The sequence below is a fragment of the Spermophilus citellus genome, assembly GCF_964194105.1.
Source record: "Spermophilus citellus genome assembly, chromosome: 17".
In the NCBI taxonomy this organism is placed as follows: domain Eukaryota; kingdom Metazoa; phylum Chordata; class Mammalia; order Rodentia; family Sciuridae; genus Spermophilus; species Spermophilus citellus.
In genome coordinates this window covers 51,229,364-51,360,280 of record NC_138199.1, presented here as the reverse complement: position 1 = coordinate 51,360,280, position 130,917 = coordinate 51,229,364, and the positions used below count along the sequence as shown (strand labels likewise).

Here is a 130,917-nt window from a genome sequence, read left to right as displayed (position 1 = left end):
CCGCCATCTTTAATTTTACCGGAGCGGAACCACAGTTTCCGTACAAACCCCTAATGATTTTCAAGGCTTTTAAGAGAGATATTTTAGCCAAAATGGGATTGTTATTAGTTACTCCAAATTCTATAAGATCAATTGAGGAAGTTAATCAGAGGTATTTTCCTGGAGATGATAAGGAGACCTTTCAGGAAGAATATCTGTTTACAAGCCAGTCTCCACGACAAAGATTAGTAAATACTCCAAACCAAAATTTTTACTAGGGGCCCTGAGTACTTCCCCGATCCCTAAGACAGCTGAAAAAATCACGTGGCTCACAGAGGAGCCTATATGGATTTCTCAGTGGCCCATCTCAGGGGAAAAGCTTAAAATAATTCATAGATTAGTTGAGGAACAACTTCAGGCTGGTCATATTGAACCAACACTTAGTCCTTGGAATACACCTATTTTTGTTATTAAGAAAAAGTCAGGAAATTGGAGATTGCTACAGGATTTAAGGGCAATAAATCAGGCAATTCAGCCTATGGGATCATTACAGCCAGGACTTCCCTCCCCCACAGCCATTCCTTTAGATTATAGCTTGATGGTAATAGATTTAAAAGACTGTTTTTTCTCTATAAAGTTACATCCTGAAGATTGTGAAAGATTTTCTTTCACTGTCCCAGCAATTAATTTTAAGGAACCTGTTAAAAGATATTGCTGGAAGGTACTTCCTCAGGGAATGCGTAATAGCCCTACACTGTGCCAAAAATATGTTGACCAGGCAATAGATCCCATTAGAAATAGCTTTCCTGATGCCTATATTATTCATTTTATGGATGATATATTATTGGCTCATGCTAATCCAGAAGTACTTTCAGAAATTTTTACTCAGTTAGAGACTTCACTTACAGCAATGGGTTTATGTATAGCTCCTCAAAAAATTCAAAAGGTATCTCCTTTTCAATATCTAGGTCAGATAATTCAAGGGAGTACAATCCGTCCTCAAAATCTTCAGATAAGAGTTAAGGAGTTACATACCCTTAATGATTTTCAAAAACTATTAGGAGATATTAACTGGCTAAGACCATCTTTAAAATTAACTACTTCTGAGTTAAGTCCTTTATTTCAGATATTACAAGGAAATCCTTCTCCAACCTCTCCACGTCAACTAACTTTAGATGCTAAAGCAGCCTTAAGGAAAGTAGAAATTGCAATTAAAAATGCACAGCTTACTAGAATAGATCCTAAAGAAATAATGTATTTATTAATATTTCCAACTGAGCATACCCCAACAGGAGCCATATGGCAAAGATTAAGAGTTATTGAATGGATTTATTTATCCCATTCCCCTCAAAAAACATTAATTCCTTTTCATGATTCTATAGCTCAATTAGTTATTAAAGGTAGAACTAGGATTTTACAATTAATTGGATCTGAGCCTGATATCATAATTATTCCATTTTCTGTTCAACAGACTAATTGGCTTTTTCAAACTTCTACCTCATGGCAGATAGCTTTTGCAGATTTTCCTGGCCAGATAGATAGCCATTATCCTCGTGATAAAATTGTATAATTTACATCATTAACATCACTTATTTTTCCATAGATTGTACGTTCTCATCCAATAGAGGAAGCTTTATCGGTGTTCACGGATGGTTCCAACTCTGGTAAGGCAGGTTTCTTCAGCCGTGTTCACACAGAGGTAATACAAACTTCTTATACTTCTGCCCAAAGGGCAGAAATTCAAGCTCTGATTTGTGCCTTAGATTATTTTTCAAATGAGCCTATTAATATCTATTCTGACAGCTTATATGCAGTCGGAGTTACCAAAAATATTGAAACCTCAGTTATTGGGTTTACTTCATCACAGGAGTTATTTGAATTATTTCATAATTTACAAAAGACAGTGCTAATGCGAAAGTTCCCATGTTTCATTGGACACATCCGTGCCCATACTAACCTTCCCGGACCTCTAGTTACAGGTAATGATAAAATTGATAAATTAGTAGCTTTTTGTCAACAGATGTCTTCATATGACTGTGCACTAGCTTCCCATTCCTTGCATCATCAAAATGCTTCTAGCTTACGTAAAAAATTTAGTATTACCAGAGAACAAGCTCGTCAGATTGTAAGCCAATGTCCTAAGTGTGTTATTCACACTCCATCTCTGCCATCAGGGGTAAATCCCCGTGGATTAAAACCAAATCAGATATGGCAAATGGATGTAACTCATATTCCTCAATTTGGTAAGCAATGTTATGTGCATGTCATAGTGGACACTTATTCTAGATTTATTTTTGCCACAGCACATACTAAGGAAAATACTCAACATGTAATTTCTCATTGCTTAGCAGCTTTTTCCGTTTTAGGGTGCCCTATGCAGATTAAAACAGATAATGCTCCAGCTTATGTAAGCTCTTCTTTTCAACAATTTTGCCAAGAGTTTGAAATTAATCATAAAACAGGAATTCCTTATAACCCCCAAGGTCAAGCCATTGTAGAACGAGCTCATTTATCTATTAAACTTCAATTACAAAAATTGAAAAGGGGGAATAAGATAATGACTCCCCAAAATAGCCTTAATCATGCCTTGTTTGTTTTAAATTTTTTAAACTGTGACACAGAAGGTCACACTGCTGCTGAGAGGCAAATGTCTCCCTCAGTGACAGGCTCCTTAGGCAGAGTTCTGTGGAAAGATTTACAGACTGGTCAGTGGGAAGGGTCCGGACCCAGTAATAACATGGGGCCGAGGGCATGCCTGTATTTTTCTAGAAGGTGCTTTCCGTCCTATTTGGGTGCCTGAACGTGCTATCAGACATGGAGGAGATAGAACCCAGACTCAAGCGACTGAAGATCGACCCGGAGGAGCCACTACCCAGAAGGAGGAGATATCAGAAAAGGATGAAGAAAAACCAGACTGAACCAGCCGAAAAGCTGATTTCATGGAAAGATGTAAAGAAATTGACAACCCAGGCCTCCCAAATACTTCGACGCCTAGGAAAGAACAGGACCCCAGTCTTGATGGTAACAACAGTAATTGCCCTACTGGGCTGTCAGGTAAAAGGGAATCAAGTAGACACTTATTGGACATATTTCCCAGATCCACCCCTGGTACACCCAGCTGTGTGGACTGGAGAATCTATTCCAGTATTTACTAATGACTCATTCATGATGGGAGGATTTACAGATACTCATATTACTCCCAATCATGTGACTAGATTTAATTATTCTGGCTACAGTGCCCAATTACCTTTATGTTGGTCACATGATAAACATGCTGGCTGTCTGAAAGTATCATTTGAAGAAAAGACAGCGATCGGTAAACCTAGACTGACAAATAATTCTATTTATGGGGACTTAAAACCTAATACTAGATCAGTAATTAAGATGGGACTTTCCCATAACAAGCCAGTCATTTCTGCAAAACCTCCACCGGTACCCCACTGTCCAAATAGTTCTACAATTGAAATTGGCACCTTTCCTAAATGGATGGATTGTGTAAATACCTTTCCTGTACAACATAAGGTGTCTAAAGCTAGTGGGTATATTTTAGACTGGTCTCCAAAAATTGATAAGAGACAATTACGAAGAAATTCTGCTATGACACCTGCAGGATTTGTTAGTAATAGTTTGACTTATAGTGAAGGAGGTATTCAAAAAGATATTTGGCGTTTAATTGCTGCCTCAGAGTATTTACATTTTACAGATAAACCTTTACCAAAATTTGTCGGCAAGAACTGTAAAGAGGGATCTTGCTATGGCTTAAGAGCCTGTGTCCAATCTCCTTATGTTTTAATTATTGGAAATGTAAAAGTTAAATGGATAGATGATAGATATTTTGTTACTTGTAATAAGTGCAACCTAACCAATTGTATTTCTAGGTATAATGGAGGAAAAGGAGTGCTGATACTTCATCAGCCCTCTTTTGTTTTATTACCTGCTAATATTGCAGAGCCATGGTATGCTGATGCTGGTTTACAAGTCTTGCAGCAAATTCATGCCCAGCTAACAAGACCTAAACGTGCTATTGGAGTCATAATTGTTGGTGTCTTAGCACTGGTCTCATTTATTGCCTCAACTGTCTCTGCATCTCTGACATTGTCTCAGAATATTCAGCATGCAAAATTTCTTAATAATTTAGCTCAAAATACTTCCAAGGCTCTGCGTAATCAAGTAAATATTGATGAAAGGATTGAGACTAAGTTAAACGCCTTAGAGGCGACTGTTATAAACATTGGTAATGAACTTTCAGCCTTAAAATTTAAGGAAAGGCTTAAATGCCATGCTAATTATAAGTATGTATGTGTTACAGCTGCCAAGCACAATGCTTCTCTCTGGGATTGGGAGAAAATTAAAAACCATTTATTAGGTATTTGGCAAAATAGTAATAATAGCTTGGATATTCTGGAACTTCATCACCATATCCAAGACATTCAAAATAATAGAGCTGATTTTTCAGATCCTTCTTCTTTGGCTAACCAAATATTGAAAAAATTAAATGGATTCAACCCTGGAAATATTCTTAAACACTCCGCTTGGTACATTATTGGATTATTCTCTTTGCTGTTAATTCTCTTTTGTATTGTAACTATAGGATGGCGAGTCTTCCAATCAAAAATCCGGGGACTCCAGAGAGTGAACCGCCGCCTCATTGTTAAGAAAAGAAAGGGGGAATATGTGGAGAGCCATTCTGACATGTGATTGGGTGACTCCCGTTAAGGGCCTGAGGCGCTCTGGCTGTGTCGGAGCTATCCCGACCCTTTCCTGATGAGAGAGCCCATCCGTGTGGGGGTGTGCGTGACCACTGACCCTGGAGACCCAATCACTGACCCTGACCTTGGAGTGCAGCCCCCCCTCAACCTTCATTGGATGGAATTCTCCCCTGAATCTCTTGTCCCCAAATAAAAGGCTACTCCCAGGCGTGTTCACTCTCTCTCTCTCCTGCTAGCCCAGAGTAATCCTCGCTGCCCTGCTGGGCGGCTAGAGGCGGGAACCAGGGAGGCAAGCCGTCTGGGACCTAGCAATGTAAAATAAGATACTAGTTTGTGTGTTTTATTTTGATCTCTTCTAACTAACTCAATGCCTAGAACCTCATTAAAGAAGCCACTGCGCAGGCCGCGTGGTAGAGTTGTGTCCAACTACAACTAAAAAATAAATATTAAAAAAAAGAACAAAGGTTGTATCTTGTGCCTACCATGTCTGTCCCACTCTCATTTTTCACTGAATAAACATTTGTATCTTTCATTCTCAGTCTTTTTGGTACCATTTAAACATTGCATTATGAGGTCTGGTGACATAGTTCGATGACACAGCACTTTCCTTGCATGCATGAGGTCCTGAGTTCAATCCCTAGCACTAAAAAAATTTAAAAATACCTGGGTGCAGAAAAAATGTAATATACAGTGCCACAGTCTGGCTGGGAGGCACTTGTAGGTTCAAACAGGAACTCCTTTGTTGCCCGAACTCCCGCAAACGCCACCCACGTGGCACTTCCAGGAACACCACACACCAACCGGAACTCCCTCCCGGACTTCACCAACCAACGCAAACTCTCCAGGAATCCCCGCGAGAGCTCAACTGGAACTCAATGGGAACTCCTCGAGAACTCAAAAGTAGTGGAAGGGCACCAAGGAAGCAGGGGCCGCCTTATTGCCGGACAGCAGGAGTCCATATACAACTGAATACACAGCCTGTTTCAATCCAGTATCATCCAGTCACAGTAATTATACACAGCTCAACTTAATTATCATCTTCTTAATGGTTCGCTGGGTCACCTCTCAACCATTCCTTCTGACAAAAAGCCAGGGGCCATTCCGACTGGCTGTGGCTCTCAACAATACAGGGAATTTTTAAAAATACCTACAATTCTTAGGGCTGGGGTTGTCGCTTAGTGGTTAAGTACTTGCCTAGAATGCATGAAGCACTGGGTTCAATCCCCAGGACCACAATGAAAAAAAAACTAAATAAACAAAATAAAGGTATTGGGTCCATCTATAACTAAAAATATCTTAAAAAAAAAAACACCCTATAATCCTACCATCCAGAGAAAACCATTATTACATTTGATTTAGATATTCCTAGTCTTTTTCCTGTTCATAGATACACAGATATAACACATGCTTCTTTTGATAGTAAAATCACTGCAATCTGCAAGTTTGTTTGTTTTTCCCTCTCCAGAGCCAGAGATAAAAGCCCAGGGTGTGGTGCCTGCTAGGCAAGCACATTACCACTGATCCACACCCACCTGCCAGGCAAGCTTTTTTTGCAGGGGGGAGGAGGGTTTACTGGGGATTAAACCCACAAGTGCTTAACCACAGCACCACATCCCCAGTCCTTTTATTTTTAAATATTTTTTAGTTTCAGATGGACAAAATACCTTTATTTTATTTACTTATTTTTTTAAAAAATATTTTTATTAGTTGTCCATGGACATTTATTTCTTTTTTTTTTAATATTTATTTTTTAGTTTTCGGCAGACACAACATCTTTGTTGGTATGTGGTGCTGAGGATCGAACCCCGGGCCGCACGCATGCCAGGCGAGCGCGCTACCGCTTGAGCCACATCCCCAGCCCATTTATTTCATTTACTTATCTATATGTGGTGTTGAGAATCGAACCCAGTGCCTCGAACAAGCTGGACAAGTGCTCTACCACTGAGCTACAACTCCAGCCCTACTTATTTTTATCTGGTACTGAGGATCAAACCCAATCCCTCACACATACAAGGTAAGAGCTCTACCATTGAGCTACAACTCCAGCCCCCCACTTTTATTTTAAGACAGGGTCCCATTAAGTTGCTTAGGGCCTCACTAAGTTGCTGAGACTGGCTTTGAACTTGTGATCCTCCTGTCTAGGATCACAGGCATGTGCCACCGTGCCCAGCATTTTTTTTCCTTAAGTTTTTTAAATTTTTTTTTTAACTGAGCTATATTGGATCTACCAGTCAAGTGTATTTTAAAGATTTTTTGTGTGTGTGCTGGGGATTGAACCAAGGGCCTTGTGCATGCAAGGCAAACACTCTGCCAACTAAGCTATATCCCTAGCCCCCAAGCACTCATCTTAAGTATACAGATGATGGATTTTTCATACATATACCCACAATATTATAATTTGCCTTTTTGTACATAGCCATTTATTGTGAACATTTTTATATGATTAGATGATATTCAACAGCATATAAAGTTGATTTTTTTTCCCATTATATTTGGAGGGTTTTGTTTGTTGGTGCTGGAGATTGAACCCAGGCCTTATGCATGCTAGACAAGAGTTTTACCACTAAGCTACATCCTTTTTCAAAGAAATATTTTTGGTATTGGAGATTGAACCCAGGAGCACTTCACCCTGAGCTAAATCACCTATCCTTTTTATTTTGCTTATTTTGAGACAGTCTCAACAAGTTGCTGAGGCTATCTTTGAGCCAGCAATCCTCCTGCCTCAGCCTCCTGAGTTGCTAGGATTATAGGTGTGCACTATTACACCCAGCTTATCCACAGGGCCTTTTTAAAACTTTAAGCTAGGGTCTTGCTAAATTGCCCAGGATGGCCTGGAACTTGTGATCCTCCTGCCCCTGCCTCAGCCTCTTCAGTAGCTGGGATTATAGGCACCACCACTGCTCCCAAATTAATGTTTGGAAAAAATATATGTGGTGCTGAGGATGGAACTCATGGCCTCACACATGCTACTACTTAACTACAACCCCAGCCCTAGAGAAGAGTTTTAAGATAACAAGTCTCTCTGCTCCTGGGAATGAAGATGAAGTAGTTAAGTCTTGCTGCTTTTCAGTGAATGCTCTTGCTTTGCTAAATTTCTTGGAAGAATTGTCAAATGGAAACAGCAACTGAGTTTGCCCCATACTAAGCTGGTGGGCACTCAGTCTTTAGGATGTCACATTCAGCTTCATTCTCCCTCAAGGCCAGTGAGGCCAAGATTGAACAACTCCCTGTCAGCTGGCTTTTCTGTGTATCATCAGGGTAACTGGGAGGGAAAGCTGTAGCAATCTCATCCACTGCTTAGCCACACATGTACACTGGGAAGCTTTTGTTTGGATGCAAGCTTTCCAACGCAGGCAGATTCTCCCATTCCGTTTAACTTTTTTAGGTACTGAAGATTTAACCCAAAGGTGCTTTATCACTGTGCTACATCCTCAGCCCTTTTTGTATTTTGAGACAGGGTCTCCCTAGGTTGCTTGGCGCCTTGCTAAATTGCTGAGGCTGACCTTGAACTTGCAATCTTCCTGTCTCAGCTTCTGTAGCCACTGGGATTAAAAGTGTGTGCCACCACACCTGGCTCTCCCATTTTATAGATCTGAAAGGTTAGGTACTTTGTTTAGGATCAAACAGAAGTATCTAAGACTGAAACCCAATCTTCTCTCTTGATGTCAGAATTCATTCATTTTTTTTTTTTTAAAGAGAGAGTGAGAGAGGAGAGAGAGAGAGAGAGAGAGAGAGAGAGAGAGAGAATTTTTAATATTTATTTTTTAGTTCTCGGCGGACACAACATCTTTGTTGGTATGTGGTGCTGAGGATTGAACCCGGGCCGCACGCATCCCAGGCGAGCGCGCTACCGCTTGAGCCACATCCCCAGCCCAGAATTCATTCATTTTTAAAATGAAACATGTTTTGGTCCCAACTCCAAAAAAAACAAAGGCCAAATGTACTGATATGCAGATGCTAACACACAATAAGGGATGAGGGAGGGAAGAATAACAGTTCTGTGGATTAGATAAGGGGGAATGAAGAGAAGGGAGGGGGGATGGGAACAGGAAAGACAGTAGAATGAATTGGTTATAACTTTCCTATGTTCTTATATGAATACAGGACCAGTGTAACTTCACATCATGTATAATCACAAGAATGGGAAGTTATACTTCCTGCATGTATAATATGTCAAAATACACTATATTGTCATGTGTATCTAAAAAGAACAAATAAAAAACGAAACAAAAAAAGTTTTGGTCATGAATTTAAAAAAAATTTTTTTTTAAAGAGAGAGTGAGAGAGGAGAGAGAGTGAGAGAGAGAGAGAGGGAATTTTTAATGTTTATTTTTTAGTTCTCAGCGGACACAACATCTTTCTTTGTATGTGGTGCTGAGGATCGAACCCGGGCCGCACGCATGCCAGGTGAGCGCACTACCGCTTGAGCCACATCCCCAGCCCTTAAAATATTTTTTTATTTGTGGATGAACATAATACTTTCTGAACTTCAGCCCTAGCATTGGTCATGAATACTTCTGACATACAAAAAGTTACAGAGAAAAACCTGTCAAAATGAAATGCATTTTGCAATCCATACATAGTCCAAGAAATGCAACACGAAGCCCCATGTACCCTACCCTGTCCTATTAATCATGGAGGAAGGTCCAATTCCTCCCACTTGGGATACACTGCAAAGTGGCATCAGTATCCCTTCCACAGTGCAAGCCAGAAATCTATAGATATAGTGACAACTCTTTCTTCCAATCACCAAGTTAATTACTTTTGGTACTCCTTTGTTTCCATCATTCCTGCTACAGTTTTCCTTTTCACAAGTACCAACTCTTATCTGGATTATATTGATGACCTCCTAACCCGGTTCCCTGCATCTGCTTATCTCATTCCATCCAATCCCACACTGCAACCACTATCCTTCTTAAAACACTTCAATAGCTCCTCTTTGCTCTTAGGATACAGAAAAAAACTGCTTGCATGGTATGCAAGGTTTCCCTACTCAATATTCTAGTTCCCTCAGTCCTTTGTTATCTTGTGTTTTGGGGATATTGGTCTTGCTGTTCCTTGTAACCCCCAATTCCTTCCCACCACAGAGCAGCCTCTGTACATGCGATTCCTTCATTCTTTTTTTTTTAAATTTTTTAGTTGCTGATGGACCTTTATTTCATTTATTTATTTATATGTGGTGCTGAGAATTGAACGCAGTGCCTCACACATGCTAGGCAAGTGCTCTACCACTGAGCCACAACCCTAGCCCAATTCTTCCCTTCTTGGGTATGCTTCCCTTGAGTCCCAACTGGTTATTCCTTGGCTGTGTCATTTTCACTTTACATTTGAGAGGTTAAATGATTAAAATCTATCTTCCCTAACAGGATAAAGACCCAAAAGTACTAACTTAGCATAAAATTTGCTAAACAGATAACAGCCAATGCATATATAATATTTTTAGGGCACTGTTCCTATACAACATGTACTAACTCACTTAGGATCTCCCAAAAGCTTTATGAGGAAAGTACAATTATTACCCCCATTTTACATTAAAAGTTACACAGGCTGAGTCTGTAAAGCTAGGAAATGAACACAGGAAGCCAGTTTCTGGAGTCTGAGCACAACACTCATGCTATGGGTGCCTCAGCAACACCTGCTGAATGCAGTAGCATGGGAGTACTTTTGACTAACAGCACCATTAGTAACCTTAGACTAAAACATTTTGTTTTAGTGCTGGAATCCAGGGGCATGCTAGGCAAATGCTCTACCACAGAGCTACAATCCCAAGCCCAGGGTCTAATAGTTGACCAGAACTTTATTGCTAAACTTTTATTTTCCCAGGATTTTATTTCAGTTACTTTAAAAATCCATTTGAGTGGGGCATGGTGGTGCACACCTGCAATCCCAGTGGCTCGAGAGCCTGAGGCAGGAGGACTGTGAGTTCAAAGCCAGCCTCAAGAAAGTGAGGCATTGGGCTGGGGATGTGGCTCAAGCGGTAGCGCGCTCGCCTGGCATGCGTGCGGCCCGGGTTCGATCCTCAGCACCACATACCAACAAAGATGTTGTGCCCGCCGATAACTAAAAATAAATATTAAAATTCATTCTCTCTCTCTCCCCCTCTCTTTAAAAAAAAAAAAGAAAGTGAGGCATTAAGCAACTCAGTGAAACCCTGTCTCCAAATAATACAAAATAGGGCTGGTGATGTGGCTTAATGGGTGAGTGCCCCTGAGTTCAATCTTGATACCCCAATAAATAAATAATCCATTTTGAGGCTGGGGATGTAGCACTTGCCTAGCATGCATAAGGTCTGGGTTCAATCTGCAGCACTGCTAAAATTAATGAATAAACTAGCAAATGAATGAATTTGCCCTCACCTACCAGTGTCATGACTGGTTTTGAGGTAGAGTAAGTGGTCTGGCAAACTGCTGAAGGGCAGGAAAAACTTGACTAAGAAGCAAAGGTGTATGTAGATCATCTGTAGTGTGGGTAATCCATGGAAGGACAATTCAAAATTTTCATGGATGACACCCAAATCTTCATCAATTTATTGCAAAGTTACACACACAGGGCTTTTCCCACCATTAGTAGACAGTGTTCAAGGCTGGGGTGAGGGAACGGTGAAGCCACAGGAAATAACTAGTTACAATATGGTGTGAGGAATGACCTCTCTATGCTTCTAACCTCAGAACTGCAAAGAAATTGCTAGCAGAGAAAGATCACTTCTTCTTTCAAAAATCAAAGACAAATGGCCAAGCTTTCCTAATTTTTTTGTCAAGTCAGCAAAGACTGACTTGAAAGTTTTCCCAGTGTGGCAATGTAGAGCAATAATTTCAAAGCTCAAGCTATATAGTGAAGAGCTCTATAAATCAGCTACATCCAATTCACCTTGAATCAACAAAGTGAAATGTAACTTTTCTTCTTTTTTGCTGTGCTGGGGATGGAATCCAGCGCCTTGTGCATGTTAGGTGCTCTACCACTAAGCTACATCCCCAGCCCCCCCCCTTTTTTTTTTTTTTGAGAGAGAGAGAGAGAGAGAGAGGGGGGGGGGGGGAATTTTTTAATCTTTATTTATTTATTTTTTTAGTTTTCGGCGGGCACAGCATCTTTGTTTGTATGTGGTGCTGAGGATCGAACCCAGGCCGCACGCATTCCAGGCAAGCGCGCTACGGCTTGAGCCACATCCCCAGCCTTTTTTGAGACAAAGTCTACATTTCCAGGTTGGCCTAAAACTTGTAATCTTTCTGCCTCTGCCCCAGTCGCTGGTATTAAATGCAAACTCCCGATCAATTCAGGAAATGCTTAACCTGGAGCCCACCTACCAATGTCAGGGAAGGTCAAGAAACCACACTTTTTTTTTTTTTTAAACAGGAATTTTGCTAAGAAAAGATCTTCATGATCTTTTAAGATTTTTAAGACTAAAAAAGACCAAGAACCACGATCCTTTATGACTGTAAACACATTCATTCTGGATCAAGGTTATGCCTTCGTAGGGGCACCTCTGAAGGGCAGAAACATTTCTATTCTGTCAAGTACCTGGTAACTACGGACGGAAATCTAAGCCCATCGCTAAGTGAGATTATAAAAGCATAGGTCTCAAAACCTACAAACAGGTCTAAGGGGCCTCCTTGGAGGGAAAGCGTCGTGAAAGGCCAAGGACTAGTCAGGAATGCTGGAGTCCAGTCCAGACCAAGTTACTATTACTATTACTAACCCACGGTGCGACCATACCCTCTGGACTTCAATTTCCACGTCCGCGCTTTGGAAGTTGAACCACATGGTCTTCAAAATCCTTTCCAGCCAAGAGTTTAATAACAAGTAGATCTAGCTATTAAAACAGCATCATGTGGACGCAGTACGGAACTTTAACGGTCCCCCCACTCCCCTGCTCAGGCCCGCGAAACCCTTGCTCATCACGCCCCTCGGAGTGACTGCACTTTCCGGGCCGCAGTCCGCTCCACCCCTTCCTGGAGACGTCCCATCGTGCTCCGCGCTCCTAAAACGGCGGGGCGCCTCCCGCCTTTCCGCGCCCGGACCCCAAACTCCTCTCCCCAGTTCTCCCGGGCACCCTGTCCTATCAACGTCTAGTATCCCAGCCAATCACAAGGACTCCGAGACTCGCCTTCAGCCCACCCTTCTGCCCGCGCTCAGCCTGTCTGAGTTTAAGGCCTTGACCAAGTCAATCCAATCAGTAACCGGTTCTCACCTGCCCCACCCCGACTTCCCTCCCCTCGGCCAATCCGCGTGCCCCATCCCGCTGCCCGCCCAGCCAACCCGGACCCTAAAACCTGCGGACGAATGGGCGCAGGGCGGCCCTTCAACGAAGAACGCCTGGCCAATTGGGGATTCCGCGTGGCCACAGTGGCAGCCAATCGACGTGGAGCGCGGTGCCGCCGCGGAGAGGTTCAGCCCAATATCCCTCCGCCTTCCTCCCTCCCTCTCTCTCTCCCTCCCCGAGAGCCGCCGCTCACTTACTGCCTCCCTTCCTTCTTTCTCCCTCCGCCACCCGAGCACCAGCCGCGCTCTGAGCTGCCCCCGGGGTCCCTCCCCCGGCGCCAGAGGAGCAGCTGCCGCCGCCGCCAGCAGCACATTAGGAGGACGGAAGGAAGAAAAGAGGGGAGGAAGGAGAGCTAGAGCGCCTGCCCAGAGGGAGCCGGTGAATGGGCTTGTGGTGACCCCCGCCCCCCACCCCACCCTCCCTTCCCACCCGACCCCCAACCCCCATCCCCAGTTGGAGCCGCCGCCCGAGAGCCCGGACCGTCGTCTTAGGAGGAGTCGCCGCCGCCACCACCGCTATGGAGCTGATCACCATCCTCGAGAAGACCGTATCTCCGGGTAGGACGCGGGGACTGGGGGTCGGGCTGAGGTGATTGGGGAGGGGGAGGGGAGCACGGCCCCTCTGACCCTGCTCCGGTTCCCACTTTCCTCCCACCAGATCGGCTGGAGCTGGAAGCGGCGCAGAAGTTCCTGGAGCGTGCGGCTGTAGAAAACCTGGTGCGTCCCGTCCCGCCGCGCCCCATCCCGCCGCGTCCCCATCCCTGAGAGCGGGCCTTCCCGCCCTCCCGGAGGCCCAGGCCTCGGGAACCCACCCCGCCCCATCCCGTCCCCCTCCCCCCCCCGCGCCCGGTCCAACCTAACCCCGCCATCGGGAAGCCGGTGGGTGTGTCCCGCCCCGGACCCCGGGGCTGGCCAATGGCGTACCGCGCCGGGGTGACTGCTGCCCAATCGCCGTGCGGACTGAGGGCGGCGGTGCAGCGGGAGAGGAAAGAGGGAGGGAAGGGAAGTTAGGTTGCACGGCGCTGCGTGTTCAGCAAGGGTGGGGGTGGGGGAGCCGGGCCTAGGGGCCATGTGGAAGCTCCGGGTCCGCCTGCTTGCCGGCTGCTGGCCGAGGCCGGCTTCTCCTTCCTGTCCCTTGGCCCCTGTGTCTCTCTCCACCTACTTCCCAGAGTTCTACCCTTTCCTATCTCTTGGTCTGTGCTTATGGCCAGGCCTGGCACCCGACTGCCTCTCAACCAATTCTCAGTAAAATTTTCCCCTTTGCTGCCTGGTTATTACTCTTCTGAGATATGTATACACATACATAGATAAATATATATTTGAAGTTAGGTGGGTAGAGATTTCATCACTAGGGATCTGCATCCAGACAACGGACAGGCTCATCCTTGAGATCAGGCCTATTTCCTGATGAAATCCCAGAGGAAAGTTCCTGCCTCTGATGTTTTCAAATTTAAGGGGCACCAAGAAAAAAGGAAATAATTTCGCTAAGGCCTGGACCTTTGTTTAAAAAAGTGGGGTGGATTGGTTAAAGTAGCCTGCTGCCAGAAATGTTTCTCTTTGGTGTCCCTCCCTTGTTGGGGGGGATGGGGAGCACAGGGAAGGGTGGATGATACTTCAAGTCTTTTTAATAGGTAATAAGTCTGAAGAACACTGTAACCAAATGTGTTCTTTTGCAATATCCTGGTACAATAATGTCAACGACAACAAGGTGACACGGCCTATTTCATACAAACTACCTTTGAATGATTATTTTCCATACTTAAGTGTGCTAGCTTTTAAATTCTTTAATGGTACATTGTTAATAAACTTGGGAGGAATTACTTTCTCTCCTGTGCTTTTAGAATTTGTTAGCAGTAAGAAATTGTATCTGCTTTTGGCTTCTATTGACTTTCCTCTTTGGATAGGGCTTTTTTGGTGTGAAAATTTTTAAACAAGGGGTGGCTTTGGGGACCTGTGTGTTACAAAAGATTGAGTATGCTTTTCAGGGATCTATTATATTTAGTAGACAAGTCTAAAGTGTGTAGGAGCCTTAGTACATTAACTGTTGCCTATCTCATATATAAGATCATTTTTGTTGCAACAACTTGCCTTGCCATTTCTGTCTTTTCAGTTATTCCCTAATTATAAATATTCATTAGCATTTTGCCTTATAACTCGGCTTTTTTCATTGTTCCTCAGAGCTAGGCTCCTAAGTCTTGTGTTGGAGACTAGAAATTCTTATCTACAAGAATTTCCCTCTTATCAAAGATTACTTGCTTCCATGAGATCAAAAGCTGCCCTCAGTATCATTTTTGGGGGGCTAAGGTCTTTTAAATTTAGAAAAAGAATTTTACTTTTGTACCCTGTCATAGTCCTTCAACAAATATTTATTGAGTATTGAGTACTAATGTGAAAATTTGGAAAGATGATCTTAATGGGGAATCATAATAAGTGTGAGGCTGCAGAAGATGGGAACTTCATCACATACTCAATGACATTTATAGTTTGTTTTTGATACGTGGTCTTGCCGTGTTACCCAGGTTGGTTTTAAAATTCTGGACTCAAAGGAGCCTGCCTCTGAGTGCTAGAACTATAGGAATATGCTACCATGCCCAGCTTTGGATTACAAATTTGGCATTTTCTAAGATAATTGAACATGATGTCCTGGAAAATTGACTGGTCTTATCCCCATTCCCGATCCCCCATGGTTTGGTGCTCTATAAACTATCCAGAGTTGTTTGAAATTTCTAAGAAATTTTCATTTACAAATGCATTTTTTCTTAACAGCCCACTTTTCTTGTGGAACTGTCCAGAGTGCTGGCAAATCCAGGAAACAGTCAGGTTGCCAGAGTTGCAGCTGGTCTACAAATCAAGAACTCTTTGACATCAAAAGATCCAGATATCAAGGCACAGTATCAGCAGAGGTGGCTTGCTATTGATGCTAATGCACGACGGGAAGTCAAGAACTATGTAAGTAAATTGCACCTCATTTTGGTCATACTGTCTAGGGAATAAGAAACATCTTTGTTCTTTTGTCATTTGCTTGGGACGGAGCTTGACAGTGTGACATTTGTGGGTTCTAAACTCTACCTGAAGGTGAAAGTTGTATTTGGTTTTAATGTCTTTCAATTCAGTTTGTCTGATGGATTGGGATTCAGTATCAAATGACTGAGGTAGCCTGCAATAGTTTGGAGAGTTTTAATTGGATCTCTTGAATTGGAGTAGTATGAATGGATGCTATATCAGAATCACTTACATAATTTGCACGTATATCTCCATCTCTGGGGATGTAGCTCAATGGTAGAGCACAGACCACATGGCTATCGTGGCATTGGGTTTGATCCTCAACAGCACACCCCAAAAAGGGGTGTGGGTGTGTGAATTTGTAAGCTCTTCAGATATTTTGGTTTGTAGGGCCTAGAATAAAAGTTTGTTTTTTTTTTTTTTTTAACTGTCATCCTATGTGATTCTTTCATAGTCAACCAGCATCTAGCTCTTGTTGAACTTCTGCTGTAGATAGTTCTCATTCTTTGCTGGTTTAAGCTTGGCATTGTGTGGAATCAGAAGAATTAAATGATTTATTGGGCCTTTCAAGCCCAAAGAGTTTGCAGAATGAGTATGACATTAATGATGTATGCTTTTATCTACTTAGCAAATTGTGAAAATGGAGTATCCTTTGTTGCTTTGCATCATAACGTTCTTTTGACTTTCTTGTTGAATTAGAAATTCATAATTCTATCTAAAGTATGGGATGTAGAATATAAAGATAGGTTTGGGGTAGGTTGGTTGGTTGGTTGGTTGGTTGTCTTAATGAAGTTCTTTAGTGGCCTGTGTTATGTGGATAAGGCCCAAAGGAGATTAAGTTAAACATTTGTGCAGTCATTTTGAGGAGAAACCAGTGGGCAGGTCATGGTTATACACCATATTACTATATCTTAGTTCTACATGATAAGTAGCTTTAGGCAAATTAGTGTCCCTTAAGGCAACTACTTCTCTTTGTAATATGCTTCTTTTTGCAGTCTTGCAGTTAGGAAAGCTGTCTTTTAATCTTTTTTTGGAATATGTAAAGCTGTTTCAATTCACACTGGGTCTGCTTGTGTAACAATACTCCCTTCAGCCAGTTGACATAAGGGAAGCATACTCCATCAAAAAAAATTTTTTCCTCTTTGTGATGGTGTTTCCCTATATTGCCCAGGCTGCCCTGAAACTCCTGCCTCAGCCTCCTGAGTAGCTGGGACTACAGGCTTGTGCCACCACGCATGGCTCATCACTGAAAACTTTGATGCTCATTGTGCCCATTGGATTTCTCATTTCTTCAAAGTGTGTGTGTACACGCACAAACATATTGGAACTGAAATTGAATTTATTGGCACATTGCTCTTGACACTTCTTTTTTGGTACTAGGGATTGAACCTAGGGGCTCAACCATTGAGCAACATTTCTGGTTCTTTATTTTCTTTACTTTTTTATTGAATAATAATTATTATTATTGTTATTGAATTTATTGCTCAGTAAATTGCAGAGGTTGTCCTTGAGCTTGGGATCCTCCTGCTTCAGCCTCCTGAGTCATTGGAATTGTAGCCACCGGATTCAGCAATGCTAAATTTTTTTAAAAATTGGGTAATAATCAATATTGGCATGGTTGAACTCTGATGCCTGAGAAGAAATTAGCATGAGCTGGGTGTGGTGGTGTACACCTGTAATTCCAGCTACTTGGAAGACTGAGACCCAGCTGGATTGCTTGAGTTCACAAGTTCAAGGCCAACCTGGGTAACATAGTTAGATTCTATGTGTCTGTGCCCCCCTCCCCCCCCCCCCCCCGAAAAAAAAAGAAGCCATTAACTTGGCCTTTTTCATAGTATATCTAATGATTACTCTTAGTGTTGGTGGACTTTTTTTTTTTTTTTAATTTGCATGAATATTATTATGTCTTTATTTTTTTTTAAAGAGAGAGTGAGAGAGGAGAGAGAGAGAGAGAGAATTTTTAATATTTATTTTTTAGTTCTCGGCGGACACAACATCTTTGTTGGTATGTGGTGCTGAGGATCGAACCCGGGCCGCTCGCATGCCAGGCGAGCGCGCTACCGCTTGAGCCACATCCCCAGCCCTGGTGGACTTTTTAAAGTGGGGAAAGATGGGGTTTCTGTGTTGTCTAGGCTGGTCTCATTTGCTATAGCATCACTCCTAGTTTAAAGGGGAAAAAAAGGTTTTTGTACTCAGAAATTGGACATCTCTAGCCTCTAAGTTACTTCAAGTAGTATTAACTAAGGGTCTTCTAAAAGCAATTTTAAAGAAGAGATAAAAGGGTCTGGGATTATGGCTTAGTGGTAGAATGCTTGCCTTGCACACGTGAGGCACTGGGTTCAATCTTCAGCACCACATAAAAATAAATAAAGATATCATGTTCATCTACAACTAAAAAATATTTTTAAAAAAAGAAGAAGAGATAAGGTGAATGGGATTCAATGTGCTCCATATATGTACAGAGGTGTGAATGGGATTCAGCATAGTATAAAAATACCCTGGCATGGGGCGGCAAGGAGAGAGAAAGATTGCTTAAGTGAGTACGAAATTATTGCTAGATCAGAGAAATAGTTCTGGGGTGCTGTTACACAGTAAATTTTCTATAGATAATGGTATATTTTTAAAAAGTTACAAGAAAGGATTTTGAATGTTTTTTTTACCACAAATGACAAAGGTTTAAGGAATGTTATGTTTACCCTGATTGGAACTTTCTATAGTATATCTGTATATTGAAGCTTCAGGTAGTATCGCATTAATATATACAATTTTTGCCAGTCAATCTACCCCGGCAAAAATAAATAAATAAATAACTATGGACTTTAGTCCTTTAAAAATATCCATTTAGCAATTCAGCTCATTTTTTCCCCTCACTACATTGTGTTTTTAACATAGTTTTTGTCCATTCTGCTGTGCCTAGAGAACAAAATTTTGTTAAAATTAGTTTATTACTGGGTAAAAAACTGTTGGGGGTGAGGGCAGTCAGGGATGGTGATATACTGTGTAAAAGTGAAAGGTGGGGAGTTCATTATTAGCTGATAATTACAAAGCAGGGTACTAAGTGACCTGACCCAGTCAGCAGAGCTGGCCTGAATATCTGGTAGCTATTCTTTGTCCTGTGTTCATGCCAGGAACAGTTAACTGTTTGACTTTGAGTGGACTGGGGATTCTTAGTGCCTTCATTGACTGAATTTAGCTGATCATGGTAATGATTAACACTGGGTCAATTGTGGCTTCATCCTTTAGCCTAACCTGTGACTTCACCCATTACATAAATGCTTGAGTGATTAACACTTCCAATGAGAAATATTTAATGACAAGTGAATCTTGTTTTAATTGGCATATCTGGCTAGTTCTTGGAATCTGTTGGTAGTAGAGAGAACCATTCTTGGGCAAACAGAATGAATCCTTTTAAAAATAAGAATTCATTTTTAGGTTTTGTAGCATCAGGAACTTTTGTTTCCATATTCAGTGATATTGCTTAACCAAGGCCTTTCTCTTTAAATCACTCAGAGTGCTGGGCTGTTAGAAGGAAGGAGGTTTATTTCACATGTCACCTATAAGTAGGATCTTTTCCTTGAGGCAGGTTTTAGACAGTGTCCTACTGTGAATCAGACCCACCTGGATGCCCCATAGGTAGTCATTCTAAAGCCTCACATTTCTTTCCACAACAAGGCTGTGAGCATTCTTCCCTTATATCACCATCAAGGAGCATGGAAGATTTGTGTCATTTCTGTCTTGAGGATCAAACCCAGGGCCTTGCATGTGTTAGGTAATCATTCTGCTACCAAGATATATCCTCATCCCCAGGAAAATGAATTTTATCCCTTGCTCTTCCCCCCCTCCCTTTCATTTCCTTGACAAGGTTTCATTAAGTTGCCCAGGCTGCTCTCAAACTTGCCATCCTCCTGCCTCAGCCTCCATGTACTAGCTGAAGTTACAGGCATAGGTCACCATACCTGGTTCCCACTTAACTAGTGGTTAGGAGAGATAGTGTTAAAAGTTTTCTGCTGTGTTGATTGAGGTGTGTGGTTTTGGAGAAGTCTAATTCACAGCAGGGGATGGTTGGTTTTGCTTTTAGGCTCTGGGGAATGTTGATTTTTTAAAGGTGTTGGTATTGAGGCTTGCATGGTTTGGGCTTTGTTTTGTTGGCAGAACTTAAGAGACAATGATATAAGGGGTGTGGTGGTAGGCAAATATGCTGAAGTTATTACAAATTGACAAATTTTGTCCCCTGTTTTCCAGGTTTTACAGACTTTGGGCACAGAAACTTACCGGCCTAGCTCTGCCTCACAGTGTGTAGCTGGTATTGCTTGTGCAGAGATCCCAGTAAACCAATGGCCAGAACTCATTCCTCAGCTGGTGGCCAATGTCACAAACCCCAACAGCACAGAGCACATGAAAGAGTCAACATTGGAAGCTATTGGGTACATTTGCCAAGATATAGTAAGTGCTTGCCTGGTGTATTTAATATTTGTATCTCTGATTCTCTCTTGCTATGACTTGCATGATGTTAGGATTAGCTTATCAAATCATAAAGAAAACCATGCTGCTGCAATGTTTTGAAGTAGAACTGTTTGTTAATTTAGATCTATCCTCATAGTTCTAATCATGCACTGAGTAAAGAAACTTGAGATTCACAAATTCAAAACATGACCAGGGATATAACTCCATGGTGGCACATTTGCCTAGCATGAACAATGCTCTGGATTCTATTTCTAGCATTGTAAAACAAACAAAAGTAATAATAAACTTAAAATTGAAATCCATATGTTTGGAGAAACTGTTTTTCCCCCCCTTTTTTTTTCTTTTTGCAGAGCTGGGGATTAAATCTAAACACTTGAGCATGCTAGGCAAGTACTGTACCACTGACCTACACCCTGAGGTTATTCTTATCTGGAGCATCCCTGAATTGAGATCCTCAATGTCCCATGAATTCCTGAGTGCTTTTCCATTTACTAAGTTGCAGAAAGATTTGTCAGTTCTTCATACAGTTGGGGTCGCAGCACAGTACTTCAGTTGCAGCCGCAGCCCTCCTACGATTATTATTGCCCCTGGAGGTTACCACTCTTTTTTATTTTGTACCAGGGATTGAGTCCAAGGGTCCTTAACCACTGAATCACATCCCTAGCCCTTTAAATTGGTACCAGGGATTGAACTCAGGGGCACTCAGCCACTGAGCCACATCCCCAGTCCTGTTTTGTATTTTATTTAGAGACAGGGTCTCACTGAGTTGCTTGGCGCCTGGATGATGCTGAGGCTGGCTTTGAATTCGCAGTTCTCCTGCCTCAGCCTCCTGAGCTGCTGGGGTCACAGGCATGTGCCATCACGCCCAGCCAGTTTTTATTTTTGAGACAGGGTCTTACTAAGTTGCTCAGGGCCTTGCCAAGTTGCTGAGGCTGGTTTTGAGCTTTTGATTTTCTTGCCTCAGCTTCCCAAGCTATTGGGATTACAGCGTGTGCCAATGTGCTAACATGAGGTTACTACTCTTGGTAACTGTTTTATGTAGGCTTCATGTAGCAAACTCACAGCACTTGACTTGGAGTTGGATATACCTAGTTGTATTATACTAAGGTATTGATCTTTGGCCCTCAGCTATTCTGAAACTATTTGGTACAGGTGAAATACATTATACAAAAGGAGAAAAAGCTAATGTTAACTTATGCCCATAGGCATTATGCTAAGAAATCAGAGACAAAATTGATGAGATTAATTTGTTTCTGTTCAAATTTTGGACTACTAGTTCTCTTGGTTATTTTATGGTTACTTTGCAATAGTGTCCCAAAATGGAAATGTTTGGAAAATATCACAAAGTAATGATAATTAACTCGTGAATTTTACAGTTAAAAGGACTGCTGATTAGTCATGAGTTTGTTATTATGTTCATTGCATTTCTTTGCTTTTTTCAGGACCCAGAGCAGCTACAGGATAAATCCAATGAGATTCTGACTGCCATAATCCAGGGGATGAGGAAAGAAGAGCCTAGTAATAATGTGAAGCTAGCTGCTACTAATGCACTCCTGAACTCATTGGAGTTCACCAAAGCAAACTTTGACAAAGAGGTAAGTTTTCTTTTTCTTTCCCTGGGGTGGAACCTAGGATCTTAAGCAGCTGGGCAAGTGCTCTACTTGTAAACTACACACCTAGCTAAAGTAGGTTTTCTTTTTAAAACTTTGGTATAGGTTCAGAGGTTACTTGTAAAAGAAAACAGCATTACTTGGTGGGAATATTTTGGAATTTTAAAAAATTATAGCAATGGGGCTCTTCACTTTAGGAAGGTGCTCTTGAAGAATGATATGTTTTGCCTGAAAATCTTCCTGTCATTTACTTGTTTATATATAATGTAAAATATGCATACAACAAAATTTGCCATGTTTTATTGGTGCATTATAATTACACATAGTAGTGGGATTCATTATGTCGTATTTATACATACACATAATTTGATCAATCTCTTTCCCTAGTACTTTCCTTTTCCCATAAAATTTATTGTTTTAATAGTATATTCATGTGGAAATGGAACCAATCTTCAGAGCTTTTGCATCTTGAAAAAATGTCAGACTGAATATTGGGCTGGGGTTGTACCTCAGTGGTAGAACACTTGTCTCACATGTGTGAGGCACTGGGTTTGAGCCCCAGCACCACTTAAAACACAAAAATAAAAGATATTGTGTCCATCTACAACTAAATGTGTGTGTGTGTACATTGAAAAAGGAGATTCAATGTTATTTATTTATGTACATATACTATGTTTATTGAATTATCCATTTGGATTGCTTCCATCTTTTTGTCTGTTGTGAATGATGCAGTTGTAAATATGGGTATATACCTTTCTCTTTGAGATCTGATTCTGATTCTTTTGAATGTATATCCAAAAGTGCAATTACTGGGTAATCTAGTCTGAAGACTTGTATTTGTTGACAATTTAGCTGGGCGTTTGCCTTTATTGGAGAGGTCTGAGAAGCCAGGGCAAACTGCAGTTCTAATTGATTAGAAAGCATGTTTTTTTTCCTTATAGACTTCAGAAGAGTTGGGAGAGTAGCAAATGAAGTTCATGTTTTGTTCTCCCTTTATTCCTCAAATTTGATGAGGATTTGCTACCCTCCAGAAAACAAATTTGGCCCCTGAAATAGTACAGATGTTTTGAATTCTCTTAAATTTTAAATACAAGGACATTGATTTTTCTACATGTAGGTTTTTGTTTTTTCTTGAAATGGTCAACTTTATTTAAGCCACGTGACTTTGTTATTTTCTGCCTAAATTCTTAATAGTGAAGGTCATCTTGGAGATTAAAAAGGATTAAAACCTTATAAGGTAGGTCGTATACCAGACACTGGAGGCAAACTGTGTAGCCTCCATAGTGCCATTGTTGCCTCAAAGAATAGTTGCTGGATTATACCAGGGTTGTATGGGACCCTCAAGGAACAGCAGGTTTTTCCTTATATTGAGAATTCAGGAATCAATAAGTATGGTTCATATTTTCGTAATTTTCCTTTTCTTTGTTCTTTCTGCAGTCCGAAAGGCACTTTATTATGCAGGTGGTCTGTGAAGCCACACAGTGTCCAGATACAAGGGTAAGTGTGTGGTCATACGAAAAAATAGGGCTCTCTTATGTACTTCCTTGGAAATGTCAACTCTAACTTAGTTTGAAATATAGGAGTCAATGGACTAAAACAAGGTTTGAGTAATATTATAAAGAATTTTTTCCAATGTATTGGAGAAGAGGAGAGAATAATACTACTTGGAAAGTGCGCAATGGAAGTTGTAAGGGAGAGAGAAATGGTGGGTCCTTCCCCCCCCCCCCCCTCCTCTCTGTACTAGGATTGAACCCAGGGACACTACCATTGAGTTATAGCTCCACCTCTTTTTATTTTTTCCATTTTAAACAGGATCTCAACAAGTATCTGAGGCTGGCCTCAAACTTATGATCTCTGCCTCAGTCTCCCAGGTTGTTGGGATTATAGGCATCTGCCCAGCTTTAAGAGAAGAATGGGTTTTGATCAGCTTTGCTATTTTATTGCCATGTTATTCAAGTGATTGTTTCAACTGTAGCCATTGGAATAGTTTTGCTATTGGTGTAACCTAAACTTTCCCTTTAAAGTCTATTTTTAAAAGTAGCATTTTCATTCTGAATAGAATTAGTGATTTTAGGGCTGTCATATGTCCCTTGGGCACCTTTGAAGAAAAAAAAAGGAAATGGGAAGGGATAATGAGAACTGGGGGTAGAGATTGATTTAGGGGGAGATTTTTGACATTACCCATATACAGCCTTGACCCATTAGAGTCTACCATTGCAGATTGTGTTATTTTTAGTAAATTATTTAATTTACTCTTCTTAAAAGGTACGAGTGGCTGCTTTGCAGAATCTGGTGAAGATAATGTCCTTGTATTATCAGTACATGGAGACATATATGGGCCCTGCTCTTTTTGCAGTAAGTATTTCTTTTTTCTTTGTGTGTATGTGTATGTATATGTACTGGAAATTGAACACAAGGATGCTTAACCACTGAGTCACATCCATCCCCAGCCCTTTTTAATTTTGAGACAGGGTGTCACTAAGTTGCTGAGGCTGCCCTTGAACTTGTGATACTTCTTCCTCAGATCCCAAGTTGCTGGGATTGCAGGGGTGTGCCACCATGCCCAGTCTCAAGTATTTCAATTTTTAGGTGATATGAGCTTCTAGCTGATTGCAGGGAGTCATTATTCTTAGTTGCTGTTTTGTAATTTTGTAATTTTTTTACTTAATATTGTGAAATCAAGAAAATTCCTTGGGGCTGGGGATGTGGCTCAAGCGGTAGCGCGCTCGCCTGGCATGCGTGCGGCCCGGGTTCAATCCTCAGCACCACATACAAACAAAGATGTTGTGTCCGCCAATAACTAATAAATAAATAAATATTTAAAAAAAAAAAGAAAATTCCTTGAATGTGTGAGTAAATATAAGCAGCTCAGTGGTGTGCCAAAAAAACTTGTACTATTATTGTGTTGGTAAAAGGAGTATATTTTGATAATCTATTTCTTGTTTCTTTATTTCAGACCTAGCTTTCATAAATTATGCTTTTGAAACTTGAATGGAATATCTGGTTAAAGAGAGGGTCTAACTTTAGTCAATACTTACTTGAGGTCTGCGGTGTCATGTTTTTTCTCTTAAGATCACAATTGAAGCAATGAAAAGTGACATTGATGAGGTGGCCCTACAAGGGATAGAATTCTGGTCCAATGTCTGTGATGAGGAAATGGATTTGGCCATTGAAGCTTCAGAGGTGAGCCTGGGAGAACATCACCATAGGGGAAGTGCTATTCTGACTGGGCTTGAAAGGTATTTCCATTTGTAGATGTTCTGGATGTCCTCCCGCCCCCCCAGCCAAACCTCCTCACAAAGGAAACAGATCTATAATGAGGCAGCTTATGTTTTTGTAGATATCTGACATGATTTGTTGTACATAATGGTATTAGTACTATGAACACAAGGGGGCAGTAGTAAGTCAGTTTTACCCATACACAACCTTGACCCTTTAGCGTCTACCTTTAGTGACACCTGATGCTAAATTATTTCCTTTTTGGAAGTCCTAATGCATGCACAGGATGTGTATTTGATAGTTTACTAGCTGGTTAAGGAATCAGATAGAGGTACAAGGAAAAGAGTAGTTGTGCCCTTAGAATCTTCAAATTTAAGCTTTATTTCCAACCTTGTTTGTCATCTTGTTCTTCTAAAACAACAGCCTTATTTTTGTCATCCTATGTAAACTTCATGTATCTCTTAATCCAAAGAACACTAGATGTAAGGTTATTAATATGAGTTGAGTTTGTAAAAAGAATGTAATTTTTAAAGTTGCCTTGGTCCTTTAAGATAGATTTTATGTATAATCAAAAGAATATCATTCCAAGTAGATGAAAAAGTGAGCACTTCCAAAGATCACAGAAAATATTACTGTTGGCCCCATACATATATTTGTCACTGATCTTGGGACGGCTCTCATTGTATCCCTTTAGTATTGCAGTTTGTTCGCTTTTGTCTTAGAATCTGCTATACATTTCTCCTCAGGCAGCAGAACAAGGACGGCCTCCTGAGCACACCAGCAAGTTCTATGCCAAGGGAGCATTACAATACCTGGTTCCCATCCTCACACAGACGCTAACTAAACAGGTGAGCCTCCTTCCAAATCTAACAAGGTAAATTGTGAAACCTTATTTAAGGTGGGTTGGTTTGCTGTGGAACAGTTTCCATGGAGCAGCTTGGCAGCCCATCAACTATTTGATATTCTGTTATAGATGACTCAGGAATGACTGAGCTGGATCTGTAAGATCTCCTAGGCTTTGAGCTGTTTATAAAAAACCGGGTCTGAATATCTCATGTGTCTTAATTGGGAAGAGAGCACACACTGTTTTGATATTACTGAGTACAGCATTATCCACAGTAATAGAAGAGGTGTGTTCTGTAAAATTTGCAGTAAAGGTTGGGGGCTGGGAGTGTTACTCTGGTAGAACACTTGCCTAGTGGGTGCATGGCACAGGCTCAATGGTTGGCATCAAAAACAAAAGTTGGGAGGAGAGATGAACTAGGTTTAAGCCATTCTAATACCTAGGGTATCTTCATAAATCCGTACTATATATATATATATTTTTTTTTTTAAATGCTGATTAGGTTAGTTGTATTAGAGTTGTATTCTGACCCATAAAAAGAAACTAATACAAGTTTTTTGTAAAAAGTGTGTCTTCCTTGCCATTCTGCTTTTTGTTTTGGGTATCAGGGATTGAACTCAGGGGCACTCAGCCCCTGAGCCACATCCCTAGTCCTATTTTGTATTTTATTTAGAGACAGGGTCTCACTGAGTTGCTTAGCGACTGGACGATGCTGAGGCTGGCTTTGAACTCGCGATCCTCCTATCTCAGCCTCCCGAGCCGCTGGGATTACATGCATGCGCCACTGCACCCGGCTGCCATTCTGTTTTGACTTTATGCATCAGTTTTTCTTGGTATGATGTTTGGGGCAGGTGCTTTTTTGTTTTTTTGTTTTTGTTTTTTTTCTGCCACTTCAGTTCTTACAGTGCATGTGAAATATTACCAAAGAATTGGCAGTGCTCTGAGGAAATAGTTAATTTGAACCCTAGAAATCTCTTTGTACATGGTAATATAATTTGTTTTTAGGAGTATATACATTTTAACTTTGTCTTCAAAGGATAAGTAGAGATATGTTTGGTTTGAAATGAACTGTGTTTCCTTTTCATCTCATCTTTCAGTTTTACATTGATTTTTTTGATCTTTTAGTGTCTTTGCTTTTGTGTATTTTTGTTATTTTTCTGGCTTGCATACAAATCTTTTTTTTTTTTAAGTTGTAGATGGGCACAATATATTTATTTATTTTTACATGGTGCTGAGGATTGGACCCAGTGCCTCACAGGTACGAGGCAAGTGCTCTACCACTAAGCTGCAGCCCCAGCCCAACAAATCATTCTTTATGTGTATAATTTTCTGACACTCCATAGGCAACATGCATTAAGTTATTGTGTAGTGATTTGCCATAATAGATATACCTAGTCTACTTTTTAAAATTTTTTATTCATTTATTTGTCCTAATTTGTTATACATGACAACACTTCAATTTCAATTCATAGTGCAAAAATGGAGCACAATTTTTCATTTCTCTGGTTGTACACAAAGTAGAGTCACACCATTCGTGTCTTCATACATGTACCTAGGGTAATGATGTCTATTTCGTTCCACCATTTTTCCTATCCCATGGTTCCTTCCTTCCCCTCCCTCCCCTTTGCCCTATCCAAAGTTTCTTCATTTTTCCCACATTCCCTCCCCACCCCCATTATGGATCAGCATTTACTTATCAGAGAAAACATTTGACCTTTGGTTTTTGTATTGAAATAAATGATAACTAGTATCCTAGAATTCTGTCTTTTTTTCTTAGTCATTAACTCTCTCTTTTTCCTGACCTTTAACCCCATAGGTAGGTTTTTGTTGCTTTTTAAATTTATATAACTAAAGTCATTCTATATATTCTCTACATGTTTGTGATTTAACCTGTTGTTAAAACTTGGTCATTCTCAATTGTTATAAAGGCTGTGCTGTGGTGAGTATTTCTGGAAGAGACTTAAAAATCAGGACTTAATATTTTATTTCAAGAAGCTTAAGTTCTAAAGGTATTTGGGAGTCATCAGAAAACCTTTTGAATAAAAGTAATTCTTTGAACACAAACTCACCTAGTGCCACATCTTTCACCAGGATGAAAATGATGACGATGATGACTGGAACCCCTGCAAAGCAGCAGGGGTGTGTCTCATGCTTCTTTCCACCTGCTGTGAAGATGACATTGTGCCGCATGTCCTCCCCTTCATCAAAGAACACATTAAGAACCCAGATTGGCGATACCGGGATGCAGCAGTGATGGCTTTTGGGTGTATCTTGGAAGGACCAGAGCCCAATCAGCTCAAACCACTGGTTATACAGGTAAAGCTGAGGGAGTTTTGTAAATATTAGTGGAATAGTTATATTTTGTAAATATTAGTGGAATATTTCAACTTTTTATTTTGAGTGTGCTTTTGTTTTTAGTTATTTGCTGTCATTAAGAATATAAAGTATTGGGGGCTGGGGTTGTGTTTCAGCAGTAGATTGCTCACCCAGCACATGTGGGGCCCTGGGTTCCATCCTCAGCACCACATAAGAAGTAAGTGAATAAAATAAAGGTATTGTGTCCAACTACAACTAAAAAATAAATATTAAAAAAAAAAGGTAAAGTATTAGGATGGGGCTGGGGCTCAGTGGTAGCGCACTTGCCTGGCGTGTGTGAGGCACTGGGTTTGATTCTCAGCACCACATATAAATAAATAAAGGTCTACCAACAACTAAAGTAAAGTATTTGTTTTTAACTTTTCAGAATTATGTATATTGAGCTGGGAATGTGGCTCAGTGGTAGAATGCTTTGCCTGGCATGTGTGATACCTTGGGTTTAGTCCCCAGCACTGCCAGAAAAAATAAAAATTAAGTTAAATTAAATGTCATAAATCCAGGAACTTTTGAATGCAGAGAAAACCAAAAAGAAAGTCCCATTTTCTAGGGATTACTCTTAACTAAATATTGATCTGTGCAGCTTTTTTCATTGTACTTGTGTATAATAAGAAAGGGCTCTTACAGTCTTATAACTATGTTTAGGGTATGATTTTTCAACATCATAGCATAAACATTTCCCAATTATTTATTTACTTACTTACTTTTGGATCAGGTTGTCACTAAGTTGCTGAGGCTGGCTTTGAATTTGTGATCTTCCTATCTCAGCCTCCCAAGACACTGGCATTATAGGCATGTGCCACCACACCTGTTTTTTTGTTTGTTTGGTTGGTTGTTTTTTTTGGGGGGGGTTGTTGTTTTTTTAAGGTAAAAACTATGTTGCCCAAGCTATCCCCAAATTGCTGGACTAAAGCAATCTTTCTGCCACTGCTCCCAGCTGCCATACATATATATGTGTATATAAAGATGTTTTTAGTTGTAGATGGACATGACTATTTATTTACTTTATATTTATGTGGTGCTGATGATCAAGCCTAGTGCCTCACACATGCTAGGCAAGCACTCTACCACTGAGCCACAACACAACCCCAGCCTTGCCCTATAATTTTTAATGACTGATTATTCCCTCCTTTAGACAAAATTGGCACTTTTGTAATAATAATCTATGGAAATGTGTTTTGCTAGTATAAATCATCAGTTCATATAATTGACCTTAGAGCTTGCAAAACTCAAAGTCTTTTGAGATATACTAGTTGCCATCATACCTGTATCCTAAATTAGTCAGCATAAAGTGCTTAGAAACATGCATACCAAACTCTTATTAGAACTCCACATTGGAATTTGGTAGAGAAAGAATTTTGTCACATTTTACTCTACGGTTTTTATTTGATAAATGTTTCAGGAGCACAAAAGCATCTTGATGATATTTTGAGTTTAAATCCACCCATCAGTATTTCCTTTTGAGTAGTTGTCAATGTGAATTTGTTTTGTTTTACTGTATTTTCAGGCTATGCCCACCCTAATAGAATTAATGAAAGACCCCAGTGTAGTTGTTCGAGACACAACTGCATGGACTGTGGGCAGAATTTGTGAATTGCTTCCTGAAGCTGCCATCAATGATGTCTACTTGGCTCCCTTGCTGCAGTGTCTGATTGAGGGCCTCAGTGCTGAACCCAGAGTGGCTTCAAATGTATGCTGGGTAAGGGATTTTCTTCCTGGTGAGCTTGTCTGAGCCAATGTCAAGAAAATAGGAGGTGTGTAGGGCTGGGGTTGTGGCTCAGCGGTAGAGCACTCACCTACCACATGCAAGGCCCTGGGTTCGATCCTCAGCACCACATAAAAATAAAGATATTGTGTCCAACCAAAAAATAAATATTAAAAAAAAGAAAATAGGAGGTGTGAGAGAAAAGTGGATCTACCTCATTTGGAAGGCTTTCTCTGAATACCGTCTCCTTTCTAATTTCTTCATTTAAAACATGGGAGAATTGTCTATAGCAGGAGCCAGTGGGAACTGTTGAATCATGGTGACTAGATCTCAAAGCACTTAGAGCAGTCATGGCAACCATGACTGGAGAGGCACTCTGTACTTGCTTTTTTTTCTTTTTTGCAGGGGCAGGTACTGGGAACTGAACTTAGGCAGTTAACCACTGAACCACATCCCTAGTCCTATTTTGTATTTTGTTTAGAGACAGGGTCTTAATAAGTTGCTTAATGCCTCGCTAAATTACCGGGGCTGGCTTTGAACTCACTGTCCTCCTGTCTCTGGACTTGCTTTTCTTCCTTGAGTTGCTCCCAGACAATAAATTTCAATTAAGGTAGATAGTTGTTGGCCACCATTGCCAAGAAAGGGACAAAAAGGACCGAAAGTGGGTGGTCTCAGTGCTGAGTCAGTATAGAGTGCCTGTCATTTATTGGGGGCTTTTGGGGTATAGAGGAGGAAGATGAAATAAGGAAAGAGTGGGGCTAAAAGCCTTTCTGTGAATGGAAAAATAACAGTATTGGTAGGTGAAAATACTCTGCTGCTTAAACGAGTTGGATGTAGCCAGGTGCAGCAGCTCATGCCTGTAATCTCAGTGGCAAGCAGGAGGATCGTGAGTTCAAAGCCAGCCTCAGCAATGGCAAGGTGCTAAGCAACTCATTGAGACCCTATCCCTAAATAAAATCCACAATAGAGCTGGGGATGTGGCTCAGGGTTGAGGGCCCCTGAGTTCAGTCCCCAGTACCCCCCCAAAAAAAAAGAGCTGGACACATTTATGAGACAGGACAAGTAGACAATATAAGTAAGTAAATGTTTAGTTTTAAAGATACCTATAAAATGTAGAATGTAGACCTTGACAGAAAAAGTCTTTTTTGAGTTTTATTAGCATTGATATGTTCGTAAGTCAGTTGGAGAACACTGCTCATGGTATCTTAAGGAAACATGAGGTAATCCTAGGAGACACTTCCCTCAGTACTAATATTTAATCTGTCTGCTTTTTAGGCATTTTCCAGTCTGGCAGAAGCTGCTTATGAAGCTGCAGATGTAGCTGATGATCAAGAAGAACCAGCCACATATTGCCTGTCTTCTTCATTTGAGCTCATAGTTCAGAAACTCCTGGAAACCACAGACAGGTAACCAATGATCCATAGAAGTGGGTGATGTCACTGCACGTGGTGGCACCCTTCTGTAGCCCCAGGTACTTAGGAGGCTGAGACAGGAGGATAGCTTGAGCCCAGCAGTTGGGGAACAGCCTGGCAACATAGCATCACTGTGTCTTTAAAAAAAAAAAAGTGTTTTGTTGTTGTTTGTTTTATTCATGCAGCTCCTGTTGTCCTCTGGAGGATAGTAATGTAGAGGGATTGGACAGAATTTTACCTGCCCTAGGGGAGTTACAAGAATCCTATTGTAGATTTCATTATTTGTTTAAATAAAAGGGAATGACAAACATAAACTATGCTACTTAGGATTGTTAAGAAGCCCCATCATTTTTTGCTTTTTGTTTTTAATATTTTTTAGTTGTTGAAGGACTTTATTTATTTGTATGTGGTACTGAGAATTGAACCCAGTGCCTCATGCATGCTAGGCAAGCATGCTACCACTAAGCCACAACCTCAGCCTGAATGAAGCCTCATCGTTTTGCAGTATTGACAGTTAGTTGATGGTGGAGTATTTGGTAATGGTATAGGAGAAATTGTGACACTGTAAATCAGAAGATTTATACCAACTCAGTAACTGTCAATTTTATGATATTGGATAAAATTTAGCATTAGTATTTATACAGTTGATATATAAATGAGCTTAAGTTTGGAGTTGGGTAATTGCAATGACTTGGGTGATCAGGGGATGAGAATCTCAGGTCCTAAACCAGCTTCAGCAACTTAGCAAGAAAGACCCTGTCTCAGAATAAAAATAAATTGAAAAGAGCTGGAGATGTGACTTAAGTGCCCCTGAGTTCAATCTCTGTTACCCTAAAAAAAAAATTTTGGGACCCCAAACTTGTGTTTTGTGTGTTATACCTAAAGCCATGAGCAAAGTAAATGATTAGGTAGGGACTGGGTATAAACCTTCCATGTTTAATCCTGACTTCCCTGTTAAGATTGTATGATGGGCTGGGGATGTGGCTCAAGCGGTAGCGCGCTCGCCTGGCATGCGTGCGGCCTGGGTTCGATCCTCAGCACCACATACAAACAAAGATGTTGTGTCCGCCGAGAACTAAAAAATAAATATTAAAAATTCTCTCTCTCTCTCTCTCCCTCCCTCCTCTCTCACTCTCTCTTTAAAAAAAAAAAAAAAAAAGATTGTATGAAAAAAATTGGTGTATCTCCTCATCTATTCAGGCAGCCTCTTTAATTATCCACATGGATTCTTTTTTCCCCCTATAATTGTAGCCCATTCTCAGGGGTCGTTCTATAGTTTACATTTTTGGAGACCATCATAAATATGACTAGTGGCTCAAAGTTTTTTTTTTTTTTTTTTTTTTTTTTTAGTTCTGATTTCTAGATATTATATTGCCAAACTCAGATCAGGTCAACAGTTGTACCAGTTTCTGGTTTTCTATTTTTGGAGAGACATTCCAAAACTTCTCTGTCCTTTCTCCACAGTTGAGGCTTTAAGATTTTTGCCATATGTTCCTTACAGACCTGATGGACACCAGAACAACCTGAGGAGTTCTGCATATGAATCTCTAATGGAAATTGTGAAAAACAGTGCCAAGGATTGTTACCCTGCTGTTCAAAAAACTACTTTGGTCATCATGGAACGACTACAGCAGGTGCTTCAGATGGAGGTAAGACTGGAGTACCCTCAGCTATGAGGTGAAGGGGATAGTACTTTTGACAAATATAGCTGCTGTTATTTCTTTTTGTTGTTCAAGTCAAGTATATAAGGTTTAAGAAAGATATAAGGCTTAGATGACATCAACCAAAAAAACCAATATTGCAGTCTTGAGGAAGGCCCTTAGTTTAGTCCCCAGCACCAATGTCCCCATCCAAAATGGAACTTAACATTTTCATTGCTTGTCACAGTTTACTTGCATTTGTATTATATTTCTTGTTTTTACTTACTTTTCTACAGTAAAATTGTTTTTTACTGTAAATAAAATATATAAAAAAAGCAAATAAAGTAAGATGATTAAATAAAATATGTAAATTTATTTTATGTATTATTTAATGATGGAAGGTTTTCACTTAGAGCACGATTTCTTCTTTTCCTTATAGTCACATATCCAGAGCACGTCTGATAGGATCCAGTTTAATGACCTTCAGTCTTTACTCTGTGCAACTCTTCAGGTATGATGGTGCTTTATCACCTTTTTTTTTTAATTATTATTTTTTTTAATTCATACACTATAGTTACAAATAATAGTGGAATTCATTATACCATATTTGTTTTTGGGGTTTTGGTTTTTTGTTTGGTTGATTTTTTTGGTACCGGGGATTGAACTGGGTGGGGGGGTGGGGTGGGGGCTGCACTCAACCACTGAGCCACATCCTCAGCCCTATTTTGTATTTTATTTAGAGACAGGGTCTCACTGAGTTGCTTAGCGCCTTGCTTTTGCTGAGGCTGGGTTTGTCAAGATCCTCCTGCCTCGCTTCCCGAGCCTCTGGGATTATAGGCGTGTGCCACCACGCCTGGCTAATGCCATATAACAGTTTGGTCAGTCTCTTTCCTCCCTTCCCCTGATCTGCTTGAGAACTTTGCTAATTTTCCTTCTATTACTATTTTAATTAGTTTGTTATAATTATATAAAAAGTGTGTCCCCCCCCACACCCTTTTCATTTTTGAGACAGGATCTATGGTCTTGCTAAATTGCTGAGGCTGTCCTTTAGCTTGTGATCTTCCTGCTTCAACCTCCTCCTCACCTTAATGAAACCCAGGCCTCACTCATGAGAGTCAAGCACTCTACCACTGAGCCACATTTCCATTTCCAACCCCTTACCACTTCTTAATAGCTCTTCAGGGAAGAAAGTCTGCCTCATGAGTTCTTACACTCTCACAGCTCTAAAATGGTGTAGACAGTGCTTTTCTCAGTTTGGTTTATGATTCTTTGGAAGAGTGATTTCCTACCTTCCTTTCCTTTCTGTCAAGAAAGATCCAGTTTGTCTTTTGAAAAGGAAACACCTCAGTATGTAATGGTCCCTTCCAGCTGAATAGCTAATTTGTGTTGGCAGCTTTTGATCTTGGTTTCCAACAAGACTAGCTCAGTCAGATTCAGTTCCCAGCTGTGGTTCTCTTTTTTTAGAAAAAGGGGTAGGATGAGGAGCTATTGCCCATACCTGTAATCCAGTGTTTCAGGAAGCCTGTAGCAGGAGGATCACAAGTTTGAAGATAGCCTCAGCAACTTAGCAAGACCTTGCCTCAAAATTAAAAAGTAATTTTAAGGGGGCTAGAGATGTGATTCAGTGGTTAAGTGCCCCTGGATTGAATCCCTGGTACCAAAAAAAAAAAGTGGGTTGGGGTTTTAATTCAGTGGTTGAGTACTTGCTAAGTATGTGTGAAGCCATGGGTTTGGTCCCCGGAACAACAACAAAAAAAAAAGTATGGCGTTTCTACCATCATCTTTTGATACACTTGCTATTAAAAGTTTTATCATTGTTACACCATATATAGTGCCTTGTATTCACAGTGGAATCTTTTTTAAGGAGAGGCTGAAAGCTAAAATAAAATGTTGCTCTCATCTCAATGCAGTAGCTGGGAAGCTATTCCTTTCTTTAAAAAAAGCCCTGGAACTTATTTGTAGTATTGAATTTTAGTATTAATTACATTAATTAGGTCATCTTACCTGTGAACTCCTTTTTTGTCCCAGACTTTAACTTTTTAATAGATGACTGTTGAGAGATTTTCATTTCTCATCAGATAAAATACAAGAAAGTTTCAGTGACATGAGTTGAAGCAAACAAAAGAATAAGGAGACAGATTTGATGGCTGTGTAATGTATGAAATTGGAAAATGTTTATCAGGACTGTACTTTTGATCACTTATGTTGGAATATGGGAAGCATTGCTTTTTGTTTTGTAAGTAGGAACTCCTAAAACAACATGATTTTTTAAATTAATTAATTGATTGATTATTGGTACTGGGGTTCAGCCCAGGGGTGATTAACCACTAACCATATCCCCACCCCTTTTTATTTTAACTGTCGTTCCAGTAAGACTAGAATAGGGAGACTACTGATAGGGGTTTGTCAGGCCAGCGTAAATGAAGCACAGAGTTTACTTTTGCCCCATGGAGGGTCTATCATTTTTTTTGTGAACTGAAAAACAGAAGAGTTATTAAAATGAATGTAGCATTGCAGATGATTTGCAGTGTCAAGGTTCTTTTTTTTTTTTTTTTTTTAAATAAGCACTCTACTGACTAAGCTATATTCTCAGCCCTGATCTGTAATATTTATTTTTTTAGTTTTCAGCAGACACAACATCTTTGTTTGTATGTGGTACTGAGGATCGAACGCTACTGCTTGGGCCACATCCCCAGCCCCTGCAGTGTCAAAGTTCTTGAGCAAAGAAAAAAAAAAATTGGCCTTTCTAAAACTTAAGAGGGGGTCTTAACTGATTTAAAAAAGAAAAGATATAATGTTCTGATAGAAAGGTTTGGAATTATTAATAGGTCCTGAATTCTCGTTTGTTCACAGAATGTTCTCCGGAAAGTGCAACATCAAGATGCTTTGCAGATATCTGATGTGGTCATGGCCTCCCTGTTAAGGATGTTCCAAAGCACAGCTGGCTCTGGGGGAGTCCAGGAGGATGCCCTGATGGCAGTTAGCACACTGGTGGAAGGTAAGTGAGCACTAATCCGTTGGGGAATGACTTCAAAAAGCAGAAGTTTTAATATCTCTGAAATTTTGCTAAAAAAAAAAAAAAAAAAAGACATAGTTCTTTTACTGTGGACTGACTCACTCAGTTCATAGATTGAACCTAAGTATAAATTATATAACTGCCTTGGCAATCATCTTGAAGTCAGTGGGGAGCCAGTTTGCAACAGGGAGTCAAGATTGGTAACCTTTTTCAGAGGAAACTATTCCCTATCTCATACTCATGAGATTACTTCTTGCCTTGAAAGTCCACTTGCTTTATTGACTCCTATCAAGGGTAGAGGAAGTAAAAGTTTCTAGTTTCATTACTGTCATGTGATACCTCCTAGTTCCAGTTTTAATGCTTTGGACTCAGGTGTGGGATATAATGAAACATTGAGTGAGTTTTAGGAATTAATTGATTTTTCTGATTGTTACATGTCTGACTGCAAAATTGCTCTGGGCAAGCCATATCTGACTTAAAATTCTTTGAAGGGCATTAAAAGCACATAAAAGAGCACTTCAGAAATCTGGCATACTTCTTCAGGGTAGACCTAGACCTATAAGTATATTACTGAGGCCATTTCTTGAGGACCACTCTCCTGAGGACCAGTCCTACTGCTGGCATAAAGAGCCTGTGTCCAGCTGGTCTGGCCACATGTGACTACCTGAGAAGGGCAATGAAGTTAATTTTGGCTCCTGAAGTGGTGTTTTGAATCTGAAGCTCTGTGCTGCTTTTCCTGGCTCTGGCTTGTTAAGCCCTTGATGGGATTGCCTAGGAACCCTGGTTTGAAGCTGACCTCTAGAGAGGACATATAATCAGATGAGGGGAGGTGGGGAAAGAAGCAGTATTACTGGCTCAGTCAATTCATAATTTACCTTGAAGTTCCTTGAGATCCTGCCACTTCATGTTTTAGCAAAAGTAAAATCCCATTCTGTGTAAAGTTGGTACTGTCTCTGGGACATAAGAATTAAGCCCTCCTATTAGTTATGAACTTGGCTTATGTGAGATGGAAACAGTAATTAACACATTCCACCAACTTGTTGGGAGAGCTAGGATGGTTATTTTGCTCACCTGATATCCTGTGTTGCTATCATTTGCTAATATCTATTTTGTTTCAGTGTTGGGTGGTGAATTCCTCAAGTACATGGAGGCCTTTAAACCCTTCCTGGGTATTGGATTGAAGAATTACGCTGAGTACCAGGTAGGATAAGCTTTTCAAATTTTAAAAAAAAAAATTTTTTTTTTTTAGTTGTAGATGGACAGCATGGCGCTGCCTTATTTATTTTTGTATGCAGTGCTAAGGATCGAATCCAGTGCCCCACACAGGCTGATCAAGTGCTCCACCACTCAGCCCCAACCCTAATATTTATTTATTTATCTATTTATCTATCTGTCTATTTATTCATTCATTCATTCATTTATTATGGCTTTTGTTGTACTGGGAATTAAACCCAGGTCTTCACACATGCAAGGCAAATACTGTGTACCATTGAACTGTATCCCCAGCCCTCAAAATATAATCATATTCTCATACCTGTTAGCCATTGAAGTACAGAAAAGATCAGGTTCCTATGATCTAAGTAGTTTTCCTTTTTGCATTGTTTGAACTAGAAATAGTCTGTTTAAAACGGGATATTGGGCTGGACATGGTGGCACATGTCTGTAATCCCAACGGCTCAGGAGGAGCCTGAGGCAGGAGGATCTTGAGTTCAAAGGCAGCCTCAGCAAAAGCGAGATGCTAAGCAACTCAGTGAGAACCTGTCTCTATATAAAATACAAAATAAGTTTTGGGATGTGGCTCAGTGGTTGATTGCCCCTGAGTTCAATCCCTAGTACCAGGGGAGGGGGGATAGTAGAGGATAGGAAAAGCAGCAGAATACAACAGACATGAGTATGTCAATATGTAAATCAGTGGAAGTGTAACTGATGTGACTCTGCAATCTGTATACGGGGTAAAAATGGGAGTTCATAACCCACTGGAATCAAAGTGTGAAATATGATATATCAAGAACTATGTAATGGGGCTGGGATGTGGCTCAAGCGGTAGCGCGCTTGCCTGGCATGCGTGCGGCCTGGGTTCGATCCTCAGCACCACATACAAAGATGTTGTGTACGCCGATAACTAAAAAATAAATATTAAAATTCTTAAAAAAAAAAAAAAAAAAAAGAACTATGTAATGTTTTGAACAACCAATAAAAAAAAAAGAATTAAAAAAATCCCTAATATCAAAAAAAAAGGATATTGGATCTACCCAATAAGGGACTATACAATGAATGACTGGCTGTACAGTATGAATACAAGGGCAGCTTATAAAGTTAACCCCATAAGTACCTTAAAAAGCAAACCTAGGAGCTGGGGTTGTGGCTCATTGGTAGAGTGCTCACCTAGCACGTGTGAGGCCCTGGTTTAGATTTTCAGCACCACATAAAAATTAATAAAATAAAGGTATTGTGACCAACTACAACTAAAAAATAATAAAATAGAGGGGGAGGGCTGGGGATATAGCTCAGTTGGTCACAACTGTGCCTTGCATGCACAAGACCCTAGGTTCAATTCCCAGCACCCCCCCCCAAAAAAAAAAAAAAAGAGAGAGAGAGAGCAAAGCTTCTTGTGGTTTTGTTTGATTGTTCTGGGAATTTTTATTAATGGTATCTCTAATACTTCTAATTACTTCTTGCCATATTGGTTGTTAAAATTAACTAATCTCAGCTGATGTGGGGGGAGGTGGTCTTTGATTCTAGGTCCTGCCTTACCCATATAGGCCACCTTTTCTTTTTGGGAGATTATTTCCTTGATTCTTTTCAGGTTTGTTTGGCAGCTGTGGGCCTAGTGGGAGATTTGTGCCGTGCCCTGCAATCCAACATCTTACCTTTCTGTGATGAGGTAATGCAGCTGCTGCTGGAGAACTTGGGGGTGAGTGTCTACACATATGAACAACCACTCTTTGAATAAAATAAAGTTGGCAAGAAATTTAAGCATTAAGACCATGATAGGAAGCTGTAAGTTCCCATAGCACTGTGAGCTTATGGGAGAAGGGAATTATTTTCTTTCAGATGATTTTAGAATCTACAAAGTTAATTAAAGGTATGTGTACTCTACTTGTAGAAAAAAAAGAACAATAAAGTATAAAGGAAAAACAATTTCTTGTGGGCTGGGGTTGTGGTACAGTGGTAGAGCGCTTGCCTAGCATATGTGAGGCACTGGGTTTAATTCTCAGCACAAGGATCCATTGATAACTAAACGATATTGTAAAAAAAAAATTTCTTTATCCAGCAGTAATAATTTAACTATTGTGTATGTCCAAAGATTCTTCTTGAGTCTCTGGATCAAATTTTTATGTTAGTTAATTGACTTTTTTTTTTTTTTTTTTTTTTAATCAGAACGAGAATGTCCACAGGTCTGTGAAGCCGCAGATTCTGTCTGTGTTTGGTGATATTGCCCTTGCTATTGGTGGAGAATTTAAAAAATACCTAGAGGTTGTATTGAATACTCTTCAGCAGGCCTCCCAAGCCCAAGTGGACAAGGTAAGCTTGAAGCTGTCCTGCTAATCATTAAGTCCAGCTCTAAGTAGAGGAGAGGACTATTTACAAACATACCATTAAAGGTGATCAGTGGTTGGATGTGGTGGCACACATCCGTAATCCCAGTGATTGGAGAGGTGAGGCAGGAAGACTGAAATTCAAGGCCAGCTTGGGCGACTTCATAAGAACCTGTCTCAAAATGAAAAAGGGATAGGGATATAGCTTAGTGGTAGAATATCCCTAGGTTCAATCTCCAGTACCACAAAAAATATATGTAATTGGTGTGATGGAAGTTTTATTCTTTGTCTCTTCCAGTCCGACTACGACATGGTGGATTATCTGAATGAACTAAGAGAAGGCTGCTTGGAAGCGTATACTGGAATCGTCCAGGGATTAAAAGGAGATCAGGAGAACGTACACCGTTGAGTATACAACCCAGCTCCTTAAGTCCACCCACCAGATTGCACAGCCAGATGAGCTATCTCTGCTGGTTGCTTTCTGACCAACCATGAATGGTTGATACATGACTACCCCCATATTACTATTGGGGGAGATATTTGTACTTTACCTCTTTTTTTTTTTTTTTAAGAGAGAGAGAGAGAATTTTCCAATATTTATTTATTTATTTTTTTAGTTCTCGGCGGACACAACATCTTTGTTGGTATGTGGTGCTAAGGATCGAACCCGGGCCGCACGCATGCAAGGCGAGCGCGCTACCGCTTGAGCCACATCCCTAGCCCCACTTTACCTCTTTTGACATTCAAGGTTCAGAAGAAAAAGTTTCATTTGTTCCTTGTACATTGTATCTGATTATTATTTGTTTCATATGTTGATTTGAAAAATGACATCCTCATTTAGGAGGAATAATTTGGTACTACTCTGTAGCTGGTTATCCAGCTCAAACCTGATATGGGTAGAATAGCTGGAAACTTTGGAAAAGGTGTGGTCCTGCCAAATTCAGGGCAACTTCATCAGACCTTCTCTTTTCTTTTATAGCGGATGTGATGCTGGTACAACCCAGAGTAGAATTTATTCTGTCTTTCATTGACCACATTGCTGGGGATGAGGATCATACAGATGGAGTAGTAGCCTGTGCTGCTGGACTGATAGGGTGAGTTATACCTGCTTCCAATAGCTAAGTATTCTCATGCAAAATGAGAAACGTGTAGGAACGAATCTTGAGAGACTAATAGATGATAATAATCCACTTCTCAGAGGAGATTCAGGAGTTAGTTTGTTGTGATGTTGGGGATTGAACCCAGAATCAATACTCTACCATCAAGGAGATAGTAAGCTCATAGTGTCTCTTTTGGGGTATTCATAAGTGATAATCCATTTCAGACCCTCCAGAGCTCTGGTCAATACTTCTGTTTAACATTCTTTGAGGGTTTCTGATGCATTGTTAAGAGAGTATTGGTTTTAAGCCCAAAGATCTGGATTCTAGTTCTGATTTTTACAGTGAATTTAGCTGTTTAACTTTGGACAAATTATCCTAATTTATATCTAAAAGCTCTTCTAGTTTTAAAAAGTAGATGAATGCTAAGAAGCACGTATTTAACTCAGCAGTGGTTTGACAGGTTCAAAACATGGTTCCTGGAGTTCATTCACAAGTAGGTTTATTCTACGCAGGGACTTATGTACAGCATTTGGGAAAGATGTACTGAAATTAGTAGAAGCTAGGCCAATGATCCATGAACTGTTAACTGAAGGCCGGAGATCGAAGACTAACAAAGCAAAAACCCTTGCTACATGGGCCACAAAAGAACTGAGAAAACTGAAGAACCAAGCTTGGTAAGATTGGGTCACCACTTTTCTTTCTTCAGGTTTCTTAGGAGGAGGTACATTTAGGCTATAGTGGCAGGTGCTGGTATCTTATTGGTACTCTTTCCCCGTATAGGTGCTTCCGGGTGAGACCTTTGTTCCTCATCCTTGTACTAGGGGAAAAGTCAGGCAGTCTCATTTTTCTTTTTTCTTTTTTTCTTTTTTTTTTTTTTTTAATAGAGAGAATTTTGATATTTTTATTTTTTGGTTTTTGGCAGACACAACATCTTTGTTTGTATGTGGTGCTGAGGATCGAACTGGGGCTGCACGCGTGCCAGGCGAGTGTGCTACCGCTTGAGCCACATCCCCAGCCCACTCTCATTTTTCTTGAGCCAGATATTTGATTGATTATGGTGCTGGAGAATAGGACCCAGGGGCATTTTATCACTGAGCTATATTCCCTGCCCTTTTTATTTTTTAGTTTGAGACAGGGTCTCACTAAGTTGCTGAGGCTGGCTTTGAACTTGCCATCTTCCTACCTGTATACCTTGTGAGTCACTGGAATTACAGGCATGCACCACCCTGCCTGCCAACAGAACTTTTTTGTGGTTTTGTTTTGGGGGCTCTGGAAATTTAATCCAGAGACACTTCACCACTGAGCTTCATCCATAGTCCCTTTTTGTTTTTATTTTGAGACAGGTTCTCACTAAAAACCTCAATAATTTGCTGAGGTTAGCCTTAAATGTGCCTTCCTCCTGTCTCAGACTCCTGAGTCTCTGGGATTATAGGCATATGCCACAACACCTGGTTAGAACAGAACTTTTACAATGAAAAATTCTCAAAACATTTGGACCCTAATAAAACTACTGATAGAGGCATTCTCCCATAATTCTCTTTTCTACACCCTTCCCCATTCCCTCTCGCCCCCAATGCTGCAGATCAGACCCAGGGCCTTGTGTCTGCTAGACAAGTATTTTAAGACATTGCCAAACTCCATAGAAGATATCCTTTGAGACCCCTGCTTTGGAACATAGGTTTGTTTGTTTGCTTTCTGCAACTTAGTAAGTCTTAGTAAAAAAGGGGGGGAGCTATTTTTAGTTTTTTATTTTATTTTCCCATCTACCCCTGATGGATGTGCTCATGAGAGCAGGTAGGTGGCACATAGGAAGAGAAGGAAAATTATTCATTCTTGAAGTTGACAAATCCATTCAGCCTATGAGCACTTGGTTGTAGGAATTGGAGATATTTAGGCTTTATTGAGCATATGTGATCCTAGGATTGATCTTTTCCTTCCATCTGTTTTTAGATCTGTTACCATTGGGATGATAACCTGAGACCCCCACTGGAAATCTCCAATCTTTTGAAAAACCCGGAAGTGAGGAGTGTGCACGGATGCTGAATGTTTGGGAATGAGAGGATGAGTGAGTGAGGCTTGAAAACACACCACATTGAAAATCCTGCCACAGCAGCAGCCGCAGCCGCCAACAGCAGCGCTGTTAGTGAGCTAAGTAAGCACTGACTTCGTAGAAAACCATAACATCAGCCATCTTGGAAAAGAGAGAAACGACGGATTTACTTGCTTACAAAAAAAGCTGTCTCTTCCCAGGGGAGGCTAGAACTAGCTTTTCTGTCTTTTGGCAGTGCCGAGTGGAATGACTGGTTTGGGAGAGGAAGAGGGACTGGGTTCAGCTGTGGTGCTTTGTTGTAAAAGGCAGCCTGGCCTTTGCTACTGAGGAGAAAGATGGAGCCTGGGTCTCAAGCCCACCTTCGCTGTACCTTTGCCACACGGTATTGTACACGTGCAGGCTAGAAGGAGGGTGAGGGATTTTTACAGTCTGAGAATGAGTGTGTGTGAGTGAGGCGGTATCCACATTCTCAACTTCAAGTCATTGCAGTTTCTTTTTCCCAGAAAACAAGGGGTTAGATGTTGCATTTCATAAAACTAACCGAAGTTCTGTCTACTGATGCAGCACAAGACATGTAAAAAAAAAAAAAAGAGAAAAAAAAAAAGGAAAGACGCTCTTTAGGTTTTGTTTTGTTGGTTTTTTTTTTTTTTTTTTTTTAATTATTTTAGGGAAAACACTGACGAATGGTCAGAGCTCCTATCCTGATCTTTTCATCAAGGCGCCTTTCCTAATAATATGGTTCAACTGTGAATGTAGAAGGGAGGGGAGGGGGGAGAAAAATAAAACTCTGAAGTTAGAGGATATAGAAAAATAAAAGTACAAATTGTTAATTGTTACAAATAAAGAATGCAGACTTAAAAGACAAAAAAGCCACAACCCAAACCAAAATTTAAATGCTTGAAATTGGCAGCACAAAAGAAAAGCTCTCTCCTGACTTGTATCGTGGCAGTCTGAACGCCCCCAGAGAATTGTGCCAAAGAGTTTAGAAGACAAATAACCAATAAAAGTAAACACACATGCGTGCACACACATACAAACATACACAACAGCAGACTTCAGGTAACTATTTTGGATTGCAAATGAGGATAAATTTAATGTTTAAACAATCTGATAAAATAACCATTTGGAAACTGCTTGGCCTTCTGTTCTCTTTTATTTGATTGACTCCAATGCGGTATTGGTCTCTTGCTGCACTTCAAAACCAACTAACCAACAAAACAAAAGTGTGTGTGTCTATATGTATGTATAGACACACACACAGCAGAACTCATGATGAAAGTGGCACTTGAAAATGGTTATATTTTTCCACTGAAGTTTGAAGATTAATAAAATGGTGTCAAACACTCCCCTGTTCACACATTTTAGTTTTTTGTTTTTCAAGTGTAATGTGCTGTGATTACCGTAAACCAGAATCATTTTCCCTTTTACAAGGGAACAGGGCACCCTGAATTTTAGACTTTCAGCAATAAGAAGGGATGTTGGTGAGCTTTTGGTTTTTGCAGATACTAGGGAGTTTTTGCTGGAATTTGAGTATGCGGCTTTCAAAAAAAAAAGTTTTTAAATTGCTTCCTAGTAGTTTGAGGATTAAAAAGCAAGACCCACTTTCATTTTCATCCTGTAAAAAGCATGGGCTTATGTTTTTTCCCATCTCTTCCTTTGCATCTTCCCTTCCCTGATCCAGCCTTCCATTCATAAGTGGGATTGGCTCGGTTTTGCCCATCCATATGGCAGCATCTCTAATAGCTCTTGTACAGGGTATCAGATATTGTGCCTTTTGGTGCCAGGTTCAAAGTCAAATGCCGATCTATGAACCAGTGTACAAAAAAAAAAAAAAAATCCAGGTGTTTGAAGGAGAGACGCTCCATTGTGAATAGAGAACTCACACCAGCTCCTAAGCCTATTGAGAAGAGGGCTTGGTCCTCTTAATGCCTTGTTTCCATTTTAGTTGTTTCTTGAGTGAGGGAGAATGATATACTAACCATTCCTGATACTAGGTAGGGTTGGGTCAGGGCTTAGGGAGGGGCAGGAATATTGGGGAAAGAAAGAAAAAATAATCTGATCATTCCTCAGTGCTACCCATTTCTGTCCTGTGTGGGTTGCTTAGCTAGACAGCAGGAGAATAAAGTACACCAAGAACCATAATGAAAACAAAACCTCCCGTGTATTTTGTCATGTTTTGTTCCAGGGAACCAGTTGATAAGTGCTGTTATTAATGCTTTCTCCCAGATCCATTCAGTGATGGAGAGGAGGAAATGGGCTGGTTGGATTGTGGTCTTGGTGCCTTGTAGTTATTCTGCACTGGTTATGTATTTAATCCTCCTCTTTCCTAGATACCTTTGGCAAGTGGATTTTCCATAGTCTGGGTATTTTCTTTAATCAGTTGTACCACCTAAGGCAACTGGATGCAAATGCATTCTGTCCAATCACTGTCTGGGCCTTCCCCCACCCTAGTCTTGGCACATTCCTTTAAGAATGTAGTTACCGTCTGCTTGGGAAGATGTCAGTGCAAATGTGAAGAAAATGGGCATCGGACTAGACTTTGGTTTGCCACAAGTGGCAGCTGCCTATACCAATTACATTTAATTTTGCTTTTTATTTTTCCCTGTTCCCCTCAGCCCCCCTCTTGAAATGTGGAAATTTTAGCTGTCAGAGGCAACTGTAATATTGCCCTAGGGACTTGTGGAGAAAGGGAGGGGAATTGCTCAGTGTAGTGTTTTAAACTTTCAGAACCAAGCAACTATTTACTCTTACTATTTAAGAAGTGTGTTAGTCTGACTTTAAGAGAAATCCAAACTCCATCAGCTTTTGATAGCATCTTGGTTTTTGAAACAACTTCAATCTGTAATTGGCATTCAGAATGCCCTTGGCATGCCAGTCTGTGTGATGGCATTAAAGACCTGTTAAAACACTTGAGCCCAACTTTATTAACCAAAACTGATACCACCACCTTTATCTTCTAAATAAAGTCCGCTTTATTTTTATTTTCAACATTTTGCTGCTTCAGTTTTTTGTTACAGATTGTGTCACCTCTGTAGAGGTGAAGTGAGTGGTTTGAAAGGAGCCAGTGTGGTGATAGGGAGTGTGTGTGTGTGTATGTGTGCGTGCACTTGAGAGTGGAAGGACACAAAGGGCTGGGGTGGTGCTCAGTAGCAAAATACTTGCCTTTGCCTAGCACATTCAACCCCCAGCACTGCAAAAACAAAAAACTGCAGTGTGATGTGAAATAGAAACACTTCACCGTGTATGAGGAAAGGAGATGGCACCAAATAGGTTTCCTTCTTGGAGAATGAGTGACTTTGAAGCAGTACAGAGATGTCCTTATCTCATGCATGTTTTTCAGGCTGAGAACTTGATATGGCCCATCTAAAAGTTGCTACCTATCTTGCAACATGCATTTAGTTTCCCCTTCCCTTTTTTCCCCAGAAACTGAAAGAACTGTAATTTGGGATTAAACTGGGTTCTTTCTTTCACTCTACTATTGATTAGCATAGTGGCACCAAGTTAACTGAGGTGAATACACACCTTAGTTCATGGTGGGCAAGTAAAATGAAGGCTGAGTTTAATTGGCCTACCTTTAACCCTTTCTTACAGCAAACCCATAAGATTTTTTTTCTTTTTTTATACCTTTATTTTATTTATTCATTTTTATGTAGTGCTGAGCATCAAAGTCAGTGCCTCACACGTGCTAGGCAAGTTCTCTACCACTGAGCCAACCACAACCCCCATCAGAAATTTTGATCACACGTACTTCCCCATGTGTTTATATACTTGTACACCTGTACCCACGTTATAATTTTAAGATAAAAATGGAAATTAAAAAGAAACAAGTCCTAATATTTCTCCACCCAACTTTGGAGATTACTGACTATTAAATCATGCAACAGCAATTGGCAAGAATATTTCTCTGATGAAAATATGCTTCATGGAAAGAATATTGTCAGTTCAAATTGCTCCCAAGCAAAGAGCTTTTCATCAGTGTTCCTACCAGATGCCCACTTTCAGAAAACAGTACAATGGGGGCTGGGGATGTGGCTCAAGCGGTAGCGCGCTCGCCTGGCATGCGTGCAGCCCGGGTTCGATCCTCAGCACCACATACCAACGAAGATGTTGTGTCCGCCGAGAACTAAGAAAAATAAATGTTAAAATTCTCTCTCTGTCCCCCTCTCTCTCACTCTCTCTTTAAAAAAAAAATAAAACAGTACAATGTTACATTTCCTTCCAGGGCCAGCTTAATCTACCTGAATACAATACAATACACTGAAAAAGTTATATTATTAATATCATAACAACTTTAATGACCATTATTGTTTTAGTGATGAGGAAGAAGGGGTAGAAAGATTGATGTAAGATCAAGTTCAGGCAAGCCAGGAATACCCAGGTAAGTCAGAAGACAGCATCCAGCATCTCACTTCTTCACCCTGCACAACTGCTGTCAGCACCTTAGAATACAACATAAAGGTCCATGTTCCGTACACTTAGGATGTGCCACCCACTTCCTTTACACTGACTGTATAAAAACATATCTTAAGCTGGGTGCAGTGGCACGGACGTGTAATCCCAGTGATGGGAGGCTGACGTAGGGGTCTCAGCAACTTAGACCCTAAGCAATGTAGGGAGACCCTGCCTCAAAAAAAATTTTTTTAAGAAGAGCTGGGGATGCCTCAATGGCAAAGCATCCCCAGTACCAAAAAAATAAATGGGTAAATAAATCTATATCTTAAACTTTTTTTTTTTTCCCATGATACTGAGGTTTGAACCCAGGGCCTCATAGGTTAGGCAAGTGCTCTAACTCCAAGCTACACCTTTAGCCCCATACACTAACTTATTTGTTGTTGTTTTCTCCCACTATAATGTGGGTTCCTGTGCTGGGGCCATATCTCACTGGTACAGCCTAGCATGTGTAAGCATTGGGTTCAGTCCCCAGCATCAGCACTGTGCAAAAAATGTAGGCTCCCGAATGCAGTGACCTTGTCTGTCTTTTATTTACAATTGTATGCTCAGCTTAGAGCAGTGTCTGACATACAGCAGACCTTCAATAAATATTTGTTGAACTAATGACATGTCAGTACAGCTCAGGGAGTTTGTGATGGCCTCAGTATTTGAAGGGCAGAGCATCCAGAACTAGGAATGGCCGGGCCTTAGAAGTGGGGTTTCTAGCTCTTCCCTCATTTGCTAGATGACTTCCAGCTAGCCTCTTAGCTTTGGGTTAATGGGAGGAATGGGGACAAGATTAGTCAGTAATTAGTATCTCACAGAGTATAAATTTATTCATCATTTATATTATTATAAAGGTACCCTTTTAGTCCCATTTTTATAGATGAGGAAATGGAAGCCAATGGGCTAAAAAGTCCTGCCCAAAGTCATGCAAGCTAACAAGCAGTGCTGACACTGTAGGTTGTGCCTGTACCACAACCCATGTGTGCCAGTGTTGAATGTGAGCTTAGCTATTAATCAGAGCAAACCCTGAACAAAACATTTTGGAAATCAATAGCCAAGCCATTTTGTGTTCTATAAGACCCATCCTGAGCCTTTTAACTCAATGGGCTGTGTATGTGTGTGTGTGTGTGTGTGTGTGTGTGATTCTTAACCTAAACTCAACTTTCCTCCTAATTAGAGTTTGAACTAAAACATCTCCCTGCACTTCTGTTCCATTTTTCCTCTAAGCTGGAAGCTTTTGAGAACCAGGGCTGGGGGAGGGGTGCTGCAACCACTAGGCTGCTGAGTAAGCTCCGCATCTGAATTACCCCATTCCCTCACTGATCCTGCAAAGGGAAGCACAGGCAGGAGGCCCACAAAGCCCAAGCTGGTCCTTCTACCAGGTGCTCTTTGACCACAGGTTCCCCAGCTGAGCTGTCCTCTGTGAAACAGAACTTCTTTGTCTGAAAGGAAAGTACATCTCAGTTTTGGCAGCAGCCTGAGTTCTAGATGCAGAGGGGCAGCCTGTCACCATCCTAAGAGAGAATTAAGAAATAGCTTTGTGTCAATAAGCTCTCCACAGCAATGAGCAAGGCTTCCTCTTTTCTGAGCACTGTCCTTTGCAATATTTTAGTCTTTTTGAGTGTGACTTTGGACAAATTCTTCAACTTTATTATTATTATTATTATTTTGGTACTGGAGATTGAACCCAGGGGTGCTTTACCACTGACCTAATCCCCAGCTCTTTCTTTATTTTTTACTTTTACTTAAGTTTTGTTAAGTTGCTGAGGCTGGTCTCAAACTTGGAATCTTCCTGCCTCAGCCTCCCAAATCAAAATTCTTCAATTTTTCTGACCTATAGTCTCCTCATCTGTGAAACAAGAATCCAAATTATAGATAATGCATAAAGTTCTTAGCACAGGACCTTCAATGCTACATAATTAATCAATTAATCAACAACTATTTATATACCAGACCCTGTTCAAGACATTGAGGGTACAGCAGCAAACTAAACAAAATTTCTTTCTTATGGAGCGACTGTTCTAGTGGATAATACATAGGAAGTGGTCAACAATTCAATATAATTTTTTTGTAGTGTTGGGGATGGAACCCAGGGCCTTGCACATGCTCAGCAAGTGCTACCACTGAGCTATATCCCCAGCCCCAATATAATTTTGGGGGGATTCAGGGGCTGAGGATGTAGTTCAGTGGTAGAGCGTTTGGTGAGCATGTGCAAGCTTCTGGGTTCCATCCCTAGCACTGCAAAACAAAAATAAAAATTTGGGGAGATAGACATAAACATAACTGTGGAGAAAAGCATATAGAGAGCTGTAAACAAAACACAACAAACCCTATTTCCAACCAAACCCTCCTAATTCAATTAGAGGCCTTGTATAACCTATAAAAGAATTTGGGGAGTTGGTGAAGGAATGAGTCCTCCCCTGCTGTCCTAACTGAGGCTGGTCTCAAACTTGCAATCTTCCTGCCTCTGGTCAGCTGGGAGACCTACAACTGTACTTGGAGGCCCAGGATTGTTCTTCAGTGACCCTAATTTCCTAAGGTCTGGAGCTTGAGGACGGGGGTGAAGGTGGCACTGGATCCTGCATTGTCACATGTGTCTAATCAATTTTTCTGCTACCCAGATTCTATTTGAGTCATCTGGGTTTTATTTTGATTCAGTCTGCTACCTCCTCCTACTCTTTGCAGGCAAGAATGGGACAAGAAAGAAAAAGTCTTTCTCCAGAGCAAAAGTCATGGAAGTGGGAGACAGTATCTCCCTGATGGCTTCCTAGGTGGAAACTTGCTAGGGCCCTGCTTTCTCTCTTACCAGTAATGTCTAGCAGTTGGTCCTCTCTCACTGCCCCTGGGAAGGCCAGTGAGGAAGGTTTCACAACTGCCTGGCCATGCTTCCCCAGGCTTGCCTTTCCCTTTTCCACCTCCCCTCCCCTTGCCACACCCCTGGATTCTACTTTTTTCTGTCTCCATGATGAGCCTGGATAGTTATTAAGAGTCTTAGGAGGGATTCTCACCAATCCCCAGCTGTCTTAGAAAGGTGAAGCAATGATTCTCAAGTCACATAATTTCATCCCTTGATTCACTCAAAGAAAATTCCTTCTTATCTTTTTTTTAATATTTTTTTTTAGTTGTAGGTGGACACAATATCTTTTATTTATTTTTATGTGGTGCTGAGGCAGTGCCTCACAAATGCGAGGCAAGTGCTCTGCCACTGAGCTACAACCCCTGCCCTTAGCTTTTTAGTAGTTAGCTTAAATGCCATCACATCAGGAGACCTTGGGTGACTCTGAAGCAATTTTGTCCTCCTGTTCTCCTCTGTTGCTGCCCGTTTATTCCTTTTACCTTTTATCAGAATATGTAATTGTCTTAATGATTTGTCTTTTTAATTTTCTGACCCTTCTGAGTATAAGCTACATGAGGTCAAGAGAGACATGCTCATCACAGCATTTCCAGTGTTGAACACACATAGGTGTTCAAAAAATCTTTGTTGAGTAAGTGTATAGTGAACAAGTACCCTCAGGGTGCCCAAGGATACAAAGCTGTATGGAACACAGTCCCTGCTCCCAAATTTATCTGTTTGGTGTGATCAACAGAACTAGTAATGGGGAGAATATAATGAGATCGGGTCCAGATCTGGTGCTGAGGGACATGTTAGAGCACTTGAACCAGGCCTAATCTCTGGTTTTTGCCCCCTACCTGCCAGGTTAGAAGAACTCTTTGGCTCCATCTCACCAGGTGACTTTATTTAGGCCATACCCTAAGCATCCAAGTAGCAGCAGGGGCTGATGACATTCTAGAGTGTGCTCAGAGGGTACTTGGACCTACTGCCTTTTCCAGCAAGGAAGGGATAGCTCGTCAGTTGATTTTACGTTTGTGGCAAAGTCGGTGCTCACTGAGGGTCTCAGAGACAACCCCATCACACCTTCTGGCCTACACTCCAATCTTTCCTGGTCTGTTTCAGAAGAGAACTTGTGAGCACTGAGGAAGGGGACATCTGCCTCACCCTTGGATTAGGGGAAGACACACATCACAGCCTTCACATCTAGAGGGTAGGTGGGTCATTCCACATGGCTCAGAGAAAGCTGGTGTCTGGGAGGGCAAGGGCTGACCTGCCTTCCCTTCTGGTCTATAAAAGGGAGCAGCCAGCAGGAAAGGCTGCAAGGGAAGCCAGCAGGAGGAGGAGGAGGAAACCAGTGAGAAATCCTTTGAAGGGAGTTCTTGCTGGCGGTCCTGGGGGGCGCTGCTTACCCTAGTCCAGTCTTCTCCCCACAGTGAAAATGACAGTTGCTGTTGCGTTTTCAAAGCTCACAGGATGCAAGAGACCTTTTCTTTCATCCTCCCCCTCTCCAATACAGCCCCCCCAATCAAAAAGGATCCCAGCAGCGTTTATAACAAAATGCTGACCCCACTAAGAGCCCCCTCCCTGGGCTATGCCCCCTTGCAGGGTTTCCTTCCACATCTCTTGAGGATACTTTTTAGTCACAGTCTTCCAATTTCCCCTGGTCATTCCCCACCTGCGGCTAGGTTGACCCTAACTCTGTATATTTTTTAATCTACCAGGGAATTAAAATGACTCATTAACACCTTCCAGTCATTCACAGTGTACCTTTAGTTCTGATCCCTGTTCTTCCCCAATAAGGGTGAGGGGTAGAGTATGATATCCAATCTAACTCAGAGGTTAAATAACTTACCCAAGGTCACACAGTGGGAAAATGGGGGCGGGGTAACAAACTTGTGTCTCCTGTCCAGCGGTTTGGCAGATACTCAAATAATCTTTGTGGAAAGGGTAAAATATGTTGTTTCTTCATTTTTCTGGCCTGTGGACACTTCTGTGTGATGGGGGTGGGGGGGGATGTCCGTCTTCCTAAATGAACATTTGATCTTAGTTCACTCTTACTTTCGAAGTTACATATTTAACTAATCTCTCCGACTGCACCCTGTGTTCAGTGCCCCCTCCTCCCGGAGCAGAGGAGTAGACAGGTCTAACAATTTTCTTCTCAAATGAGCAAAGATCAAAACCATACAAACAAACAACCTCACTTTCTCTCAAAATACACAGCCCGGAACCAAACGGGCAAAACACCAGCAGCACCCCTGCACTGTCCGCAGACGCCCCCAACACACGCCACCACGCCACACTGCGCTGCGAGGCGTCGGGAAGGGGGGCGCCGCGCCGCCGGCCGCTCTGCAGGGAGCGGGTGGGCGCCGGGCGCGCTGCCAGGCCGGGCTGGGCCGCACCGCGGGGGCCGCCGCCCCTCGCCACGTGGTGGTGGCAGCGGCGGGGTCCGGGGCGCCTTCCCAGCTGGAGAAACCTGGAGCAGCCGGGGAGGAGGAGGCGGAGGAGACGGCGGCGGCGGCGGCGGCGGAGGAGGAGCGGGGCGGGAGGGAGGGAGGGGGTTAGGGGGAGGGGTGGGGGGTGGGGAGAGACCCGGCGGCGGCGACAGGGCGAGGAGCAGAGCGCGGTGCCAGGGGGGTGGGGGCACCGGTGCCCGTCTGGGGAGGGAGCAGGCAGAGGGGGTACGCTGCGATTACAAGCAGGAACCGGCGGCAGCTGTGAGTCCCCGGCCGGGGCGAGGGCGGGGGGAAGGGATCGGCGCCCGCGCGGGGCCCTGGGGGTCGCGGGGAGGCCGGGGAGGGGGCGGGAGGTTGGCAGGCAGTTTGCACAGGGTGGCGGGGAGGGGAAGAGCTCGGCGTCCTCCGCTCGCATTCTCCCGGCCCCGTCCGCCGGCGCTCCTCAGGCCGCACCGCCTCCGGAGCCCCTTGCCCGGCCCCGGGAGGGCAGCCGGGGGCCCGGGGCTCGCCCAGCAGTGGGGGAGGGGGCCGCGCGGTCTCAGCGCCCGAGAGGGGAGGGGCGACAATTTCTGTCAGCCGAGCTGAAGGGGTTTAAAGGGCGGCTCTTAAAGGGGCCGCAGGAGGGGCCCGGGCCGGCAGAGGCACCCCTTCCCCAGCCGCCTTCCATCGCGCTCCGCCGGGCCGCTGGGGTGTCGGGAGAAGAATGCGAAGGAAGGCAGCATTGGTGGGGCGGCCCGGGCGACAGAGCCCGCAAGTGGAGGTGGGCCAGAGGTGGCGGGCCGGGGTCTAGGGGGTGTGGTGAGCGCCGGAGAGCAGAGTAGGGGGAGGGGATGGCGTGGGCAGGAGAGGGTTAAAGGTGGGGCCAGCCCTACAAACACGCGCACACACTTCTTACTCAGACCCAGTCACACGCGTTTCCCTGGTACTTAGATGAGGTTACGGGAGGTTGTTGGGGCCTGGGCCTGAGCCCTTGTACCCTAAGCTCCTGCAGCGCAGCTCGGGGAGGTCGGAGACCCCACTGTCTGAAATCGCGCCTCACCGCCGAGCCCCCTTTCCCAGGCGCACACACGCTCCAACGCGCGCACACACCTCGGACATTCCCTTAGTGCCTCACGTGACACACGGCCCGAACGTGCCCACCCTTCCCACACGCTCACGCACGCGTGCTCACACGCGCGCGCACACACACGGCTTCCCGGCCGCTTCCTAACTCCGTACCCCACTCTTCGCCCCGCAAAAGCACTCATTGACGGTGACACACCTACACTCATTCACAGACACACACTCCCCCCACATGCCAGCCACCACACATTCATAAACAGGGCCCGGAGAAGTACACACGCACCCCCTCGCTGCCTACTCCTTTCGGGAGCCCTGAGTCATTCCTGTCCCCTCCCAGGGCGCCCTATTTCCCTATGTGCCGGCACTCTGGGACTGGCTGGGGACTTTATTGACGTCCCTCATCACTTGAGTCCCCTTGCCCAGTTTGCTGCCGTTGACACTCGGCCAAGGACTTCCTGCAGGTCCCAGGTCAGGGGCCCTGAGCGCCTGGACGGTTGCCACGGCCCGGTGCAAGAGGGGGAGGCACTTCCTTTTCCTGAACTCTGGGATCCTGCAGGAGGAAGCGGGAAAGTTGGGCGGGGGCTTGCCAGAGGCTGACTGGGCCTTCCTTAGGGAGGAGCTGGGGTGCCACAGGCCTGGGATGAGCTGCTTGGTGAGGTACTTGGGGAAGTGAGGTCTGGGGTGGAAAAGGGTCTGAGGATGTGTCATGCTGGGAAGGCCCTCTCATCTACAGGTCTCCCTGGGTTCTGCAAAGATCCTGCTGCTGGCCTGGCTTTCTTGTCCCTATTTGTCAACTGTCACTGCTCCCCCACTCGCAAGTCTTCATGTGATTCCTGCCCTCTTCCCCCCACCCTCCCCACCAAGACAGTGGCAGCAGAGAGGATGGGGCTTAGCCATCTGGGAAAGGGCTGTGGCAGTCCCCCACTTAACTCTGGGCAGAAATCTTCCAGGCTGCTTTTCAGCTATCCACAGGATGCTTCTGGCCAGCATGAGTGATCTGAGGACAAGTGCCAGGTGTTCCTCTCCACATTGTTCCTATTCTCCCAGGAGGCCCAGTGTGGGCTGTGGCCTTTACCATGGAGTCCATGTTTGAGGAGGACATCAGTATCCTGACCCAGGAGGCCCTAGGGCCCAGCGAGGTGTGGCTGGATGGTCCTGGAGACCCCTCGTTGGGTGGAGACATGTGCTCTGCCTCCCACTTTGCCCTCATCACAGCCTACGGGGACATCAAGGAGCGGCTAGGGGGCCTGGAGAGGGAGAATGCCACCCTCCGACGCCGCCTCAAAGTCTATGAGGTCAAGGTCAGCATCTGGAGACAGGAAGGTAGTAGTATGGGTTGTGGGGGGATGGTAGCAGGAACTGGGTGTCCAGTAGAGATTCCAGGTATCCAGAAGAGAGATTGAGGGGCAGTCTTCTCTGAGGGATGTGACCCAGCAGCAATCATGAAGGATCTGCTCTGTAGTGGTGGATCCTACCGGAGAACGGGAGGGGAAATTGGACACTCTGAGGCAGATTGTGGGGTTGGGGGCATGAAGAGGCCCAGGCATGGGCAGGAAGCCAAGCTCAGCCCTCCTGAGAACCTGCCTTTCTGCAGTACCCGCTGATCAGTGACTTTGGAGAGGAGCACGGCTTCTCTCTGTATGAAATCAAGGATGGCTCCCTGCTGGAGGTGGAGAAGGTCAGTCTGCAGCAACAGCTCAACCAGTTCCAGCATGAGGTGAGTCCTTGATCCCCATCTAGCCCAGCTCCCTGAGCTTCCTATTGCTGGTACCCACTGCAATGCTGTCACCCCACTCCAGCCTCTGGCCTTCTGTTTCTTTGATCAGAGATGTCTACAGTTCTACCTAAACCAGCTACAGCTCCTCCTGCCCCTTCATAGAGTGCTGGGAGTCGGGGTGGTAGGCATGGTGTGGGAAGTGTGGGGAGCTCATTTGAGGATAGGCATGACTCTGATATGCCCTCTGGGCCTTTCCAGTTGCAGAAGAATAAGGAGCAGGAAGAACAGCTCGGGGAGATGATTCAGGCTTACGAGAAACTCTGTGTGGAGAAGAGCGACTTGGAGACAGAGTTGGGGGAGATGGTGAGGCCCAGGGAGCAGGGGTGCTGGAGGGTGTTGCCAGGCGTTGTGGGTATGTGGTTCTGCTGTGAGCATTCTGACCCTGTGATTGTGTGACCCCATTTCATACTCCTCTTGTATCTGAGTGCCCACTTGGTTTTGCAAGTGAGGTTCTGTGTGTCATCCAGCTTATGAATGACTGTATTTGGTCATGCAGTGACCCTATGGGACACTGTGTGTGAATGTTTGACTCTCATGCTGGGTCTACCCTGTGCCTGTAGCACTGCGCCTGGGAGGTGATATGAGTGATCACAAAGGAGACCAGAAGTGTCTGACAGCTGGGACGGGTCTTGGTATGTGTATGAATCAGTCAACATGTGACTGTGCACGTGAGCAGGTGTCAGAATCAAGAAACTTGGTCTCTGCAAATTCTTAGCTATGACCACAGTAAAGTCACTTAACTTCCATCTCTCTGAAAAATGGGGCAAATAATAACCTTTCTGAGCTGTAATTAGGGTAACTGAGTGTTTGTGTAAAAATGTTTTGTTTTGGTGCTGGGGATGTATTTTAGTGGTAGAGTACTTACTTAGCTTGTGTGAGACCCTGGGTTCTATCCCTAGTGCTGAAAAAAAAAAAAAAAAAAAGAAAAGAACAATTTTGCTTTAGTAAGCATAAATGTTCATATGGCTTATTGTGTGCCAGGCCCTGTTCCTATATCTGAACACATATTTACCTATTTTAGCTTTCAAAACCATCATAAGAGGTAGGCATGGTACTGCTGTTTGTTTTATACATGAGGTAGATGAAACCCAGAAGTAGTTAAGCTGCACATGCAAACATCCTACACCTTACAGGGTGGCAGTGACTGGACACAAGGCTGAGTGTTGTTTGTTTTTGTTTTTTGTTTTTTGTTTTTTTTTAAAGAGAGAGTGAGAGAGGAGAGAGAGAGAGAGAGAGAATTTTTAATATTTATTTTTTAGTTCTCGGCGGACACAACATCTTTGTTGGTATGTGGTGCTGAGGATTGAACCCGGGCCGCACGCATGCCAGGCGAGCGCGCTACCGCTTGAGCCACATTCCCAGCCCTGTTTGTTTTTGTTTTTTCAAGTTTTGTGGGTATTTTGTTACTGGGGATTGAACCCAGGGGTACTTTATCATGGAACTATATCTCCAGCCCTTTTTATTTTTTTAAATTTTGAGACAGGATCTCGCTAAGTTGCTGAGGCTGGCCTCAAATTTGTGATCCTCTTGCCTCAGCCTCCCAAATTGCTGGGATTACAGGTGTGCACCACCATGCCTGGGAGGCTTAATGTTCTTATGAGAATTCCTGTGTGTCAATGACAGAGATATTCGCTCTGACCTTGCCAGGGGCAGTAGCCAGAAACATCTGCATTGCAGTTGCTGGAAGAAGAGGCCTTACACCCATGGCCACTTGGAGCAAGAGTATGGGATGTGTGATCTGGTGGCCTCTGCTCCAGTTTGGGGAATGATGATTATACAGACATGGTGTTGTCGTGGGTGTGGGGAGTCCCTGTTGGGGCTGTGCAGACCCTCAACCCTCTTCCTCTGTCTGCAGCGGGCCCTGGTAGAAACCCACCTGCGGCAGATCTGTGGTTTGGAACAGCAGCTCCGGCAGCAACAAGGCCTCCGGGACGCAGCCTTCCCTAGCCTGAGCCCTCCACCTGCTTCTGCCCCGCCCTGTGCTGATCTGGACCTGCACTACCTGGCATTGAGAAGGGGATCTGCCTTGGGTCACGGTGAGATCTCAGTGACCCCTGACTTTCCAATCCCCAAGTCCCCAAGCCAAACCCACATTTGGACACCACTGGACACCAGTAGCTTACCTAAAACCCTGTTATAATACCTTAATTTTCTCCCACAATCATCCTATCTTCCCTTTCCAACTGTTTTTTTCACTGCAAACACTGTTTCCCTAATTTCTCCCATTGACATTCCCACTTGGCCATTTTTGATAGGTGCCTGGCTACCAGTTGCAATTCTTGGGTTCGCCAGCAGAGGGTGCCCCCACCCAGCGTTCCTTGCCTGTATGAGGTTGTGATTAGGAGAGGCCCAGGGAGAATATCCTAGCTGCTCAGACTGGTCTGGGATGTCTTCCAGAGGTCATCTCATTCCCCCCTGGCCTCCAGCCAGGTTAGAAACAGCAGTCAGGGCTGGGGATGTGGCTCAAGCGGTAGCGCGCTCGCATGGCATGTGTGCGGCCCGGGTTCGATCCTCAGCGCCACATACAAAGATGTTGTATCGGCCGAAAACTAAAAATAAATAAATAAATATTAAAAAAAAAAAAAAAAAGAAACAGCAGTCAGCCCCTCTCTCCACACTCCCTTTGTAGCAGTCTGTCTCATCCTTGGGTATCTGTCCTGGCTTTTCTCAGTAGTCCCCACCTGTTTCATTTTGTGTGGATCTGGATATCAGTCGAGGCAGCTAAGTCCAACCTGACTTTGTCCTGTCCCCTGACAGCATGCTGGCCTGGCTCCACACCGAGTGTGAGTGAGCTGGAACGTCGGCAGCTGGAAGAGGCCTTGGAGGCTGCCCAGGGAGAAGCTCGGGGGGCTCAGCTCCGGGAGGAGCAGCTCCAGGCGGAATGCGAGCGGCTGCAGGGGGAGTTGAAGCAGCTACAAGAGACCCGGGCCCAGGTAAAGGCAGAGGGCACAGAGCAACCTTAGACGTCCAGGAGTGCAGACAGAATGGCCAAGAAGGGGTCTAGGAAAGGGTAAGGCTAGGCTCTGACCTCTTGATCTTCCCCCTTAGGATCTGGCCACCAACCAGTCAGAGCGGGACATGGCGTGGGTGAAGAGAGTTGGGGACGATCAGTAAGTCACATCTGTAACCCTTGCCCTCTTAACCTGGGGAGGTATATCCCAGGTACCCCTTAGGTTTGCTTTCCATCCCTCTGCATTATTTGAATTACCTTTCTTTCTAGCCCAGGCCTCAGGGGTATGGTGTCTCGGTCACTTGTCCCTCTGTGTCCATACCTGGAAGGAGGTGGGTTCTGGAATATTCAGGTTCTAGGATGTTCCTTTTGCCTTCTTCTGGGACCAAGTCCATTTCTTCTTGAGGTATCAGGGGCTGAGAGATGTTTACTCAATGACTTTGTTGCTATGTTCTTTGTGCTCTGGTGAGTTTAGGGGCCTCTTTGGGGCCCCATTTTTCTATAGCAGGAACAAGGCCCGAGTACTCTTCCCTCCCTATTGAGGAGGAAGGAGATGGCCTCATTATAGATTTGCTGTGCCCTTTCTACGTGTCTTGGAAGGGAGCAACCCTTGGCTTAGAGGTGGGGTCTTCCTTGGGTTCACACAGCAGTCGTCAGGGGAACTAGAAAGTACCTTGGAGTCCTGTCAGGACAGAAGGGCAGCAGGAAGTAGTGTGGGAGCTGTGTTGGTGAGGACCTAACAGCGGGACACAAGGCCACCCAGCAGCGGTGGCGCCTGATGCTTTTCACATCTGCAGCCGAACTCCTCCTCTCCTACTTTCTGAGAAATAGAGCTCAAACCTCCTTCCGCTCAAGTCCTCTGAGATGAGGCCAGTGGCACATACTCCTTATGTGCATTGAAGGAAAAGACTGAGGCCCAGAAAGGGGCAGGAACTAACCCTCTGTCACACAGCCTACACAGCTCCAGGTCTCCAGGGGTCATCCCTCCCAGCAGTCATCCTCCTGGTCTTCCTCACAGCTTCTGGACAGCTGGGGATACCCCTCATCTCCGTCTCCACCCTGGGGTGAGGGCCTGGGTGGAGCTGTGATATCTGAGAGGGTGAGAACCCAGTGTGTGGGACTGCTGGGTGGTACCCCTCAGTTAGGCTACTGAGGGAGTGTGAGGGCCCCTGTGGAGGGTCTGCCCTAGCTGTGGCTAGGGCTCTGGGCCCATCTTGCCCATGTGTCCAGACCTGGACATACACATACCCAAATATTCTAGAATCCCAGCTTACCCCAGAAGTCATATGGCAGGCCCCCTTACACGTCATTGAGTCTGATCCCTTCTAATAAGACCAGCAATGAAGGCTCTGGAACTCTGAGGCTTTTTGGCAGAGCCAAGCGTGACCATTCAGGCTTTGAGTCCCAGGCCTTTCCGGGCTGCAGAGTGGCTTTGGCTTCCCCTCTTTGGACCCCAAGTTTCTCTCCTGGCTTGGAGCCAGTCATTAATGAGAGTGAAAGGGTGGTGAGGTTGATGGGTGGGAAAGGGCAGAGAAGGGGTGGGGGTCCCTAGGGTATGTGCTGAGTGGAGAGAACTCATCCCATAATGTGCTTTGGAGGCTGTGCCATCCTCTCCTCCTGTGGTTTCCATGGAGCCATAGCCCTCCTTGATCGCTGCGTCCACAGCAGCCTGGCTCTGCCTGCCCAGCATGCCTGCCTTTCAGGCCGGGTTTCTCTGGACAGCCCCAACTTGGCAGAGGCTGATTCTCAGAGGAAGTCCTCACTCCCCCAGTAGTTTTAGTTTCTTATAAACTCAGCTCCTTTTGGTAATTGGCACTTCCCGAGGGCTACCTCCTGCCCTCCCACCTGAGAAAGCCTTGGTCACCTGCTGTGGGCTGCCTTTCCCACCAACCCCCTCTTCCTTCTGCTTCCCCTGACCCTGCAGACTAATAAGAATTTACAGGTGGGATTTTCCAGGAGTGTTATGCTGAGGCTGGATTATCTGAGTTGGGGTGTAAAAGCTGAGGGAGGGAGACATGGTTCCTGAGTCTATCTTATTCTTTTGGGATTCTCTTGAATCCTGAAAGGTGTCTCCGTATCGTCTTGAACACCAGGGCAGCTAGGTTGACTCTGGGAATCCTCATCACTAAACACCTCTCTTAGCCTGGCAGGGTGGCACACACCTGGAATCCCAGCAACTCAGGGAGCCTAGAGGATTGCAAGTTCAAAGCCAGCCTCAGCAATTTAGCAAGGCCTTGTCTCAAAATAAAAATAAAAAAGGGCATAGCTCAGTAGTAGAGCGCCCCTGGGTTAAATCTCCAGTACCACAAACCATTAAATAAACAGTTCCCTTGTACTTATCCTCTGTGAATCCCCTTCCTGGTGCTGTCCATGCTGGGGAGCAGGCCTGGGATACAGCTCAGCCTTAAGGTTCCTGGTCCCTTCCTTCCTAGCTCCTGGTCCACAAACTGTGGCCCTCAATGTCCCCCTGTAAACAGGTGCCCAGACCTGAACAGGCTGCCACCCTCCAGGTCTGACCTTGGGGCAAGATTTCCTTTGGTCCCCTTGGTTCTTGGTGGCCAGAGGCCAAAAGGACAAATTGCCCCAGATGCCAAGAGTCTCTCAGGGGCCAGCAGCAATGATAAGGGAGGAGGTGGAAGCAGAGCCCACCAGCTTCTCAGGATGCTCAGAGAGCTAAAGACCCTAGGAGGGTCCCAGCCAAGGTGGCAGGTGCAGAACCCATGGCCCACTCCCCTCTAGTTCCTGAGTGGGACTTTTTGAGGGTGTTATTAATGCTGAGGGGGAGGGGGAGTCATGGGATTGCCTGAGGGGGATGAGACTCCAGGGGCCCTCTGAGGGGTGTGAGGGCCCAGTGAGGGAGGGGGCTTATTAGGGAGGGACCCCAGTTAGAAAATGGGACTCAGTATGGGTGGTGAGGGGAAACTATAAACTATAGGTCTTTCTTTTTCCCAACGTGGGGGGCTCAGTGTTATAGCCTGGGCCCTTTTCCGTCCACCCCTCCTACCCCCCTCTCTCCGCCCACAAGCCTCTGCGTGGGCTGCGGTTAGTGGTGGGGGAGAAGTGTGAACTCAAGAGAGAGGATGGAAACTCTGCACGGAGGTCAAGGGCAGTGTGGGGTGGGTCAGGACGGAAGTTGGAGACCCCTATGTACCCTGAGCTTAGCCTCATGCCCCAGAACCAGCGGGCCCAGGGCCTCCCCTTTCATGCTTCTCACCCTCCCTACTTCCTTTCTTTCAAATCTCCATCAGCCTGGGTACCCGTGTGGTGTGGTGCGGTGTTAACCCTTGAGGAATTAACCCTTGAGCACTTGCAGCCTCCAGGCTCCCTGAGAGCTGGGAAGGGCTCTGAAGTGGGTCTCAGGGACTGGTGGGCTTCAACCCCCAGCTTGCCAACCAGGCCTGCCAGAGGAGTTCTTGCTTGCTGTCTCCCTGATGGGAAACTGCACGTCCTCTCCTCTCCTTAAACCAAGTTTTCAGCTAGTGTCTCAAAAAAAAAAAGTCTCAAAACAGGTTTGTCCCTTTCCCTGCCTGTCCACAAGGACTCCTCATTCTTCGTCTGAGCAGGATGCTAGGTGAGGTGCTAGGTGAGCCTGGGCATTCAAGATCTCGTTTCATTCTCATAAACAACATGAGTTGCAGAGAAGTTCAGGAACCCGAGAACTGCAGTGCAGATGCCAAGCAGGTCCGAGCAGGTGGGGGCAGTGGGACCTCGTGGTTTTCCTCCTCAGGTTATTCTGTAGGAGGCCTTTATGTGCGGGGGGGGGGGGGCACCATGTGATTTATTGACCAAATAGGATCACTTTTGAAAGTGAAAGGGGGCGCTATTAATAATTATGCTGGGGTAACTAGCGTGAACGGGACAGTCCTGGGCCATTGGGGACCCTGGTTCCTGCCCTGCAGTGAGCTGCTCTGTTCCTCTTCACTTGGGGAAGCTTCTAGGCACATTAGATATCTAGCTGTGCTGGAAACCTGGCAGGGGTTGCCATGAAGTACTCTGGGGACCACAAGTCATAGCTGGTCGAGGAGAGTAAAGGACTCAAGGCGCCCGGAAAGGAAGTGGTGGTGCACTGGCTTGTTGCAGAGCGACTTCCTCCTCCCCCAGCCCGCAACCTCAAGTCCGCTCCACGGCCCGGTGCTTGTGGTCCCCTCCCAGAGGGTCGGGCGGTCGGGGCGGGAAGACTGATGCTGGGTGTGCCTGTGGGTGGTGGAAAGTTTGGCCCCTGAATTCCCCCTATAGGGTGAGGTGGCTGGGGCAGTGGTGGGCAGCTCTGGGCAGGGATGGAAGGGCTGGGAATTCTGGCTAGCTGTTTTTTCAATTCTGAATCAGATGATGATTCTGATCATGGGACCCCATTCCTAACCCTAATGCTGAACCCATCCTTGACTCTTACCCTATCCTAGCCCTGACTTCATATCTACCCACAGTGAACCATCAGTGAGCTCATAACCCTCTGCTTAGTCTGACCCCAACCCAGCTTCCTTTAGAACCTCAAGCCTTTCTTTGGGTCTAATTGCGTCACCCAATACTAGCTTGAATTCTGACCCTGCTGCATCCTCACCTCCTCACCAGTTCCAGTGTAGCAGCCAGCATGGAGAGCCCGAGGGTCTCAACAGCTGGTTTGAGGCAGAAAAAGGCCTAAAGGAGGATGCTTAGATCTCTAATCTTTCTGATCTTAGTTGCTTTATCAGTAACAGCAATGCTTATTGTAAGATACCCGAGTTACTTGTGGAAAGAATAAATGAAAGGATAGGTCAATGAAGAGTGGAATGATTTGCAGCCAAGGGTGCCAGCTCTGCCATTTGCACTCTGGCTCCTCTGAAGGTGCCAGCCTAGTGGGCTGAGGTGCCAAGAGCAATGTTTGAATCCCTGCTGTGTGCCACCACTGCTATGTGACCTTGAGCCAGCTCTTAACTGCTCTCATCTTCCACTTCTATGCATGTCTAACATCTTCTTCTCCCCTTCCCAGGCAGTTCTCAGGGCTCCCAGGTCACTTCCAAGTTCCCCAGCCTCTTCTTGCCCTTCTGTTGCCTTCTTGCTTTTTCGCTCTCATCTTTGCTGATTCTTTGGGAGGTGTACGTATAGTGGTCAGTAATCTGGACTTTGGAGTCCAGGAGGCCAGAACTTCCATCCCAATAGCTCCACCACTTCGAAGATTTAAGGACTTTGGTTGGTCAAGTGTGTCACACTTTTCTCATCTGAAAAATGGAGGTGATAACAGTAGCAACGTTGTAGGGTTGTTGTGAAGACAAATGATTTTCGTAGCACAGTGCCTGGCCCGTGATCAGCACCTGTACAAATCATCTGTTTTCTTTTTTCTCCTTGGGTCCCTCTCAGGTTCTGACAGACTCAGAACTTTTCCTAATTTAAGCAATCGAGAAGCACCGTATTGCAGCCATCTGCTGCCCTTCACCTGACCCACTCTTCCCAAAGGCATGGTGATGGAAAAAGTGTTCAGGTGTGGGCCAGGAAATGGATGTGCATTTAGTTGCACGTGTGCAGCTCTTGGGTCGTGTTGTGAAGTTGAGATTTTTTCCACTGAATTGGCAGTGTTTTCAGTGAGTCATGCATGTCGTTAGGGTATTCAGTAGCCTGGGCATGTGCATCTTGAGGAGGGAGAGATGCCCAGTGAAAAGGGAGGTCCCACAGGGCCATGAGGCATCAGGAGGAGGTCGGGACCCTCACCCTGCCCAGGGTCTCAGGATCTTTGTGAGGGTGGCTTGGACCTCTTGGAGGAGAGAACCAGTCTGCCCTAGGTCCCTAGTGTTCACTCGGAGAGAGGGGCTGAGCGTTCTGAGTTAAAGGCTGCTGCTTTGGATTTCCAAGTTTTTTTTGTTTGTTTGTTTTTTTGCTCGGGAGAGGAGGGTACCAGGACCCAGGCGGTGGAAACTGGGGTTGCTCCTGAGAGACGGGGCCTGGGAACTGAGTGTGGCAGGTGAGATCTCCAAGGTGGGGTGTGAAGTCAACGACCTGTATCTGTCACCTGAGATACAGCAGGGAAGGTGGATGGGGAGAGCAACTGTGGCAGCCTGGATGGAGAATGACACTATCAGTGCCTTGCCCAACGAGTCCCACCTTTCCAGAACAGATAGCATAGTCCTGCCCTTCTGTAGCCCCAGTCTGATAAGAGACACATATATCCTGCTTTCAGATTCCCTTGGTCTGAAAGGAGGAGACTTCCTTTGGGGAGTCCTCAGTTTGATGTGGGGCATACATGGACCTACAGTCATGGGAGAGATGCCATTTCTTCCCACAGACCTGTGAGATGAGGTGGGGGAACACAGGACACATTTAGGGGGCCCAGATGTGGTGGGATCGCAGGCCACAGGATTTGGGTGAGGGTTACTAGGACTTCTTATCCCTCTGAAGATGGGTGGGGAGAAATCATCTTCCCTAAGAAGTGGACTCGTCCCTTAGACTCCCTGCTTGTGTGCAGGACTCCAGCTTTGGCCCAAATTGGTTGAAGATGATTTTGTTGTTAAGGGGCTGTTTCCCCACCCACCGACCCTCCAGCCCTGTCCCAGAATTAGTAGAGTGCCAGCCAGCAGGTCAGTGGAGGAGTGCATTCACTATCTGCCCTCTCCACTTGGGCTTTTCCTGCCTTCTGAAGCCCTAAACTCATAATTTGCCCTCATTCCCTTTGGAATTTGACACAAGCACAGGAACACATGGACATCTTTCCTTGCACTCCTAAGACTGGCCTCACTTCTGCCCTCACCCCATCCCATCCCCATAGCCATGGGATGGGGACAGCCTTTTGGGCTGGAGAACTTTGGCTGCTCCCTGATCTCTGTCCTGGAGCAAGAGGTCCTTTCTTACCAAGGAGGAGAGTCACATGGAGTGATATCTACTACTGCCCTCCAGCTCAGACTTCCAAAGTTTTAGAAGTCTGTTCTGGAGTTGGGGAGGTGGGGAGAGTCAAATAAACCCAATTGCTGCTTTTAGGGAGATCCCAATCTCTGTCCAGGTTCGGAACTGAAAGGAAGGCAGGACCGAAGGCCATGGCAGAGCCTCCTGTGAGGTCAGGGGGCTCCCTGTGGGTGAGCAGGCCACAGTGGACGAGGTGGAGGAGCGGTACTGGAGTGAAAATCTTTCATGGTTCTGGGTTAGAGTGACATAGAAAGCAAAGGAAAGGACATGGTGAGATGTCCCTTAATAAACGTAGAATCCGTTACAGCTCTGTTTCTCTGGAGGTCTGAGCAGGAAGAGAGGGAAGAAGGAAAAGAAATGGACAGAGAGGCTCAGTTCATTATCAACTTAGTGAATATTTCCTGGGTACCAGGCCCTGGGCAAGGTGCTGATATTATAAATACAATGATATAATCCTTGCCCTTGAGGAACTCCCAGTAACATTCTAGAATGAGGTAGCCTTTGAGAGGTGCTCAATTTGGGTGCCCCCTGCAGGCCTGCAGTGCAGTAGGAGGAGGTCCTGGGAGGTGCAAGGCAGAAAAGAGCCAAAGGCAGCTTTGAGGTCTAGGCAAGAGTGTGGATCTAGAATGGGGCCAACTTGGAGTCATATTTATCAGTTGGCACCTATGCCAGCCAGGAGGCTCTGTCTTCTCTTAGAAATGGGCTCATGATAGGCTGTACAGCAGTAGTTCCCGGCCTTTTCAAAGGTGAGGATGCTTTTTATAGACCCCTCCCCCCAGCACATGGCTAGTGTTATACTTTTAGTATGTGCTATGAAAAAAACTCAGTGACAAAAGCTACTATAAATTCAGGGCAGCTGTTTGATGAATCTGTGTTTTATTTGTCATCACAGCTTTTGCAGAGAATAGGAAAACATTCACACATACCTGCGTGAGCTATGATCTAGCCACAGACAATGCTTGGAGCACATAGGGAATAGGGGACCCCTGGCAATCTCTCTGCTCCCCATCCCAGCCCCTAGGCTGGGAACCACTGCCTTCTGCCTGGGGAGTGGGTCTCTGGAAGTAGATGGAGGCTCCCTGGTAGAAGTGGCATTTGAGGTGAACCTTAAAGGCAGAGAGAATTCCTGCAGTTGGGATAGGAGGATCCTGGAGTGGGGACCCAGTGCAGTGACAGAACCAGTTTTTCCTTCATAGTTGGAACTGTAGAGCCCTGTCCCCATTCCTCTGTCCCACTCCCTGCCCTCTGACCTCAGGGTGAATTTGGCGCTGGCCTACACCGAGCTGATGGAGGAGCTGGGCCGGCTTCGTGAGTTGAGTTCCCTGCAGGGGAGGATCCTGAGAACCTTATTGCAGGAGCAGTCCCGGAGCGGCGGTGAGATGGGGCGGGATGATAGGGCAGGTTACGGGAACTGGGCGGGCAGGTGGGGATGGGGGTGGTGGCTATGGCAACCAACCTTAGTCCTGTGTACCACCTTGGACTTCCTTGCCTGGAGGAGAATGGGTGGGCTTTGGACCCCGCAAGCCTCTAGCTAGCCAGTTCTGATGGCTTTCCTGCGTACCTTCGTTCCTCAACCCGCCCTACTTTCTTTTCCAGGCCAGAGGCACTCGCCGCTGTCGCAGCGCCATTCCCCGGCCCCCCAGTGCCCCTCGCCCTCCCCGCCTGCCCGAGCGGCGCCCCCGTGTCAGTCCCCTGTCCCGCAGCGCCGCTCTCCAGTGCCCCGGTGCCCCTCGCCCCAGCAGCGCCTCTCGCCGGCGTCACCCTCCTGCCCATCTCCGGTCCCGCAGCGCCGCTCGCCGGTGCCGCCGCCGTGCCAGTCGCCCAGCCCGCAGCGCCGCTCGCCGGTGCCGCCCAGCTGCCCGGCCCCACAGCCCCGGCCGCCCCCGCCGCCGCCGCCGGGGGAGAGGACGCTGGCCGAGCGCGCCTACGCCAAGCCGTCCAGCCACCACGTGAAGGCTGGCTTCCAGGGTCGCCGTAGCTACTCCGAGTTGGCGGAGGGGGCGGCCTACGCGGGCGCCTCCCCGGCCTGGCTGCAGGCCGAGGCGGCCACGCTCCCCAAGCCCCGCGCCTACGGCAGCGAGCTCTATGGCCCCGGCAGACCGCTGAGCCCGCGGCGCGCCTTCGAGGGCATCCGGTTACGCTTTGAGAAGCAGCCCTCGGAGGAGGAGGAGTGGGCCATGCCCGCCAGCCCGCCCAGCCCTGAGGCGGGCACCATCCGATGCGCCTCCTTTTGTGCCGGCTTCCCCATCCCGGAGTCGCCGGCCGCCGCAGCCTATGCCCACGCAGAGCATGCGCAGTCCTGGCCATCCATCAACGTGAGTGTGGCACACACCTGCGGCCCACACCTTGAGATGCAGGGCCAAGAGTCCCGTCCTGTCCTGGGGACCCTACCCTTCGGGTGTCAACACGCGAAATATTCACACCTGATAAGCAGAGGCCTGTTCCCTGGACCCCAGACTTAGTACAAGTCCCTTTACCTCCCTCTGCATAGCTTTTTGTTGGGGGAAATTGGGGCCTGCACCATTGAGACTTGTCTATTTTATTGCCGCTGTGAAAGGTATGGCCCTCAATCCCGGCTTTGATTTCAATTTCACTACTTAATAGCTGTGGGAACTGTATAACTTTTCTCCTCTGATCCTCAATTTCCTCATCTGCCAAATGGGCAGTTAATATCTAATTACCTTAGAGAGTGGCAGTAAGCCTAAGGTAGTCTGCATTGTGCCTGACTCAAGCAACCTCTCTTATTTTGGTACCTGTGGAGGGGGATACTGAAGGCTGTGGGTCAGGGGCCATCACAGGGACAGGACTTCCCTCCCTCAGGCCTCAGAGCCCCTGCTGTTTTCTGTCTGCCCTAGAAGACAGCTAGCTGCACCTCAGGGATTCATCATTTTACTGAAATAATGAGTTTCCTGAATGTCAGAGCTACCTTTGCCACCTAGAAGAACCAAAATATATTCCAAAGCCAGTCAGAAAATTATCTTGGGGTTGAACATTGTTTGGGATTATCCATTGCTTCGAGTTATCCAGAAGCTGTGTCTTAGTCACCCCAGGCACCTGTCTGGGTGTTGACATTCCTCATTACTACAGATGCCCTGGCAAGCTGAGCAATGACTGTCCTATACACACCTCCTGGGGAACCTATGTCCTGGGATAGGGGAGGAGATGCTGAACTGGTTGGGGGTGTTGCTGGGGAAAAGGTGCCCAGACCCCTGCAGAATGCTGTAGCCCTCCCTGCCTTAGATCCTGGGAAAGGGCAGACTGGGATTTGGGGACCATGGGTGGGGACTGGGGTCCATAAGTGACTCCCTTTTCTCCCCACAGCTGCTGATGGAGACAGTGGGCTCCGACATCCGCAGTTGCCCCCTCTGCCAGCTGGGTTTCCCTGTCGGATACCCGGATGATGCCCTCATCAAACACATTGACTCCCACCTGGAGAACAGCAAGATCTAGGGCGCCTCCTCCCAACTGGCTGTTTCTCTGTCCTCTCCTGTCACTCCTGAACACTCACTTTGAATGCTGCATGAATCTCGTGGGGCGGGGGGTGGGGCCTGCCCCTTACGATCCCCAGATACCTCCACTAGCTACCGAGTTAATGTGTGTGCCGTCTTCCCTGGTCCAGGCACCACTCAGCTCTGGCTCTTCCCAGGAGGTCAGCAGAGGCTCCCTCCATCTTCCCAGTTTCTGCTGGGGAGATGGGATCTGGGCTGGGATGGGCAGGGGTGTACCTTCCGGCCTTTTCTGCCTTTCTGTTCTTAAACAGGGTTGGATCCAAGAAGGTGTCTAGTAGCTGGGCCTAGGCGAGGGGGAAGGTGTTGGATGACTCCAGGAGCTGCCTGAGCTCCTCCCCCACACCCATCTTTCCTAGGCACTGTACTACGCCCCTGTAGGGTCCCAGAGCCTGCTTTGACACTGATGCCAGTTCCTCCATCCCATGACCATCTTGAGGCTCCTGTTGTTGGGGGAAAGAGGCATCTTGTTTCTTGTCATTCCCAGCAGGCCAGCCCTGTCTTCCCCCTCTGCCCACCCTGGGGAACAGGGATGGTGGGAGAGGAGAGGGAGGCCCCTGATCTGCTGGAAGAAGCCAGCCCAAAGAGGGTACCCTGAGACTGAGGGTCTTGTGTCATCACCTTCAGGCTAAGGGACCGTTTGCCAGCTCCCGGGCCCATGCCCTCCTTCTGGAGCCCTGACACTCAGGCCCAGATCGTAACGGCAGATGCTCCTCTTCACCTTTTCCCTCACTGGAGCCCCTGACACCATAGATGTCCTGGGGCCCAGGTGTGACTCAGCCTCTGTTTGGTGGGTGTCATCAGTGCCTGCTTCCCAGGCCAGAACCCGCGAATGGGCCCAGGGTGCTGTGGAGATCAACTTCAAAGAGCTAACCCCCTTCCCACACCCCACCGACCCACATTCCCTCTGTGAAATCTACCTCAGAGTCATACCCTCAGAAGGATGGGTAAGCAGGAGGCCAGGGGCCCCAGAGCTGAGGTGGGGAGCCTCTTGCAGAGGGAGCCTGCTGCCCACAATGAATCCACCCCTCCACTGCAGGCCTCCCCAGGCCTCAGCCCTGGGCAGGTGCAGCGGATGCTATCGTCAGCGCATGTACCGTTCTGATCCAAATCTTCCAGGTCCCCCACCTCCTCACACTCCTCCCCTCCTTAGTGCAGGGGAGTAAAGGGGTGTGCTGGGCCGGGAAGGGGCCAAGGACTCCAGAGACACATGTCATTGTACCCTGAGTGTTCCCCAGAGAGGGGACATGGGGAAGGGGGCCTGGAGTGTGGAGGGGGGCCCTGTGCTCTCTGAACAAGTTGAAAGTTCGAATAAAACTTAACCTGTTACATCTGCCCCAGGGCTGTGCCTCCTCTATGCTGGGGCAGGGCCACGGTGCCTAATAGCAGGAGGTCTTGGAAACTGTCTCAGGGAACCACAGCCATGAGAGGGTGGGCACTGGCAAGTAGGGGACAGGACATGGGACACCCACATTGAGAGTGATTCTGGAGCTGCTGACATGCAGGTGGTCACAAGTGGCTTGAGGAGTTCATTTAGAACATAGATAAGCCTCCAGCCAGCCCCAGGCAAGGGGCTCATGAACTTTTCCTCCCAGAGGATCTGGCCAGTAGAGAGCCTCTAAAGCCCCGAGGGCATCTGGGATGTAGGGAAGTGGTAGAGCACTTGCCTCGAATGCAGGAGGCCCTGAGTGCCATCCCAGCACCATAGAAATAATAATCTGTTTCTTCATCAAATGAATACTGCATTCCAGGAGCCAACACGGAGCCTCACAGAAGAGCATTAGTGTTCCACCTCCTCACAGGTTAAAGACAGGAGGGGCCAGACTCCAGCCTCCCTGCTGCTTCAGAAGTCCCACACCTGGGAGGTCAGAACTGGGTCATGAACTCATAACTTCTGCCCCAACTGGGGTTATGCCCTCTGCAAAAAAAGGGCCTAAAGTACTTATTCTCAGCCCTGGCTGCCTTTCATTTCCTTTTTGGCCAAAGGTTCACTTAAAAAGGGACTGAGTGAAGGCTTGTGGAGGAGAGGGCTGGGAATGCAGCTCAGTGGTACGGTACTTGCCAGCATGTACAAGCCCCGGGTCCCATCCCCAGCAACGTGTGCACACACAAACACACACACACGGGCAGGCAGGGGGCATTGGCTGCTCATTGGCAGCCTGAGACTTCTCTCTTGACTCAGGGCAGATATCCCTCTCCATTCCATCCCAAGGTCCTGAGTGGCCTCCCCAACCTCTCTGTTGTAATAAACAACTATTGTCTGGAGCCAAGGCCTCAGTGCTAGGAAAGGTGGGGCCAGCTGACCCTGTGCGACTGGCTCATAGCCCTAGGAAAGAAGGCTCCGGAGCTTTTGTTGCATGGTTGCTCAGTGCCCTCCACAGTCCCCACATCTCGCCCACCTGTCATGGAGGAAGGCAGCACCCAGGTTTCTGGATCTGGATCCGACAGATCTCTGGAAATGCTGGAGTGGTATGAAAGGATAAGAGGTGGTCTAGGGACATACAGGCAAAGGGAGATCCTGGTTCTTGAGAATGGCCAGGGAATGAGCTAGAACAGTAGCAAGAGGTGACCCAGGTAACCTCAGCACAGTGCTTGAGTGTGCCTGAAGGTGGGAGGGAACCCAGGTATCCCACAGCCTGGACAATTGATCTGTCAGGAGGGTGAGGGGAGCATGGGGACATAGGGTACAGATTCTGTCAGCTTGTCTCCTTAATTTCTAGAGACCTGGGAAAGGGCTCAGGTGCAGGGCAGAAAGCTGCTGGGGGCTGGGGCGGAAGGAGGGGAAGGGAGAAAGAGCCAGCATTTCCCCAGTCAGGTCCTCTAGCTGCAGCTCGCATCTAATGCCCCCAAAAGGAGAGGACTTCGGGGGAGGGAGAGCTGGGGAGGGGCTGGAGCAGGGAAGACACTCACCTTTCTCCCTCTTCTCTCACACAGGACTGCCATCAGATAGGACACTTGCTGCTCTTGCTACTCATTGCTCTCAGGCTGGGAAGAGGGCACGAGGGATTGAGAAAACACAGGGGCAAAGGGTTGATCATCTCTGGGCTTCTGGACAGGGGAGGGGGGGCAATTTTTCCCTTAACCAGGTGGAGGAAAGACCTCTGTCAAGTCTGGAAAAGGCACACCTGGGGAACCCACTCACTCCCCGCAGCATAGACCCCAAGCCAGATGTGACAGGGCTAGGGGAGATGACTTCACAGAGACCAAGCCATCCTCGGGCGTGAGTCCACATGCCAAATTAAAAGCCAGCCTTCCACATCCTCTCCATCCTGACCTTTCTCCCCCCAGGGTTTCTCGGCAGAACTACCAGGCCCCGGGACCCCTGCCCTGATCCTTGGCCCCATGCAAGCTGGGTCAGGTAAACAGCCAAGGAGGGCAGCACCTGTCAGAAGCTGGTGGTGTGTGCATGCGTACCACTGAATATGTGGAGAAGCAGATCGCCAACAAAGGGAGGGGTGTGTGGGTGAGCCCTGTTAATGAGAAACACCTTACCTAGCTGATTAGGGCTAATGAAGAAAAGAGGGTGTGGGCATTACTCAGTGACATCTTTATAAGGTAGGGGGAGCAGGACAGCTTCCCTAGTCCTATATCTTCCTCAGCAAGGACACAAACTGAGCAGATTTGGCAACCACAAATTTGGAAGAATTGAGGTCAGACCCAAGGACGAACTATCAAGGGCAAGAGGGGTCATTGCTGGGAGGAATGGGAAAAGGCATCTAGGGCAGAGGCCAGATAGTGGGGGGAGAAGTGTGAAACCCTCTAGCACCCTGCCTCTCTTCCTGCCCTTCCTCCACTTTCTCTACCGTGAGAGAAATTCTCAGCACCCCGGGAAGCTCCCCCTGGTTGCCTAAGTGCCTCTTGAGATCTGACCCCCATCCGCAGAGGCTGTGAGCCGTGCATTCAGCAGATTGGAGCCCGTACCCTGCCTATCAGCAGCCTGGGAGAGAAGGCTCGGGTATGAAGTCCCTGCTGGTCTGAGGCACTGGCATCAGATGCCATGTGACTATGTTCATGGCCCAGGGAGACCTGGCAGGGCTGAGGGCAGGAAGGGACTGGGTTATAACTCAGCCCCCACCTACAGCTTCAGCAATCCTCCATGCCACTTGAGCAGAGGGCAGGGTCCCCAGGCGCATCGCACAGATGTTCCAGTTGGCTGTGTGAGTGTGGGCATGAGGGAGGGGGAGGGGCCGGGGGACAGGATGGGTGTCGGCCAGCACCTCCAACACCTCCTAATTTGCATTACCACTGACACCCTTCTTGACCAAGAAAATGGAGCCAGAAATAACAAGGGGGGAGGTGGTTCCCTTGGGGGGGGGTTGACTTTGAGGCACTCTTTCCCTGCCTCCAACACTCCCACGGTACCAGGGGCAGGAGGTCACCCCACAGCTGGCTTGGGCAGGGGAAGTGCACCCACTGTTGCTCATCCACCCTCACATCAGGCAGACACCTCGTCCCAGCTTCTCACTGCCCTTGGCCCCAAACACCCCAGTGCTGCCCTTTTTCCTAAGCCCGCTTAACCCTGCCCCGATCTGAGGGCTCTCTCCTAGGGCCCCACTTGCAACTGTGATGACCAGTGCTGCCCAGCTGGGGACTCATCTCTGCCAATGTCCTATAGTCTGTATCCTGACTTCCCCATCAGATTGGCCATTTCCCAAGGCCAGGGGCCAAACCTCCCTGGCCAGTCTGGGAGAAGCATTAAGGGACCATTCTCTGTGGGAAATAGTCCAGATAATAGCAGGACAACTTGTGGTTAGATTCTAGAAGTCTCTAGAAATGGCATGAGGTAAATCAAAGTCTAGTGTGAGACCCTATCCCTGGGGATGCGTAGTGGGGGCCGAGAGGCCTGTTAGAGGCCTTTAGTCCTCCTGTACTTGGAGGAGCTCTCCAGATGCAGGGCCTCCCCCTCATGAGACCTTTGAGAAAAGGGTCAGGGTTGTTAGTTAGATGGCCTTTCTTGTCATTTACTTATTGTGGTGCCAGGGATGGAACCCAGGGCCTCCTATGTGCTAGGTAAGCGCTCTACCATAGAGACGCACCCCCAGCCCCACTTCAACATTTATGCCCCTGCGACTACTGAATAGACCCTCATGACCATATCTGATGCTCAATTTATGTGCACTGAGTTGACTTCTGCCCCAAAGAGGGTAAGGAATATTATTACAGCCACAGCTGGGGGACAAGAGACGGCAGGAGGGTGGCTGTGGTGAGGAAGCACTCTCTTTGGCAGAGGGGTCCTGAGACCTGGGAGGGTGAAGGGTGAGGGTGAAGGCAGAACCTGGCAGGGAAACCAGGTCGCGAGAGACAGCGGGAAGAGTTGTGAACGCACTGTGGGAAGGAGTGAACGATGAGCTGAGAACTTCCCCCACTCTCCCTCAAGAGATGCTATTTTGGGGGAGAGAATATATGCAGTGCAGGGCCAGGGTGCAGGGAGGACACCAGCTTCTACACGGGTCAGCCAGGCCACCCCCTGCCTTCACTCTCTCAGCCATCTTCAGTGGTCCTGGAACCTTCCAGCACCTCCCTCCCCATTGAGAAAGTCTTCTTCCCTTGAGCATGAGAGTAGAAAGAATGAACCAGGAGATTTGGAGCTGGACTCTTAGCATCCTCTGGGGGGGTCTCCGCAGCTTCAGACCAAGGGAGAAATCTTGGAATAAAAATGTGGAGGGGTACTGTGGTGCAGGCACAGAGCACGTGCTGAGCATGTCCACTCCCCAGCTCCATACTTAGGCATTAAACTCAGGGTCTGAATGGGTCCAGGGTGAGGCCCTTCCAGGGCCACTGAGCTTGCCTCCAAAGGTCAGCTAAGGAGGCTGGATGGGGTTCACTATCAAGTGGAGCCCTTGCTTGGCACAAAGGGGAAATTCTTGCAGCTCTGCTCAGCCCTCTGGAGGCCCTGATTCATTTTGGGATGAAGGCTCCAATGCCCTGTGGGTTTCTGTGGTGGCCGGGTGCAGGGGGAGGACAGGACGTATAGATAGAGAGCATGCTGGGATAAGCAGAGACTTTTGTTTTCGTTTTTGGAGCTTGGCTGTGTCTGCTTGAGAATCCAGCTTTACCTGAAGATTGACTGGGGTCGGAAGAAGGTCCGACTCCCAGCTCATGAGCACAGCTGCAAGTAGAGGGAAACTTAGGTTAAAATTTAGGAAGAACTGCTGGGCGAGGTGGTGCATGCCTATAATCCCATTGTCCGGGAGGCTGAGGCAGGAGGATCGTGAGTTCAAAGCCAGCCTCAGCAACTTAGTGAGGCCTTAAGGAGTTCAATCTCTTTGTGTTAAGGAATTCTGTCTCTAAATAAAATATTAAAAATGGCTGTGGCTGTGGTTCAGTGACAGAGTGCTTGCCTCGCACATGTGAGGCACTGTTCAATCCTCAGCACCACATAAAAATAAATAAACAAAATAAAGTTATTTAAAAGTGGGGGAGGTTTGGGATGTGGCTCAGTGGTTAAGCACCCTTGGGTTCAATCCCCAGTATCAAAAAAAAAAAAAAAAGAACAACTTCTTCCTGTGAAGACAAGGGGCCGAATTTCCAAGGATGAATGGATATTCCACAGCAGTCCCCTTTCTGCTCTGAAGGCTCCAGGCAGGAAGGATAAAGGTGGGTTCAGGCATCAGAACGTTGCTATCCCCAAGCCAGACCAGGAGGTGAGGGGTTGGAGGTAGGAGGCCACAGGTCGGGAAACCCCTCTCTCATCTCAGACCCTCTCTCGGTCCTGGATTTGTGCTTTTGCTCCTGCAGCCTGATGGGCAGGGAGGGAAGGAAGCAGCTCTGGTGAAGCAGACACGTGCTCCTTCCATGCCTAAAGTGAGAGGCCTGCAGGACTTTTTGGCAGGGAGACTGAGATTAGACCTAACTCAGAGCCCTCAAGGGAAAAATGGGGATGAGAATACAAATCTCCTGGGGCAGAGAAGCTGAGTGGGCCATCCAGGGGCAGGGACCCTTGCTTGTCACCCTGCCCAGGCATCTCACTCAGGCCCATTGAATGAGCACACCCCTCCCCCTTCAGAGAACCCTTGGCCTTGTGGGTGTTGTAGGAGCTGGTCTTCCTCCCCCTACATGACAGGAGCATACTGGAGGGGGCGGGAGGGTCAGGTCAGGAGATGGAGTGAGGGAGATGGCTCACCCACTGAGTGAGGGGCAGGGAGAGGACAGTGTCCACTGTGCTGGCCTTTATGGTAGGTCAAGAGTGGTCACACAAGTCACATAGGAATCAGAGAGCCCTTGGCTGCCTTGAATCCCACTGCCTCCTTGACTAATGGAGGCTGTTCCTAGCGACAGAGGAGGGACCAAGGAGGGACTTGGCATGAGGGCTCAGCATTCCTTGAGTCCTCTGAGCTCAGAGATTTGTGTGTGTGTGTGTGTGTGTGTGGTCTCAGCACTGTCCTGGTTCCCCACACTGGGCACAGATGGGTCTCCTTCCCACCGTCAGGCAGATGTGCCATTACCACACTGTTCTCCAGACTCATCTGGTCACACTGCCCCTGGGGTGCACCCTGGAGAAACCCAATCACACACATATTTTACCCTTCCCACCCACCTGCCTCTCAGGACACCCACCTGCAGACGCACACTCCCCTGGTAAATGAGGGTACACACCTCTCTCAAACCCAGGATCACAGTGCCACAGGCTGTGTGCCAAGTACCACAGGGACCCTGGGAATGGTGCACACCAATGCACACATGGAATTTCCACATGCACATACAGACACATGACCATACCCAGTGGTGTGCTGATATTTAGCAACTGGTTCTCCAGTTGACTGCTAAGATGGCACTGAGCACCAAGAGACGCACACTGACAGCTCTTTGGAGCGGGTCTGAGCCAATTCTAACACCTTCACCCCGCTTCAGTATCCCTTGTAGAAATCACATGGTGAGCCTCACACACCACCTCTGAAAGCCACCAGAGGGCTGCACCTGGGCAGCAGTGACTCATCAGGGCAGCTTTCCCCCAGTAGGTGCCTCCCTTCCCTAGCTTCACTCCTATCCCCTCTTATCTGGACACCACCTCTTGTCCCCTCTTCTCATTCCCTGTCACTTAGGGCTGTGAGGAGCTGTGGCTGGCACTTGGGCCTGTCCCTTTCACTCTTGCTCCCTCCTTTCTCTTTCTGCTGTGGCCAAGGCGACCACCTGTAGGTAATTCAGGTAGGCTTGGCGGGGGTGGGATAAGGCAATTCTAGGTGCTGCCAAAATCTCACCCACTGTGCCTCAGTTTCTGCCTCCTTGAGCTTCCCCATTCCTCCTTACTTTCTTCTCCCTGGTCACAAGGACAAGGGATCTGGTCCTTGGTGGAAATTGTGGCAAAAGGGAGGAGCCGCAGCTGGCAGGGCAGTGCAGCAGGTGGTGAGAGCTTGTGCCCAGGGCCAGCGCCTCTGTCCTGCACCACGGGAACCTCGAGTCCCTCCCTACTTTGAAAACACGAGAAGACTGGACTAGGTGGTTTTAATTTCCCTCTTGGCTCTGACATTTTGGCATTTTCTATTTCTGAGATGCTCTAAACTCTTACTCAGTGGGAAGCTTTCTTAGAGCTAATCTTGCTCTCTTTCCCTGTCGCTCATGTGGGAGGAAAGGAAAGAAAGAGAAAGAGAAAAATGAAATGACATAAAAGGATGGAAATGAAATGAAAGAAAAAGAAAGAAATGGAAATGTAAAAAGGCAGAGGCGGGAAGGGCAAAGGGCTTGCCCTGGATCAAGTGAGGTTGCCAGGGGTGCTTGGTTTGGGGGGAGCATTGCTAGCGATTACAGCCCTGTCCTTTCTAGGTGAGTTTGTGAGGTGGGGACATTCTGGTCTTCCTGAGTCCCAGGCTGCACTGTGCAGTGCCTGGGCCTCGGCATGCAGTGCCCGCCTGGTTGGGGGCCAGGACCCAGGCCACACCTCTGCCAGGGCAGAGGATTTGCTGCTCCTTCTGAAAACTGAAACCACAAAATTGGCTTGTGGTTGGGTGGATATCAGTCACCGCTATTCAGCTTGGCTTCCTAGGATGACTAAGGGGATTGGAAACCACTCCCATTAGCCCCCAAAATTTTTAGAGGTGTCAGAGGTAAGGATGAAAAGTGGTTTTCTTTGGAGACTTTTGCTAAGTAAGGCCTGAACTCCTGGAGGGCAGAGGGGCAGGGCCTGGGGGCTCAGGTTACCCAGGAGGGAGGTACATTATTCCTGGGCTTCCTCACCCAGTGACTTGGAGTTGAGTCGGGCTGGAGTGGCAGACACCAGGGTTCCCTTCAAAGTCTGCTTTCGGTCCTGCCTCTTCCAGCTGCAGGTTTTTCTTTTTTCTTTTTCTTTTTCCTGTTGTTGTTTTTAGTACTAGAGATTGAACACAGGGGCATTTTACCACATTTTACCAGTAGGCTACATCTCCAGCGCTTTTTATTTTTTATTTTTTTGTGGTGCTGGGGATTAAACCCAGGGCCTTGAGCCTGAGAGTGTGAGGCAAGCCCTCTACTGACTGAGCTATATCCCCAGCCGTTTATTAAAAAAAAAAAATTCTTAATTGTAGATGGACACCATACCTTTATTTTTGTTTATTTAGTTTTTTTTTTTTTAATGTGGTGCTGGGGATCAAACCCAGTGACTCACATATGTTAGGCAAAGGCTCTACCACTGAGCCACAACCCTAGCCCCCTTTTCATTTTTTATTTCAAGATAGGGTTTTGCTAAGTTGCTTAGGGCCTAAGTTGCTGAGGCTAGCCTCAAACTTGCAATCCTCCTGCCTCAGCCTCCTGAGTTTGCTGGCATTACAGATGTGCACCACTGTGCTTGGCCAGCTTCTGTTCTAGAGAGAGCAGAGCCACTTGAGGGCAGAAATGGGCACAAAGGATTCCCTCTGTAGGGCCAGGCAGCGAAGCTGGGGCTTTAGCCTGGGACCAGAGCCCTAGGTTGGAATTCCCCCACTGGCTCCCAGCTGGCTGTGTGCCCTGGAGACAGTCCCCTCCCCTCTCTGAGCCAAGGTCTGCGGATGGTCTTTCAGGCAGCAGTGACTGGGAACTAGGTTGCACACACCCAGCCCCCAGCCTGGTTGGCATACTAATAGAGTTCCACAGTTCTGATTTCCTAGACCCTCTCAGAGTCTGGAGAGGATAACTCAGGTGAACCTGAGTTCAGGTGGAGGTGGGCCCAGAACAGATGCTTTCCTTTTCCCTTCTAGGACTCTAAAACACCCCTGGCCTGATCTCTTTTCTTGCTTCTTTGGTGATGGAAGCGCCAAGGGAGGAGGCAGCATCCCCTGGTCTGTGTTACATAAGAGCATCCTTTAGAAAGTTTTGCCATTTTTATTGATCTGTAACATCTCAAAGCAAGACCTGCACTTGCCATGCAAATATACCCTCAAGGCAAGTCCCGGTCCTGTTCCCCATTGCTGCTCCCCAAGCCCCGCCCACAGAGGACACTGGAACTGCCTTGCCTCAGCCTCCCTTCTGCCGCCCTCCGGATTCCCCCTGGGAGGCAGGAGGTGGGCTTTACCCAGGGCGCGGGGAAGGGGATCTCAGAGGTTTTTGGTGACTTTGAACAGGTCTAGCTCTTACTAAGCCTCGATTTCCCCCTTCCCGACATGAAAAACTTGAATTCTGTCCTCGCTGACCTTTTGTGCATCCTCAGTGCTCGTGGAAAAAGGGGAAACCACGCAGACCTAGACCCTGACTCTGGGTCACCCGCACCCAGCCGGGCCACCTCCCCAGCGCTGCCCTGCGCTGCCCTGCGCTCTTTGTCTGACTCTCGCTGTCTCGGTTTCTCTCCTTCCCTCCTTTCTCTCTCTCATTCTCCATCTCTTTCTGTTTCAGCTCCTTCATTCTCTTCTCCCCCACCCCCAGGCACAGGGGCGTGGGGCGCGGCAGCACGTGCGATCCTATAACTTGCTGGCTCCCGCCTTTCTCACCCTGTCACCCCCAGTTTCCCCAAGGGGAGAGACCGTCCCCTGACCCTCTAGCCTTTATCCAGGGTTGGGGCGCGGGCTTCTGATCACTGGGGTTCGTGTCTCTCTCGGAGTCTTGGAACAGGTGGGAAGGTTGAAGGTCTCCAGGGCACCTCTGTGACCTCCCCCCACCAGCGGAGCTCAAGGGGGTCCCCTGGTGGGAGGAAGTGGAGTCAGTTTGGTTTTCTGAGATGGGAAGTACCTACCTCCTGTTTTTATTTGTTCTAATTAGACATGACAATAGAATGCATTTCGATACATCATACATAAATGGAGTAAAACTTCTCATTTTTCTGGGTGTACACAACCCACCTCCTCTTAAACTCCCGAACCCCCCAGCCTTTTCCCCTAAGGCTGGTGGGGTGTCCTCTTATGGAAGAAGATAGAAGGAATTTGCTGAATGCCCAGGATGCAAGGTAGGGGAGGGGTACCCAGGGAGGGCTACCCACCCATCTTGAGCCTCTGGGAAGAGATGGAGATCATATGTGGACACAGAACGTATGTGTGGACACTCACTTTGTGCCACTCACAGTCGTACCAGAGGCATGACACCTCCCCTCCACCCTGCCGCCCCCCTCGGAGCTGGGAGCCCCGATAGATAGATAGCCAGGCGGCAGGGGGAAGGGACAGGAAGGCAGGTAGCCCCACCCCCACCCCGTGCCCACCAAGACCCGCCTCCCGGTGGCTGGCGAGGTCTCTGCCCCCTTGACTTTTCCCGGCTTCGAAGAAACACCTCCCTTTAGGGGAAAGCGAGATGGTGAGGGGAAGCAGGGGAAGCACTGACTCTCGAGCAGAAGCATGAGCCTGATTTTCCAGTCCCGGCGGGGCGGAGGGAGATGGCACTGGGGACGCCCGGGCAAGGGGCCTGACTCAGAGCCAGAACCACAGTGCTCCTCCGCTATATTGTCGTCGGGGAACAAGAAGCCACCAGATTTATAAGAAACTGCGATTCATCTCTGTCCTCTTCCACTCCTCTGCAAGGGATTAAGATTCAACTCAAGGAAGAACTTGCAGCCTGGGGCAAGGAAGGCACTGCCTCAGATGATTTTTTGGGTGGTTGTTGCTGGTATCAAGAGATTGAAACCATGGGTACTCTATTACTGAGCTACATCCCCAGCCCTTTTTATTTTAACACAAAGTCTCTAAGTTGCCCAGACTGGCCTCAAACTTGGGATCCTCCTGCCTCAGCCTCCTGAGTGGCTGGGATTACAGATGTGTACCACCACACCTGGCTTCACATGATCCTTTTGGAGGTCTTCCCTGGGTTTGTTCAAGACGAATGGCATGTTCAGGGAAGCTTCGGAGCCAGAAACAGGGTCCTCCATTTCCCCAACCCAGAACAGAAGATCTGAAATCCCACATATCCCCAGGGATACTGCTGAGGCTGCAGCAGGGGCCGACAGAACCCCCAGAGTGGCAGACAGTCTGGTTGGCAGTGAGGGAGTGAGGCAGCTGGCAGCTCCAGCCAGATCTGCCACCCACTTCTTAGCCACTGGCTCACAGGTCCCAAGGTGAGAAGCAGGAGGGGAGCGCAGCAGGTTCTGTTGGGAGGCAGGTGTAATGAATCTCTTGGGGGGGCAGAGGGAGGGAGGCAGCCCCACCTAGCATGGGGCATTCCTGGCACCATCCCCTGTTCCTAGGAGTGGCCCAGGCTCTCCTCCACTCAGAAACACCAGTCTGGCAGTGGGCTTGGTAGCCAGGGCAGGGGAAGGGGAGAAGTGGGGACTGCTCCTGCCTCCCACTCCTGCATCCGGAGACCAGGCCTTGCTGTTCCTTCTGGTCTGGACCCCCTTTCCTCCACCGCCGCCCCATGCCTAGCCTGGCATTGGCTGTGATGGAGCCGGTCCCTGCCCCTTTCTGCCCCTCAGCCCTGCTTCCTGTCCCTCCTGCTCCATAAAGGAGACAGAGTTGCTGAGGGCTGGGGTCCAGGTCTGCAGGGTCATCAGACAGGAAAGGACAGCAGGAGAGTGAGAAGAGGAGGCCTGAGTTGGGGTGAGAGGTGAGAGAGGACATTGGAACACCAGGAGTGACTTCCCAGAGCACAGGGGAACACTATGCAGGTGACCTAAGGAGCTCTGAAACCCCACATGTCCCCAGGGTTACTGCTGAGGCTATGGTCCTGCCTTTCTCCAGAAGGCGGAGAGAGGAGTCTGAACCCCCCCCCCACATCTTGTAAGGAGAGAGATTAGGGAGGCACATGACAGCCTGGGGAAATTGTGTCACCCCTCAGTGTCAGTTTTCCGTCAGTGAAATGGGAATAACGTAACACCCTCTAGACACAGGAGAGGGGGCCTCAGACCAGGGCATGCTCCAAGCACAGGCTCCTCATCGTGGGACCTCAGTTTCCTTGTCCATAAAATGAAGATAAGGGGGGGGGGCTGGGGATGTGGCTCAAGCGGTAGCGCGCTCGCCTGGCATGCGTGCGGCCCGGGTTTGATCCTCAGCACCACATACAAACAAAGATGTTGTGTCCGCCGATAACTAAAAAAATAAATATTAAAATTCTCTCTCTCTCTCAAAAAAAAAAAAAAAGAAAAAAAAGAAAAAAAGAAAAAAATGAAGATAAGGGTCCCAGCCCAGTTGACCTCAACTCCACTGTGAAGTCTAATGTCACAAGGGTATGCATTGTCTGGAAGTGTTCTCCTGTCCCATGCTCCCCACCCCTATGTGCCTCCCAGCAGCATTGGGGGTGAATATACAGAAGAACTTGGGGTTTGCGGTTTAGAAGCTCACGGAGGCAAGGGATGAGACCAAGTACAGGCTAGATGAGGCAATATGTTCAGGGTAGCAGGGAGCTGGGAGCTCTGAACCTCAGGTGGAGAGCCCAGGTCAGTGTGTGTGTGTGTGTGTGTGTAGAGAGAGAAAGAGAGAGAGAGAGAGAGAGAGAGAGAGAGAGGTGCAAGGAGATGGGTCCAGTGTCTCGACTCCCAGCTACTCCCAGTTTCTAAGAACTTGTGTGACCATAAATCCTGGCCCACAGGATCTGGTGCCAGTGATTGAAAAGAAACAAAGCCAGGCCTAGGGAGGAGGAAATGACAGGCAGTGCACCAGCTTTCTACCTGCTGTGGCCAGAGACATGGGTCCAGGGGCCATCTCGGGGCCCTGCACAGAGCGCCAGCTGCCCATGGCCCTGGTGGAAGGAGGTTGGCAGGACGCCTTGTGACACTTGCTGGGTAGCTGAGGGGGGTGAGCAGCAGACATCAGGCTCCCGGGGAAATCGCAGACTTGTGTGTCAGAGCAGATCTGTGTCTGGGGTGGTAAGTGGGGTTAAACTCAAGGTCAGACCTAGCCAATCCGTTTTCACACCCAACATGGCCCTGGGTGCTTGCCCAGCATAGTGGTGACGGGAACCCAGGTGCCCACTCAGCTGGAGATGGAGCTGCTGGGAGCCTGGTGACTGGTTTGTCCTTCTGCTCTGGGTACCGGTTGCCGGGCTGCTTTCTGCCCATGCCTGGGATTCAGGAGGAGAAAGGTGGGGGGTCCCAGGCCTCACTTCCGCTCCCAGGTTGCAGGTGCCAGTCTCCAGGTGAGTTCCAGTGAATTCAAAAAAGGGGAGGTGACTGAGCTGCAGTGCAGGGAGCTGTGGAAGGACAACTAGAAGAATAGGGGAGGGGACCCCACACTAGTAGGCATCTCAGATTTCCGTTCAGACCAGGCACCGAGCCCCTGTCTGCTGAGAGCCCCTGTCTGCTGAGAGCTCAGAGATCATCAACCGTCCTGGACCCGTGGGACCGTGGGGCTCCTGCTTCCTCATGCTCTGCCTTTCTCAGGCCACTGTGGTGTTCATTGCAAGAGTCAAGAAGGCAGGGAGGGAGGGAAGGAGGGAAAAGGAAGCTCCCAGAACAAGTTGAAGGGCCAGAGTGGACCCCCAGCAAGATGCGGAGTTGGCAGAATGACAAAGAGGTGGGTGAATCCATTCTGAAATATAGGGTCAGTTAGCAAGCTGCCTTTGCAGCAAGGGAACCTAAGGCTAACCTAAGGCTAGAGGGTAAGAAGAACTTCCAGATCCATCGGGCAATAGTCTTAGCATTTTCTGGGACAGACTTGGTGTACATGGTGTGGGTTAGGCAGGGGTGGCATGGCCCTGCCTTTGAGGAGGAAGATGGGCTGTGGGTAGAATTCCAAAAGTGTCCCCATGAGACAAGGCTCGGGGAGGCAGAAAGCCAGCTCCTGGGCCTGCAGCCGTCTTGTCCCCACTCCCCACTCCCCGCTCACCCGCCTCTGCCAACATTCCTCAGCCCCCACCCAGTGAGGCCACAGCCCTGGGGAAGCTACTTGCGTTCTCACCAAGGGCCCAGTGCCGGCTGTGGCTTCTTCCCTCTGACCTATTTTTTAATCATTTGATAGGATTTTCCCCCCCAAACCAAAGCCCTGGCCCCCTGGGCCCGTCAGCTCCGCCGCGTGTCAAAACCACCCCTGTCACTTTGCGTTGGTTTCTCAGTCCAGCAGCCCCTCCCCGCAGGGCCTGAGAGCGATGGCTAATTACCCAGCTGCGGAGCGCCCCCCCCACCCTTGCCCTCCACCCCAGTCCCAATAGAGGAGCCCTGGAGGCCTGCTGTGAGGAGACACTGGGGCCTCTCACCCCCCTACTGTGTGGCAGGAAGTCCTTCCTGCTGTCTAACCTCCATTCTTCCCTCTGTCCTGCCCCTAGTAGTGCTGAATCACAGGCACAGAGGCTATTGGTTTAGACTGGAAGAGACATTGGGACACAAAAGGTCAACCAGCCTCCTGCCCTGAATTTAGTGATGTCATTGTCACTCTGGCTCTCACAGAATTCTAGGGGATGGTCTCTGCCAACTGACTCACTCTACAAAGCAGAGAAATGTGGTAGAAGGAGAGAACCTAAGGTTATCTGGGGCTCGTGGTGGAACCAGGATTAGAACCCAGAGCTCCCTGTCGATTCGCCTGCTTCTGGGTCTTCTCCATTCTAGTCTGTTTCTGTGTCATGTGCAACTCTGAACCTACCCATGATGAGGTGCCTTCCCTGCCGTGTGCACCCCTGGGCTTTCTCCTGGGGTCTCCAGGCTGTCCACCATTAGAAGTCTGTGCCTTCACGTTCCCAACACGCACCCGCTGTTCCCTCTTCCCTCCTCTTGCGTCCATCCCTGGGCCACCTCATCCACTACCCCAGACGGGAGCTCCTCCTTCCACCCACAACTTTAGCCAGCAGGACAAGCCCAAGGGCCCCAGGCCAGAGACAGGCCAGAGTAGACCCACAAATACAGGCTCCGTCCCAGACAGACAGACACACAGTAGACACACAGAGAGCTAGACAGACCTCATGAGGCTGACTGATGTGGCAATACCCACACAAACACGGGAGACTCAGGCAGGTGGAGACCAGAGACGGAGAGGAGGGTAGGGAACCTGCACTCAGGACGCGCACAGCTCCACACAGCTCCCTGGATAGAGGTGGAGAATCAGAGAGATGGCAGAGAAGGGCAGAGAGAGAGAGAGAAAGAGAGAGAGAGAGAGAGAGAGAGAGGACGCAGAACCACAAGGATAGTATGGCTCACAGGAAGTAGGCAAGGCCTTGAAGAGAGGGGGCCAAGTGGGGCCTGTTGCTGTCCTCTGGCCAGAGGTCCTGGGGCTTCGTAGGAGGCCTGGCAGAGCATCGCTGTGCCAGGACGTCTTGCTGAGTCCCCCTGATGGGAGCTGGGAGGATCCCGGCTGCACAGGGTTAACCCCTCAGCCCGTCCTCCCTCCCCTCCATCCCCTTCCCTGGGCTTCTCTCCCTCCCTCCTCCCCCAGCTCCCTTCACCCAAAGCCCTGGGCACCCCCCCCCAACTTGGTAACCAGACCCTGCTTCCTGTCTGAGATTAAAGGCCTGTCTGCTGAGATTCCCCAGGAAGGGGGGGCACAGCCTCTCCCCAGGGCCTCCCTGAAGCATACTCTGGCATGTCCCACGATGACAGAGGTATTCAAGTGCTCAATGTCTTAATGTCCCTTGAAACATTAAGTGGGAGCCATAGTCTCCCTGCACACCACTTGGGGAGGTGTGTGGGGTGAGGGTCTTATGTGAGGAGCTGGGTGGAGTAGGTAGATCTAGAGAGGATGGAAAACCAGAGAGGATGCCCACGGTGGGTGAGAGGGACTGAAGCGCAGGCTCAGGTGTCATCTGGAGTCAGAGGGCAGGGGGCTTCTAGCTGGGACAATGCAGTGTTGGGAGCTTCCAAGGGCGACCTGGGGATGTGAGCCTGGAGCCCTTGACCTTGGGATCATCTCTCTATTCTGTGTTCACACTGACCACCTGGTGCTGGGTGCTGGGACTCAGAACTCCTGCAGCTGTCACTGCAGGCGGGTGTGGGGGGGCATCTACAGGTGCTGTCACTCCTTCACCCCTCCCTGGCTGTTAATCCGATGGTTCCGGCCATGCCTGGTGAAGGTCTGGCAGTCTGGGCCTAGGTGGGGGTGGGGGTTCAGGGCTGGTAGACGGGCAGAGTCAGAGGCCCCAAGGATCCCTGGGAGGCTGGATGGGGACAGGAGCAAGGGGTAGGGCTGAGGGACTGGACCACGGGGATTTCTCCATGTGTGGAGTGTGTTCACACGTGTGGGCATGATGTGTGTGCACAGGTGGGTGTGTTGTGAGTCCACACCTGAGGGGCAGTGGGCAGAGGGGCTGGAGAACGATGGCCCTGGGTCACCTTGACGGGACCTCTTTCAAGGTGGAGACTGATCCTCATTCATTTGTGACCCCAGAGTCCCCAGGGTCTGATTTATCCCAGCCCTGAGCACTGGAGACTCCAGGGAATGGTATGCAGGCGTCAGAGGCAGGCCTGTCCCCTCTTGCGATGGCATCTTCTGAACAGAAGGGTTCTCTTTTGGCTCAAGGCCCTACGTGGAGGCTGGGGGATGGATTTGAGGGACCCTTTATGGATAAGCCTGTGAGTCAGAGGGAAAGAAGGGATGATCAGGTAGCTAGGAGGAGAGGAAAGAGGGTCAGTTCAGCTCAGCCTGTTCCTCTGTTTTGCTCCTGCCTTAGGACAGAGCCCCTTGACCTTTACAGACAGAATTAGTCCTGGCAGAAAATCAATGAGCTCCATTTACTGACAAGGAAACCAGAGAGGTTAAGATACTCCACCAAGTCGCACAGCCAGCGAGGGTTGGAATTGGGCTTCCAATCCAGCCAGCTGACTACGTCTACCCCATTCCCCTCTGCATGGCCTTTGGTGCCTCAAAGCCTCCCCGCCTCTGTGGACCTCCCTTTCACAGATGGGGCGTCTCTCTCCCTTTCTTCTCTCTTGCATTCCCCATGAGTCCCCTTCTGGGTGTCCATATTGGTGGTCCCTGTCCCTCTCCATCTCTGAATCTCTTTCAGAAATGCACTCTCAAGTTCTCCCTTTGCTTCCTCTTCCTCTCACACCTTACCCTCCACCCGCCCCCCCTTCAAGCCTCCAAGGCTGGGGGGCAGAAATCCCGGGTCCTGGCGCCCTGTGCTCTGAGTGTCCACCCACTGTCTGTCCCCTCCCCCAACCCCCCCTTACCAGCCTCTCAGCCCTAGCTGAGTATGAGCCCACCCAGGAGGCTTCCAGGTCTCCAGAGGGGTCCTCAGCCCTCAAGCCGCCTCGTGGATTGGCGGGGGATCATCTGGTCCTCGGCGTTGAAAAGGAAGTCCAGCGCCTGTGGCTGCCCTTTTCAACTGTCATCATCCTCCTCACACCTTGCAGCACCACCCTGCAGTGACCCGCAGGCCCGACCTGGAGGTAGGAGAGTCCCGTAGGAGGGGCCCTGCAAGCCTCTGGTGCCCAGCTTCACCCGGACCCTAAAATGCAGATTCTGGCTCCACTGCAGGCCTGGGAATCAGAATCTCCAGAGGCAAGTCCCAGAAATCCATATCCTGGTAGCTTCCTGGCACAATGTGGAGCAGGGGCAGAGCAGTGCCGGGTGACCTCAGAGCAGCACCTATAATTTTTGAATCTTGATGGGAAGCAACTTGTTCAAAAGGAAGTTTAGAATACTTCAGAGGACAGCCAGGCAAGCGAGCCAGGGCCGAAGTGGGGGTGCAGGGGCAATCTTCTTTTCTGTTTTCTATTATTATTATTATTATTATTATTATTATTATTATTATTATTAGAGATTGAACCCAGAGGCTTTGTACCAATGAGTCATATCCCCAGCCCTTTTATTTCTTATTTAGACTCAGGGCCTCCCTAAGTTGCTGATGCTGGTTTTGAACTTGCAATCCTCCTGCCTCAGCCTCCCACACTGCTGGGACTACAGGTGTGCACCACTGTGCCTGGCCTTTCACTCATTATTATGACTCTCCCGAACTCTTGGGGAAAGAACACTGGGCCAGGAGTCAAGAGACCAGCGTACAAGGCTAACTTGGGGTGTGTGACTTTGGTAAGTCATTCTATTCCCCATATTTGCAATCCAGCCTGTCTCCTAGAGTCTGATGCTGGTTGGAGACTCTCTCCCCCCTCCCAGGCCCCACCCTGGGTTTCTCGTTCCCACCCCACTGGGGCCAGCCTTTGGATGCTCAGCGAGCAGATGGGGTTCTAGAAGAGAAATGAGGAGGTCCCAGGGGGCCTTGTCTCCTAGCTCCTTTTTTCCCACCTTTCCAGCCCTGGGGCCTGGGAAGGGGGTGAGGTGGCAGCAGGAAGAGGAGGTGTCACTGCCAGGGTTCTTCTCACCTAAGCTGGCAGAGGGGCGGGACTGGTAGTGGTGACACCAGGGCCACTCAGCCCCCGCTTTTCACAAGCACTTTCTTTTTTGGGTGGAAGAAATTGGAGGAAGATGGGCGAGGAATCTGGGGTTAATGAGACAGGCTGTAAGACCCTCTTATAGCCCATTAGGTTATAGGGAGACCACTCCAGCTCCCCTTATCCTCCAGAGACATGTTCCCAGGGCCACCTGATTCTGAGATTTGTAACCCCTCCTGCTCTGGAAAGCTGGGTGGGAAGTCAGGTCATCCTGTTCAGAAGCAGGGGGATGGACCACTTGACCTGAAGATTAGCATGAAAAAGAGGAGAGGGAGAGAGGAGGAGCAACAAGACTCCATTTGGCCTTCTACAGTCAACCACTTAGTAAAAATGTCCCTCCCCAAAGAAGTGGCAGGTTTCAACAGTCTCATGTCTCCTGGGGAAATCTCTAATGTTTTACAAAAAGTGGCCAAGGGCAAGGTCACCCTCTTTCAAGCTATGCTACCCCACTTTGAACGGCAGGCAGAAGCTTCTGCCTTCCTCAAGGCTTGGAGACATATGTGGGTAAAGGGCAGGGGAGGAGACCAGACCTGGGTTTCTGGTGCTGTTATGTATCTGGTCTCCATCCTCAAGGGATGTGTTGATTTTCTCTCCCCCACCCTCCCTGGGTCATGCCCGCCTCCTGGGGTCCCCAGTTTCACCTTCGCCTGCCAGCCTGCCTCTTGGTTCAGCTCTAGTTGGGAGCAGAGAGCTCCCGTGGGCCCCTCAGGGTGAAGCCCTGTTGGGCTGGGACAAAAATATAGAAATGGGGCTGGCCCCTAGGGGAGAATTAGGGCTGGCAGGAATGGGGGAGAGAGGAGAAGTTAACCTTTAACGTGATGAAACTGTTTTAGTTTTCAAAACACTCTTTAAAATGTAAATCTCTACATGCTGATTTGCAAAAAAAAAAAAAAAAAAAAATTCCATGACACCTTATTGAGTGAAAAAAAAAAACAAAAACACTACAAAACATCATGTACATGTTTATAGAAATTATGTATTTGTGTGTGTGTGCAGAAGACAGAGACAGAGAGACAGTGTGTAGGAGTGACACCTGGAGGGATGCCCACCAAAATGTTAATTCTGTTTGCCTTTGGGGGCTAATGTTTGGGAAAGATTTGCTACATAAAGCTTTCGCTTTTCTGTACAGCTTATATCCTTATACACAGGACAACCCACAATAGTGCTATTTTTCATTGAAAGAAAGTAAGGATACTTTTTATTAAAAAGTGTGCCTATAGTAGCAGAAAAGAAAAATCAAAAAAGACCCGCCTCTGTAGCCATCAGCTGAGGCCATCACCAGAGCATGTGCTGGGCTTCCTTCCTGTCTGCCAACTCTGAACTCTTCCAAGTGGCTTTCCATCCAGACTGGAAAGTGCTGCACACTGATACTGGCTGGTGTCACGGCACCCCACTCGCAAAAGCAGATGTGTTTATTTCCCCAGTCCATGTTGAGACCTGTGAGGATGATTTTTAGGCAAGGGAAGTGACTTGTCCAGGTCATGTGTACACAGAGTCACAAGCAGGGACTCTGAGCCCTGGTAGCCTAATACTGCTTCCAGTGCCCACGTTTGAGAGTTTTTTTTTTTTTTTGGGGGGGGGGCAGATTTGACCAGCCTAGCCCTGCTCAGCAGAGTCCAGGGCTGTGCCAATCTGGTATGGGCCGCTGAGAAGACAATCCCCTTTAAAGACCCTGCTGCCCACCAAGTTCCAGGTCTGCTCCTGAACAAGATGCCCAGACAGAGCCCACCCTGGCCTCTGGTTGGAAAAGGAGGGAAATGGCTTCATGCAAAGTCACTTAGCACAGAGCCTGGGCACAGTCGCTATCTCTTGAATATATATATATATATATATATATATATATATATATATATAAAACACTTTATTTTTTTTTTAGAGAGAGTGAGAGAGGAGAGAGAGAGAGAGAATTTTTAATATTTATTTTTTAGTTCTCGGCGGACACAACATCTTTGTTGGTATGTGGTGCTGAGGGTCGAACCCGGGCCGCAGGGAACCCGGGCCGCAGGCATGCCAGGCGAGCGCGCTACCGCTTGAGCACATCCCCAGCCCTCTCTTGAATATTTATGTTGAGGCAGCTTGGAGCCTGCCAACGGGGTGAGAATGTCCAGCTAGTCCCATCTTGGCCATCCTCACAGGCTCCTGTAGGAGAGGTTTCCTGAGCTGAGCTTTCAAGAATGAGTGAAATGTCCCCGAAGTTTGAAGGGAGAGAAATGGACAGTGTTTCAGGTGGCGGGATTGATTCTGCCAGAGGGCAAGGTCTACAAGCAGAGTTTCAGGTCTCGGGGTTCGCTCATCTGCGATGTGCAGGGGGCCCTCCAGTCCTGGCCAACAGCGGAGGATTCGCCAGAGTATTAGCCACGAGGGGGCGGGGTGAGGCGGGGCGGGGCCGAGATGGTGGGGTGGGGGACCCGAGAGCTTCATAAAGCCACAGCAAAGGCCGCGCGACGCTAGTGACAGCGGCCCGCTGGAGAGGGAGCCCGGTAACTGCCGCGCGCCTGCCAAACGCGGGCGCGGGAGCCAGGCGCCCCAGCCCAGGCTCCGGTGGGGTCCCCACCCCGCCCCCGGTCCCGCCCCCAGCCGCCCCAACCGTCCCAGCCGTCCCAGCCGCCCCAGCCCCCGCGTCCCTCTCGCCTGCCCCCACGCGGGGAGGGACGGGTCCTCGACGGCTGCGGGAAGGTGCCCAGCCCGCCCCGGATGGGCATCGTGGAGCCGGGCTGCAGAGACATGCTGACGGGCACTGAGCAGATGCCGACGAGTGACGAGGGTCGGGCGCAGGGCGCCGACCCACAGCACCGCTATTTCTACTCGGAGCCAGGCGCGCAGGACGCGGCCGACCGTCGTGGGGGCGGCAGCCTGGGGGCGCCCTACGCCGGGGGCGCCCTGGTGCCGGCTCCGCCCGGACGCTTCCTCGGAGCCTACGCCTATCCGCCCCGGCCCCAGGCGGCTGGCTTCCCCGGCGCAGGCGAACCCTTCCCGCCGCCGGCGGGCACGGAGAGCTACCAGCCCGGGGATGGCTACCCCGCCCCGGACCCGCGGGCTGGGATCTACCCAGGATCGCGCGAAGACTACGGGCTGCCTGCGGGGCTGGAAGTGTCGGGGAAGCTGAGAGTCGCGCTCAACAACCACCTGTTGTGGTCCAAGTTCAATCAGCACCAAACGGAGATGATCATTACCAAGCAGGGCCGGTGAGTGAGCAGCGCTAGCTCGCGGGGCGGAGCGGTCGAGAGCCTCTGTGCCTGGGCCGGAACAAGGACTTTTTTTTCTTTCTTTTTCTTTTTTTTTTCCCCCCCCTGGCTAGACATCGATAGTGTGTCCGTGTTCTTTGCCGTTTTGGCTTAAGCTTGAGGAAGCAGAGGGTAGGGTTGTAGTGAGGACGGGGAAAGGTCTTAAGGGGTCGGTTTCGCCCGGGGAATTTCGCCACCTGCCAGAGAACTCAAAAAGGAGACGATGTGTGCGCGCAAGAAGTTACCTTGGTGGAGGGGAAGAGGTAACTCTGGCTTCATCCAGAGTTGGTGCGTGCCCCTGCCCAGCCCTCTGCCTGAATGGGGGTTGCAGCAGACACTCTGAGCCTGCGGGGCAAGGCTCCTCTTAGCCCCTCAGTTTGGGAAACTAGAGCGCTGGGATGGACATCCCGGCCTTCTCCTTCTCTCTCCTGGGCCGGCCACCCACTTCGCTTTTTTGCTGCTGTGTGCTGGGGCAATCTTGGTGCTGGTGGGGGTGGGGGGAGGCTGGGATTTGGTGACATGGAGAAGCCCTGGCCAACTTTCCTTTCCGGCCTTACTTTGAGATCATATGTCTTGAGTGTGTGTGTTGAGGCGGGGGGGGGGGGGGAGAAGAAGAGGGACACTGAAGCTTATTGGGGGTACAGGTCCCTCTAGGCATAGGCACCCGGGCCTAAGCAGGTGAAACTCATTTAGGGCCCATGCAGGTGTCACCCTTTGGGACTAGCCCCTGAAAACCTGCTCACTCCCCTACCCAGATAGTCATTAATTCAGCCCCTTGGATGGGGGAGCCCCTTGGCTCCATGGCCCTGAACCCCTGAATCCAGCATGAGGATTAGGGGTTGAGGGTGCTGCTTCCGCATAGAGCCTCCTGAGTGAGGAAAGAAAGAGAAACTTGCAGTTTGTGTGGTGATTGTTTAGTAAGCAACACCCTAAGTGAGCCTTGCGTGTCTGAAGTGTGGACTCACCCTTCCCAGGGCAGGGGCAGGGGGAACCATCGAGTTGCTCCTGTGCAGAGGCTGTGTCATTGGTGGGCCTGGATGATGGGGCCCAGGCTGAGGTGCTGAAGAGTAGATACCAAGGGTGAGGCCTAGGAGGGAAAGGGGGAAGGCCACGCAGGGCCCGGGGTGGGTATTCAATCTAGGCACCGCTAGAGAATCTTCATTTTACCTCCAGACAGTTTCTGTGAGTGCCCTGGGATTGAGGGACCAGGCATTAAATTGCTGAGCTGGGCCTCTTTCCTTGAGATGAACCCAGGGAAGGTGGCACTTTCTTTTATGGCTCAGCCTTTGATAATGCTCCATCTTCTCAACCCCAGTCTCTCTCTCTGGGTGTCCCTGGCTTCTGATCCCAATGCGTCTGAATTGCAAGGAACCAGAAGATGCCGTACAACCTTCTCACTGCACTGACAGGGAAACAGACCCAGAGACAGCAAGAGACACTTCAGAGGTTACACAGCACACCCATTGCTGGCAGAGCTGGCACCAGAGCCCAGAGGGAATCTGCCTGGGTTTCCTTCTTCAAACCCCCATAGCCACCAGTAAAAAACGGCCACCCATGCTGTCTGAAGGCCTTGCTTGATGCACTGAGTGCTTTCACTTCCATTATTTCACTGTGTCTTAGGTGGGCCAAGCAGTCTCCCCGTTTAACTGTTGAGAAGTGCACAGATAGCTAGTGCTTGCACCCCAACACACAGCAGATCAGAAGTGGGGCCTCCTAACCCTCTGCCTTGTTGTATGGTCGGCAAGGTCTCCCCACGGGGCCTGGCCAGGGTCTCCCCATGGCACTGTCAGGCCTCTGCAGCTCCAGTCTGGAGGGCTGGGGTGAATGGAGCATCGGCCAGAACTTCAGGGATCTGGCTGGAGCGGGACCAGTGTCTTTCTGTCCTTCAGGGGGATTTTCTGAGTGTGGATCACCATCTGCACTCCTCTGGCCTCCTGCTTCCTTGTATGTTCCTGCTACATAATTCTCACTTGTCTTTGTCTCCCTTTTAGATCTATAGACTTTTTTCCTTCTTTTTTTTTTTTTTTTTTTTTTTGTGTGTGTGTGTGTGTGTGTGTGTTGGGGATGGAACCAAAGACTTTGCATGTACTAAACTTACTTTTTTTTTTTTTTAACCCAAAGATGCTTAACCTGAGCCACATCCCCAGCGGTTTTTATTTTTTATTTTGAGGCAGGGCACCACAGAGTTCCTAAGGGTCTCACTAAGTTGCTGACCTTGAACTTGCAATCCTCTCTCTCAGCCTCCAGTGTCACTGGGATTACAGGCATGTGCCACCATGCCCACTACATTTTTTTTTTTAATTATGAAAAAGCCTACTATAGGGGCTGGGGCTGGGGCTCAGCGGTAGTGCACTTGCCTGGCATGTGTGAGGCACTGGGTTCGATTCTCAGCACCGCATATAAATACATAAAACAAAAGTCTATTAACAACTAAAAATATATATTAAAAAAAAGCCCACTATAAACTGGGTGCAGTGGTGGTTGCCTGTAATCCCAGCAACCTGGGAGGCAGAGGCAGGAAGATCAAAAGTTTGAGGCCAACCTCAGCAATTTGGTGAGGCTGTAAGCAACTTGAGTCTCAAAATAAAAAAGAAAAAGGACTGAAAAGGTCTGGGGCTGGGGGCTGGGGATGTGGCTCAAGCGGTAGCACGCTCGCCTGGCATGCATGTGGCCCGGGTTCAATCCTCAGCACCACATACAAAACAAAAAATGTTATGTCCGCCGAAAACTAAAAAATAAATATTAAAATTCTCTCTCTCTCTCTCTCTTAAAAAAAAAAAAAAAAGGACTGGGGATGTAGCTCAGCAGTAAAGCACCCTTGGGTTAAATACTCAGTACTATAGAAAAAAAAAACCCTGCTATATACAAAAGTAGACTGAAAAATGTACCTATCATCCAATTTCAAGAGTCGTCAGTACAGGTCCAATTTTGTCGTTTCTTTTTCTTTTTTGTGGTAGTGGGGATTGAACCCGGGGTGTTTTACCACTGGGCTACATCCCCAGCCCTTTCAAATATTTAAAAATTTTGAAACAAGTTGCTTAAATTGCTGAGGTTGTCCTTGAACTTGCAGTCCTCCTGTCTGAGCCTCCTGAGTAGCTGGGATTATTAGGTATGTGCCACTGTCCCCAGCTTGTTTCTTCTTTATCTCCACTCACTCCAACTTGTCTACAGCTGTATTAGTAACATAGTAATTAGTAGGCTCTCTACACATTTGTAAAAAATGGATCTTAAAAAAAATTAACACAATGCCATTAGCAAACTTGAAAATAAATAACTAAATGTCACCCAGCTTCCTTTGTCATTTCATAAACATGTGCAAGTTAGTGTGTTTTACATTCTCACATTATTGGACTTATTCTAAGGGGCTCCTTTGGGTCCCAGTAGCTCCTCACTTTTTCCTTTCACAGCTCCCTTTGGATCAGGCCTCAGGGGCCCCATGCTCAGGGTGGGAGACAGAAGACACACCACCCCAGTTCAGTCCCACCAGCCCAGCAAGGGCCCCATATCTCAGCTTGGGCTCTGGTGATCTGGGAAGTCTGTGGCCATTTCTTCTCGCTTCCGAATTTTGGGCTCAGAGAACAGCTTCTTTTCTGTCCTCCTGCTTTGCCAAGCTGGCCTGTCCCCCTGTGGGTTCTAGTGACCTGGCAGTCACCACCACATCACCCACAGCCTTCTTTCTTTTTGAAAAATTCTTCCACCCCAGGCCTACCCACAGCCCTGCAGCCTTTCAGCCTTGAGTTGACTCACTTCGTCCCAGATCCTCCCTCTCCCACCCACTCTAGCCCTACTCCTTGGTTTGGACCAGCAGCAGTTATACTGTCACCCATGGGTGGAAATAGATGGGAGCAGAGAATGAATCCTTGTGGGGAGGCTGGTCAAGGCAGCTCAGGTAGGGCTTGGAGCGGGGAATTGAGAACAAAATGGCGGATGGGCCCATTTTTAAGTTTAAGTTTTTGTGTTTGTGGAGACTTTGGGCAGCCTGCTAGTGCCACACACAGACTTGTGCTTGGGTTTCTGTGTGGAGTGTGTGTGTTGTGAATGTGCTCGCAAGTGTATAATAGCTGATGGTAGACATTCTTAGTAGAGGGAGAGAGGCCGGGTCTCTGTGGGTGTGTGGGTGTGTATTAATTGCTGGTAATCCCCACTTATCTGGGTGTGATTGGTTGATTATTATAATTAAGATAACTTTGGGGAGCTCTGCTGTTAAGTAGCTCAATTTGCATTTGTGTTTGTGTATGGGAAGTTAGGAGTTGGCAAAACAACAATTTCAGTCCCACGTGGTCCCTTCTAACCCCACAAACATTGCTATTTTCTTTTCTTCACATTCCCAATTTCCAGCACTTTTTGGATCTTAAATTTATTTTATTTTATTTTTTTAATTTTAAGCAGAGAACAGTAGTGCAAAACTGTAATCCCAGGTCTTCAGAAGGCTGAGGCAGGAGACTCTCAAGTTCAAGGCCAGCCTCAGCAACTTAGATGCTGTTTCATTAAGCTTTTTTTTTTTTTTTTTTTTTTTTGAATCAGGAATTGAGGGCTGGGGATGTGGCTCAAGCGGTAGCGCGCTCGCCTGGCATTCGTGCGGCCCGGGTTCGATCCTCAGCACCACATACAAGGATGTTGTGTCCGCCGAGAACTAAAAAATAAATATTAAAAAATTCTCTCTCTCTCTCTCTCTCTCTCTCTCTTTAAAAAAAAAAAAAAGAATCAGGAATTGAACCCAGGAGCACTTAGCTACTGAGCCACATCCCCAGTGCTTGTTTATTTTTATGTTTTATTAGAGATAGGGTCTCACTGATTTGCTTAGGGCCTTGCTAAGTTGCTGAGGCTGGCTTTGAAATTGTGATCCTCCTGCCTCAGCCTCATGAGTCACTGAGATTACAGGTGTGCGCCACTGCGCCCACCTTGATGCTGTTTCAAAATAAAAAATAAAGAGGGCTGGCGATGAGCTTGGTGATAGAGCATCCCTGCACCACAAAATAAAATAAAATAAAACAAAATAATCTTTTTAGGCTTAAGACTGCTTTTTGTTAGGCTGACTGGCTTCCTTTCTCTTGGGGCAGATACAAGCAACTTTTTTTCTTTTCTTTTCTCTCTTTTTTCTTTCTTTCTTTTTTTGTAAGTGAGGACCTTGCCTATGTTGCCCAGGCTGGCCTCAGACATCTGGGTTCAAATGATTCTGGGATGACAGGCACACACCACTGTGCCTGCTCCATTTTGCTTTTTGGTGCAGCTGTCTGCCAGTGGCTAGCTGATTTCTATTATGTAGAATTGAGGTTGGTAGGAAGTGAGGCCTTGAAGCCTGAGCACATTTGATATTTTGGAAAGTACAAGGCATTATCAGAATACTCTCTCTTTTTTTTTTTTTTTTTTAAAGAGAGAGTGAGAGAGAAGGAGAGAGAGAGAGAATTTTTAATATTTATTTTTTAGTTTTCGGCGGACACAACATCTTTGTTGGTATGTGGTGCTGAGGATCGAACCCGGGCCTCACGCATGCCAGGCGAGTGTGCTACCGCTTGAGCCACATCCCCAGCCCTGAATACTCTCTTTTTTGTTTTTGTTTTCTGTACTGGGTATTGAACCCTGGGGCACTGTACCACTGAGCCACATCCTCAGCCTTTTTTATTTTTTACTTTGAGGCAGGGTCTCACTAAATTGCTAGGGCCTCACCAAATTGCTGAGTCTGGCCTCAAACTGGCCATCCTCCTGTCTCAGCCTCCTGGGCTACTGGAATTAAAAGTGTGTTCCACCACGCCTGGCCAGAATACACTCTTAAAAGCTGATCCCAATTTATATCCCAGTAGTTTCTGAGAGGATCCTCTTTCCTGCAGCCTCTTAAGCAGTAGATGCTATCAATTTTTAAAACACAACTGACAAAAACTGTGTTTACTTGTTATTTTAATTTGCATTTGAAAAAACCGTGAGGTGGAGCATGTAACCGGTGCTCCGGGATCTCTGGGGTTGGTTACCAGCTGCCTTGTGGATCATCTTGAGGCAGGCTGGCTCTTAGGGGCAGCAGAGGAACTGGGGTCTTGGACTCTGTCCTCTGAGGATGGGATGGTAAGTGGTTTGGTGGGCTCAGTGTGGTACCAGACCCTTCTCCATTCCTGGTTCCTTTCAGGCAAGTGTCATGTAAATTAGAGGGTGACTTAAAGATTCCAATTGGTGATGATTCTGCACTTTTAGGGTGAAACCCAGACGACCTCCGTTTTCCTCTCCCTTTTGCATGCCATCTGTGTCTTCTCCATTTCCGGCTATTTGTAATAAAAGCAGAATGGAAGCTGGGCGTGGTGACGCACCCCTGTAATCCCAGCAGCTTGGGAGGCCGAGGCAGGAGGATTGTGAGTTCAAAGCCAGCCTCAGTAATTTAGCGAGGCCCTAAGCAACTTAGCAAGACCCTGACTCTAGGTAAAATATAAAAAAGGGCTGGGGATGTGGCTCAGTGGGAAAGCACCCCTGGGCTCAATCCCTGTTATCAAAACAAAACCGGGGTGGGGGGGGTACTGTCACCATATTTCTCCAAGCCCCAGTTTCTTCAAATATAAAATTGGAAACAGCATTTTTTATCTCAAGGACTGAATTGATGAACTGGCTGGTGTATAAATAGAGGCTCAATAAGTGGATTTCAGGGCTGGGTTTATAGTTCAGTAGTAGAGCACTTGCCTAGTATGTATGAGGTCCTGGATTCTATCCCCAACACTGAAAAAAAAAAATGTTCTCTTGGATTCCTTTATTCCTACAAGTTTGAATAGGGAACCAGTTACAATATAGGAAATATTTGAGTGACCTTCCCACCACTGCATATTGAACTGATGAGAGCAATGTGTTCAGAGTATTCTCTCACTCCAGGTTGTTCAATGCCTAATCCCTCAACTTTGATTCCTCCAGGCAACTAGCCTGCTGAGCCCCTGGGGCCCAGAGCCTGGAACCAGGTCTCTGTTCTTTGCTCAGGATCTTCCAAGGCCAGGGAACTTTGAGAACTCTGGGCCTAGGAGAAGGTGGGATGGAGGTTGGACAGGAGAGAAATGAGCTGAGTTTCATATATTTTTTTTTTGAGCTTCTCAACAATTTTCAAAGAAAAAATGATCAGGAGTTATTTTATGGGTGAAGAAAACTAAGCTTTAGTTTGAGAATTAACTCATCCAAGCTTATGGGGTCAAGAAATTTCTTTTTCTCAGCTCAGGAGTCTGGGGAAGACAGGAATATGACAGCAGCCTCCTAGGAGACCTTCCCAAGATTGTCAGGGTTCTGGCTATGGGACTAGGACCCACCCCAAAGTGTACCTTGACCCCTGGAACTTTCCCTCCCTAGGTTTCCTGACTCAGCGGCCAGGAAACCTCATGCTACAGGACTTCCATGGGAGGAGGAGGTGTGTGGGCATGAAAGGCGCTTCTGACAGCCCTGCTCTTCCTGCTTGGGTTTGAAGACAGAGGCTCAGCCATTCAAGCTGGTGATGGATGGCCTTGGCGCCCCCAGAGGTGGTGTCTTTTGGGAAGGTGAAGTGGTGGTTGTGTGATGGTGGAGGTGGTGGTTAGCGGGAGCGTGGTTGGAATGGTGATCATGGAGGTGGCAGCCGTCCCGATGGTGCTGTTGGTGGTGGTTGTAGTGATGAGATGGTGGTGAGGGTGACAGTGGTTGTGACAGTGGGATGGTAGTAGAACGATGGTGATGATGGGAGTAGTGATGGTGGAAGTGGTAGAGACAGGGGTGGCAGGAGACGGTTTGCTTTTTGAATCTTTAACTGGCACGGTGGGGGATACTGCAGCATCCCAGCCCCTAACTTCCTCTGCTTTTCCTGGGAAACCAAGACTTTGAGCATGAAGACTGTGTTTGATAGACCTTGACCTTCTTTCAGGGGGTTGGGAAGCTTCGTGTCCACCTAGGATGATAGCTGCTTCTCTGAAGATCCAGGTCTGGGGCAGGTTGTACTAAGTGTACAGATGTCAGGCCCAGGAGTGTGGGACCAGGACGGCCTGTGGTGGGTGCCCTGGGGCTAGGAGCACATTGCACGGAGTGGGAAGAGTCACAGTGGAGAGGATGGATGGGGACTGAGGTACAAGGACCTGCTGGGAATGGCCTATAAATTATGGCTTGTGCTTTGCCCCTCCTAGGAAATACCCTAAGGTTAGAGACCTCTGAAAGGAAAACATTTTAAAAAGTCCTTGGGCTGAGGGTATAACTTAGTGGAAGAGAGTTTGCTTAGCATGTGAGAATGGGCTCAATCCCTGCCGCCCTGCAGAAAGATAGAGAGAGAGAGAGCAAAAAAGCAAATTCTGCCGGGAGTGATGGCACATGCCTATAATCCTAGCAACTTGGGAAGCTGAAGCAGGAGGATCGCAAGTTCAAAGCCAGCCTCAGCAAAAGCGAGGAGCTAAGCAACTCAGTGAGACCCTGTCTCTAAATAAAATACAAAATAGGGCTGGGGATGTGGCTCAGTGGTCAAGTGACCCTGAGTTCAATCCCTGGTACCCCTCCCCACCAAAAAAAGCAAACTCTATAACTGTTGATTCTCGTATAAATATTCTACTATGGCTGATTTCAGGCCACCAACGTATGTAGTTGAACATGGAGTTGGAGGGGAGATGCGCAGCAAGCCACCTTCTGTACCTTCACTGCATGGGTACAATAGGCATAAGTCACCTCAAGAGTTAGTAAAGTAATGGGAAGTGATGATTTCTCTGTATGTGTTACCTTGGATTTTCATCAAATGTATTTAATTGTAAATTTATACAATTGAATTTTAATTATGGCTGTATTTAACAACTGACTGGCAAACCTACTGAACCCTTTACTGCTGGCTGTGGTGAGCGGGTGGAGGCGGGCTCCAGCACCCCAAGTGCACACAGGTGACTGACAGAGAGCTGGGGCTGATGGATCCTGGGGGGCTCTCTTTCTTGCAGGCGGATGTTCCCATTTCTGTCATTCACTGTGGCTGGGCTGGAACCCACCAGCCATTACAGGATGTTTGTGGATGTGGTCTTGGTGGACCAGCATCACTGGCGGTATCAGAGTGGCAAGTGGGTGCAGTGCGGAAAGGCTGAGGGCAGCATGCCAGGTATGTGTCCCTAGGGAGCCGTGGGCTTGCTTTTTCTCCAAGAGCGGGCGCCCCCTGGTGGATACCCAAGCCATTGTCCCTGGCGTGGAGGACTGAATTCCACATCCCTTCCCACCCCGCTCTATCTTGTGTTTGTCTTCACTTTTCTATTTTGTCCTAGCTTGTCCCCTGCTCAGTTCTCTGCCACAGCTGTCCCCCTGCCCTGCCCTGTCTGGTCCTTTTCCTTATTCTTCTCCCCTTCAGAACGGGGAAAGCTCCACATCACCAAGGGTCTGCCCTGGGGGCTGCTTACCTAAGAGGTTAACTGTCCACAGGGAACCGTCTGTACGTCCACCCAGATTCCCCCAACACTGGAGCCCACTGGATGCGCCAGGAAGTTTCATTCGGGAAACTAAAGCTCACCAACAACAAGGGAGCCTCCAATAACGTGACCCAGGTAGGACCTCCACCCCGGAAGCCACCCACCTGGAATCTGGTACCTCCTAGACCACAGGAGGGGTGTGGGGGGGATTCTGTTCTGGAAGAGTCCCTTTTCTGCCTCTCAATTCTGGTTCTTTCCCATCCATGTGGGGAGGAAGATGATATGGGAGGAAGCTGAATCTAAGTGGGGGTCACATTCAGGCCAACACAGGCCAAGCCAACCTGGGGACCTCTTCAAAGAGTCCCAGGCTGCCATAATTTGTCACTCGGATGGGCCTAGAGTCAGTCCCAGTATCCCAGGGTATGTATATGGAGTATTTCCATACTGAGAAATCCTGTGCACTTCTCCCAAAAAGGCCCTCTTGTGCTAATCTCTTGATCACTGTGGACTTCTGGGGATGGAAAATGGGGCGGGAGTCTAGAACTGGTGCCCCAAAGACGTAGGCAACTGGATTTGGAAGACCTGGAAGAAGTTACCTTGGGGTAGGGCAGGGGAGGGCACAAGATGACCTCAGAGCCCTTCTAGTCTCATGGTAGGGCCAGTCGTTGATGGGGGAGGAGGGCTCCACAGGGCTGTGCATCCAGACCTAAGGCCACCGCAGAGGGAGCAGATTCATCGAACTCCCTCCCCACCCACCACCACCTGACTTCCTCTTCAGATGATCGTGCTGCAGTCCCTCCATAAGTACCAGCCCCGGCTGCACATCGTGGAGGTAAACGACGGCGAGCCAGAGTCCGCCTGCAACGCTTCCAACACGCATATCTTCACTTTCCAAGAAACCCAGTTTATTGCGGTGACCGCCTACCAGAACGCCGAGGTGAGGCTGCCCAGGCCATGGGGGCCTGAGCCTGGGATAGGGCAGAGGGACAGTACTGGGGCCGGCAGTCTTCCTTGGGAGGGATTTTGGAAGTTCTCAGGCTCCAGACTCAGGCTTTGGGTGACTCTGTTTCCCCTCTCTCTAGATCACTCAGCTGAAAATTGATAATAACCCTTTTGCCAAAGGATTCCGGGAGAACTTTGAGTCGTAAGTGCCACCGAGTTCAACTTACTTTTGGTCCCTCCAGAAATGAAACTCTAGATGAGTGCTTTCTCTGCCCTGGAGGGTGGGGAGGGTGCTGGAGGGTGGGCAGACTAAGGAAGGGAGGGTCAGGGAAAGGACGTGGTGTACCAGGCGGGACCTAGGTGACTGGCTGTGTTTGTGACTCATATCTTCCTTTCAATTTTTTTCTTAGCATGTATACATCTGTTGACACCAGCGTCCCCTCCCCACCTGGACCCAACTGTCAACTGCTTGGAGGAGACCCCTACTCACCTCTCCTGTCCAACCAGTATCCCGTTCCCAGCCGCTTCTACCCTGAGCTTCCTGGCCAGGCCAAGGATGTGGTATCCCAGCCATATTGGCTGGGGGCCCCCCGGGACCACAGTTATGAGGCTGAGTTCCGAGCAGTCAGCATGAAGCCTGCATTCCTGCCCTCCGCCCCTGGGCCTACCGTGTCCTACTATCGAGGCCAGGAGGTTCTGGCACCTGGAGCTGGCTGGCCTGTGGCTCCCCAGTACCCTCCAAAGATGGGCCCAGCTGGCTGGTTTCGCCCCATGCGGACTCTGCCCATGGAACCTGGTTCAGGAGCCTCTGAGGGGCGGGGGCCAGAGGACCAGGGCTCCCCCTCGCTGTGGACCGAAGTCACCCCCATCCGGCCAGAGCCCAGTGACTCAGGACTAGGCGAAGGAGACTCTAAGAGGAGGCGGGTGTCCCCCTACCCTTCCAGTGGTGACAGCTCCTCCCCTGCTGGGGCCCCTTCTCCTTTTGATAAGGAAGCCGAAAGCCAGTTTTATAGCTATTTTCCAAATTGAGCCGAAGACGGGGAGAAATGAACAGATCCAGTGTTGGTAGGTTGGAGGGTGCCAACCGACTCCATCACAGACGCAGGGTGGAGAAGACCCCGGCTCCCTCGGTCCCTTCTCCATATAGTTGGGGAAGAGGTGGGCCCATAAGGATTCTGGGGTTCACTTCCTGTTCCACAATGAAATGTCAGAGGAGTGTCGCCTGCTCCTTCCTGTACCTGGTGCTGCTTCTCGCTGTTGGTCCCATGGAGAACAGAAAATAGGCGCAGGGTCTTGGACACAAAGGAGCTTTGTGGCTTCTGGTGGGGTGGGAGGCTCAGATGGGGAAGGCCAGCTCTGCTTCTTTGTGGAGTCGCTTTCAGTGGCTTTATTTGTGAGTGTATTAATCCCTGATCTGAAAATAAAGACACACGGAGTTGCCCAGCCAGGGCCAGGGAGAGGACTCAGGTGAATGGGCAGCTGGCCAGGGCCCACCTGCTTGGAGACAAGACAGAGCAGTAGAGAGGAAGGGGCTGGGACGGGGGACAGTTCACATCTTGCCAAGGGAGGTCCTGTTTGTGGTGGTTGTATGTGCACGTGCTTTTTCCTTGTCTTTTTTTTTTTTTTTTTTTTGATGGGGAAAGCTATTTATTGCACAGAGAGTGGTGTCTCGATGTATTTCTTTGTGTTCATCACTTTCTGAAAATAAACATGAAACTGTTTAAGTGTGTCCTGCTTCCATGCCAGGTTGGGGGACTCATCTGGGGATGGCTGGTCTAGCATACCTTTTTGTGGGTTTTCATTTCTGGGGTCCTGGCTAGAAACCTAAAGTGTCCTCCTTCAGGGGATAGGCTGAGTTAGAGCAAGGCTACATGCCTTACCCTCTGCACTCAGGTAATGGTTGATGCTGCCTCTTAAGGCATCTTCGGATAGAGAGGCATGTCTCTGTCTGTGTGTGAGCCTGGCCTGGGGAGGAGGAGTGTGAGGGCCAGGCAGGGCACAGGGCTGAGTGGGGTGGGGGCTCTGCAGGCCGTGGTGACACTTGATTTCTCTTTGCATTTCCACAACTCTATGGTTGTTCAAGGATTAGAATAAATATAAATTGGGCTAGGTGGCACTGCTGTTTTTTGTAGGTCGAGAACAGCAACTATTGGCAATTTCATGTGATTCAACCTAATGCAAGTAAAGGGCTTAAGAATGGTGCCTGATGATCAGGAAGTGCTCCTGTGTAACCCATCATTATTATCATTTTCTAGCTCTCTCTGTCTCTATAAATACACTGAATTGTGTTTGTAAAATAATACATGCTTTTAAGAAAAGAATTCAAGCAATGAAGAAAGGTATAGAGACAGCAATAAATTATCTGAAGTCTCACCACCCATCAAGAATTATTATTGGGCTGGGGATGTGGCTCAAGACATAGCTCGCTCGCCTGGCATGCGTGCGGACTGGGTTCGATCCTCAGCACCACATACCAACAAAGATGTTGTGTCCGCTGAAAACTAAAAAATAAATATTAAAAATTCTCTCTCTCTCTCTCTCTCTCTCTCTCTCTCTCTCTCTCTTCCTCTCTCCCAATCTCTCTTTAAAAAAAAAAAAAAGAATTAGGGGCTGAGGATGTGGCTCAAGCGGTAGCGCGCTCGCCTGGCATGCGTGCTGCCGGGTTCGATCCTCAGCACCACATACCAACAAAGATGTTGTGTCCGCCGAGAACTAAAAAATAAATAAATAAATATTGAAAAATCTCTCTCTCTCTCTCTCTCTCTCTCTCTCTCTCTCTCTCTCTCTCTCTCTCCTCTCTCACTCTCTCTTTAAAAAATAAAAATAAAAAAAAAGAATTATTATTAATAACCAGGAGCCTGTGACCAGAGCAACTCCGGGGCTGAGGCAGGAGGATGGCAAGTTCAAAGTCAGCCTCAACAACTTAATGAGTCCCTGTCTCAAAACAAAAAAGTAAAAAGGGCTGGGGATGTAGCTTAGTGGTAAAGCACCCCTGGGTTCAATCCTTAGTACCATAGGAGGAAAAGAATTATCATTAGCATTAGATGAGCTATATAAAAATACTTTATTGAGTTGGAATCATACTGAGAATGCTTTCTCTTAATGAAAACTATTGAATTTTAGTTAACAGAATTTTTTTTAAAAGAGAGAGAGAGAATTAAAAAAAAAAATTTTAATATTTATTTCAGCGGACACAACATCTTTGTTTGTATGTGGTGCTGAGGATCGAACCCGGGCCGCACGCATGCCAGGCAAGTGCGCTACCACTTGAGCCACATCCCCAGCTCCTTGTTAACAGAATTTAATTACACAAAAAAATCAAGCACACAAACAAAATCCCAAAACTCAAGTGAAATGAAGGAATTGTTGAACTTGAGATAAATTTTTCCTCACATAAAAAATATTATTCTGGGCAGATATTCCCAAAATTAAAAACAAAAACTTGTTCTTGAAAGAACACTTTAAGGTTAAGAAAGGGGTTTATGGGGCTGGGGATGTGGCTCAAGCGGTAGCGCGCTCACCTGGCACGTGTGCGGCCCGGGTTCGATCCTTAGTACCACATGCGAACAAGTTGTTGTGTCCGCTGAAAACTAAAAAATAAACATTAAAAAATTCTCTCTCTCTCTCTCTCTCTCTCTCTTTAAAAAAAAAAAAAGAAAGGGGTTTATGAAAAATACTAAGAGGCTGAAGTTATGATGTTTGCTTTGCTCCAGTACAGGGTGTACCCCATCTTAACAAGGAACCATAACATGGCCTTTGGCTTATCCTTGCAATTATTTTTGGAGCAGGGAAAACTTTACTTATGTCTCAGTTCACATTTCTCCTTTCCTGGTCTCTACCAGATGCCATTTCTTTTCTTTCTTTCTTCCTTCCTTCCTCCCTCCCTCCCTCCCTCCCTCTTTCTTTCTTTCTTTCTTTCTTTCTTTCTTTCTTTCTTTCTTTCTTTCTTTCTTTCTTTCTTTCTTTCTTTCTTTCTCTCTCTCTCTCTCTCTCTCTCTCTCTCTCTCTCTCTCTCTTTCTTTCTTTCTTTCTTCTTTTTTTTGTACCCGGGATTGAACTCAGGGGCACTCAACCACTGAGCCACATCCCCAGCCCTATTTTGCATTTTATTTAGTGACAGGGTCTCACTGAGTTGCTTAGAGCCTTGCTTTTGCTGAGGCTGGCTTTGAACTTAAGATCCTCCTGCTTCAGCCTCCGGAGCCACTGGGGTTACAGGTGTGTGCCACCCACTGCACCCAGCCTGCCAGATGCCATTTCTATCACCTTCTAGTCAGAAGGAAAAGATAAGGACACACACTTGCTCCACCCTCTTTAGATTTGGAAACCGATACTTTTGTAAACTGCATTAGGAGCATTAGGAGTCCTCTCATCCTTCTCTCCTCTGCCTCTATTCTTGACTGTCACTTTCTGGGGTTAATGGTATTAAGCTGGTGCTATGGTTTATATCAAGAAATGTCCCCCCACCCCCACAAAAGCTTATGTTTTGAAAGCATGATCCCCAGTGTAGCAAAGTTCAGAGGTGGGGCTTTTAGGCAATGGTAAGATCATGAGAGCTGTCACCTCACGGAGAAGTTGAATCCATCTGAAGAATCCACCATGTCAATGTACTCCTGAGTGGTAACAGTAGGCAGGGGGGCAAGGCTGCTAAAGAGGTAGGTAACTGGGAGCATGGCCTTGGACTATATTGTCCCTGGCTTCTCCCTCTTCCTCCCCCTTCCCCCTACTCGTGAGCTGAGCCACTTTCTTCCACCATGATGCTCTGCCTCACCCGAGGCCCGCCAGCAACAGAGTTGGGCTGACCATAGACTGAACGTCTGAAACTGAGCCCAGACTTTTTTCTCTAAGTTGTTCTTGTCGGGTTTTGTAATCACAGCAATGAAAACCTGACTAGCCCAGTTCAGTCTATTTTGTTTCTTAAAAACAAACAAACAAACTTAAAAAAAATGATTGAGATATTTATTTTTTTAAAAGATTTTTTAAAGATGGACACAATAGGGGCTGGGTTGTGGCTCAGCGGTAGAGCACTTGCCCTGCATGTACGGGACCCTGGGCTCGATCCTCAGTACCACATTAAAAAAATTAAATAAATAAACAAGTGAAATAAAGGTGTTGTATCCAACTACAACTAAAAAATAAAAAAAAAAAGATGGACATAATATCTTTATTTTATTTATTTATTTATTTATTATGTGATGCTGAGGATCGAACCCAGGGCCTCACATGTGCAAGGCAAGTGCTCTACCTCTGAGCTGTAACCCAGCCCCATGGAGTTACTTTTTTGAGGGGTGTTGGGATAGAACCCAGGGATGATCTGCTCACAGCTACATCCCCAGCTCTTTCTATTTTTTATTTTGAGACAGGGTCTCACTAAATTGCTGAGGTTGTCGTCAAAGTTGCAATCCTCCCGTCCTAACCTTCCTACTCCCTGGGATTATAGGCATGTACCACTTTACTGAGCACTAAATTCTTTTTTTTTAAATTTTTTTTAAAAATATTTATTTTCCAGTTCTCGGCAGACATAACATCTTTTGTTTTTGTATGTGGTGCTGAGGATCGAACCCGGGCCGCACGCATGCCAGGCGAGCGCATTACCGCTTGAGCCACATCCCCAGCCCCTTTTTTTAAATTTTTAACTTAAAAAATTTTTAAATTGATTTTTTAAAAATAAATGACAGCGGGCTGGGGATGTGGCTCAAGCGGTAGCGCGCTCGCCTCGCATGCGTGCGGCCCGGGTTCGATCCTCAGCACCACATACCAACAAAGATGTTGTGTCAGCGAGAACTAAAAAATAAATATTAAAAAACTCTCTTTCTCTCTCTCTCTCTCTCTCTCTCTCTCTCTCTCTCTCCCCTCTCTCTATCTTTAAAAAAAAATAAATGACAGCATTACAATTCTTATTACACATATACAATTTTTCATATCTCTGGTTGTATATAAAGTATGTTGACACTAATTCATGTCTTCATACATGAACTTTGGATAAAGATGTCCATCACATTCCACCATCCTTGCTAATCCCCTGCCCCCTCCCTTTCCCTCCAACCATTCTGCCCTATCTAGAGTTCATCTATTCCTCCCATGCTCCCTCTCCCTCTCCCACTATGAATCAGTCTCCTTAAATCAGAGAAAATATTCGGCATTTGGGTTTTTGGGATTGGCTAACTTCACTTAGCATTATCTTCTCCAATGCCATCCTTTTACCTGCAAGTGCCATGATTTTATTCTCTTTTATTGCTGAGTAAAATTACATTATATATATATATATATATATATATATATATGCCACATTTTTAATCCATTCATCCACTGAAGGGAATCTAGGTTGGTTCCACAGTTTAGCAATTGTGAATTGTGCTGCTCTAAATATTGATGTGGCTGTGTCCCTGTAGTATGCTGTTTTTAAGTCCTTTGGGTATAGACCGAGGAGAGGGATAGCTGGGTCAAATGGTGGTTCCATTCCCAGTTTTCCAAGGAATCTCCATACTGCTTTCCATATTGGCTGCACCAATTTGCAGTCTCACCAGCAATGTATGAGTGTGCCTTTTTCCCCACATCCTTGCCAACACTTATGTTTGTCTTCATAATAGCTGCCATTCTGACAGGAGTGAGATGAAATCTTAGAGTAGTTTTGATTTGCATTTCTCTAATTGCTAGAGATGAACATTTTTTCATATGTTTGTTGATTGATAGAATATCATCTTCTGAGAAGTGTCTGTTCAGGTCCTTGACCCATTTATTGATTGGGTTATTTGTTTTTTTTTTTTTTTGTGTGTGTGTGTGTGTGTGTGCTTAGCTTTTTGAATTCTTTATATACCCTAGAGATTAGTGCTCTATCTGATGTGTGGGGGTAAAAATTTGCTCCCAAGATGTAGGCTCTCTATTCACCTCACAGATTGTTTTTTGTTTTTTTTGAAAGAGAGAGAGAAATTTTTTTTAATATTTATTTTTTAGTTTTCGGCGGACACAACATCTTTGTATGTGGTGCTGAGGATCAAACCCGGGCTGCACGCATGCCAGGCGAGCACGCTACCGCTTGAGCCACATCCCCAGCCCCAGATTGTTTCTTTTGCTGAGAAGAAACTTTTTAGTTTTATTCCATCCCATTTATTGATTCTTGGTTTTAATTCTTGCGCTATAGGAGTCTTACTACTGAAGTTGGGGCCTAATCCCACATGATAAAGATTAGGCCCTACTTCTTCTTCTTTTTAAACTAAGTTACTTTTAATAGTAAGAAAGATATTTTTGCAGAACACTCAAGATCTTAAAAACAAACAAACAAAAAAACCTAACACTAGCCTAACTACCTAGATATTCCCCCATCCTATCTTCTGCCTTTCCCTCATAAAAAACAGCATACTGGATTCTGCATTTATCCCTTTCTTGATTTTTTAAAATATTATTAATTCATTTATGGTACTGGGGCTTGAGCCCAAGAGCACTCTACCATTGAGCTACAGCTCAGCTCTTAATTTTTTTTTTTTTATTTTTTCATTTGTTGGTACTGGGGATTGAACCCAGGGATGCTTAACCACTGAGCCACAGCCCTAGCCATTTTTTATATTTTATTTAGGGAAAAGGTCTTGCTGAGTTGCTTAGGGCCTCAGTAAGTTTCTGAGGCTGGCTTTGAACTCGCAATCCTCCTGTTTCAGCATCCATCCCAAGCCCCTGGAATTATAGTTGTGCATCACCATGCCTGGCCTTATATTTTATTTTGAGACAGGATCTAGATAAAATTGCAAAGGCTGGCCTCAAATTTATGATTCTCCTGCCTCACCTCCTGAGTAGCTGGAATTACAGGGATGTGCCACCATGTTTGGCTGTTGAGTTCTTTTCTTTCAGTAGTTGCAAGGTTGAGTCTCTCTTTATGTGTTTACTAGTCATATGTCTGTGAAATGATTTTTCTTTTCTTTTCCCCATGATTCTGGTTCTTTATATATTCTTGATAGCAATCAACTTGGTTATTTGTATTGCAATGATGTTCTTCTAGATTTTTGCTAATATTTTTACTTTCTTTTCTTTTTTTAATATTTATTTTTTACTTGTAGTTAGACACCATACCTTTATTTTATTTATTTGTTTTTATGTGGTGCTAAGGATCAAACCCAGGGCCTCACACAGGCTAGGTGAATGCTCTACTGCTGAGTCACAACCCCAGCCCCCCAATTTTTGTTTTCTTAAAGGTTTTTTTTTTTTTTTTTTTTTTTTAGTACAAGGGATTGAACTCAGGGCCACTTGACCACAGAGTCACATCCCCAGTACTTGTATTTTATTTAGAGACAGGGTCTCACTGAGTTCCTTAGGGCCTTACTAAATTGCTGAGGCTGGCTTTGAACTTGCAATCCTCCTGCCTCAGCCTCCTGTGCAGCTGGGATTACAGTTGTGCACCACTAGAAACTCAGAGTTTTAATGACACCTTCCCCCAACTCCTTTTAATCATGTGCTGGAAATCCTAGGTTGATTCTCTAATTTCATCTCCTAACTTTATAATTCTTTTCATTTTGTTACTGTTCTTAAAAAGTTTTTGTTATGTTCTGATTCTTCATTGATTTTAAAATTTATTTTATCTTGTTTTCAATTTCTAAGAGCCTTCCCCCCCATATTTTATACTGGTGCATTATACATAATGATGGTACCTACTGATGGAATTCATTGTTACATATTCATACATGCACATGATAGAACAGTATAACTTGGCCAGTATCACTCCTCAGTATTCCCCAATACCATTCCTCTTTCCCTGCCTTCCTCCCTCCCCTGGTCCCTTTCCTCTCCTCTACTGATTTCCCTTCAATGTTCATGAGATCGCCTCCATCTTCTTTTCCTTTTTTCCTCTCTAGCTTCCACATAGGACAAAAAAAAAAAAAAATATGCAACTCTGACCTTTTGAGTCTCTCTTGTTTAACATAATGTTCTCAAGTTTTGTTCATTTTCTTGCAAATGACATAATTTCATTTGTTATGACTGAATGAATCTCCATATACCATATTTCCTTTATCCATTCATTCGTAGATGGTGAGAAAGATATTTTTACAGAACACTCAAGAGCTAAAAAAAAAAAAAAAAAAAACTAGCCTAACTACCTAGATATTCTCCCATCCTATCTTCTGCCTTTCCCTCATAAAAAACAGCATACTGGATTCTGCATTTATCCCTTTCTTGATTTTTTTATATTATTAATTCATTTATGATACTGGGGCTTGAACCCAAGAGCACTCTACCATTGAGCTATAGCTCAGCTCTTATGTTTTTTTTTTTGTTGTTGTTGTTAATTTTTTTATTTGTTGGTACTGGGGATTGAACCCAGAGGTGCTTAACCACTAAGCCACACCCCTAGCCCTTTTTAATATTTTATTTAGAGAAATAAAAAGAAAAATTACTATGGTGAACTGTGCTGCTATAAACGTGGGTATGCATGTATCTCTGTAGTATGCTGACTTTGGTTCTTTGGGGTAAATCCCAAGGAGTGGCATAACTGAGTCATATGGTGGTTCTATTCCTGGTCTTTTGAAGAATCTTCTTGCCGATTTCCATAATAGTTGTACTAATTTATAATCCTACCAACAGTGTAGAAGTCTTCCTTTTTCTCCAAGAGTTATTTTATTCTTTATCTCCAAATGTTTGTAGAGAATTCTGCACTCATTTTATGAATGGAAATTGTCTTCTCATATCTCTAAATATATTTGTTAGTAGGGGAAATTTTTCTTTTGCTTCTTGAAATAGCTCTCTCATCTCAAAGTTCCTTTTTTTTTCTTATTTATTTCAGATTCACTTTCAAATTGGTGTTTTTACTCAAATACTTGGTGATCCTTGACTGTTGGCTTGTGTTTAATGAGAAGTCACTAGTAGGTCCCTTGCACTCTTGTGTGCATATGGTAGAGGGGTTCTATCTAAACACCAGTGGGCTTCGTTGACATAAGGGTGACCTGAAAGGGTGATCAGGCAGGAGATCTGGCAATTCTGTGCTGGAGCTGGCTCATATCAGTACGCAAAAACCTGAATGTGACATCTTTTCTCAACTGCATTCGGTGACATCATGTTGGTAGCTTGTAATTGTCCAGGTTGAGAGTATTTACACCGTCAGGATCAGCCATTGCTACACCTGTGGGCACACTTCCTCTCAGTGAGCTGGTTGACTCCCCAACACTGGGAGCTGGCTTACGACGTTGAGTCCCCTGTCCTCCCCAACAACACCAAGAATCAATATCTGGGGATGTTCAGTTCTCCTGAGGAGACTTAACAAATTTCTCAGTAGCCGACAGTGTTCTAGGGGTGAGGTAGAAGAGAAAATGAGAGGTCTTGCAAACTTTCACTTCAATGTTCTTTCAGTTTTGCCTCCCCTTCCAGCCACTGTCTTTGATATCCTAAAGCCCCACGCCTGTTCTCATTTTCTTCAGAGATGAACACTCGCTGCTTCTGGGAGGTGGTGGTAGTGGCGTGGTGACTCGGTTGGTTGCTCAGTGTGGGGAGCAGCTAGGCGCACCTCAGATTTCAGTCTTCTAGCCAATCCACTATGCTTAGCCCCTTCGCCTGGGCCTGACACTCCCAAGTCCTGAGCTTCTTAATGGATTTCCTTGGAATAGATCAGTTCACTTATTATTGATCCTTTTTGTAGGCATTTGAGGCTGTAGCTCGATTTTGCTTAATTCCTCTGCTTTTTACGTTTGTTGAAATTTATTGCATGTTTCTTTTCCTTCTGCTCTTCTCTTTGCTCCCGTGTTTCTATGTATCTAAAAATTTCTTTATTATCATTTTAGTACCAATGTACAAAATTTAACCTAAATATTCTTTGATGATTTTGTATGGAACCTGGGAAATATTTTCAGTACTCATGGGTTGGCATTTTGTCTCCCTCTTTCCCTCTCTTTTTCTTTACCAATTTCAGGAAAGTTTTCTTTAATTAAAAAAAATATTAGATGTCGATGGACCTTGATTTTATTCATTTATGTATAAGTGGCGCTGAGGATGGAACTCAGTGCCTAGGCAAGTGCCCTACCACTGAGCCACAACCCTGACCCCAGTTTTCTTTAATTTTACCTCTGATTACTTCTCATTTAGTTGGTATTTATTTTTCAGGGACATCTGTAATTCTTTGACTTGATCTCTACCCTCAGTTTCTCTTGGAAATCAGTTTTCAGAGCTGAGCATGGTGGCACACACCTGCAATCTCAGCTACCTGGGAGGCTGAGGCAGGAGGATGAATCTCCAAGGAGACAGTGATGCAGAAGGCTAAATATCTATACTTATGATTTACATGGATCTCTTTGTGAGTGTGTATAGTTGCAGCTATCTTTTATTATCTTGTATTTTGTAAATGTTAATAATGGGAAGACTCAAGACTCATGCTGAGGGCAGTGGCGCAGGCCTGTAATCCCAGCGGCTCAAGAAGCTGAGGCAGGAGGATCTCGAGTTCAAAGCCAGCCTCAGCAACAGCGAGGCGCTAAGCAATTCAATGAGACCCTGTCTCTAAATAAAATACAAAACAGGACTGGGGATGTGGCTCACTGGTTGAGTGCCCCTGAGTTTAATCCCCGGTACCACCCCCGCCAAAAAAAAATAATGGGAAGATTCTATAATCGGGTTTAAAAGTAACTGTTCTGTTCAGAGTGTGATACTAAACACTAATACTTTCTCAGACTCAGCAAAACCCAGCTTGTCTGAATTACTTATTCCTAGGTCACCAGTGGTTCTTCCAAGTAGGGAACAGAGACATAAGAATTGCTTTAGGAAACATTTAAGAAAACACAACCATCTATGCTCATCCTCTTATTTATTTAATGGTACTAGGGATTGAATCCAGTGCTTGTACATGCTAGACAAGTCTACCACTTGCTGAGCTGCATCCCCAGTCCTGTCTATGCTCATATTTTTATATAACAAGTATCCTGGGCTGGGGTTGTGGCTCAGCGGTAGAGAGCTCATCTAGCACATGCAAGGCCCTGGGTTCGATTCTCAGCACCACATAAAAATAAATAAATAAATAAATAAAGGTATTTAAAAAACAACAACAAGTATCCTTCTGTGATAAAGGAGGAATTGTCGCATAGATATCTGGCCAAATCAGAACAATCTTTCAACTCACTGATTGTGTGTGTTGCAGGGTGGGGAGTATGTTTTACTGGGAATTTAACCCAGGGGCATTATACCATTAAGCTGTATTCCCAGGCCTTTTTTAAAATTGTTATATGGAGATAGGTTCTAAGTTGCAAAAGCTGGCCTCAAACTTGTAAACTTCCTGCCCCAGCCTCCAAATCACTGATTGTAGGCATGTACCATCATGACTGGCTTAAGTGGATTTCCCTCAATTCAGTTATGGTTTTTGTTTTTTGTTTTTTGTACTAGGGATTGAACCCAGGACACTTAACCACTGCACCACATCCCTAGCCCTTTTTATATCTTTTTTGGGACAGGGTCTCACTAAGTTGTTTAGGGCCTCGCTAAGTTACTGAGGCTGGCTTTGAACTTGTGATCCTCCTGCCTCAACCTCCCAAGTCACTGGTGTTACAGGTGTGTGCCACCACGCAGGGCTCAATTATGTTCTTTTTTTAGAGCCTTCATTGGGAATTCAAACTATATTGCTGAATTTTAGTTTCCTTTTCAATTTTGTCTTATCTACCTCTCCCTGATCCTGGCCCATTATCTTTATTTCTCCATTCTTTCCTAATAGGTTTCTTTAATTTCACTTAGGATGCTGAACAGTTCTCTGGATTTTTTTTTAATATATTAAAATGGAAAAGTAGGGCTGGGAATATAGCTCAGTTGGTAGAGTGCTTGCCTCACATGCACAAGGTCCTGGGTTCAATCCCCAGCACCACACACACAAAAAAAAGGCAAAATAATTAAATGAGATAAATAAATAAATATTAAATGAGATAATAAAATAAATAAATATTATATATATTATATTACTATATACTGTTAGTTACTATTACTATTAGCTATACATTAGTTAAGTAAATAGTTAAACTCTTACCCTTTGGGGATAAAATAATGGATATTCTATCTTTAAACCATATTCCTCTTTTCTGTGTCCACACCCTTTCCCTCCAGTAGTAAGCCTCATTTTTGTATAATATGACCCAGCTCCATCTCATGCCCCATCGTAGCTTGTTGGAGTGGGAGTTGGTATATGAAAGAATTGGGATCTCCAGTGATTAGTTAGTCTGGGGCAGTACTTGAATTTGGGGTACATGAACTGTGCTGTCTTTGTAATAGGGCAGACAATTATACGAAAATGAAGAGAATGTAGTTTGCAGAGAGAAGAGATAAAGAAGATATGCAAGAGATACAGGAATAAAATACAGGGAGGGGTGAGTGTCTGCAAGAACAAGAGTGAGAGTGAAAGAGAGTTTCCTGGTTTCATTTCCTCTTAACATCCCACTGAACTTTTCCGCCTGTCTCCTGGAGCTGCTCCCCCCAGTCCCCATGTGCTGACAACAATTTCCCTTTAGTTTGGAGTGGGAGCCTGAGACCATTCAGAGCATCTCAGTGAAGCTTCCCTTCCTAGTCGTGACAATCAAATCACATCATGTGAGTAAGAGGATGAAGAGGCTACTCATTCTGTTCCTATGACAGGGGACATGTATCCAGCTCATTGCGAAGTAATATCCGACTATGAAGGTGTGGGTGCGGGATGGGGGCACATCCTCATTCTGCCCTTAAAGGAATTATTTTCTATCCACTAAAAGCTTGCCTCTAAGCCGATTTGATGCTTTAATCCCAGCGGCTTGGAAGGTTGAGGCAGGATGATCATGAGTTCAAAGCCAGCCTCAGCAAAGGTGAGGTGCTAGAGCCACTGAGACCCTGTTTCTAAATAAAATTCAAAATAGGGCTGGGGATGTGGTTCAGAGATTGAGAGGCCCTGAGTTCAATCCCCTGTACCTGCCTCCTTCCAAAACAACAGTCAGCTCTGTCATTTCTAGGTCTTGCTGAAGAGTGAGGGTGTAGGATCCACGGGAGTAGCAAAGCTTGTGAAGCTGAGTGCTGATCATTGACCAATCAAAGCTGTAGCCTCAGGTGGAGGTTCATATCCAAGGCCTGCCTACTTCTCTCTTTAATTTTTTTTTTTTTTTAGTAGGTGGACACAATACCTTCTTCTTCTTCTTCTTCTTCTTTTTAATTTAATTTAATTTGTTTTTATCTTTATGTGGTGCCGGGCATCTAACACAGTGTCTCACACATGCTCAGCAAGGCTGTACCACTGAGCCACAACCCCAGCCCCAATATCTTTATTTTATTTATTTATTTTTTCTGCCATGCTGAGGATGGAACCCAGTGCCTCACACGTGCTAGGCAAGCGCTCTGCCACTGAGCTACAGCCCCAGCCCCATGCCTACTTCTCTTGAGTAATACCCACCAGGGAAACCTAGGGCTTCAGGTCAACAACAAGTGTGGGCATGTATTTTGGATGGCTGCTGTGACATTGGACAGCAAGTTGCCTTTTTAAAAGGAAAAAGACTGAGTGAGATTCATGTAGATGGGAACCAAATCTGTGAGGCTGATAGCAGCTTGGCAAGGACCAGGGGGCATTCCCCAAGGAAGTTCTGGAATGTCACCAGGGTCAGGAAGTCTTTCATGGATGCTGTCCTCAGTAACAACTTTGTTCTTTTAAAACTTTTCATTTATGAAAAAATTCAAGTTGACAAAAAAAATCCATTAAATTTAATAATTATTAACATTTTGCCATATTGCTTCATCTTTTTTTTTTCCAGAGTTTTGTTTATTTGTTTGTTTGGGTTTTTTTTTGGTTATCATTTATTTCATTTTTGTTTTGTTTTTTTGGTATCAGGGATTGAACCCAAGGGTGCTTAACCACTGAGCCATATCCCCAGCCTCTTTTAATTTTTCATTTTGAGACAGGCCCTGTCTTGGGCCTCACTAAATTGCTGGCTTTTAACTCATGTCCTCCTGCCTCAGCCTTCCAAGCTTCTGGGATTACAGGGGTGCGCCACCTCGCCTGGCTTCCAGATGTATTTTAAAGTAAATTATGAATATCATTATATATCACGTCCATATATGTCAGTCTGCATCTTGAAAACAAGCACTTTTTGAATGACCACAAAACCATTATCACACTATATAAAATCAGTATTTTTTAATATGTCCACTTACTAATACTAAGTTCTTTTAAAATATATATATATATATATATATATATATATATATATATATATATATATTCAGTTTTCAATGAAACTTTTTTTTTTTTTAAAGATTGATTTTTTTTTAACATTTATTTTTTAGTTCTCTGTGGACACAACATCTTTGTTTGTATGTGGTGCTGAGGATCGAACCCGGGCCGCACGCATGCCAGGCGAGCGCGCTACCACTTGAGCCACATCCCCCGCCCAATGAAACTTTATTTTATTTATTTATACGTGGCCTCACACATGCTAGGCAAGTGCTCTACCACTGAGCCCCAACCCCAGTCCCCTAAGTTCTTATCCATATTTATCTAACTGTCCCCTAAATGTCTTTCACAATTGATTTGTTTGCACAGAATCTGAACAAATCCCACATCTCATATTTCATTTGGTTGTTATTCCCCTTAAAAATTTTAAAATATGCAATAGACCCTCCCACACACACCTGTCTTTTTTCTTTCATGCTGTTGACTATTTTTTCAGCACTGGGGATTGAGCCCAAGGGTGTTCTACCACTGAGCCCCAGCCCCAGTCCTTTTTATTCTTATTTTGAGAAAGGGTCTCATTAAGTTGCTGAGGATGGCCTCAAACTTGTGATCCTTCTGCGTCAGCCTTGGGAGTGATTGGGATTACAGCCTTGTGCCACCATGCCTGGCAAATTTGGCTTCTTCAAAGTCAACAGGAGGGGGCTAGGGTTGTGGCTCAGGGGTAGAGGGCTCGCCTCACATGTGAAAGGCACTGGGTCAGATCCTCAGACCACATAAAAATAAAAAAAATAAAGGTATTGTATCCATCTGCAATTAAAAGATATTTTTTAAAAAAAATCAACAGTAGGGCAGGGGTCATGGCTCAGTGATAGAGCGCTTGCCTAGCATGTATGAGACTCTGGGTTCGATTCTCAGCACCACGTATAAATAAATGAATAAGGGGCTGGGGATGTGGCTCAAGCCATAGCGCACTCGCCTGGCATGCGTGCGGCCCGGGTTCGATCCTCAGCACCACATACCAACAAAGATGTTGTGTCCGCCGAGAACTAAAAAAAAAATAAATAAATATTAAAATTCTCTCTCTCTACTCTCTCTCTCACTCTCTCTTTAAAATAAATAAATAAATAAATAAACGAATAAAATAAAGTCCATCAACATCCTAAAAAAAAAAAAAAGTCAATAGTATAGCCTAGCATATATGAGTACCACAAAAGTCAACAGCATGAGAGCCAGAGGCAGGAGGATTTCAAATAAACAAAATAATATTTAAAAAAAAAAAAAGGTTGAGGGGCTGGGGTGGTGGCTCAGCGGTAGAGCGCTCACCCAGCACAGGAGAGGCCCTGGATTCCATCTTCAGCACCACATAAAAATAAATAAATAAAATAAAGGAATTATGTCCACCTACAACTCCCCTCTGGGGAGGGGCTGGGGTTGGGACTCAGCAGTAGAGCTCATGCCTCACATGTGTGAGGCATTCAGTTCAATCCTCAGACCACATAAAAATAAATAAACAAAATAAAGATACTGTGTCCATCAACAACTAAAAAAATTAAAAAAAAAAAAAAAAGAAAAAAAGGTCTGGGGAGGCAGCTCAAGGCAAAATGCTTGTCTAGCATGTGACAGGCCCTGGATTCAATCTTCAGTACCACAAACAAGAAAAAGCAGCAGAAGGGACTGGGGATGTGGCTCAAGCGGTGGCCTGCTTGCCTGGCATGCATGCGGCCCAGGTTCGATCCTCAGCACCACATACCAACAAGGATGTTGTGTCCGCCGAAAACTGAAAAGTAAATATTTTAAAAATTCTCTCTTTCTCTCTCTCTCTCTCTCTCTCTCTCTCTCTCTCTCTCTCTTAAAAGAAAAAGCAGCAGAAGCAGCAGCTGCTGCCAACAGATTCGCTGTTCTATAGAAGAGTATCTTGGTTCACTGTTTGGAGCTATTTGATTTCTCATGGTGTGTCATCTAACTTGTTATTCAGCCCCTTTTATTTCCTAAAAATATGCACATATACATATGCAGTATATATATATGATACATATATACATACATATATATGATACACATACATGTATATGTGGGTACACAGGTCTGTGTGTATGTATATGTATGTACATACAAGTGTGTTCAGCTACTGTAACAAAAAGACCATAAAACATAGTAGTTCAAACAAGAAATAAATGTAGTTCTTTTGCTTGTGGACCTCTAGATTTAGGGTGAATAGGTAGCTCACCTGTGGGGACAAGTAGAGGTTATGTATTGTACAGGTGTCCCAATCTTTGGAAATATGACACTAATTTCAGCCTGAAATTTCAATACCAATTCCTCTCATTATGAAGTTGGTCAAATGGTGTGGAAGTAGAGTTCTCCACATTGGCCTCACTGACAATGTCAGGGGAATCACCTCAGTGGGGACAAAAGTCTCTCTCTCTCTCTCTCTCTCTCTCTCTCTCTCTCTCTCTCTCTCTTTTGGTACCAAGGATTGAACTCAGGGGCACTTGACCACTGAGCCACATCCCAGCTTATCTCGTATTTTATTTAGTGACAGGGTCTCACTGAGTTGCTTAGTGCCTTGCTTGTGCTGAGGCTGGCTTTAAACTCGGGATCCTCCTGCCTCAGCCTCCTAAACTGCTGGGATTATAGGCGTGTGCCACCGTACCTGGCAGAAGTCATTTCCTTAACACCACTCACTGGGTGGTAGTAGGGAAGGAAGGGTTGGTGCCTTTTTACAGCCTAGTCAGCATGAAAATCACCCCTTGGTTTTTGCTGGTGTGATTGGAGTTGGGCCATAGTTTCTTACAAATTTTTTTTAATAGCTGACATTTCTTTTTTCCTGTTTTTTAAAATTGGTGCTTATAGTTTTACATAATGGTAAGATTTGTTGTTACATATTTGTACATGCACACAATATAATATAATTTGGCCAATATCATTCCCCGGTATTTCATCTTTCTCTTCCTCCCTCCCTTCCCTTTTCTTCTATTCTACTGATCTCCCTTCAGTTTTCATGAGATCTTTTCCTTTTTCCTCTCTAGTTTCCACATATGAGAGAAAACATGATCCTTGACCTTCTGAGTTTGGCTTAACTTTGCTTATAATGTTCTGAAGATCCATTCATTTTCTTGCAAATGACAATTTCATTCTTTATGGTTGAGTAAAACTCCATTTTCTTTACCCATTCATGCTTTGACGGACACCTAGGCTGGTTCCCTAGTTTGGCTAATATGAATGGGGCTGCTACAAATATGGCTATGGATGTATTGCTATACCATGCTGACTTTCATTCTTTTTTAAAAATTTTATTTATTCTAATTAGTTATATGACAGCAGAATACAATTCAATTCATATTATACAAGTGGAGCACAATTTTTCATGTCTCTGGTTGACTGAGTTTAATTCTTAAGGTAAATACCGAGGAATGCTGTAGTTGGTGATTCCATTACTAGTCTTTTGAGGAACCTCCATCTTGATTTCCATGGGACCATGAGTTTCTTAATGTGTTGTTCAGCTCCAGTTGAGTAGCTATTGTTTTAAGTTTTCTGCATTGCTAGGCCTTCCTTTTTTTTTTTTTTTTTTTTTTTTGGCCCTTTAGGTAGAGAAAGCGAGCTTTCATAGGTTTTCTTTTCTTTTCTTTAATGGAGGTTCAGTATTTGTTAATGTTTCTAGGTTGCTGTCTTCCCCATCCCCCATTTGGGATATATGAGGCAAAAAGAGAACTCTGAGAATTCACCACTATGTCACATTTTAGGGTCCAGGATCCCTAAGCCAGCTTTCTTCTCTCTCACTTTTCAGAGTCTTTTTTTTTAAATAAAGAGTTTGTAAAGTTGTAGATGGAAACTATTTATTTGTTTGTTTGTTTATTTATTTATTTATATGCGGTGTGCCTCACACATGCCAGGCAAGCGCTCTACCACTGAGCCACAACCAGCCCCTTTCAGAGTCTTCCAGTGCTTGTTTTACATGTAATGTCTAGGGTTTTAGTTGTGCTTGTCAGGAGGTATAGGGGACATGTGTCTACTTCATCACTTCAACTATCTGGAATTTGAACTATTCCTATTAACATACTTTTTTTTTTGAGGTGGGGGGTGTTCCAGGGATTGAACTCAGGGACATTAGACCACTGAGCCACATCCCCAGCCCTATTATGTATCTTATTAGAGGCAGGGTCTCCCTGAGCTGCTTAGCACCTCCCTAAATTGCTGAGGCTGGCTTTGAACTCGCGATTCTCCTGCCTCCGCCTCCCGAGCCCCTGGGATGACAGGCGCTCGCCACCGCGTGCAGCGGCTGTGGCTCCCAATAGCGCACTTTATATTAATTTGATTTTTCTAGCCCAGGCTGACCTTGAGGTTCTGGACTTAAGGGGTCCCCCTGGCACAGCCTCCTGAGTAGCTGGAACCATCAATGGCTCTCACCACTCTGCCTGGCTACTCCACAGCTACTTATTGTAATTTTAAATTATGTTTTGAGGAACCTCCATATGTTTAACAAATTACACTTGATAATAATTCCTCCTTTGCTACTTTTTTATTTTTTTAAAAAATGATCTTGATTATGCCCATGAACTTCTCTTCCTGATGAAATTTTTAGACTTAGCATTTCAAATTCCCTTTGAAAAACCCTATTGGGATTTTAATTAAGATATTACATTAACAGATTAATTGGAAGGAGGTACCCACATTAGAATTTTGAGTCATTCCACCTAAAACCAAAGTCTTGTTATGTTTATTCATGTTGTATTTTGTGTTTTATATGAAGATCCACTTTTTCCCCCCAGTACTAGGGATTGATTGCAGGGCACTCTACTACTGAGTCATATCCCCAGCCTTTTTTATATTTTATTGTGAGACAGGGTCTGACTAAGTGACCCAGGCTGGCCTTGAATTTGGGATCCTCCTACCTTAGCCTCCTGAGTCTCTGGGATTACAGGCACAAGCTACAATGCCTAGTAAAGATTCACAATTTTCTTAAAATTTCTTTTTCTTTTTATTTCTTTTTTTCTTTTCTGTCTTTTTTTTTTTTTTTTTTTTTTTTGGTACCAGGGATTGAACTCAGGGGCACTTGACCACTGAGCCACATCCCCAGCCCTATTTTGTATTTTATTTAGAGACAGGGTCTCACTGAGTTGCTTAGCGCCTCGCTATTGCCTGAGGCTTGCTTTGAATTTGCAGTCCTCCTGCTTCAGCCTACTGGGATTACAGGCATGCACCACCCATGCCCAGCTTGAAACTTCTTATTAGATTTATTCTTTTTTTGGGCTGGGGATGTGGCTCAAGCGATAGCGCGCTCGCCTGGCATGCGTGCGGCCCGGGTTCGATCCTTAGCACCACATACAAACAAAGATGTTGTGTCCGCCAAAAACTAAAAAATAAATATTAAATTTCTCTCTCTCTCTCTCTCTCTCTCTCTCTCTCTCTCTCTCTCTCTCTTTAAAAAAAAAAAGATTTATTCTTTTTGGTACTGGAGATTGAACTCAAGGGGCACTCAACCACTGATCCACATCCCCAGCCCTATTTTGTATTTTATTTAGAGAAAGGGTCTCATTGATTTGCCTAGTGCTTTACTTTTTGCTGAGGCTGGCTTTGAACTCATGATCCTCCTGCCTCAGCCTCCTGAGGAGGCTAGCACTTTCTTTCTTTTTTTTTTTTTTAAGAGAGAGAGAGAGAGAGAGAGAGAGAATTTTTAATATTTATTTTTTTAGTTATCGGCGGACACACCATCTTTGTATGTGGTGCTGAGGATCGAACCCAGGCCGCACGAGCCACATCCCCAGCCCTAGAACTTTCAAATAATTATTTCTGTCTATAGAGTCCCCAGATGTAAGATATACATTTATCTTATATCTGGCCACTTTACTCAATCTTCTCATTAATTCTTCCAGTGGCTACTATTTTTTTTTCCTCTACTAAGCATGCACTTTCCCCCCATTTCTTCTGGTAACAGTCACAGTAATACATATCTGATCCAGCATAACTCAATAATAATATCCTATGCTCCTGCATGAAACATGAGTAAATGACCCAAGACAAACAAAGCTCTTTTTGGTATTTTCATGGTTGTAGTTAAAGAGGAAGAGACTTGTTTCTTCTCTGGTAATGGAGCTGTCAACCACAATTCTGGGGTGTTGGATGTCACTGTAGCTAATATTCTCTATATGTACAGAAAAACCCATTCTAAACTGGTAGACTAAGAAGCTGCAACTGCTGGGCACAGTGGCTCACATCTGTAATCCCAGCAGCTCAGGAAGCAGAGGCAGGAGGATTGCAAGTTCAAAGCCAGCTTCAGCAATTTAGCAAGACCGGAAGCAACTTAGATCCTGTCTCTAAATAAAAAATAAAAAGGGCTGGGGATGTGGCTCAGTGGTTAAGCGCCCCGGGTTCAACCCCTGGTAACAAAAGCAGAAACAAAAAAAAAAAATCCCTGAAACACAGAGCGTAAAAAACAAACAGAGATAGAGATAGAGATAGAGATAGAGATAGAGATAGAGATAGAGATAGAGAAAGAGAGACTAACAGTATTTTGTCTCTGTTTCTAATACACCCCTGCCTTTCCCATCCTATGAACCAAAAAGCTCCCTCTTGTTTAAATTTGAGTGGAGTTGCTTTCTTTGCAACTAAAAGAATCTTGATCATATCTTAGGACTCATACTTTTGCCTAATGGTACTGGAGTTATTAGAGACTTGATGGAAAAATATTAGATACGGAACATGACATTCTTCTGTGGTCTTCAGTAAAGTTCTGTCAAGCAGCAGGAATCTTTCTTTTAAGCTGAATCACCAGAGAAGTTTAGCTTTGTTAAGAAAGATCTGATTTGCTTCTGGCCAATGATCTAGGTCCACTGAAGCTGCTAAAGTTAAGTTAGGAGGGGCCAAAGGAAATGATCATTTTTCACACACACACACACACACACACACACACACACTATTTATTTATTTATTTTGAGGCGGGTGAAAGGAAAGTAACCACGACACTCAGAGCGACCAAGAGATATTTATTGCGGCAGTGTCTGATTAACAGGGAAGGAAGAGAAAAAAAAAAAAGAGAGAGAGAGAGAGCAGGGAAAGAGAGAGAGAGAGGGAGAAAGCAAAATGAGAGAGACAGAGAGACTGAGAGAGAGAGAGAGAGATAGAAGGGGGTTAGAGAGAGTGAGAGAGAGGAGGATCTGCCAGGAGAGAGTTTTTATAGCCAAAATCTAATGGGGTCTCTGGGTCTGCAAGCTGCCTTGTTGGCGTACAGTGACTGGATCATACAGTAGTTGCTAAGTTGACACCCTTAGCACCAGACAGGTGGGGGTCGAGTGTTCAGCCTTGAGTGGGGTCAAGTGTTCAGCCTTGAGGCAAACAAATGATAAGGAACCAGACAGATGGGGGGGTCGAATGTCCAGGCCACCCTGCAGCTAACATTCATTCAGCTTGCTCCGCAACTAACAGGGGGGATCCTGGGGATGGAACCTTGAACCCAGGAGCACTTTACCACTGAGTTACATCCCCATCCTTTAAAAAAAATAATTTTGATTTTTAAAATATTTTTTTTAGTTGTCAATAGACCTTTATTTTATTTATTTGTATGTGGTGCTGAGAATCCAACCCAGTGCCTCACACATGCCAGGCAAGCGCTCTATCACTGAGCCACAGCCCTTATTTTATTTATTTATTTAAGACAGGGTCTCCTTAAAATGCTTAAGGCCTCACTAAGTTGCTGACACTGGCCTTGAACTTGCAGTTCTCCTGTCTCAGCCCCCTGTTTTTGTTGTCTGTATTTCTCTCCTTATACTCCCAACAGCACTCAGGGCTGACAGGAGTTCCAGGGATTACAAGCTTCCTTGTTCAATACCAGTAAGAAAGAGCAAGTCCATATCTCAGCATTCTCAGCAAAAATCCTGAGATTTGCTATGAGCGGGCTGCCAAACACCATGTGTTTATCACCAATCATTTTGATTATGGTGATGGGAATATACTGATCAGCATGTCCCTAGATTTGGGGATATAAGACATCTCAGATGAAATATATTTAATATCCTGGCTGAGAGTGGGATGGGATGGGGACGATAGACCCTCCCCAAAGGAAATTCAGTGTCCTAATCTGTGAACCCGAGATGTTCATTTGCCAAGGGAGAAGCTGAACCTAACATCTGGATAAAGAGTGGAGCCTCCAGATCTCTTGCTAAAAGGCAGAATCCACTAGAGAGGGGGATCAGAATCAAATTTCATGACCAAGGGAGATTGTTGGCAATGGTCACTTGTGCATGGCGTCCCCAGGAATTGCAATGGCAGAAAGCCAAGAGGGATTTAAGGGAGTCCTATTACCAGAGAAATTCTGACCCTGGCAAAAAGGGGGCCTCTGCCTGCTCAGCCCTAAGGTCATTCCAACTCAAGCTTTGCCAAAAGGAAGTTGGGCATTTGAGCAGGACTTTAAACTCCTCCCCAGTCTGGCCCTGTGGATAAAGGATGAGACAAACCCAGTGGCGAAAATCAGAAGCAATCAGATTTACTGTGGAACAACTGACCTCCCTGTCCATCTCCTTCTGGGGGCACATTTTCTAGACTCTGGACCTCTGTTATTTTACATCCTTCCTTCCATTTATTTATTTATTTATTTATTTATTTATTTGGAGTTGAACCCAGGAGTGCTTAACCACCTAGCCACATGCCCCTTCCTTTTTATTTATTTATTTTTAAAAATATTTTTTAGTTGTTGATGGACCTTTATTTTATTTATTTGTATGTGGTGCTGAGAATGGAACCCAGTGTGTCACACATGCTAGGCAAGAGCGCTACCACTGAGCCACAGCTCCAGCCCCTCCTTTTTATGTTTTGAGACAGGGTCTTGCTAGGTTGCTTAGGGCCTCACTAAATTGCTGATGCTGGCCTCAAACTTGTGATCCTTCTGCCTCAGCCTCCCCAGTTGCTGGGATTACAGGCGTGCACCACCGTATCCAGCTCCCCCTTTCTTTTTAGAAATATACATCATAAAATACACAATATAAGTTGTTATGGTTTGAATGTGGTTTGTCCCCCTCTGAAATTCACGTTGACATTGGATTGTATTGTGATAGTGGTGAGAAATGGAGCCTTTACAAGATGATCAGGTCATTAGAAGTGATTAATACCTTTCCACACTAATGGCTTAATTATCATGAAGGTGGGTTGTTGTCAGGTAAGCTTGGCCTCTGTTGCTGTCTTTGCATGCACTTGCTTGCCCTTTCACATTCCACCATGTTATGATGCTCTTGCCAGATGCCACTGCTAAGACCTTGGCCTTCCCAGTCTCCAGAACCATTGTTTTAGTCAGCGTTTACGCTCTTGTGACTAAAGGACCCAACCAGCACCATTGTAGAGGAGGGAAAGTTTATTTGAGGGCTGATGGTTTTAGAGGTCTTAGTCCATAGAAGGCCAGCTCCATTCCTCAGGGCACAAGGTAAAATAAAAAAAAAATAAAAAAAATTGTAAAGTAAATGTAATATAAAATTGAAAAGTGGTAAATTTTGTTGTTGTTGTTTGGTACTAGGGGTTTTAACCCAGGGGTGCTTTACCACTGAGCCACTTCTCCAGTTCTTTTTTATTTTTTGTTTTGAGATAGGGTCTCACTAAGTTACTGAGGGTCTCACTAAGCTGCGAGGCTGGCCTCTAAATTTCGATCCTCCTGTTCCAGGCTCCTTGGGATTATAAGTATGCACCACCGCGCCTGGCAGAAGTGATAATTTTTAACCACTTCTCTTTTTAGCTTTCCTGACAGTGTTAGAAAATATACTTATCTCTCTGTGGCTAATTCATTAACTTTAAGCAGTATCTCTCGACTCCCTGCCATGAAAGTTGATGGATTTAACTTGCTTTCACGGTTCTCCTTTTCCCTGCAATCCCTGTCAGTTACATACTTATTTACTTTAAGGGCTTTAAACACTGTATTTGAACATCTGTTTCCTGACTTCTCTTTGGATGGTTGCCTGCTCCAAATTGATTTTGTTTTATTCTCATACTTGATTGATATTTTGGCTGGGTATAATTTCCTCTCAATATCAGTTAGGATAGAGTTTAGTTGTAAATAAGAGACTCAAAATAGCAGTGGCTTCAACTTGTGTAAAAGACTGGAGGGGATGAGGCTTCTTCCAGTTTTCTCTTCTGCAACACTTAGGACCACGCTGTCCTCCCGGTCCAAGATGATGGGATGATGAAGGCCTCAGACTGAGGCCAGGAGAGTGGAAGAAAGTGCAAAGAAGGAAGAGGCAGTTGGAATTTAACCATGTTGGCAAAACTTAGCTTCAAGTGAGGCCGGAAAGGGAGACTTCATTCTGGATGGCCATGCGTCCAGCTACGAATTCAAGGTTCTGTTGCTAAGAAAGAACCAGAGAACAGCTGTCGGGGACAACTGGTGGTCTTAACTCACCCTCTGCTCTTTTGAAGGTTTGATTTGCATCAGGTTCTGCTGCTGACAACCTGATTTTCATTTCTTGGAAGGTAACATTTTCTTTCCCCTGGAAATTTACAAAGGAGGAGGGAGGATGACATACGCAGGGCCTTTGGGACCAGAAAGCACAAACCGTTGTGTCACGGTTGCCGCTCCCCTGCACCCGCCTCTCTCAGCCTCCTTCCTGCAGACGCAGATTCTGGGTTCATCTGCTCAGTGAACATGGATGTTCTGCAGCTCTGTTCGCCTGAGCCACACCATCTATCCAGCTGGGTGAACCCCAAATTTATCTCCATGACTTATTCCTTTTTCTAAACCTCTAGATCCAAAATAATCTAGTCATCTACTAGGTATCTGAGGGAGCCACATGGTTCCCCTCACCTCTCCTGGGTCAATCTGAACTCTCCAGTTCCTCTGCTTCAATCGCAAACTCCTCCTGTGTTCCTCTTTTGGGATCACACGACAGTTGACCCCTTCCCTAAGCCAGAATCCCAAGCCTCTAAGATTCTGTGCCTCTAAATTTCACTGCATCTTCTGAATTTCCTTTTTTTTTTTTTTTTTTTGCTAGGCTAATTTTCTCATCTTCCATAATTCAGTGGAGGGACATTTTTTAAATTGTTCTTTTTTTAAAAAAAAAAAAAAATCATGTATTTGTATGCAGTGCTGAGAATTGAACCCAGTGCCCGACACGTGCTAGGCAAGTGCTCCACCACCAAGCTACCGCCCCAGCCCCTGGAGGGACATTTTTGACCCAGTCTGTCCTGGTTTCTTTCTGCCTTCCTCTGGGTGGCATGCCCATCTTTCTGAGTTCTCACCGTCTCTGGAGAGTGGCTGCGTCCCATCCTCCTTGTGACCTTTACTAAACATCAGAACCTTCACCTGCACTGTGGAGTATTTGAAGGTAGAGACCGAATCTCCAGCCTATAGCAGAACATCTGACACACAGAAGTGGCAGCTCCTGTCAGGCAGAGTGGCACGCGCCTGTAATCCCAGTGACTGAGGAAGGAGGATGACAAGTTCAAGGCCAGCCACAGCAGTTTAGCAAGGTCCTCAGCAACTTAGTGACACCCTGTCTTAAAAAAATAAATAAAAGGGCTGGGGATGTAGCTCAGGGGTAAAGTGCTCCTGGGGTCAATCCTCAGTGCCAAAAGATAAAAATAGAAGGGGCAGCTTCCATTGCTCGATGGCCAGCCCATTTCCCAGGCCCTTCCTGATAACTCTATCCCCTTCTCTTTGGGGACCCCTCCTTCACTCCACATGGTCTTGAGGAGCTGTGAGATGTAGTGGTATCTCCTGCTTCTGTCTCCTCTAAAAATGTGGACCCTGGGCGGGTTCATCCCAGATCCCGTGTGCCCAGCCACGGTGATGATTAGACCGAAAGATCTCAGTGACCCAAACGGGACCAAGCAGATCCTTCTTGGCAGTTAATATGCAGACATTGGAAGGAGGTCCTCTTTACACTGACACTACTAGTTGAGGTGACAGAGGCATGGGCTGGGACAGTCCTCTTCCCTGCCTTGTGAAAGGAACCTGCAGAAGAAATCCAAGCAGGGACAAGTGGAGATGAGAAGCGGCAAGGAGGAAGTCCTGCTGGCCTGGAATCCTGAGCTCCAGTTCCTTTGATCCTTGAGACTCTCGAAGTGTCCTACCAGTTATGGGAGCCAACATGATTTGTATTTAAGTTGGTCCCCATGGGTTTCTTCTGGGTATAAGAACTCTGACTAATAGAGAACTCCATTAAAATTTAATACAAACATTAAGAATCGAAGTGGACCATCTCCTGTCCCTCTTGCCCACCTCTTAGTCCCTCTGAGCTTGCCAAGACTCCTCGCCTGCTCTCTGAAGAGGGTGACTGCATCCTCTGCTTGCATGGAAGCTTCAAGGCTGAACTCCACAGCCCCATAGGTGAGACCTTGGTGATCTGATCCCCACTCCCCTGGTGACTCTCCTGTCCTCTTTCCAGGCAGCCTTGGCTACAGCCAGATAAACGCTCACAGGTCTGAGAACCTGCCTGGTAGCTCAGACTGCCAGGACTACATGCCTCACCTGCAATACGTGCCTCTTCCCAGGGCTAAACCTGACCCACTCTCTAAGACCCACCTCAAGGGCAGGTCCTGCAAAGCCTCCCTTGCCCTGCCCCAGAGGAGCTCAGCCTCCTTTTCTTCAGTAATCGCTTCCGCCTGTGCCCGGCATGCTGAATCACACTCACTGTTGACTCATCCGTCCTTCCTCTATTAAACAGGGTCCCATAAGACAGAGATCTGCTCCTGATCCACCTTTGCGGCCCTGTCCCCACACACCCACAGAACATCGTCAGCAAACATGGGGTGAGTGGGTGGTCTCAGGAAAAGGCTTCATTTCCTTCTCCCCAAGTGGTGGAAAGGGAGCTCTCCTGGCGCTTTACACCCCCAGGTTTCGGGTTTCAGAAGAGAGGTGGGTCTTATGACCACCCAGCCAGACCCTCTCCAGGCCCAGAGGGTGTGAAGTGAAAAGGCAGTCATCTGACCCGCCTGCATCTACACTGGCTTTTGGTTCTTTGATGATAGAGCCATATTGGCCCAGAACACTCTGGCTGCCCCCAAGAAGTCAGATGTGAAGCAGCGGCACCTCCTACTGCATCTCCACATCCCAGAAGAGACAGAAAGAACCAATAAGAAAAGGGAGGCTGTTGGACGTCTCTCTACCCTCCGTGTGTGTGTGTGTGTGTGTGTGTGTGTGTGTGTACAGAGTCATCCTGGGGAGGGACAGGGTAAGCTTTGGGGAAGTCAGGGATGAGGCCTGGGGACAGTTTCTGTATTGTGTGTACACATGTCCCTTAGCTGTGACTGTTATCATGTGAGGCTTCCCATGCCAGTGGGAGGCAGCATGGGGGAGGGCTTAACAATACAGCATCTGGAATCCGGATTCTCCATGTGACTTAGGCAAGTCATTTAACTTCTCTGTTTCACAACGTTCTCATCTGTAAAATAGAGGTGATCATAGGACTTACCTCACAGGGTAGCTGTGAGGAATAAATGAATGATTTATAAAGCACAGAATAATTGCTGTGGAAATGCTTGTTTACACAATAATAGGGTTTTTGTGTGTTGAAATCAAATCTCAGAACCCCAGAATCCTTTATGCCATTAATAAGGGGACCCCTCATGGGCTTATAAGTGCAATAAGGATGGAGCAGAAATGGTGGTGGAACTTCTTGAAGGTAGAAAAGATATAGTGAAATACCTCAGGTATCCACAAGAGGGCATCCCTATTAAAAACAAAACAAAACAAAAAACAGCACAGGATGGAGCCCTGTGGGATGCTAGGACTTCTCTTACTTCTACTGTACTTGAGTATTTTTGTTTTGGTTTAGTTTAGTTTTGGTACTGGAGATAGAACACAGGGGTGCTCTATCTCTGAGCTACATTCCAGACCCTTTTAAAAATTTTTTTAATTTTTTGGCACTGGGGATTGAACTCATGG

The 130,917-nt window shown here is 46.2% G+C and overlaps 3 protein-coding genes across 7 annotated transcripts; all 3 read left to right on the top strand.

The window, feature by feature from the left end:
* Positions 1–13,044: 13,044 nt before the first annotated feature.
* KPNB1 (karyopherin subunit beta 1) lies at positions 13,045–44,792 on the top strand (the record flags this gene model as incomplete). Of its 2 annotated transcripts, XM_081271111.1 has the most annotated exons (22): positions 13,050–13,502; positions 13,603–13,661; positions 15,711–15,893; positions 20,190–20,390; positions 21,854–22,006; positions 23,459–23,518; positions 24,287–24,376; positions 25,094–25,204; positions 25,987–26,088; positions 28,176–28,400; positions 29,965–30,156; positions 31,438–31,568; positions 33,076–33,223; positions 33,654–33,725; positions 36,068–36,212; positions 37,349–37,431; positions 39,037–39,144; positions 39,612–39,755; positions 40,068–40,173; positions 40,749–40,863; positions 41,382–41,543; positions 42,820–44,792. In XM_081271111.1, coding segments are annotated over exons 1-22 (2,631 nt in total). In that variant the 5' UTR covers positions 13,050–13,462. The 2 variants fall into 2 exon arrangements, with proteins under 2 accessions (XP_081127236.1, XP_081127237.1); XM_081271110.1 differs by lacking the exon at positions 42,820–44,792 and having other exon boundaries at positions 13,045–13,502; positions 41,382–41,547.
* A 7,936-nt stretch (positions 44,793–52,728) lies between these two features.
* TBKBP1 (TBK1 binding protein 1) lies at positions 52,729–70,131 on the top strand. 3 transcript variants are annotated; one of them, XM_081271646.1, is made up of 10 exons: positions 52,729–52,903; positions 54,752–55,005; positions 55,299–55,421; positions 55,680–55,784; positions 57,337–57,517; positions 58,239–58,414; positions 58,530–58,591; positions 66,554–66,672; positions 66,895–67,613; positions 68,620–70,130. In XM_081271646.1, the coding sequence occupies exons 2-10, from the start codon at positions 54,781–54,783 to the stop codon at positions 68,746–68,748; spliced, it is 1,839 nt and encodes a 612-aa protein (XP_081127772.1). In that variant the 5' UTR covers positions 52,729–52,903; positions 54,752–54,780; the 3' UTR covers positions 68,749–70,130. The 3 variants fall into 3 exon arrangements, with proteins under 3 accessions (XP_081127772.1, XP_081127774.1, XP_081127773.1); XM_081271647.1 differs by lacking the exon at positions 52,729–52,903 and adding an exon at positions 54,231–54,361 and having other exon boundaries at positions 68,620–70,131; XM_081271648.1 differs by lacking the exon at positions 55,680–55,784 and having other exon boundaries at positions 52,730–52,903.
* A 20,574-nt stretch (positions 70,132–90,705) lies between these two features.
* TBX21 (T-box transcription factor 21) lies at positions 90,706–103,641 on the top strand. 2 transcript variants are annotated; one of them, XM_081271736.1, is made up of 6 exons: positions 90,706–91,598; positions 100,535–100,689; positions 101,028–101,125; positions 101,769–101,927; positions 102,073–102,134; positions 102,343–103,641. In XM_081271736.1, exons 1-6 carry the CDS (start codon positions 91,108–91,110, stop codon positions 102,959–102,961), a joined length of 1,584 nt encoding a protein of 527 aa, XP_081127862.1. In that variant the 5' UTR covers positions 90,706–91,107; the 3' UTR covers positions 102,962–103,641. The 2 variants fall into 2 exon arrangements, with proteins under 2 accessions (XP_081127862.1, XP_081127861.1); XM_081271735.1 differs by having other exon boundaries at positions 90,717–91,598; positions 101,004–101,125; positions 102,343–103,635.
* The last annotated feature ends 27,276 nt before the right edge of the window (positions 103,642–130,917 follow it).

What these genes read in the sequence shown, in the direction of transcription:
- TBX21 (XM_081271735.1), top strand. Translation starts at nt 91,108, where the DNA reads ATGGGCATCGTGGAGCCGGGCTGCAGAGACATGCTGACGGGCACTGAG. An exon ending in ATCATTACCAAGCAGGGCCG is followed by an intron (nt 91,599 to 100,534) that starts GTGAGTGAGCAG and finishes TCTTTCTTGCAG; the next exon opens with GCGGATGTTCCCATTTCTGT. An exon ending in CCTCCAATAACGTGACCCAG is followed by an intron (nt 101,126 to 101,768) that starts GTAGGACCTCCA and finishes CTTCCTCTTCAG; the next exon opens with ATGATCGTGCTGCAGTCCCT.
- TBKBP1 (XM_081271647.1), top strand. Translation starts at nt 54,781, where the DNA reads ATGGAGTCCATGTTTGAGGAGGACATCAGTATCCTGACCCAGGAGGCC. An exon ending in TCAAAGTCTATGAGGTCAAG is followed by an intron (nt 55,006 to 55,298) that starts GTCAGCATCTGG and finishes GCCTTTCTGCAG; the next exon opens with TACCCGCTGATCAGTGACTT. An exon ending in AGTCCTGGCCATCCATCAAC is followed by an intron (nt 67,614 to 68,619) that starts GTGAGTGTGGCA and finishes TTCTCCCCACAG; the next exon opens with CTGCTGATGGAGACAGTGGG.